A 121,896-nucleotide genomic window follows, 5' to 3' on the forward strand; every position below is an offset into this window, starting at 1 on the left:
ATTTTCAATAACGTACACTCAATAACGTATCGGTACAGCGACTACAGCACAGTTAGGGACTTTTTGCATATTATTTCTGCAGTTTGTCTTGCACTTAAGTGTGCTATTGTCTCACGTTTGTAAAACATGTTGGATTTGCATTTGTAAGTGTATCGATTCCACGCTTTGTTATATTACAAACTTCTTAAGTTCAAAACCACTAATACAATTTGACAAATATATGCTGTAAGAGTAACTTCCACTGATTAGGAATGTAAGATAGCATCATGTAAGTGAGCATCTTATCAATTGTCCACATTATTGTTTAAAGAGAAGCCCTGCTCTTGTGACTTTCGCTTTTTCTATTAATCATATACAGATATTCTTTGAACCCACATACATATAGCCATAACATTTAGTGGAAACTAACACTATACCATTTGACCTCTTAAAGGAATTGCCCGTTCAAAAGTGTGATTTTAAACACAAGAATAACGGAGGAAAAAAAATGCACAGGGCTTCCAAAAACTGCAACATAATAAAAACATCATTCAAATACTGTTTGAATAAGACCTTTATTTGACCAAAGAGATGCAATCTAGTTGGTCTCAGGTTGAACATCTTCAGTGACGAGCAGGTCTGGCCCTTAACCCCCAGAAAACGCTCCAGGGTGCCAGATAAATGGACTGACCCTGCATTCGGACCCCAGGCTTTGCTCTTGGCTATATATATATATATATATATATATATATATATATATGTGTGTGCGTGTGTGTGTGTGTGTGTGTGTGTGTGTGTGAGACTCAAAGGAGAGCAAGATGGAATATGCTCAAACTAAAGCATTCCAATGAACCTGACACCCATAGTTGTACAAATTAAAAACAAACACCAGAACTAAATGGAAATATCTCTGAATTTCCCGCCCTGTTAATGAAAAATGCAAGCTACTCATCTCATGGAAGCTGCTAGAAAATAATAATAATAATAATAATAATATTACTAAACAAATTAATTAATAAAGCCATCAGTCAACTGGGAGTCTCTCAGAAAAGCGCTGAAATGGAGACAAGGGGCCTGTTTATGAGACGATGCCTTGAGCAGCAGCCACCCAGCACTGGCACGTTGCCGCCCCCCCCCCCTCCCCCTAACACCCCCGTCCCGCCTTGATCTCAATTAACAGACCCAGCAGGTGCTTCCTTTGGCACAACAGATAAGCCATCATGAAGGAGGGGGGGGTGGGGGGGGACTTCTTTGTCTGACCTGTAAATGTGACACTTCACACCTCTCTTACGATTGTGTCTCTCTCTACCAATTTCAGAGGCGTTAATTTAACATTTCCCCCTCCCCCTACTAACCCTCTTTGTGTTGCTTATTGTTATTGATGCTTTATGAAACGGCATTATTATATTTATCTGATCGGTGGACAGGAGTCATTGTTTGCATTTATATTTAATTCGGTATTTGGTCATATTTTGAGTGATGAAGTATAATTTCTATAATTTTGATTACACAAGCCCCCTCTGTCACCCCACGTAATGAGCAACCATCCATTTATTTACTCTTGCTACTGTTATTGGCAATTAAGGGAATAATGTGAAAAATATCCAAATGCGTTTGGCGCTCACGCATGCTTATTTTAAGCATCTTACCTCTGTTTTAATTTACGAAACACCTGCATTGGAGAGTCTGTAACATGCTGCTTTATTTTTATTCATGTCAGAACAGAGAAATAGAGGCGGCACACATATGTCTAGAAGACAGGAATAAAAACAGACGCCTTAAGGAAACGTTCTTAGATAAACACATTTTCAGTCTAGCCAAAAAATAAAATAAATAAATAAAATAATGAGGACCAAAAATGATAGGCTCGTCCGAGCAGGTACACACTTTGCATTCCAGAATACATTTGTCCAAATCGTCCATCTTGATGCTTTTGGCACATTAAACTAAGAAATTAGTTGTTTTTTTTTACATTTTTGAGTGTACACAGCACATATGAGGCCAGACTGAACACCATGAAAGTAACACTTGCTACCATCCAAATCATTTTGCCAAGCATATGGTTCCTTTTCCTCACTCCGCAGGTCAGATGATGACATGTAATTAAGCTAGAACTACTAAGCCATCAGCCTGTAGGAGGCGCTCAAGCCATCAGCTCTTGGTGAAATGTATTACGGACAGAAATGTGCACTGTTCCAGTCATTTCAAATGTGCCAAAATTCTAAGAAAATATACTACTACTAAAAGACATCTGGACTTAATGGTTGGGGGGAAAAAACTTAGTGAATGTAATAAATAAATATAAAAAAATAATGAAATATTCATATAAGTGAGGGTGATTCCTAGGTGTAATATTTGGTATATAAATTGTGTATATGTGGGAAGTCCACACGTGCTTGATACTTTTTGTTGCACATAAAACTACATAATTGCAATGGGTATTCTATATTCTCACTGCTGGGTATTATTTTGGTGTTTCATATTCAGATTACGGTTACATTATTATTTACCTGGTAACACAATTAATGGTTCTGTATTATTCAGTTGGGGCAGATAATTTACGAACAAAACACACCTCTGAACATAGAAGGGAGTCATTTTGCACTGTAACAATTAATTTTCAACCAACTTTCCTGGATTACAAATACACACACAAAAAAAGAGAAATTTCCTGGAAATGCTCTAAAGTCTACAGCGTGACTTATTTCCACCATGAAGCAGATGGTGTGTTTTGCACTTGAGCGACAAAAAAAAACCTTATTTAAAAGTGCTCTATATATACACATATTTTGCACGCGCACACACACATTTTATACATATGTTGTACACAAAACTGTTACGTTTTCCCCTGCCATTACACTGTTAGATGAGCGGGAAAAGGTTTCCAGACCTGACAGTTTCATGGTTAATTCTGTAGGTAGATCCATATTTCCTCATTCCCTTCTTAGACTGTTCACTGCTCTCCACCAGCGGCCACACAGGACCTCTGTCAATCTGAAATGTCCATAAAACAGTGAGGAAGCAACAGCCGCATGTACGACTCCATAACAAGTCTCCGTTAATAAAGCTGAGCCAACCACGTTCGATCTCATCACGATCACGCCATTCTGAATATACAGTTACACTGTTTTGTTTATCATACTTAAATTTCACCAGCTGTGGTTTTCTATTTATCTTCGAGAACGGAGAAAAAAAAAATCCACCCATTATTTCTAACAAATCTGCTTTTGCCCAGACACAGTAAAAGCCGGCAGACTTCAGCATGTCCTGATACTGTACGGATTTACTGCCTCCTGATTGGCGGGAAGCGGCGGCGCTCCGGCCCTGAACCGAGGCCTCGCTCAGCGCTGGCGGGCAGGACGCCAAGGGAATGAGGAGGAATCGTTTTTAATGGCGACCTGCTTTCCATCATTTCTCCTGCCTTTGTTGTTCGCTGCTCCAGCAAACTTGAACCACTGATCCAACTGACAGGACTCATACAGACGTGGTCCTTTGTTACGAAATGCTGCACACACACATTTATACATTAATGCCGTAATGTCTTGGGATTTTATGACATGAATGTGTTTAGATGTATCTAAGGAATAGCCTCTCTCTCTCTCTCTTTGTTTATTGTATCATATTATTTCACCCTCGTGATTAGAACTGCAATTTATACCCCTAAATTTATTTTTATTATTAGCTTTAAATGTGACAAATTCAGAAAAAAATAATTGAATGAATTTATAATATATTCTTTTGCAAACATTTTCCATGCACATTGAATTGGGTTAGTCGTTAAGTATAATTATGGGTCCCTGGTAGTAACGGCGTATATAAAATATGTCTCATGTATTATGCAGAGTTGTGCCAGCATAAACTGATGGGTGGTTGGACACTGTTTGCATACAGTGATAATGCCAGTAATTGGACTAGTTTGACATTAACCTCCATTTGCAACAAGCCTGTTGTAATTTTTGCTGCCAATGAATGATAATAGGCCGAAAAATACCACCAAACCTCGGATCAGAGTCTCGGCTAAATACTACCGCCCCAGAGTTTTAATTACTTCTAGTGTTGCTGAATTAAAATTTGACATTAAAGTTAAAGTATAAACAACTGAAATACAGCTTATAAAAATCTGTGTCCATTGAAGATACACAAGCTTTTAACATCCACCTTCCCTAAAATATATTGGATGAAATTCAATCTATGTGCACGTATGCAATTTGTGTTCCTTTCTAATTTTCAATGACTAACATTGACAGTAATGTGATTCACAGAACAACGTATTTCTCTAACGTGAGAGAGGGAAGCTATTTTTCTGTCTAGTGCAACGCTACCTAGAAATAGAAATATTTCTTCTGTTTTAAATGATATTTTTACATAATTTGCTAAGACATCTGGAGTGACTAGAGTTAAGGGTTGTAACATCTATCCTTACCCCGTACACACACTTTAATAACTTGCTCTGTGATTTACCGCCACAGCTCATTGATTGCAGACCGGCCTATTTGGATCCGGGAAGAACCCGGACAGATGTTTTGAAAACGGTTCAAAAGCCTTTCATTCGCTCCCCTTTCGCCGTGCATTTCCTGCCTCATAAACGTGAAAGATTTTAATAAAACTATAGAGTATGTATGTATACTAACCGGCTACAAAGTTTCACATGGTTTCATTGAGTATGGTTGCTTTTGCAGGTGGCGGTTTGTTTTGGAGACGTTAGAGTTGAATACTAAATTCACAGGGCTTTACTCAAGATACAGTTTGTGCAGTAGCAGCAGATGATCACACACTAAGCAAGGCTTAGTTACTCCAGTACCCAGCTCAGCTTATTTGGCACTGTACAGTTTATAAGAGAAAGCCCCCGGCTATATTCTGTCATATCCTACTGATACTTAGACACTTGTTTGTATTTCCTATTAATCAGCCACTGATACTTTCAAAGCTCCTGTAGTAATATGTGTTTTCATTAGGTTGACTGTTTTGATATCCAACAGACTAGCTGGCTTTCACATCTGATGCTGAAATACTACAAGTGTGCGTCTTCTTCATTTAGGCTAAGTAAACGCCAGTACAGACTGTTCCTTGGTTACAATAGGGTAACGTTACAATAAACCTATCGTAAGGTGAAAATATCAAAAATGCACCATAATACAGTATACCTAACTTAAACATCATAGCCTAGCCTGAAACCTCAAACACTTACATTAGCCTACAGTTGAGCAAAATCATTAATAAAGGATAGAATTTATTGAATAATCATACCGATTATTAGAAAGCCGAAATACCGTAAAATAGACCATAGTTACATGGGTAGCATCTGTACTGCTCTCAGATATTTGAGGAAGATTCAAATATTCTAACTTTTTACACGAGCAGTAGTCAAAGTGCTTTTTTAATGTCTGTCCAATGCATGCATACACATGATGGTTTTGTGTTACATTTTTATCAGACCGAATACCAAGACAACCTCCCGTTGGGCGTGCTTGAAACGTCACAGGAAAATTCACAATTACTTATTGGAATTATGAAAAACTGATAAATGTGCAAGTGTCAGCGTTCCATCTCTTATACGTTAGAGGCACTCAGACCGGGCCATGTGGTTCGGTGTGGTAGGTACTTGGTGAGTATATTTCCTTGGCCAAGAGTCCAAGTGGGGTGGGGGGGTTGCACAGGTTGGACGGGTTGAAGAGGCCCCATGTGGACGGCTGAAAGAGAAGAATGCTTCTGCATAAGACTGCACATGTCTGTGAGTATTTAAAAATACTGTGTATGGAACCAAAGGTGCATGATGGAGGAAGAAAAGAAAGCCAGGTGTCTGCTTTGTAAATCGGGGGCTGAATGCAGACTTGACCTTAATAATGGAGGACAAAATGCACATAAGAAAAGGCCATTAAATAATGTAATTATACTGTAATATTCTGACCTTCTCCGATAGCTGAATTTTCAACAGGCTGAAATCGCTATTTTGAGCTGCAAAGGCCAAACTAGCGACACCCGCTGCAGAGGAGCATTGTGGGTGTTTGAAGTGCCTCTCTTACCAGGCGGCGGCGGCGGCGTGGGGGGGGGGGGGGAGGGGGGCAGCAGCGTGGTATGGCTCTCTCTGCAGGATCTCCCACAGGCAGCAGTGTCCCCCCCCCCCCCCCTGCACAGCGGTCTCCTGAGGGGGAGACAGGTTGGGTTTAAAAGAAGGAGGACAGATGGTGTATGTGAGCAGAGCTGTAGAAAAGCCACCTAAAAAAAAAATAGACTGGATTTCAAAAAGTGGCCATTGTTTTGACATCAGGGCATTGCATGTACATCTCGATATTTACACAGGATACAGTGACATTGCTCAAAATGCATACATTTAACAAGTATTTCTGGCAGAAAATGACTCCCCCCATAAAAACAGTATATTTCCAAATAAGGACACAAATACACTTTTTTTTTTATTCTAAAGGATTTAATTCAAAGGGAGCACTGATATTTAAAAGCAAAAGACTAACATGAAACAGGGGCTGTAACACATGGTATCAAGTTACAGAAAATACTGATAAGATGCCCATTTACTGTGTTTTAGCTTCGCTATTAAATTTCAGCACAATTAAAGTATGTGTAGTAGTTTATTAAATGAAAATTAGAGATAAATGTTTTAAAACAGATTACGATGGTTTTATGCACATAAACTGGAATGTCATGAACCTATTAAATGAAAGCTTCAAATACATTAAAAGCAAATCTTTTTTTACCATTTGAACATTTAGGAAATGGGCAAAAAAATCATAACTTGCAAGAGATAACCGTAAATACGTTCTATATGGCTATCAAGTGTAAGAAAGGTCATAGTGGAAGAATATATTTGTATATTTAAAACATACATTCCATTCATAAATTAAAAAATTTAAATGAACACAACGATTGATGCAGATTGGGTTGTGTGCGTCTCCGATCGAGATGTGACGCATCTACAGTCACATGCTTCACGTAGCTTTTGTTTACAGTTGGCAGCGAGGTAAGCCGAGAGGGGATGGATGGGCAAAGAGAAGGGCGAATGAGCAGGTAGGTGGGAGGGGCCAGGTGGAGAGATTGGTCGGTGAGTCAAATTCCAACAGAAATGGGGTGTTGCGTGTCAACTCTGTCAGATTCATGCATGTCGCTGTCGGGGTGCGGAAACCGCAGCCAAAGGAAGGCATCAGACCGTAACCTCATCCAACCCCACCCCTCTCCAAAAATAGTCCAGCTATATCCCCCAAAAACAGATGCTAAATATCATTTCATGATAAAATGTATAGTTCCTTATTAATGATTCCTAAACTCAAAACGGCTAAGGTGTAATCGTGGTGCAGAGATTAAACCTGGGTGATAGTGTCAATCGAATGATTAAGACAGACCAACAAACCAGAACATGAATGGCACCAGTTATTATGCTATATACTAGCTAGTTTATATGAATCTATTATACATGTATGACACAATTCAATCATGCAGCACCTACGGTTACCATATGATGACTGCAACATCTTAGTGATCGGCGTCATTTATTTTAAACGTTAGAACAATCAATTTTGTGTTTTGCCTTTTGTGATGGCCAATAATGACAAAATACCTTTAGAATTGTTTCATTAAAAACTGTTACTGTACCTCTCAATTCCTATTATAAAAATCTTGAAGAAAGTATGATTATCAAAATATCCACTTAATTGTAACAATTAAGGACCTACTGACACTGACTACAAAAATACTGAGAAAGTCCGGCATCTTCCAGCACTTTGGCATAATTCTCCAAGGATCTGGAAGTTTCCTTTTTATACATTCGAATTAACAGGACACTTTTAGTCTAGGATACATTATCATTAAAATAGCACCAAGATCTATGCCAAATGGATTTGCTAGCTTGAGTGTAAATGATGAGCAAACAGCCAGGGTTAGCAATATATAATGATCATTACTGAACCCCCTCCCCTCACAAAACTGGAACTATATCACTGTAACATAATGCCACTTTTGTGCAGTTTGTGATATACAGGTTACTGAGAACAGCTGCCGATTCAATAAAATACTCCTTATAATTCCCCATGCAATCCCGCCTTTATCTCATTTTTTGTCTCTTTAAGGTCCTTCTAGTCGGCGTGGCACAAAGCTGAGGCGTGTTTGTGAAGTAAGACCCTCCATTCAGCTCGCCGGCTGACTGAAAGACTCGGCCCAATCTTTTCCCTCTTAATTAGCTGCATTATCTTGTCCGTTGTTGATGAATCTGGAAAATAAATGCCAAAAAAGGGTGGCGTGGCAAAGGTCTCCCAATTAGGGTTTGCCGACGGCGGGCTGAGCTTCGCCCCCTACTGCAGACCCCGGTTCGACAGCGTGGTAACAGGGCCCTGGGGACGGAATCAGAGAGATGGGGAGGGGGGGGGTGGAGTCCAGGAAGGGGCTCTCTCACACTCCCACAGCAGAGAGACAGCACCTTACACATCCACAGCCCCCACACTCATCCTTTAAAGAAAGATCTATCCAACGGTATTTTGCAGACATTTCTATATAAAAAAAAAGGCTGAATGTTTAAACGTGTGGCGCAAAAGTACCGAACTGGGCTTATTCCCTGAAGGCATTAATCTTAATTATGAAATATGTCTACATTACTAAAAAAATCTAATAAGTAATATCTGTAAAATGCAGTTGATTTCTCGTTCAAATCATGGCAGAAATGCAAAGTGCTTTCAAAGGATGAGGAATGACATTATTGTTTTCTTGCAATGGGGGGGGGGGGGGGGGTGCCATTATTTTATTAGATAGGATGTCTGGAACATGACTGGAAAATTTTATTCACGCTCACTGCGGAATGAATCTTAAATAAGGCTACAAGGCTTAGCCAATCTTCATCTAAGAGCTGGCATGTTAATTCGGATGCTGTGCGGATCAGTCTGTGGTAATCAGCTTCATACGGCCCGTGGGTCTCCCTCATCTACCTGTACCTTAGAAAGCGACCAAGGGCTTGTGGCAAACTGAAAATTGCAATGTGGGAGGGGGATGCTAAAGAAATAAATGAATAATTAAAGGTAATATTAATTAACAGAAGACAAATTATTTATATAACAAATTATATATATGTGCAGCAAATCATCTGGTGACAAACAAAAGAAACTTAATGTACTTTTTGTGGAATTCTGGTTTCTCTAAGCTGGATAGGTCCCTTTAAGCCTCTTTGTTGTCCCAGGGGAGGTTGGGGGAGGGGGGGGGGGGGGGTTGCACCCAAACGATCGAGCCCAACAGATGGAATGCCCTGAGCCAAGTCCTGCTGAGTTTGTCTGCCTATTAAACGTAGCTGCAATTCATACATGCGTGCGCGTGCGTGCGCGCGCACACACACACACACACAGTTCACATATTTATGGGGACTCTCCATTCATTTCTGACACCCTAATACCAACTATCATAACCTACAGCATACAGTAAGTAACCAAACAACACACAAGACTTGCTTTTACTTGATTGCATGTGCATATTTTCCTAATATTGGAGTTATCCTTGTGGGGACCTAAAAATGTTCTCACAAAAGTAAAACGTTACAGGTTTTTTCACTTTGTGGGGAAATTTGATCCCCACAATATAATAATAAAAAAAATGGACACACACACACACACACCCACCACACACACACAAATACAGGGAATCTTTTCTTATTACTGTTTCTACATAAGACTTTCGGCTCCATGCAGACCTAGTCGTCATGCCACAGTTTAGTTCTTTTCATTAGAAAAGCACATGAAACGCTGCAACAACATTTTTTCATCAAACATGATTCCACGCCATTCATCAAGTTGTCGAAGTTCATAGATGAATGTCACCTTCACTTGTATTTTCTGTTGCATCTGGGTTTTTGGGGGGAAAACATGCAAACCTGCAATCTTCTGTGGAGAAGAGCCTGATAAATATGAACAAATAAAATATTCCTCCATTTTTGGATTACTACAATCACCCTTTTGATTATTCATTACTATGCACTTGACTTGTGGTGGTATAAGGGCTCTGAAATCTCAGCTGGGGTAACAATGGTGCAGCTGCAGACTGTATAGATCATGGTGGGAAGCTTCATAGTGACATAGATCAAGTGTGCTACAGATTTTTTAAAAAGGGGGCCAATCCGTGAAGGAAGAATTATTTCTATCTGTAACTAAAGTGCAGTTAAGCCACAGGTTTCTGTGTGGTTTACATGATACCCATTATCCATCTATTTTCCACAAATATTTCAATCTTCAACATGCAGAGCCGTGGTTGGCCTTGGAGTTCTCTCCAATAATAGTAATAACAGGGAACAAGGCTGGTGAGACACTGAATGGGATGCCAGTCCATCACAGGGAACACGCTTAGACACACATGTGCTGGAGAAATGATGCTCAGATAGGGATTATGACATGGAAACCCCCCCCCCCCAAACACTCATACACACACAGCAGGGGTCAGGAGCTGAACTTGGTACCCCAGAGATACTGGATCACAGATGGATAGGGCGGGGCAATAGGGACCAAAATGAATGTCGGTATTTTTGGGCAGATTAGCAATACACAAAATATTCCATGAAGTGTGGTTTTGAACATTTAGTGCATGTAAGATACATCGGCTCCTCATCTCAACCACATCAAATCCCCTGTGAGTCACTGAGTGGTTTGATTTTACCCGTGAATTCTGGGATTTTTCACAGCACCGCGACTGAAGCTCCTGCGCTATTTACAACCAGGCAGGAATATTATTGGTCTCTATTCAAAATCTTTAACAGAGCTCTGATTGATATAAAGGCCTTCGTCCTACATCTCGTTTTGAGAATATATCCATATTCTGTAAACATTCGATACACAGCCCAGCCCTAGTCCTGGGAAGCTCAGAGTCACCAACGTACCAATAAATCTTCTAGCTCTAGGATGGAAGTCAATGATTCTGGAGCAACCACTCACAAATACAGGAAAAATGCACAAGTTTGTATGAGCGGAGCTGGGCTGGAACCGGACAGACAACGTCAAGGGGTAGGAGGCGACGATGCCACCTACTGCGCCACATTGCTTCATCATACCTTTTGCCAAATAAATTCCGTTACATGAACACCTAGGCAGCAACAAACTATAGCTGTCCTCCTGTTGCAGAGATTCTTGCTCCAAGTCCCTGTTTTTTCTCCCACATTTTCTTGGCACAGAGCTTGATAACCCGGCAGGCGGTATGAAAAAATACCTTGTGCATGAAAATATCAAAATATTGCTCCAACAACCATATGATCTACATTGGCTGTATCAAACCTATCTGACAAACAGGTTTCAAACAATGAACAAAATAATAATAATAATGAACAAAGCCTCTTGAAAAATGACCACCTCGAAATTATTACTCGTATTTCCACATTCTTCACCGGAGGACAACTACAAACGTGTGGCACGAACTGTTTGCGATTTTAGCACTACGGTTTTTCAAAGTCATACTTAAACTCTAGTTCATCCGGTACATGTGCCTGTTCGCACGTACGGCCAAAGCGTGCGGCAGCATCTCAAAACATACAGCACACCGACAAGGCCAAGAGGTTCGGCTACCGTGAGGCTCGGAATGAAGAATGGCGAAAACGTTCGATTCCGAGTGGTTTCGAGCGTGGGGTGATTGTCAGGGTCGTGCGTGGTGAATCAGGCGTCGCAGAGAGCCGCACGGGAATTTCACGCGCGAGCGTCTAGAGTTTACAGAGAACAGCGTGAAGAACAAAACAATAATAATCCTGCTCTGCGGCTGTTAATGAGAGAGGTCAGAGTAGCATAGGCTCGTTAAAGATAAAAGGGAGGCTGCAAGTGCAAAGCTAACAGCTCTGTAGCCCAGCGCTGCGCAGAATGGCTACACTGAACACACAACTCATCTGAAAATCTACTCCTGACAATAAACTGTTGGCGTCTCTGTGGTATGCACACGCTCCAAATCTGAATAGTACAACAGCAATAATAAAAAAATAAACCCCTGTATCTTATAATTGCCAAAAAGAACTTCAAACAAAAATGCTGGCAAAATAGTAAATGGATAAATTATTGGACGAATACATGACTTATTGCAAACACACTGCCACAGTAAGAGTTCCTTAAGTTCTGGAAGTTCCGATTCACTTGCACAAAATAAATAAAACATCATCATTCCTTCACAACAATGGGTCCTAGGAATGGACTTCATTACCCAGCTACAGTTATGATAAACCAAACAAGATAGACCTAGTTCCTGATTTTAACTAAGTCACTAAAGCAAGTGACTGGATGCTATTCTTTTCCAGTCCTGCATTTTTAAACCGTACCAAACAGGAAATATATGAGAGGTGACATTTAAAAAGCAAATCGCAGGGTAAAAAAACACTTGCTCCTGCAGTCCGCCATTGCAGTGTTTTGTAAGGACCAGGGCCGCATGAATAATTCTCTGAGCTACTTATCAAAGCATGCGGGTTTGGATCAACAACAATGAACGAGGAAGAGCAGAAGCTTGCTGCAAATGAAGGTGGACGAAGGACAGTGCTTCACCATTTGTACCATAGGCCAAGGAAGAGGAGGATAACTACAGATGCCACGGTTCTGGCGTTACGCAAGTCCTTCGTAAATCGGACGCCACGGCTCCTCGCAGGTGCTTTTGCAACCTCAGCTTCCGCATCGACGCCGAGGGTAAAAAAAAAAAAATTACGATCCTGACATAGGAATCCATTAAATATTTTGAGACTCGCAGCCCAAGCACCCATTAATCCCATTCATTATAGCCTCCAGGTACTGGTAGTGTGGAGGGGCACTGCTTTTGGAACATGTGGTTTAGCTTATTTAATTGGCAGGAATCTGTAATAGCCGGTACACATATTTTCTCCACAAATCATACTGGTTGCACTGGTCTTTTATACTGATATGGACATTATAATAGGGTCAGGTCGCCTATTGCAAGTTGGACAGGGTGTCCACTCATATTTACAAGCATTGCAATGGTTAAGATGTAACAACCATGCAGAAACCAAACTAGACAAGTGACACTTGATTTTCTGGCTTTCCTCCAGCTCTCGCTGTCTTCCCAAGCTTTCAGGAGCTCACGCTGCATAAGCAGCCAGTTTTACGCTGCACTGCTGCCATACCGAAGCCTTAGTTGCCCAATAACTGTAGTCAGTGGCTAATGCATCAGGCCTGCTTTTAATCACCGGCAATTTGTTTTGTTTGCGTACAAACAAATCTGAATTTGTTTAGTGGTTTGGCCAAGCAGTTCACCAAAACTAGAATAACACGGCACTCCATGTTGATTGATAATTTAATTGTGAAGCGCGTGCCTTTTGAGCGACAAGAAAAGCAAGCTGGAAGCACATTGAGATCCGGGGCTCCACAGAGACCACAGAGCTTATCAGCTCTTTTTTTAACACTGCATCGCATGCAATAACGCGAAACTGCTTTGGGCTGGAGAGCGTTCACGGAGATTAACTAAATTAAACTAAATGACGATTCAGTGAAAGTGAATCTGTGGTTAGAGACCAACTGTGGTCATTCGTTTGAGCTCCGACAAGCAATTAAACATTTAAATCAATTATCGCGCTTAATTTAACAACGAAAACACCCAGCTAGGGATTGATTTTTGATTTTCACTGCTTTTATGTCGCTCAGTACCGCCCACTGTCATGATACGTGTCTGCAGTTCATTCAGTGGTTCAGAATGCAGTTTAGTCGTATTACCATAAAACATCCCCGAGGAGCGTGAACAGTTGTCCTGACTTTGTCTCAGATGATGATTGATGAGATGGACACGGGGAAAATCTGAGCAATCAGCCAAGTGGGGATCTGCTGTCACTCGCATCTCTAAAGATGGCCTTGGCTTCTGGAGCGGGCTCTCCATAAGGACCCCTTTAGGCATGTCAGGCACCACAGGTTGCTCTCTGGCAGCAGCTGAGAAGGGATTCTTTAATTCACATTACCTGCCCTAGACAGCGCCATGTGACCCGCACCTTGAAAAGAAAGCGGCCGACGGGTCACGTGATCCTGCGGACGCCCATCTCACGTGATTTTAATCCCGTTTGCTTATGGAAGGAGGAAATTGTATGTCCGAAGCTGTACGCTGCACTGGAACGTGTAAAATCTACCAGTAAACAGTCTGAAGTAACTTAAAAACCAAACTAATTCTTTTCATAGCTTTGTGCCTATGAACCCCCGCCCCCGAAGTTACCTATTTTTTTTCCACCGGTGAAGATTTCGGCACTAGTTTGTTTACCAATGTCAATGCTGCCATCTACTGGACAGTCAGCAGTTTTTTTTAAACCACGATGTGTTCAAAAATCTTAAAGGGACAATGAAAGTTTTTTTTAAATCCGTTAAGAGTTTGTCACCGCAGTGTACTTTTTACATTAAACGTAGAACAGGGCTGCCCAATCTTATGATCTGCCACCCTGCAGATATTCTTGACATTACTAAACTGTAAAATATAGAGCGACATAAAAGATTAAATTTATACAATTTAATAAACTAAGCACAGAATTGCTATCAAACGATCATGGTGTTCCTATATTCGTTCTTATATGGCTTGTGATTGGGCACACCTAGCGCTGATTGGGATAATGACGTCAGTGCCTCTGCCTGCAGAGGCAGCGTCGGTATGCCGGCTGTGGTCTCTTTAATGACTGAGGCATGTTTTGCCCCCTAGTGGCGGAAAGATAGTAAAACGCTGTTTCGCGTCACAGCGATCGCAGCCCACCCGCACACCATGAAGACTTTACCCTACACAAATGTACCGTGAGAATTACATAAATTTGGAGATGCTTTTTAAAGACTTAAAAGTCTGATTTTCAGTTATCACAGGCAGATTTTTTTTTTCATTTAGCAGAAACAATACACAAATTACAGAGTTAAGTTACAAATTTATGGAAATCAAAGTATCAAGTAGTATCTGTGGTGAGAATGTCGACTGTGTTGAGAGGGTCACTTACCTTGGCAGCGACATTTATATCTCTGGTGACTCTTCCTATGAAGTCCATAGGCAGACTTCGGAGAGCATGGGGGGGTCATGAGGTCGGTGGGAAGGGGTGTGTGGTGCTCCTGATATCTGTGTGAGTTTTTAGAGTTCTGGTGTTCCCTGTTTTATTGTGCGACTGCGAGACATGGGCACTATACAGTGACCTGAGATGACGACTGGACTTAACTGCGTTTACTTTGACTGGTTTGACTCTGTGTCAAATTAAAGGCTGCTCTGTGCTCTGGGAGTTTCCAATTAAGGACATTACCTGTGTTGTGATGGAGTCCCGAATGAGGCACATTGGGGGACGCCCACGTAACACCTGGCTGCGGCAGATAGACACCATTTCCGGAGGGTGAGACTGGACCGCGTGTCGGTGTGGGGGGGTTGCAAAATGGGATCCCTAGGTGTTTAGTCGTGTGGAGGGTGCAGCAACACACTGTGTCAACGCATGACCCCCCCCCCCCCCAACCTGGCCAGACTATTTAAAATTAATATAATTCATTTCCCACTGTATTTCATACAAACAAATTTCATACAATAAATATTTCACTGATCATCTTTCATTAAACCAGTAGGCTGCTTAGAGGAAAATATGCATATCATTATCAACATGACTGTAATGAAGTTATGATATAAAAATTTTTATTGTTTAATTACAACAAAAAGGACACACCCCTCGACAACTGGTTTTGCAAGACAAGGTTACTGTTACTTTTTATACGTAATAATTACTTTTTGTAATTATGTTTTGTTTGATATTACAAAATAAAACTACAGCACATTATTGTAGTTATATTGCCAAGCAACTATATTCAAAATATTCATATTAAAAAAGGTATTCAAATGAGCATTTACAGGTGTAACATGACATTATCACATTAATAAACAGTTTCTAAATCCCATTTTGTACTATAGGATAATCCATGAATACTTAAATTTGGTGTCATTTGACATAAATAAACGTACGTTAAAACATCGATCGACATATGGTGACTGTGTCATTCGTCGTCGACCCCCCATTCAACTTCTGCGTCGTCTTCAAGACGTAGGACCAGGTAGGAGAGCAATTGGAAGAGGTTCTGCCAAAGCAGCAGAGATACGTAAAAGTAAATGTCGCCGAGGTCCACTTCGCAGTGCTCTCCGGCGAAGCTGACGTGACACACACACTGGTAACGGTTCAGCAAATTCCTGCAATAGCCCCCGTTAAGGCAGGGGTCTGACCTGCACTCGTCCAGCTCTGTCTCGCACCTGTGATGCAGGGATCATGGCGGAACAGCTTAAAAACAAACTCTGAGGTGCTGCTTCTAAACACAACTCACTGAGGTGGAAAACTTCAGAACGTGACTTCATTCAAACTCTTCTCCAAGTTCCAAAATCGCACTCAGCATTTGGACAAGAACTGACCTCACCCAGCATCCCTTATCTAAATCTAGTGCTATATGAACAGTGACTCAGAATCGGAGGTGGCAATTTCAGGTCCAGAAAGTAAAAATCCAGACCAGGATTTCGTTTCAACCAATCAGTTAAGTACTATGTGACTGACTCTTTATGCTCAGCTGGTTGGTTGAAACAAAATCCTGGTCTGGATTTTTACTTTCTGGACCTGAAATTGCCATCTCTGCTCAGAGTCCTTCAAATGTTCAGCTTTTAACGAGTTTGCCACTCATTATGTGTGAATAGATACAAGCTGAATTGAAAGCCATAGATCTTTCGCCACTGGCACAATACGCAGTTTATAATAAATCTATATTCTTTTAAATGTGTTATTCTTTGTAGCAGACAGGAGACAACCGGAAGCCAGAAGCTGCAAGATCAAGTTAGAAAAGTCAATGCTGCTTACTTAAGTAAAACATATGGCAGGAACAAATGCAGAAAATGGAATCGTGCGAGTCAATTAAAACAACATTAGCAAGAATGACAAGTCACATTTTTTTTTTCCTGTTTTAAGTTGTCAGTTATACAAACGCTCGCCGGATTATGATGGTCCGTGTTACAATATTTCGACTTCACGAGGGGTAAATGTTTTTCACTTTCAGTACATTGTTCAATAAATTACATGAGATACTCAACACTTTATTATAAATTAGACTTTGCGTTAATGATTTTGCTCAACTACAGGCTCACGTAAGGTAGACTGTATTAGAATGCATTTTCGTCTTACGGTAGATTGATCGCAACATAACCCCATCGTGACCTGGGAAGAGGCTGTAATACTGACTGGAAAATCGATAGAACGACAGCAACAAAGTAATTGAAAGGAAGGAGCAGTTTTCTCACCGGTGACCTGTGAAACCCAGCTGGCAGCTGCACATACTTGCAGTGCCGTCGGTACAGTTACCTCCATTGAAACACGTGTAGTTCCTTTGCTCATTTCCACAGACGGACACCGGAAGCTTCAGGCGGCTGGAAATCCGATGCGTCGTAACAAGTTAAATGAAATGCGGGACGAGGTATTCAGTATCCGAAAAGCCGAAATGCAAAACACACACAAGGTTATGCATCGCTTACCGGATCTTGTCTATATACCAAGGAAGTTCTTTAATCTTCTCACTGATGGGGGGGAAATCAATCAATTAATTAAGCTAGATGCTATTCAAAAGACCTAAATGCTTAACACAATAGAGTGAGACTGACACGGCATGTTAGAGACTCACTGACAGTATTTTCCAGTGCTGTTATCACGGCACTGGCAAGAGTAGTCATGGATTCCTCTGAGGCAAGTTGCTCCGTATGAACACTGATGGTGCAGACAGGGGTCTGTCTTCTCCTCGCAGTTAACCCCAGTATAACCAGTATCACAGATGCACTGGTACCCCAGGGAGTGAATGCTGCAGTTGCCATGGGCACATGGATTGATGGAGCATGGGTTTGTGCGGAGTTCACAACGTGGTCCCATCCAGCCTGACGGGCAAGTGCAGCTGAAGAGGTTAAAAAGGTCCAGACAAACGCCGCCATTCAGGCAAGGGTTGGGCACGCAGGCATCAGCCCCCGAGCAACCACCAAGAACTGGTCTGGGGGATGTCTTGAGGAACTGCTCATCTTGGACCCTTAGTATGTTCACCTCACTGTTCCCATGGTAGGGTAGCGCTATTCCGCCAACTTCCACTGTACTCAGACACCCGGCAAGGCTACCGCCGACGTCGACTCCAAAGCCGCCCAAGAAAATGTCAGCCTCGTCCTTCAGGAAATCGAGGTTCCCAGATCTGACGATGGAGATTGTCCTTTTGCCGTCAACGTTGACAATCCATTTGGAAGATGGCAATGAGGGGTCCAGCATAGAGAACTCCGCCGAGTGCCATTCGCCATCGCTGATGGCGTGCTGGCTCTTCAGGGTCAGTTTGAGGGAGGGGTCTGGGCCAGTCACCAACTCCAACAGGAGGTAAGAGTTTCGGATGAAGACCGTGACAAATTCAGGGCCCCTCTCGGCATGCAGAATGACACAGTTGAGCTTCCTTGTCCGAATCCTGAAAGAGATGTAGCTGAGAGTTCGAGAGATCTTGCCATTGCCTTTGTAAGAAATGACATCGCTGTCATCGTAAAACGTTGCATTGGAAAAACCTGAATAAAAAGACACAGAAAATCAAAGGCATAAATGATAATTCCATCCATCCATCCATTTTTCATATCCACTTGCCCTAGGCATAGTTATGGGGGTCTGGAGCCCATCCTAGAAGCTATGGGAGCAAAGCAGGGAAGTACATGATGAAAAATTACTTCAGTTATTGATTTCTGCCATAGTCTCTTCCTTATTTATCCTTCATTTGTTTAAGGCACAGTCTGTATTCTATGCAACACAAGACAAAACTCCAAAGTTATGTTTCAATAATAAAATCACACCAAGACAATGGCAGTAGTACCTTATAAAAACTCTGATCAGTACTTAAGGAAGTAAGTGTCCAGGTGAATTTACACCACATGGGCTGTATCAAAATTCACCATTAGACCATCATTATCCCTACAGATTCATTTTCAGCGACTCTGCACAATTCAGATCTGGAAGGGCGCTGCTGGATTATGCCAGGTTCGGTGCTCACACTCGAAGCCCTGTGCTCTGGGCTGGCAGAGCCCGGCTGGCGGACAGGGGGACAGCTCACACCACGCCGCCTCTTCGCAGTGCCGGCCGGCAGCGTGCGCGGGGCAGGAGCACTTGTAGCCGTCCCACGTGGGATAGCACACCCCCCCATTCTGACACGGATTATTCTTAGTCAGACAAAAAAAAAAAAGACAAGTGTACAGTTACCAGGTTAAATTATTTAAAAACTGTGCATATTACAGATAGACAGACAGATCACATCTTTGTATCGCACCTTTTGATTTAAAAAGGCATTAGGGACAAAGGAATATCTTTATTAAATTTGATTAGTGTTGCAGAATAACGATTAACAAGTTCACGATCGCTAACACATGGCTGCTGACTTAAGCACAGTTCTGCTGCATTACTTACTCTGCAGGTGCTGTCGCCTGCACAGCCTCGCGTTACGTTGACAAGGCGCTCCAGGGCATAGGAGCTCGGTGGCCTGCCTGTGGGATAGAGCTGGAGGCGCCGGGAGTTTATCCGTACGTCCTGGATGCATCCTTTGAAATAACCACCAAAAGAGGCGCTGGAGCGCCGGTCTGTCAGTCCCCCGAGGTAAACCGCGTCTCCTGACCGAACCGGCGGCATGGAAACAGAGAGCTCCCCCTGCTTCTGGGACGACAGGAAAAGCGCCATTTGGTCCTGCTGTACTCTCACGGCTACGTGATGAAGCGCCCCGTCGCTCAGCGCCAGCCGCCCCGTGAGGCTCGGGGCCTGATCGGCCTGCACTCTGGCTTTGCCGCCCTGCAGCCATAGCCGGAGGTAGGGGCTGGTGGTGTTGGCGAGGGCGAACAGCAGTCCGCTCCGCCTGCGTGTGCGCACCAACATGCTGAGCACCATGTTCCGTCCGGGGTTGTCATCAATAGTGAAAACAGCGTAGCTTTCCAGACCTCCATCCCCAAACCTCCCAGCCATATTCTCTGTGCAGAAACCAAAGTACAGCTTATTTCAAAGTAAAGCTTATTTGTTCAGTCATTACTATTCAGCGCTCTAGTGTCATTTAATACTACAATTATATACCTACACAAAATATTTAGTGGAAAAGCACTTATACAGTACAATGTTGGGAAAATCTGCTTAAATTTAAACCCTGTCACTGTTTTTCCAACAGTTTTATGTCACGCTTCTATTTCATCTTATACAGAACATAAGTTAACATAAAACCCAAAGGCCGAATATTTACATATACGAAACCTAGCTGAGAGTTCCTCGCGCCCCGACCAATAGGCGGATGTAACACTACATAGTGCGCATTTAAATATCATAGTTATTATAGACAACATACGCTCACAATCCTGCTCGTGACACGATTTCATCATGAGCTTAGTTTTTTAGAAATATAAATAAAATATATTGCTACAGTAATTTTTATGTAATACACGATCGTTCCATTTTTTTTACACCACAGAATGAGCGGAACCACAAATAATAAACCTGTTAGATAAGGAGATTAAGGACACTGTGCGTATTAGCAGACTCAGTAAGTAGCATAATACATAAGCAATTTTAAATGTTAGTAATGCTCCCGAGTAACTTATCTTTGACCACATAAAATGCCCTGTCTATTATATGAATGATCAAAATAAACAGCGATTGTGCACAATGCAACTGCAACTTCAATTATATTGCAAACAGATTAAAATGACCCATTAATCTTGCACCCCCACCCAATTCTTCCTCTCTCTCTCTGTCTGTATCTCTGTCTGTCTCTTCGTCCGTCCGTACACAATTGTACACATTTAAACCACGCTGCTAACGATGGATGAAGGCAGTCCGTTTAGGGCACATGCCCACATCCACAAACTCACAAACGCAATCATGCTCTTTGGTGGCAACTAACAGGTGCCAAATACTCTCACTGCCTGCCTTTCGACTGCTAGAGGAAACTGGAGAACCCAGGGGAGACACACACAACCAGGGGAGAGCGTGCAGTTTAAAGCCCCAACCATAGAAATGTGAGGCAGCAGTGTATCCTCTGAACGTTTGCGCTACGGGTGATGTGAGGCAGTAATACGAAATAGAAGGTTCTGCTGACTGTGAGGGTGGCTATTGTGACTGTGTTCGTGATAAGACTCTTACCCTCTGAGCAATCTTGCCCTTCAAAGGGACTGTCGCACTCACACTTGTAGCTCGGCCACTGATTATGGCATCTACCCCTGCTCTGGCATGGGTCGTCCACACACTGGTCCCTCTCTATGCACCCATGGGTGAGGCTTTCTGCGGACCCCTTCGGCCAATGGACCGGCACCAGTGTGACGTTGTCGACGTGCAGGTCCCGCAGGCAGCCGATAAAATGGGGCAGGCCGGCTCCACTCTCCCCCCGGACCCCACCGATGAACATGCCGCAACGTGTCAGTTCCAGCTTGGTCCGGTTGCTCTTCACAGCCATTTGCTTCTCGCAGTCCTCCTGACACGAGGAATCCAATAGACCAATACTTAGTCTTTCCTGCCCCAGGATGATCTCAACGGTGTGCCACCAGCCGTCGGTCACGTTCTGTGGCAGCGCCAATGATGCTGCAGGTTCACTGTCCTCCTGAAGGCTGAGATGCAGGTGGCTCATGAGCAGCTGCAGCCTAAGGAGTAATCCTCCAACATCTCGCTGAAACAGCAGTCCATCACCTTGCGCGGTTCTAAAGCTGAGGGTCATGTTCAAGTCTGCTTTTGTATCTGGGACTGATGTCTCAAGGTGGACGTAACCATCGGTCTCAAAGGAGAATGTGGTGGATTCTTGGCAGTAGGAGCCTGTAAAGCCACCAGGACATAAGCACTGGTAGCCATGCAGTTCGTCACTCAGGAATGGGAAGCATGTTCCCTCATTACGGCACTGGTGCCCCCTGCAGCCTACCAGGGCCTCGGTGCAGTTTGGGCCCCCGTACCTGATGCCGTTTTGGTTCTCATTTGAACAGTGGCACGTGTAACTGGAAAAACTCTTCTCACATGACCCTCCATTCTGGCATGGGTTCGAATCACATACATCGGTATCGTTGTCACATGAGGCACCTTCAGAAAAAGGTATTCAGATTTAAAAGCCTCCCTTTATGCCAGGATAAATAGCTAACCAGAGAGGAGTTCCACAAAGCAGCATTCCCCAGTTATCTGGATAACTAAAGCCAAACGTGAAAATCGTCCAATAGGAAACCAGTTAGGTAACATTCCTATTGGACAATCCCTACATTTATCTTAAGTTATCTGCCTAATGAAGAAATCCTGCTTTGTGGAATACCAGCCTGGATTGGCCAGTTAAATCAAATTTCCATTAGTAAGGCACAGCTATTCCTACCGAAGTAAGCCTAGGTGACGAAGTAGAATATCCATAAATTATTTCAAATAATCAATTACAGATAACTATTAAACATCGGATTCTTCTATAACTGATATTCATGATAGATAACAGGCATTAAAATGTGTTTTAACTAATCGCAGAAAATAGTCATAAAGTCTAGATATATGGCAGTATATCTAATATAGGTGACTGTTTTACAATCACATTGAAGTGTATTGTAATATTTTTAAAAGAACCTTAACAGATAATATAAATCATATGACCTGTGCTCTTTATAATTATATGATAAAAAGAGGTAGAAAACCATACCTTTATTGAATAAAAGTAGGACCCATAGATAGCAGGTCAGTTTCTTCATTGTTGTGTTAAGGTATCCCCATGAATGAGTGTATCTTCCTTGAGGAATATTGTGCTGGTTAGTTAATATCATGTAACAGCTAATTCTTTAAAGGCTGCTGCCAGCAGTCAAGCTCTCAGTCACCCATGCGGAGCTGACGGCTCTAATGCTTGGGATCTCCACCCACCAGGCAGGTCCCTGGGATTAGGGTAATGCGCCTTAAACGTCTTACAGGCTGGGGTGACTTTTACGGGCCATTTTTGAACAGCCTCCCATGTCTCACCTGCAATTTTACATACATATAAGCTTTATGTATGTACATTACTTGTTATAGAACAACAACAAAAAATGCAATCTGTGATTGGGAGGTGAGGAAAACATAAATGGCTCGTATACTATTGAGTGGATTGACGCATTTAGGTTGGTCTCATCCGCTCTGCTATCTACAGCAATGTCTACAATTACAGCACCTACAGGAAAGTGGGCGGAACCAGTCATATAAAGTTCTCCTCTAAGCAAGTTACATTTCTTAATGAAGCCCCACTCCCTTTAGAAAAACAAGTAGTTAGGAACTGTCACATACAAAGTCACATACAACGGAAGAGATATCACTTGGACATTTGGGTGTGTTTCCACTCTGTAATCTGCTTTGCTCCCCAGTTTCAGGATCCACACATACCTGAGCTGCACTATACACTGCAAAATAGATGCATAAGTACAGCCAGTAACAGTGGTAACATAGTAGTACGCAATGTCTTCTTTTTTTGAATGAAACTATTTTGCAAATGTACTACAATACCCATACTACAACGCGGCCCTCGCTTGTGTGTGGGGGGCTTGTTTCAGAATTTGGAAAACGCACATTCGCCATAAAAATAAGTTCTCGTAATTCCTAATGTTGCCGACTACATAATCTTTATGATACACGCTGCCGTTCTTTTAAAACGTATACCATTTTTCATGCCGTAACAGTGGCAAAATCATGGATTTGGACAGAAAGCTGACGTTAAGCGAGACAGCCAATGGTACGGCAGCTTATTCCGAGGTCTGCTATACGCTGGAAATAGAAAGGTGGGGTGCTTTGTTATATTCAGGAAATAATTTCTTTATTTTAATAAACATTTATCGTACAGTTACATTTATCACAGCTTAGTTTGTTTGAATGATTAAGGTAGGAAAATTTGTTGCTTACATATATTCCCCGATCTTTCAACTTAGTATTTCCATTGGTGGCTACAAGAGTCGGTTGTCAGTGCTCTCCCCTTACGGGGGGCCGTGGGGTTGAAATGGGGGTCCGCAAGGAGGGCAGCGAATTGTAAATGGCATCATTGTGGTTCTTGGCGACAGCAGTTTCTATAAAATTATTGTCTTAGAACCGGAGCAGGAATCGCGATTTCACAGCCAAGTATAACGTGTAAACATCGTTGTCGCTGATAAGGACACAGCTAGCTCATAATCTTAACGACGATTATATTGTTGTTAAATGAAATATTGAATTCACCTGCTTTGGTGACCAGTGGCATATCACTTGAAGAAAAGTTGAACGATATCACTGTACAGTACGTAGCTAGCTAATCCAAATACCTCATGAAAAATAGAGTTTTGCTTACTGGTCACTAAATATTTTAAGTCAAACATTTGGTGTTGCCTGGTAAAATGATAATAATATTAATAATAGATCCATCCATCCTCTCACCACTTTTGCTAGTCAGAATCACAAGGGTGGCTGGCAGCCTATTTCAGGCAGTGTGGTGGCGCAAGACTGGAGTACACTCTGGATGGGGTACCAGCTGGGGCAACCCTCCTTTGTATATATTAAAATATATTAAAAGTGCAAGGAATTGTACTTGGGGTCTTATTTGCAGATCTGCACACGATAAATAAGAGGCATATACTTTCAATACTAGAGTTCTAAATCCATTGCTTTTGTCTTTGTGCGATTCTCTCCCATCTCCTCCACAGGAATTTATCCAGGAACTGAATGATGATAACCAGTAACCAAAATCTTCGTGTTTTGTTTCTCAGGGTAGTGAGATATATCGTCAAGTATGAAGAGAAAAGCTAATCTTTCCAAGCTACTGGGTGGCAGGCAGTGCAAAGAAAGGGCATCACTAGTGGAATCTACAGCCCCTTGCAGTGCAATAATTCCTTTCGCTCCATTGGCTGCTAACCTGAAGGATTCTCAGCAGCCTTCTGTAGGGACTTCACAGCAAAGAATGCACCTCGTTTCAACTCAGAATAATGGTGACTTCCTTCGATTTCTGAATGAGGACAGAAAGAAGGCATCACTGTTTTGCGACTTGGTCGTTATCGTGAACGGGAAGAGGTATAGTGCCCACAAAGTGGTGGTGGCCTTTGGGAGCAGCTACTTCCACAGCAGACTGAGCAGAAGCCCTGATCTGAACGTAGTAACTGTGAACAACATGGAAGAGTCAGCCTTTTGTCACTTGCTTCAGTTCTTGTACACGTCAGAATTTGTGATCTTTGAGAAAGAGATTCCGATGTTGGTGGAGGCCGCCAGGTTACTGGACATGACGGATGCTGTGAGGCTGCTAACGAGCGAGGAGGTTCCGGAAGCTTCAGCCCAGGTACAGGAAGTGACTACAGACGTACCACAGGAGGAGGCCCAGCCAGATCCTTCTGAGAGCAGCTCAAAAGTATTGAGCGGGGGCAAGTGCACCCACTGCAGCCGAATATTTTGCTACAGGAAGTCCTTGGAGAACCATTTGGCCAGGAGTCACAGTATGGCCGAAGGTTTGGAGGAAAAAGAGTGGAACTCTCACAAAGCTGGCCCACAAGTGACCAGGCGATCTGCGCGTAGGAGGAAATGCCCGGCTAAATTCGAGGAGGGTGATAAGGACAGTGAGGGTATGTCTGACAAGGCTAGCCCGAGCAAGTCCAACAGTGAGGAGGTGTCAACCCTGACAGAAGAGGAGAATGATGAGCAAAAGGAGGAGGATGAACAGGATGAGGAGGAGGGCAGGGAACCTGACGGAAGGAGTGAGTTCACTGGAGAGGACAGACCGTACAATGAAAACTTGGATGAACCAGAAAAGAATCAACAGAATGAGCGTGAAGGAGAGGAAGATAGCCTTGGGGCCGACGTCCCGGAGCAGTTGTATCCAGATGGACTGATGCCGCTCATAATTACGAGCTCCAACAAGAAAACACTAAAATGTCCTAAATGTGAAAAAACTTTTGACCGGGCAGGTAAGTCCTAAGCCAACTATAGAATTCCAACTACTGCATACACATCTATAAAGGCAACTTCGATAGTCGTGGTCTATATGTTCTTGAAAAGTGTTCAAGTCTCCAAAACCTTTAATACTGTCCTGCATGAGCTTAATTTTGCTCCCTTCCTTCTTGTCGAAAAAGTCACTATTCTGCAAGGTAGGCGTCATGACGATTCCAGTGCCAGACTTTAGACACAAAGAACGTGCTCAGTCTCTCACATCTCCATCTCTGTGCGTAGGAAAATACGAGAGTCACACGCGAGTTCACACGGGGGAGAAACCCTTTCAGTGCGACGTCTGTCACCAGTGTTACTCGACAAAGTCCAACCTCACTGTTCACAAGAAGAAGCACAATATCGGAGTGCCGTTTCAGAAGAAGGAGCACCGGTGCCCGTTTTGCAATAAGTTACACGCCAGCAGGAAGACACTAGCAAAGCATGTCAGGAGGTAGGTATCACTCATTGTGAAAGGGCTGCGAAGGGGATCACTGCACAAACGCATGTCTGTACATAAGATTCAGTTATACTTCATTAGCCTCTTTAATGAATTAGAAAAATGGCCAGTGCTGGCCATTGGCCTACTGTGTAGCATTCATTTTCTAATCCGATGCCTTTCCAGAATGTCGCGCCTGTGTATTACCACGCTGTACACTGAACATTACTGCTTTTTCAGATTCCACCCTGACCACATTCAAGAGTTCCTTTCGATGAAGAAGAGAAAGAGTGAAACTTGGAAATGTGACGTGCGTGACTTTATGTTATAATTTAGTTTAGGGTCTTTTGCTTTGAGCTTGCATTTTTGTTTGCATTTGAGATGGTTATTGTTGGGTCGCTGTCGTCGCACGGCTACCAGATTTACGGGTTTAATTCCCACCCTGGTTCTGTGCGTGGACTTTGCATGCTCTCTCTGTTTGCTCTCTTTGTTAGGAGTGAAAACAAATGGATCTAGCTTTTTGTATGCTGTTCTTCAGAACACCATGGCCGTTCATGGATCAAAAATGGATGTACAGTATTGTAATATTAGCACAGTGCCGCGTTGTCTGTATGACCATTAGTAGAGAAACCAAACTGAAGCGCAGACTATGGCATGCTTTTCATTCTGGCTGTAGCTATGCAGGTTTTTCCATGATCGCTGTGTGTCATCGTTCCGGAATGCGTGACGGTGTCCTTGCTGTTCAATTGGTCAGATCTGCCATAGGTCCTTCACCCGTCGGCCACACCTGGAAGAGCACATGATCCTCCACTCGCAGGACAGGCCCTTTAAATGCGCATTTTGTGACGACTATTTCAAGTCGAGGTTCTCGCGACTGAAGCACCAAGAGAAATACCATTTAGGTAACGCTGGTGCTTCTGCACGTCGGACGAGAGTTTGTTCAGGAGTCAAGGAGGGTGGAGATTTGAGTCATTTTCACAAGGGTCAAATATTTGTTAATTTCAGGACCATTTCCTTGTGAAATTTGCGGCAGACAGTTCAATGACACGGGAAACCGGAAGCGTCACATCGAATGCACACATGGCGGGAAAAGAAAATGGACCTGCTCCACTTGCGGAAAATCTGTACGAGAAAGGTAATGCTGTATTTGTAAAGCTTTTAAGTTACGTTTGTCAACCTCTAATGGATGGTCATGTGTACTACAAAAGGAAAGCCATCCTATAGATGGTAAAACTAGGTTACCTTCACAGCTGGTCACTGATAGTGTACTGTAGCTGTCGGCCGTCTCGTCGAAAATTACATTCTGATAAGTTCGAAAAAAATTCTGTCGTCTTTTGATTTGTGGCTCAGATTAGCATAATATGTCTTGGTGATGACAGCGGATTGATTATTTCGCCAGTTGAACCAAAGTCTTGTATTTCAGGTCAATGCAATACCATTTGCTATGTTAACAAAGGACTTCCGGTAATGAGAAAAATGTTTTGGGTGGAATTCAGCTGATTGAGTCTTTATTGAAACTATCAAAACTTTTTTTTAGAACTACTTTAAATGAGCATATGAGGATTCATAGTGGAGAGAAACCTCATCTTTGCAGTATTTGTGGCCAGAGTTTCCGGCATGGAAGCTCGTACAGGTGAGTTCAGGCGAACATGCAGGTGTGTGCTTATGTAAGACAAAGGGTCGAGTGACTGATGGAAACTGAAAGTAAAAATCAACAGAAAATTAATGACCAGAGTCACAACAATCTGCTGTTTGAGTTTCCTTTAATATTTACGTATTACGTCCATGCATTCATATCTGTGCAACCTTCAACTTTTCATAATTCTCAGCAATCTTTTTGTTGTCAGGCTACATCTTAGGGTCCATCATGATGACAAGCGGTACGAGTGTGACGAATGCGGCAAAACCTTCATTCGGCATGATCACCTAACAAAACACAAAAAAATACACTCAGGTAAATACATCCTGCTCTATTGATGACCGATCTCGTAGGTAAACAGCCTGGTGACTTCAGAACACTTGGCTTCTGACGTGGCTCTCTCGGGTTTGGTATATTTTCCGTCTTCCATGACTAAATCTAAATGACTTGCATTAATCACACTTTCTTTTTGATTGTAATGTGGCTAAGATGTACTGTTTTGCAAAAGGCGGGTAAGTTTAATTCAGTCTGTAAGGCAAGTGCGCCCAAAGCCTTCGCAAGAGGAATTGAAAAAATACCAAGGAAAGTGCCCTGTTCCTTCCTGTCATGCTGTAATAATTTTTTCTGTGCATGTTTCTTATTTATATTCAGAAAATAATGTAACATCCTTTACATCTGCTGTCCCATAATGTCATGTGATCTAATTGCACTTCCTGCATGTTTGCCATCTCCTTTGTATTAATTCTTAATTAAAGGTACGAGGGTCTAAGTACATGCAGTGTGACGGCAAAATGAGCCAATCGCGTCGCGCATGCAAAAGTGGTTCTCATCTTGCAAATGCACTGGCAGACGATCGTCATTTTTGCTGCAGGAGAGAAGGCGCATCAATGTGAAGAATGCGGCAAGTGCTTCAGGCGTCACGACCACCTGACAGTGCATTATAGGAGCGTTCATCTAGGGGAGAAGGTGTGGCAGAAGTAAGCAAAGCCGCAGCGTTTCGTAAATGACCGTCTTTGTCCTGCTCCACTTTAGCTGACCTGTTATTAATGGCATCACAAATAGGAACCAACTGAAACCGAATTTTGCCTCGGAATAGGTACAAGGCAGCACTGCATCAGTGTGAAGTCTGCAAGAAGGAATTCAAAGGAAAGTCCAGCCTGGAGATGCATTTCCGGACCCATTCAGGTAACGCAGAAACAGATTGGTTCCTTTTACAGGATACGCTGTTTCGGCACCAGGGGCCAGCCGTGTCACGCTAACTGTCGCTGTCTCCACTCTGAAGGGGAGAAGCCGTACAGGTGTCAGATCTGCAATCAGACGTTCAGGATAAAGAAGACATTAACGAAGCACATGGTGATACACTCGGACGCCCGGCCCTTTAACTGTGCGCACTGCAGTGCCACCTTCAAGAGGAAAGACAAGCTGAAGTATCACACAGACCACGTCCACGGGAGTAAGGCGGCGGAGTCGGCCACGACTGAGCCGGGCGAGGACAAGGCCGGTGCCCTCGCCGCGTCGTACCAGGATAAGATGTATCCGGCCGAACGCGGCAAGGCGTACCCGTCTGAGCGGAAGGCCATCCTCCAGGGGGCGGGCCCCGACACCTGCGTGCCAGTTACGCTCGTTCCAGTTCCCATGCCAGAGGTCTCCAGCCAATCAGGTCTCGGTGGCCACGCCCCCCATGGTATCCTCCAGACTCAGTCTGAGGGGCAACCAACAGCTGAATACCAGCCAGCTGCCGATCTCGTTTTCTTAGAGAAATACACTCTCACCCCTCAGCCGGCCACAATCGTCCACCCGGTGCGAAGCGACCAGATCCTCGATCCCAGAGAACCTTCTTATCTGGGTACTTTACTTGGACTGGATGCAGCTGCCCAGGTGCAGAACATCTCAAGTGCAGATCACGGCCATTGAAAGCTGTACAGATGTTTCTTTTTGCTATGAAAATGTGCTGACAACTGTACACAGGTTTTTATGTGTTTTTTTCAGCATAGTCTTTATGGAAAGTGAAAGGTTGATTCTGGTCATTTTAATCTGGCCTCATTCTGTATCTGTCTCCAACATTCCTTGAAGATTCCTGCACATTCCTGCAGTTTTATTCTTGAAGGGGAACGAAATACTTCCAGAAGAATGGATTCATTACCAGTTTTCTGAGTTTATCGTGCATCATTAATTGTACTTAAAAGTAAAATGTGGGTTTTTCCATGACTCAAAAATAAACATTGATTGAAATGATCTTTGATTGTATTCTGTGTATTTGTGGCAGAATGTTGTCGTAATTATACCGGGTCAGAATGCAGTTGGAAAGTGCCGGGGTTGTAGAGATGCACTGGATGTTTTCAGGGACACCGAAATGTTTTAGATTTAAATCAGTGTAAAACACTGTGTCCCAACCGGGTCCTCTGGGACTTGCAGACAGTCCACGTTTTTCTGCAACCTTGGAGGGAGCAAAATCTGAAACTTTTGGTTGGGTTGGGAAACACTGACTTGTTTGACTAGATACATTTACTCCTGCCCAGGGTACACTGTGACCTCCTGGATTATTCTTCAATGCTGGGTGAGAGTTTGATTTTCTAGGCCTGCTTTTTTCAATATCCCTGTTTTTGAATTATAAAATCTATGTAATATAAAACATTATCCTTGTCCTGGACATATATCAGGCCGCATATTTCCTGTCATCGTTACACTGATAGAACCATCTCATGTATTTTTAATTTATATTATCCCCATAGCATAGGTTTATACACAGTCCAGCCTCACTTTGCTCTTAATGATTCTTAACTTCATGCTTCCACAGCTGTTAAGTTTGTATGATCATTCCTGTCAGCAGGGGGTGCTAGAGTATGCTAATGATGTGTCACAGTGAATCTGCACCTTTTCTGGAATCTTGCTCAGAGGTTTGGTACCAGCTACCATCGAGTTTACATTAAAGGTGGGTTTAATCCATAAACACTTTGGTAAAACCACAAAAGGGAATGTTGTCCTAGTATTCTCACTGTCTTCTTGAGTTTACTAGTCAAAGAAATTGGATTGCAAAACTTTAAGGTCAAAGCACATTACACTCACTTCAACGAGTATGAGATGTATATTAATTAAAACGTTTAAACTGCAAACACTCAATAGAATGTCTAAAAGGGATAGAAAATATATTGTTTAAATAGTTGCTATTTTGTGAAATCACCGCCTAAAGAATGAAAAGTTTGAAATATATTTATTTTTATTTCTTAATTAAAATGTATAATTGAACAAATCGTAAAGCTCTTCTGTATGGTAGTTTACTGACGATGACCAGCCCTATCAATAAAAAAATTACTTAATTCATGGGTATATGGATATATGATCACCTGTTATTTAATAAATTAATTAACTTTGGCTTAAAACTGTATCGATGCAATATAACACTTACCTTCTCAGTTTTAATATGGTATGCCTGAAAAATAAATTTAGGAGTATGACTTAGAAATGCATTTTGGAGGTGAACTTAATGTACATCATTACCGATTATTCCAATAAATCATGTGTGTCAATGCACAGTTTTTCACAGCAGTCATAAGTATCATTGAACTTACATCCCGTGTAGCTCATTTGTCCATTCTTACAGGATCCTGTGCCGTGGAATCGCCTCATTACAGGACTGTAAGTTCTGGCTCTACAAAGGATATAAACAGTCTCGCCCTGTGGAATATAGTTAGTCTGACTCGGAGCCTGTAGATTATGTTCGGCAGGTATTGGTGGTATTGAACACGGAGCTGGTAAAAAGTGACAAACAATTAGCAATATTATGATTAAATGTTTAATAAACAACAAAAAAACTATATACTTTCTTTTGACAAAGAACAATACTCACGCAAACAAGTTGGAGGGTCGTGCCACTGGCCATTTTGACATATTGTATGATTCCTGTCCATAAATGTATAATATCTGTTACACTGATACGTCGCTTCCCCTCTCTTATTCTCAATCACGTCGCCATTGTCAATCTTTGGAGGTGATCCACAACCTTGACCTAATGATACAATGTATTATTATAGTATTACTATTTTAAAAATAATCAAATATTTTTTCTGTTTATTATTTTAATGGAAATGCACAGCAATGTATATCCTTTTTGATGTTGTATGATGATTAAATATCTCCAAAAGACAAAATAAAAATAAAATAGAATATAAATATTCATGCTGTAAATGTTCAAAATGACAGCAGTTTACACATTATGACAATGATTCATTACATTGTATGTACAGTAGTCCCCCATGTCCACAGTCTCAGTTATCTGTGGTTTACCAAGATCTGGTAAAAAATTGTGTGTAATAGTTTTTCTATTGTTCCTTCGTCCTTTGAAGGGTATAAAGAGCGTGATCACCCTCACTTTTGGTTATCCATGCAAGATCTTGGAATGTATCAGCCACGGATTCAGAGGCACTACGGTACTGGAAAAAAAGCTTAGTGATCTTAAAGTCAAAGAAATACTACCCACCAGGTCTAATTGGCTCAGGATTGCCTTGTGCTCCTTCGATACCTACAGGGTTTCATAAATATTGATTGATTATTGCTGGTACAGCGCACCTCCTGTGAAACTTACATAGTTGATTCAACATTTAGAGTTCTTTAAATATCAATTTTGTTTCCAATTAAATCATTCTTATTTTGCCCTAAACGTGTTGCAGGTGCAATGAATCACAAGTTTCCTGTAGCCCAGTTATCATGACAGATTACGTGTTCTACTGTAATAGAACCTCACTGCTCCATTCATAAATTATTTTAACTATTCAGAAGACTTCAGTATAATCACATTTATAATCAAGTGTTTACATATGGAAAAGTTCTTCAAAAATAACGTGAGTCTTCTACATTTTACCCAAGTCATATAAGCTCTTTATATGACCCTCAAAATGAATATACAGGTCATATTAACAATGTGTCATTAGACTTTCAGTCTTTATTGATGGAAAATACGTATGACATAATGTACCTTCAAACATATGTCATACATTAATGTACAATCCATATTAAATGTGTGTCCTTTATGCATGTCAAACGCATATTAAGTTAATGTTTTGTCAAGCATATGTTCTACATTGATATACAATACATATTAAATGAATGTTTTGTCATTAGTTGTTTTTATATATAATTCTTTGAACTCATTTGAATCATAGACAATGGTTCCACACAACTAGAATGGGGGTTTTTTTTTTTTTGAAAAGGAAACATCTTTCACTTTGTTTACTGGGATTATCACCTGAATTTACTCATGTCTAATTTAACCAAATGACTGTTGAAAGATCATACATATCTTTCATACGAATAATATAAAAACAATATACATTTTGATTAAGAAACAACAAGCAATAAACATGTATTTCCCACTAATTTAATATGGTATCAGGCATGGTAAAAAAAAAAAGTTCACGTAAAAAGTTACATATTTTTCCTATCAGCGCCTTATATGTCAAGTGTGTATGTTGGTATGAATGTGGCTATAATCATACAAGAGACAAACACTGACTTATATAATGACAACACACATTTACAACAAACGAGTAAAATGCTTGATAGTTATAAACTATCAATACATGGTCCAAAGCTAACTAGGGAAAGTGTAACATTAATCAGCCTGAGTAACTGAAATCCTCGTCTACTAAGAAGGATTTTTGATCCTTCAGTTTTTGACACAGAGCAGTACTGTATCAATCTGACCTGTCTGCTGGAACTAGCAGAACAATTCCATCTAATATGTAACAGCCTTAAAGTTTCCATTTTCCCAGTTACTGATTGAATCGTGTACTACAGTATGAGAAGTGATTCCTCTGGAGAGCAGAACCAGAACATTTGGTTGTACTATCCACTTACCATGATGACGTTATTTCAAGAATGTTAGACTCTGTGTGGCCACCTCTGACTGGATCTATTTTTTTATTTTTTTTTGTAAATTCTGGCTACACAGCCATCTTCCTGGCAAAATAACTGGATATAACTGGACCACCACTTGCCTACAGCTCCACCCAACACCAACGTGTTGATGAACAGCCAGATACAGGCTCCGCCCCTACTCAAGCATGCTTGGGAGCCACCCGTTTGGAAGGATCTTCCAGAACAGTGAGTGAAGGACCAGCATTAAGGTCAGCTTCCTCGCAAGGAGAGCAGCGCTGCTCAGACAAGTGACCCCTCGAGACTGGAGAACCTGAACACCAGTTTGTTTGACCTCCCAACTTTCAGAGAAACCTGGGGATGGATTAAGGGACCCGGACCTGGACTGACCAACCCCTATCTTTCAATGTGCCTTATGTTGAAGTGTATTACTTATTATATACCAGCCTCTCCTGGCTGAGACCTGCGAAGATCTGTTGTTTGCTTGTGTTTGTACACCCAACCACAATACTCACGTGAACAAAGTGGACTGGCAGTCCATTGTCCATTATTACAGGTTACTTTGCTGTTCCCATTCAATTCATACCCTTCGTCACACAGATAAGAAACTTCCTTTTGATTCTGTTTAACCACGGTTGCATGTTCAACTGCTACAGGAGCTCCACATTTTTTACCTAAATGGAGGGGAAAATGTTATCATTAGCGATCTTGTAAGATTTTGATTATTTGGGTTATTTACACTGAACAAAAATATAAACGCAACACTTTTGTTTTTGCTCCCATTTTTCATGAGATGGACTTAAAGATCTAAAATGCATTCCAGATACACAATATTACCATTCCTCTCAAACATTTCTCACAAATCAGTCTAAATGTGTGATAGTGAGCACTTCTGCTTTGCTGAGATAATCCATCCCACCTCACAGGTGTGCCACATCAAGATGCTGATCTGACATCATGGGTAGTGCACAGGTGTACCTTATACTGCCCACAATAAAAGGCCACCCTGGAATGTGCAGTTTTGTCTCACAGCAAAATGCCACAGATGCCACAAGCATTGAGGGAGCGTGCAATTGGCATGCGGACAGCAGGAATGTCAACCAGATCTGTTGCTCGTGCATTGAATGTTCATTTCTCAACCATAAGCCGTCTCCAAAGGCGTTTCAGAGAATATGGCAGTACATCCAACCGGCCTCACAACCGCAGACCACGTGTAACCACACCAGCCCAGGACCTCCACATCCAGCAGGTTCACCTCCAAGATCGTCTGAGACCAGCCACTCAGACAGCTGCTGAAACAATTGGTTTGCATAACCAAACACTTTCTGCACAAACTGTCAGAAACCGTCTCAGGGAAGCTCAACTGCATGCTCGTCCTCCTCATCGGGGTCTTGACCTGACTCCAGCTCGTCGCCGTAACAGACTTGAGTGGGCAAATGCGCACATTCGATGGCGTCTGGCACGTTGGAGAGGTGTTCTCTTCACGGATGAATCTCGGTTTGCATTGTTCAGGGCAGATGGCAGACAGCGTGTGTGGCGTCGTGTGGGTGAGCGCTTTGCTGATGTCAATGTTGTGGATCGAGTGGCCCATGGTGGTGGTGGGGTTATGGTATGGGCAGGCATCTGTTATGGACGAAGAACACGGGTGCATTTTATTGATGGCATTTTGAATGCACAGAGATACCGTGATGAGATCCTGAGGCCCATTGTTGTGCCATACATCCATGAACATCACCTCAGGTTTCAGCAAGATAATGCACGGCCCCATGTTGCAAGGATCTGTACACAGTTCTTGGAAGCTGAAAATGTCCCAGTTCTTGCATGGCCAGCATACTCACCGGACATGTCACCCGTTGAGCATGTTTGGGATGTGCTTGACCGGCGTATACGACAGCGTGTACCAGTTCCCACTAATATCCAACAACTTCGCACAGCCATTGAAGAGGAGTGGACCAACATTCCACAGGCCACAATTGACAATCTGATAAACTCTATGCGAAGAAGATGTGTTGCATTGCATGAGGCAAATGGTGGTCACACCAGATACTGACCGGTTCTGAGTCCCCAGACCCCCAATAAAGCAAAAAACTGCACATTCCAGGGTGGCCTTTTATTGTGGGCAGTATAAGGTACACCTGTGCACTACCCATGATGTCAGATCAGCATCTTGATGTGGCACACCTGTGAGGTGGGATGGATTATCTCAGCAAAGCAGAAGTGCTCACTATCACACATTTAGACTGATTTGTGAGAAATGTTTGAGAGAAATGGTAATATTGTGTATCTGGAATGAATTGTAGATCTTTAAGTCCATCTCATGAAAAATGGGAGCAGAAACAAGAGTGTTGCGTTTATATTTTTGCTCAGTGTAGTTAATAAGAATGTAGCATTTGCTGCTAAATAAGTCTGATGTTTTCTTTAGTAACGAATGCTCTTGGTCACAGCCATGCCTTACAAATCTATATACTGTTAACTCAAACCCGACAACCCATTGAGGGAGGGAGAGAGAAAGAGAATGTGAGAGAGTAGGAGAGAGGGCGAAATCCCTAAGTAGCATGGAAGCAACGTCAGCAATCCCACGCAGACACTGAAATCTTTTAAACTGTTTATGGAAATAATGGATGTCATGCTCTTTAGGCCGAGGAGGTAACGGGCCATCGCAATTGTTACTAGCGGTGTAACAGTTCATCGATTCTAATTGATATATTGATTGATAAGGTCATAATACACTGTAATTGATTCAACTAAATATCCATTCATAAACTAAATCTGTGAAAAAATCTCTCACACAAAGCAATCTAGAGACTCACCTTTGTAGAGAGTGAAGACCACATTACTGTACATTTTACATAGTTTAGTACAACTATGTTCCTAAGTTTTCAAAGCAAGTCATACAAATCCCCAAATTATTTTTTGTTGTTAAAGTACGAACACCAGACAATATTTCCTGTGCACACGTTTTGTGTTTTTGATAGTTTTTTTAAATTTTAAAACACTTAATATAGTTTAAGATATTCTGCTGTTAAAATGAAACATTTAGAACTATTGTTATATCTTTTTGAATTCAAATTAATTCCACTAAACTCAACTTGTGTTTCACTGTATTCAAAATATTCATCATGCATTACTGAACATAACTGAATTGTATCGGGTTGCAGTAACATTTCAGATATCGCCGGATATGGAATCTATTACTTACAAAATAGAATCGTATCGTGCCAAAACGTACGATTCACACCTGTGATTGTTACCAAAGTAAAGTCCAAAAGCCAGCATCTGTCATGGTATAAGGATATGTTAACATTGTCGGCTTTTATTTCCCGCTGGTTATATCTATCTACTTACAAAAATGATGATTTCCATCCATTGATGTATGATTACTTTGTTTCTCACTCAAATAGAACAACAATCACAATAGGTATTAAATCAATGACATAATTTAAAAATAAATCCCAGTATGACTCAAAGTGGCGGGTGGTGCCCAGCTAATTTTAGCCTTTGCATTGCAATAAACACAGCAGCAAAGGAACCATGAAATGACATCTTTAGTGAGAAATGACAGGCCAGCAGTAAATGCAACAAAACTGTGGATAAACTTCTTGATATGAGACGTTCATCTGTCTGCACACCCAAAGGGAAGGAGTGGATTCTCATGCACCTGCAGGAATATTATGTTTTCATTGAATGGCCATCCATCCATCCATCCATCCATCCATCCATCCATCCATCAGTAAAGGGTGACGATATGTGAAGGGTTAGTCTGGAGCTTATGCCAGTCCTGAAGCATTTTGCAGGGAACACCCTTAATGGGATACCTGTCCATTGCAGCGCATCCACATACTCTTTCCCACTTGCACACACACTGGGAAATTTCACTTAATCGCAAGTGAAGTTCAGTATCAAAAGACTTAATAAATAATACTTACTCTCTACACACTGAGGCATCCTGTTCCATTTTCCATTATGACAAACGCTATTTTCATTCCCTTGAATTTCATGTGATTCAGGACAACCGTATGTCACTATTGAACCCTCAGAGAATTTCTTTTGATGTATGCCAAAAATGAATCCATCTTTTACAAAAGGTGGAGGATCACAGTCTTCACCATATACTGTTCAGAGGATGAAATACGGAACGAGTAAGTCCGAACACTCTGGTTTCTTTTCATTTTCTTTTAATGTATAATAGTATATAACACAAATTGTCATTCCCTAATTTTGACGATATATACAGGACAATCAATGTCTCTCACATCTTAAATGGAGAACTCTTACCACTTTGAAGTGCTGGAGATGAAATGTAAAGTGCAAGGAATGCACATAATTGTATAACTCCCATTTTATTCCGAATTCAACTTGTATTTAATGCTTCTTAAGATGTGTCACTGATCTGTCACCTGCCAGTGAAATCAATGAAGCTTAAATACTCCAAAAGGTTAATCATTTACTGCTGTTTAAACAGAACTGTATTCGCAGGAGTGAACTGTTACTTTTGCTTATGGATCGACTCAATAATTAATGTATAATGACAATCGGTTACAAGCAGAAAACTATTTTGGGGTATTATGTAATACAATAGTGAGAGTTTCTCAACCCGGTCGTCAAAAATGAGGAATTTATTGAACAAATAATAGGATGCAATAGGGCAGGTAGGCAGACGACAGACGAAATCAGTCAAAATCCTGAAAACAACAGGGCAACTCACCAGGAGAGCAGACAAGCCCAAAGCAACCCGAAGTGGCTTTTCCGAAAGCTTCGTAATGCCAAGTAGGTTGTCATCAAGTACTTAAGTCTCTAATTAGCACGCGCCCGTTACCCTTCGTAACTAAAATAGCTCACTGTCTTGTTTGTAGGTTTACCAGTGCTCTGATCCACTTTTAATTTTCTATGTTGTTCCTGTTTTTTCACTTTTTGTCTGCTGTCTTGTCACAGACACACAGAGATCGGCCAGAAGAGAAGACAAACACATTGACACTCTTTCTTTGGACCATGCAATAATGCTGACGATATAATAAAAGGTCAATTTTGCAATATAAAACTATAAAGTCGACTATAAAATTGCGGAAAAAAGGGGCTCGTTGCTGTAACGCCTGTATGCCATTTGAGTACATAACAGGAATGTGCACTACGCACAACTGACTCGAGAATGACCATGAAAATTAAATCCAGTTCATAAATCAGTTGAAAACATGGTGCGGAATCACAATTCGATTTTGAATATAAGGAAGTACAATTAAAATGGAACTGATTTCACATAAATTCATATACATCATGCAAGTCCAGCTTTAACAATACAGCTTAATAAAACTACATACAATTTTCTTCTGCCTTTGAAAATCATGTATTTAGGTGAATGAGCCTATCTAAGTTTTCCCGGGATGCAGGCTGGGGGTTAAAGATGTTTCACCATTCAGTTTGTAACAGGTTCATATCGGTGTGCTGATAGGATAAGTCAATCTAAGGGCATCGGCTCCTCAACCTGCCCAAACACACACTTTGCCAGACACAACGTCTGGGTGATTTACAAATAAATATAAACACAGTCCTGCTCTGGCGAAGACCGTCACCGGGCAAAGGCTACAAGGTGTTAAACATCACTTCTGGGAACAAATGAACAAAAATCTATTAAGCACACAATATGTCTGCTGGCCTTCAGCCTTTCACTAAATAGCAAGGTCATAGTCCGCTGCTGTGGACTGTTGACTATGTTCCTGTAAACAGCTGCTGACTGGACGGTGTAACATTCTGTGTGGACGTTCACAAGTGAATAATCCATCAGTATGGTTCCTGTCATGCCCGGCTCGTCCGCTCCTCGTGTGTGCCACGCCCCCTAATTACCCACGTGTGATTTCCTGATCCTGCCCAGTCGTGTCTTGTTTCCTGCTGCCTTGTTCCGTGTATTTAAGTCCTGGTCTCCCCAGTTTGCTTGGTCTGTCATTGATGTTAGTGGCGTTACATGTCTCCTGCTCCCCGTTACCTCATTAAACCCCTGTTTTCCCGTTATCCCGCTTGCCTGCCTGCTCCTTCCACGCCCTACCACACGATCGCCGCTTACCTCCGCGACCGGTCGTGACAGAATGACAGACCAGAAGAAAAGGAGGAAGCAGAGGAGAAGGAAGCCCCTGCCTGAGCCCATCCGACTGGGCACATGCTCCCTCGCCGACTCCTGGTCTTTCGCTGAGGACGAGAGAGAGGGGCTCGTCCAGGGCTCCGTCCCTGACCCGTTCCATAGGGGAGTCCACTTCATGGTGAGAGTCGGGGCTTCCAGCAGCGACGAGGAGGACATTCCTTTCTCGTATCCCGAGCTGGAGCCGTTCGCTCCGGATGAACTACCGCCCCTGTACCGGTATAATCACCGGCCCGAACACCTGGCTAATTGGGGAGGTATTAGGGCCGTAAGGGACTCGATACCCCGGGTCCCGAAGAGGACCGCGCCCGTCTCCCCCTCCCAGGACGTGCCAGTTCTGCCTGCGCTATCAGCGCAGCGCCAGCCTCTGCAACCTGCGCAGCCGGAGCAGCCATCGCCGCTGTCCGGTAGATCTGCGCAGCTTCCTCCACCTGCGGCTTGCGCTCCCGCGCAGCCGCCATTGCCGGCGGACCCCGCTCCCGTGCAGCCGCCCCCACTGCAGCAACCTGCAGCTCCCGGGCCGGCGCCCCCACTGCAGCAACCTGCAGCTCCCGGGCCGGCGCCCCCACTGCAGCCACCTGCAGCTCCCGGGCCGGCGCCCCCACTGCAGCCACCTCCTGTTCCTGACCGCGCTCCAGCTCCCGGGCAGGCGCCCCCTCTGCAGCCGCCTGCTGCAGCTCCCGGGCAGGCGCCCCCTCTGCAGCCGCCTGCTGCAGCTCCCGGGCAGGCGCCCCCACTGCAGCCAGCTCCTGTTCCTGTCCAGGCGCCCCCACTGCAGCCACCTGCAGCTCCTGACCGCGCTCCTGTCCCTTCTCCCCCTGTGACAATTTCTCCTTCGCCCCGGCGAACTCGACCCCGACCTGGGGTCATGTCTGTGTCCCGTAAAGGGAGGGGACACAGACGCAGGGCTGGGGTCCCGCCCGCCCTGCCCCCTGGCTCGCCCTGCCTCGCCTGCGCTGGGGCTCGGTTGGCGCCTGCGGGTCCTGGCCCTCCGGGTCGGCTGTCGCCTGCGGGTCCCTCTCCGGTGCCTCGTCGCCCTGCCTCGCTCCCCTCTCCGGGTCCTGGTCGGTCGCCTGCGGGCTCCCCGATGGCGGCTCCTCGGTCGCCTGCGGGGCCCCTACCTCCGGCCCTCCCCCGGACATCGCCGCCTGCTGCGGCTCCCCCCTCCTCCGTGCCTTCGCCCTGGCCCCTTCCAGCTCCCTCGTCCCCTTCCCTGGTGCTCCCTCCTGCTCCCTCCCTGGCCCCTCCGCGGGTCCCTCGCCCTGTCTCCTCTGCCCCTTCTCGGTCCCCTCCGGCTGCCGCCCGTCGCCCGCTGGGGCTCCCCTTCCTTCCCCCTCCTTCTCTCCCTTCTTTCCCATCTCTGTCCCGCCTGTCTTTTCTCCTCCTTCCGCCTTTGTCCCTCGTCCCTTCGCTCCTCGTGTTCCTCCTTCTCCCTCTGGGTTCCCTCCGTTCACTCCCGGTCCTTTTGTCCCGCCTGTTCCCTCTGTGTCTCCCTTTCTGGTCTGTCTCTCCGCTTTCCCGGCCCTTTGTCAGCTCCTGTCCTATGTTCTGTCTCTTGCCTTGTTTTGTGCTTCGGTCCTGTTCCCCGTCGTGCGTTAATTCTGTTCTTGTTTTCCAGGTCCTGTTCTGCCTCGTCCCGTCCGTCGCCCCCTTCCTTGGCGCGCCCGGTGTAGCGCGCCTTTGGGGGGGGGTTCTGTCATGCCCGGCTCGTCCGCTCCTCGTGTGTGCCACGCCCCCTAATTACCCACGTGTGATTTCCTGATCCTGCCCAGTCGTGTCTTGTTTCCTGCTGCCTTGTTCCGTGTATTTAAGTCCTGGTCTCCCCAGTTTGCTTGGTCTGTCATTGATGTTAGTGGCGTTACATGTCTCCTGCTCCCCGTTACCTCATTAAACCCCTGTTTTCCCGTTATCCCGCTTGCCTGCCTGCTCCTTCCACGCCCTACCACACGATCGCCGCTTACCTCCGCGACCGGTCGTGACAGTTCCATCTTTGCTTCTGGCTGATGTCCTGTTTCATTTTGTTGTTGCACTCCTGAGTCACAGTGTATCTTTGGCCCCACATATACTGTAAGCTTCAATGTAACATGAGATTTTCTGCTCTTAAACAATATTTGAGGGAGTGGCGCAGTGGTTAGCACTGTTTGCACAACGATAAAATTTGTCGAGCAGGGGAATCATTTATATCCCAATTAGCCACTCTGGCATAAGCCAAACACATGCAAGCCATATTAAAATTGTAGTGCAACAATTTTTATCGTATGTATATTTTAATGTAATATCTTTAGAACTGCATCCCATAGGTGTCTATGGTTAGTCTGCAGAAGTCATACATAGGCAGTCACAGGCCTATATGACCCATGATTTCTGGTAAGAGACATTGCTGTTGAACTTTTCAAATGTATTTGTCTGGTGCTTCAATCGCCACAGAAAGAATGACATTCACTCCCGTTATATTCGAGAGAAGCCCCACATTTCAATTGCCAGTAGCTCCAAAAATAGGCAACTTCCAGCAGAACAACCTAGTTGGATAGACAACACTGAAGCTCCTCTAAAACATATCTTTTTCAGTTTTTGGCTGAAGTGCCCTTTTGAATGAGCATATGAGGATTCATAGTGGAGAGAAACCTCATCTTTGCAGTATATGTGGCCAGAGTTTCCGGCATGGAAGCTCGTACAGGTGAGTTCAGGCGAACATGCAGGTGTGTGCTTATGTAAGACAAAGGGTCGAGTGACTGATGGAAACTGAAAGTAAAAATCAACAGAAAATGAATGACCAGAGTCACAACAATCTGCTGGTTGAGTTTCCTTTAATATTTACGTGTTACGTCCATGCATTCATGTCTGTGCAACCTTCAACTTTTCATAATTCTCAGCAATCTTTTTGTTATCAGGCTACATCTCAGGGTCCATCATGATGACAAGCGGTACGAGTGTGACGAATGCGGCAAAACCTTCATTCGGCATGATCACCTAACAAAACACAAAAAAATACATTCAGGTAAATACATCCTGCTCTACTGATGACCGATCTCGTAGGTAAACAGCCTGGTAACTTCAGAACACTTTGCTTCTGACGTGGCTCTCTCGGGTTTGGTATATTTTCCGTCTTCCATGACTAAATCTAAATGACTTGCATTAATCACACTTTCTTTTTGATTGTAATGTGGCTAAGATGTACTGTTTTGCAAAAGGCGGGTAAGTTTAATTCAGTCTGTAAGGCAAGTGCGCCCAAAGCCTTCGCAAGAGGAATTGAAAAAATACCAAGGAAAGTGCCCTGTTCCTTCCTGTCATGCTGTAATAATTTTTTCTGTGCATGTTTCTTATTTATATTCAGAAAATAATGTAACATCCTTTACATCTGCTGTCCCGTAATGTCATGTGATCTAACTGCACTTCCTGCATGTTTGCCATCTCCTTTGTATTAATTCTTAATTAAAGGTACGAGGGTCTAAGTACATGCAGTGTGACGGCAAAATGAGCCAATCGCGTCGCGCATGCAAAAGTGGTTCTCGTCTTGCAAATGCACTGGCAGACGATCGTCATTTTTGCTGCAGGAGAGAAGGCGCATCAATGTGAAGAATGCGGCAAGTGCTTCAGGCGTCACGACCACCTGACGGTGCATTATAGGAGCGTTCATCTAGGGGAGAAGGTGTGGCAGAAGTAAGCAAAGCCGCAGCGTTTCGTAAATGACCGTCTTTGTCCTGCTCCACTTTAGCTGACCTGTTATTAATGGCATCACAAATAGGAACCAACTGAAACCAAATTCTGCCTCGGAATAGGTACAAGGCAGCACTGCATCAGTGTGAAGTCTGCAAGAAGGAATTCAAAGGAAAGTCCAGCCTGGAGATGCATTTCCGGACCCATTCAGGTAACGCAGAAACAGATTGGTTCCTTTTACAGGATACGCTGTTTCGGCACCAGGGGCCAGCCGTGTCACGCTAACTGTCGCTGTCTCCACTCTGAAGGGGAGAAGCCGTACAGGTGTCAGATCTGCAATCAGACGTTCAGGATAAAGAAGACATTAACGAAGCACATGGTGATACACTCGGACGCCCGGCCCTTTAACTGTGCGCACTGCAGTGCCACCTTCAAGAGGAAAGACAAGTTGAAGTATCACACAGACCACGTCCACGGGAGTAAGGCGGCGGAGTCGGCCACGACTGAGCCGGGCGAGGACAAGGCCGGTGCCCTCGCCGCGTCGTACCAGGATAAGATGTATCCGGCCGAACGCGGCAAGGCGTACCCGTCTGAGCGGAAGGCCATCCTCCAGGGGGCGGGCCCCGACACCTGCGTGCCAGTTACGCTCGTTCCAGTTCCCATGCCAGAGGTCTCCAGCCAATCAGGTCTCGGGGGCCACGCCCCCCATGGTATCCTCCAGACTCAGTCTGAGGGGCAACCAACAGCTGAATACCAGCCAGCTGCCGATCTCGTTTTCTTAGAGAAATACACTCTCACCCCTCAGCCGGCCACAATCGTTCACCCGGTGCGAAGCGACCAGATCCTCGATCCCAGAGAACCTTCTTATCTGGGTACTTTACTTGGACTGGATGCAGCTGCCCAGGTGCAGAACATCTCAAGTGCAGATCACGGCCATTGAAAGCTGTACAGATGTTTCTTTTTGCTATGAAAATGTGCTGACAACTGTACACAGGTTTTTATGTGTTTTTTTCAGTCTTTATGGAAAGTGAAAGGTTGATTCTGGTCATTTTAATCTGGCCTCATTCTGTATCTGTCTCCAACATTCCTTGAAGATTCCTGCACATTCCTGCAGTTTTATTCTTGAAGGGGAACGAAATACTTCCAGAAGAATGGATTCATTACCAGTTTTCTGAGTTTATCGTGCATCATTAATTGTATTTAAAAGTAAAATGTGGGTTTTTCCATGACTCAAAAATAAACATTGATTGAAATAATCTTTGATTGTATTCTGTGTATTTGTGGCAGAATGTTGTCGTAATTATACCGGGTCAGAATGCAGTTGGAAAGTGCCGGGGTTGTAGAGATGCACTGGATGTTTTCAGGGACACCAAAATGTTTTAGATTTAAATCAGTGTAAAACACTGTGTCCCAACCGGGTCCTCTGGGACTTGCAGACAGTCCACGTTTTTCTGCAACCTTGGAGGGAGCAAAATCTTAAGCTTTTGGTTGGGTTGGGAAACACTGACTTGTTTGACTAGATACATTTCCTCCTGCCCAGGGTACACTGTGACCTCCTGGATTATTCTTCAATGCTGGGTGAGAGTTTGATTTTCTAGGCCTGCTTTTCTCAATATCCCTGTTTTTGAATTATAAAATCTATGTAATTTAAAACATTATCCTTGTCCTGGACATATGTCAGGCCGCACATTTCCTGTCGTCGTTACACTGATAGAACCATCTCATGTATTTTTTATTTATATTATCCCCATAGCATAGGTTTATACATAGTCCAGCCTCACTTTCCTCTTAATGATTCTTAACTTCATGCTTCCACAGCTTACTTTGTATGATTATTCCTGTCAGCAGGGGGTGCTAGAGTATGCTAATGATGTGTCACAGTGAATCTGCACCTTTTCTGGAATCTCAGAGGTTTGGTACCAGCTACCATCGAGTTTACATTAAAGGTGGGTTTAATCCATAAACACTTTGGTAAAACCACAAAAGGGAATGTTGTCCTAGTATTCTCACTGTCTTCTTGAGTTTACTAGTCAAAGAAATTGGATTGCAAAACTTTAAGGTCAAAGCACATTACACTCACTTCAACGAGTATGAGATGTATATTAATTAAAACGTTTAAACTGCAAACACTCAATAGAATGTCTAAAAGGGATAGAAAATATATTGTTATTTTGTGAAATCACCGCCTAAAGAATGAAAAGTTTGAAATATATCTATTTTTATTTCTTAATTAAAATGTATAATTGAACAAATCGTAAAGCTCTTCTGTATGGTAGTTTACTGACGATGACCAACCCTATCAATAAAAAAATTACTTAATTCATGGGTATATGGATATATGATCACCTGTTATTTAATAAATTAATTAACTTTGGCTTAAAACTGTATCGATGCAATATAACACTTACCTTCTCAGTTATAATATGGTATGCCTGAAAAATAAATTTAGGAGTATGACTTAGAAATGCATTTTGGAGGTGAACTTAATGTACATCATTACCGATTATTCCAATAAATCATGTGTGTCATTTCACAGTTTTTCACAGCAGTCATAAGTATCATTGAACTTACATCCCGTGTAGTTCATTTGTCCATTCTTACAGGATCCTATGCCGTGGTATCCCCTTGTTATAGGATTGTAAGTTCTGGTTCTACAAGGGATATATAGAGTCTCGCCCTCTGGAATATAGGTAGTCTGACTCGGAACCAGAAGATTATGTTCGGCAGGTATTGGTGGTATTGAACACGGAGCTGGTAAAAAGTGACAAACAATTAGCAATATTATGATAAAATGTTTAACAAACAACAAAAAAACTATATACTTTCTTTTGACAAAGAAAAATACTCACGCAAACAAGTTGGAGGGTCGTGCCACTGGCCATTTTGACATGTTGCATGATTCCTGTCCTTTAATTTAAAATATCTGTTACACTGATACGTCGCTTTCCCTCTCTTATTCTCAATCACGTCGCCATTGTTAATCTTTGGAGGTGATCCACAACCTTGACCTAATGATACAATGTATTATAATAGTGTTACTATTTTTTAAATAATATTGAATATTTTTTATGCTCATTATTTTAATGGCGATGCACAGCAATGTATATCCTTTCTCATGTCGCATGATGATTAAATATCTCCAAAAGACACAGCAAATAAAAATTAAATAGAATATAGATATTCATGCTGTAAATTTACATAATGACAGCAGTTTACACATTATGACAAGGATTCATTACATTGTATGTACAGTAGTCCCCCATGTCCACAGTCTCAGTTATCTGTGGTTTACCAAGATCTGGTAAAAAATTGTGTGTAATAGTTTTTCTATTGTTCCTTCGTCCTTTGAGGGGTATAAAGAGCGTGATTTTCATTGAGCCATCATCCGTGGATACATGATATTATTTCAGTGCTCTATCGTTTTTTAAGAAATAGGCTGAAGCGTCATAATCCCTTTCAGCTCAGAGGGAGAGTACAGTTGTTTATTCTACAGTACTGTATAACTGGACATGTGCACTATACTTTATTATTACTGCTTTTAACATGGGTAATGCTTTATTCTGTATAAATTTATCAATTACCATTTGTAATTCCTGAAAATCACACCCATATGGGGTCCACGGATAGTTAACTATCACCCTCACTTTTGGTTATCCATGCAAGGTCTTGGAATGTATCAGCCACGGATTCAGAGGGACTACGGTACAGGAAAAAGCTTAGCGATCTTAAAGTCAAAGAAATACTACCCACCAGGTCTAATTGGCTCAGGATTGCTTTGTGTCCCTTCAGTACCTACAGGGTTTCATAAATATTGATTGATTATTGCTGGTACAGCGCATCTCCTGTGAAACTTACATAGTTGATTCAACATTTAGAGTTCTTTAAATATCTATTTTGTTTCCAATTAAATCATTCTGATTTTGCCCTAAACCTGTTGCAGGTGCAATGAATCACAAGTTTCCTGTAGCCCAGTTATCATGACAGATTACGTGTTCTACTGTAATAGAACCTCACTGCTCCATTCATGAATTATTTTAACTATTCAGAAGACTTCAGTATAATCACATTCATAATCAAGTGTTTACATATGGAAAAGTTCTTCAAAAATAACGTGAGTCTTCTACATTTTACTCAAGTCATATAAGCTCTTTATATGACCCTCAAAATAAACATACAGGTCATGTTAACAATGTGTCATTAGACGTTCAGTCTTTATTGATGGAAAATACGAATGACATACATTAATGTACAATCCATATTAAATGTGTGTCCTTTATGCATGTCAAATGCATATTAAGTTAATTAGTTTTTATATATAATTCTTTGAATCATGGACAATGGTTCCACACAACTAGAATGGGTTTTTTTTTGAAAAGGAAACATCCTTCACTTTGTTTACTGGGAATATCACATGAATTTACTCATGTCTAATTTAACCAAATGACTGTTGAAAGATCATACATATCTTTCATACGAATAATATATAAAAACAATATACATTTTGATTAAGAAACAACAAGCAATAAACATGTATTTCCCACTAATTTAATATGGATTTAATTTAATATCACGCATGGTAAAAAGTTCATGTAAAAAGTTACATATTTTTCCTATCAGCTTTTCCTTTGATTGCCTTATATGTCAAGTGTGTATGTTGGTATGAATGTGGCTATAATCGTACAAGAGACAAACACTGACTTATATAATGACAACACACATTTACAACAAACGAGTAAAATGCTTGATAGTTATAAACTATCAATACATGGTCCAAAGCTAACTAGGGAAAGTGTAACATTAATCAGCCTGAGTAACTGAAATCCTCGTCTACTAAGAAGGATTTTTGATCCTTCAGTTTTTTGACACAGAGCAGCACTGTGTCAATCTGACCTGTCTGCTGGAACTAGCAGAACAATTCCATCTAATATGTAACAGCCTTAAAGTTTCCATTTTCCCAGTTACTGATTGAATCGTGTACTACAGTATGAGAAGTGATTCCTCTGGAGAGCAGAACCAGAACATTTGGTTGTACTATCCACTTACCATGATGACGTTATTTCAAGAATGTTAGACTCTGTGTGGCCGCCTCTGACTGGATCTATTTTTTTTTTTTTTTTTTTTTGTAAATTCTGGCTACACAGCCATCTTCCTGGCAAAATAACTGGATATAATGATTCCCTTTTATAGGCCCTAATCGAATTTGTCAGAAACGGTTTTTTAAGTACAATTCAAACCAATAGCATATACAAACTTGGTTTTGCGTGTGGTACCTGTGTGCATCTGATATCCTGCCATTAGTGAGAAAACCTGCACTATGTCTACTTGAACTCATGGTTATATAGGGACCGTTTTTGCATGAAGACGTTCTTTAATTTCCCATATTTACAGTTAAATTGAATATTTTGAAGATTATTCGTGTTGGTGTCACATAAATCGTAATAAAAATATAACAATGCGGAACGATGTTTAAATGTGTAATGACGTTTAAAACTCAGAGCTACTAAAAACAAAGTCACCATTAATGCATGTAACTACTTGTATGGTGTTTGAAGATCTATTCATTATACTCACGTAAACAAGTTGGAAGACCTTCAGATTGGAAGGTCCACTGCCCATTACGACATGTTGCTTTTTTGGGGCCAGTCAATATGTAACCATGGTTACACTGATAAGTAGCTTCTATTTTATTAGTACTCTGGCTTATCAGAAATGCATTTGCCACAGCTGGAGGTGATCCACAAGATACAGCTAAAAATGGAAATATTAGTGTTACAAAAAAGCCAATTAATATAATATGATTTGGAATCCTACTTAAACATGGAAAATATGACGGGGGGGGGGGTTACACACTAGACAGGAGGGCTCACACATGGTAGGTCATTACACAACACTATGACACATCAGGATTACACATACACACAGGTAAGGGAACACATGATACTCAGGAGCACAAATGTTTATGCTAAATACATACAGCTACTTACAAAACAATTACAAGGACTAAGTACACGGCCTGCAAGCGTGCCAGGATACACTAATCACACTGGTTCTACAATATTTCTCCCAGCCCTTTAACTATGTTGTACAGTTAAATTTGTTGACCAGGGGAGGGGGGAATTGTGAGGGGTGTGGTGGTGATTTCTAATAAGTTCTATGTAAGCTACTCATTGGTGACCACTGGACCACCACTTGCCTACAGCTCCACCCAACACCAACGTGTTGATGAACAGCCAGATACAGGCTCCGCCCCTAATCAACCGTGCTTGGGAGCCACCCGTTTGGAAGGATCCTCCAGAACAGTGAGTGAAGGACCAGCATTAAGGTCAGCTTCCTCGCAAGGAGAGCAGCGCTGCTCAGACAAGTGACCCCTCGAGACCGGAGAACCTGAACACCAGTTTGTTTGACCTCCCAACTTTCAGAGAAACCTGGGGATGGATTAAGGGACCCGGACCTGGACTGACCAACCCCTATCTTTCAATGTGCCTTATGTTGAAGTGTATTACTTATTATATACCAGCCTCTCCTGGCTGAGACCTGCGAGGATCTGTTGTTTGCTTGTGTCTGTACACCCAACCACAATACTCACGTGAACAAACTGGACTGGCAGTCCATTGTCCATTATTACAGGTTACTTTGCTGTTCCCATTCAATTCATACCCTTCGTCACACCGATAAGAAATTTCCTTTTGATTCTGTTTAACCACAGTTGCATGTTCTACTGCTACAGGAGCTCCACACTTTTCTCCTAAATGGAAGGAAAAATGTTATCATTAGCGATCTTGTAAGATTTTGATTATTTGGGTTATTTAGTCAATAAGAATGTAGCATTTGCGACTAAATAAGTCAGATGTTTTCTTTAGTAATGAATGCTGTTGGTCACAGTCATGCCTTACAAGTCTATATACTGTTAACTCAAACCCGACAACCCATTGAGGAAGGGAGAGAGAAAGAGAATGTGAGAGAGTAGGAGAGAGGGCGAAATCCCTAAGTAGCTTCTCATGATAGGCTTAAAAGTCAATGTTTGAGGTCTTACAATCTCCCCAATCGTCATCAATCCATCAATCATTCTGCCCCCTAGAGGACCCCTCAAGAACAGCAACACAATATGAAACTATTGACCATAGAACGACACCAGGACACTACCTATGATGCCTTGAAGACTTAACATAGAAACGAACATGGAGAAACAAGATCATGGTTTTACATTGCGGACATTGAGGTGTTGTCAAAACAGAAACCCAAAGATACTCATAGAGCACGTCACTCCCATTTACAGAGCTGGGAGAATCCATGGAAGCAACGTCAGCAATCCCACCCAGACACTGAAATCTTTTAAATCTTTTATGGAAATAATGGATGTCATGCTCTTTAGGCCGAGGAGGTAACGGGCCATCGCAATTGTTACTAGGGGTGTAACAGTTCATTGATTCTAATTGATATATTGATTGATAAGTTGACAATGCACTGTAATTGATTCAATTAAGAAATATCCACCCCATGACCCAGTAGGACAAGCGGTTTGGAAAATGGATAAATGGATGGATGGATGGAAGAAATATCCATTCATAAACTAAATCTGTGAAAAAAATCTCACACAAAGCAATCTAGAGACTCACCATTGTAGAGATTGGAGACCACATTACTGTACATTTTATGTAGTTCAGTACAACTATGTTCCTAAGTTTTGAAAGCAAGTCATACAAATCCCCAAATTATTTTTTGTTGTTAAAGTATGAATACCAGACAATGTTTCTTGTGCACACATTTCTGTGTTTTGATAGTTTTTTTTTATTCTAAAACACTTAATATAGTTTAAGATATTCTGCTATTAAAATGAAACATTTAGAACTATTGTTATATCTTTTTGAATTGAAATTAATTCCACTAAACTCAACTTGTGTTTCACTGTATTCAAAATATTCATCATGCATTACTGAACATAACTGAATTGTATCGGATTGCAGTAACATTTCAGATATCGCCCGATATGGAATCTATTACTTACAAAATAGAATCGTATCGTGCCAAAACGTACGATTCACACCTGTGATTGTTACCAAAGTAAAGTCCAAAAGCCAGCATCTGTCATGGTATAAGGATATGTTAACATTGTCGGCTTTTATTTCCCCACTGGTTATATCCATCTACTTACAAAAATGATGATTTCCATCCATTGACGTATAATTACTTTGTTTGTCACTCAAATAGAACAACAATCACAATAGGTATTAAATCAATGACATAATTTAAAAATAAATCCCAGTATGACTCAAAGTGGTGGGTGATGCCCAGCTAATTTTAGCTGTTGCATTGCAATAAATGCAGAAACAAAATCAATCATCCATCCATCCATCCATCCATCAGTAAAGGGTGACGGGGTTAGTCTGGAGCTTATTCTAGTCCTGAAGCATTTGGCAGGGAACACCCTTAATGGGATACCTGTCCATTGCAGGGCAAACACACAATCTTTCCCATTTGCACACACACTAAGAAATTTCACTTAATTGCAATGTCTTTGTAGCAAGACGTTCAATGTCAAAAGACTTAATAAATAGTACTTACTCTCTACACATCGAGGGATTGGGCTCCATTCTCCATTATGACAATCAATTTCTTTATCCCCTTGAATTTCATATGATTCACGACAGGCAACGGTTAATGTAGATTCGTCACGGTATGTCTTCTGCCATTTGGCCAAAATTAATCCATCTTTTACATGAGGTGGAGGAGCACAGTCTTTACAGTATGCTGTTCAGAGGAAATACAACTGGAGTAAATTTGAACACTTCGGTTTCTTTACATTTTCTTTTTATTCATAATAGTATATAACACAAATTGTCATTTTATAATTTTGACGATATATGCAGGACAATCAATGATTCACATCTTAAATGGGGAACTCTTACCACTTTGAAGTACTGAAGATGAAACGCAAAGCGCAAGGAATGCACATAATTGTATAACTCCCATTTTATTCCGAATTCAACTTGTTCTTGATGCTTCTTAAGATGCGTCACAGATCTGTGACCTGCCAGTGAAATCAATGAAGCTTAAATACCTCGAAAGGTTAATCATTTACTGCTATTTAAACAGAACTGTATTCGCAGGAATGAACTGTTGCCAAATGTTACCCTACAGCAACACATGATTCAGTATCTGTCACTTGTAGATGTACTTATTAAAATATGCACATCATATTATACTGAACGGTCTTCATCCTGTGATGATATCTGTGATGGTACCTTGTTTTGCTTATGGATCGAGTCAATAAATAAATAAGGAGAATCAGTTACAAGCAGAAAACTATTTTGGAGTATTAAGTAATAAAAGGCCCTCAGGGCCCCCCAGGACTGTCCATGTTTCTCCCTCCCAGCTCCCTGTCAGAAAGTCCAGATTTTTGCTTTCCCAAAAAACGCGGACTGTCTGGAGACCCCCGAGGACTATGTTGAGAAACCCTGGTCTACATATTTTAAATAACGAAACACACTTTTAAAGTACGGCATAAAACTCGTGCATGCAGTGTTTTTGATCAAATATCAACATGTACAGTGTGTGAAAGTCGCCATTGTGATTCCTTATAGTACATTTGCAGTAGATTTTAAACCTTTTTTTATACAGAAGATGATCATACAGATCAATGGTAGCCGAGTGGATCTGATCTCAGCAGGGTTTAGATCAGCTCTGCAGTGGCATTACTTCTACTCATTGGTAGAGGATTAGTGTAGAGGGTCTCAGATAGTGTGCTGTTCAAGAGGCAGAGCAATGTTAGGAAGGTTCAAAGGTCAGACATGCAACAATTTTGGAAGCTATCAGATATCTGTCTTTCCTCTAATACTGTGGTACCTCTTGAGAAACTCTGTACCACAGTGTTCCTGAATTGTTGGCTAGCCAATACGAAATGTATGTCAGATTATTATTCAAATGTTAAAAATATATAAGAAAACTGATGCATCAGATTACGGCTAAATAATTATTGAACGATCGTCACCAAGTCAATCAGCGGACGTTGTCAGTCATGTTCGATCATGTCATGCTGAGTTTGACCCTTGGGTGACATTCATGTGGTGAGTTTTTGTTTAAAATGCATCACTTATGAGACTTAGAACGATGGGAATATTGTAGGGGTAACATTCAATTAACTTGCTATAGTGTTAAAATACATGGAATTACAGATAGCAAAATGGCTTTAGGTTTCTGCTTGAAAATGTGAAGCACTTAGTGTCAAAAATGTGCTTTGAAAGTTTCACAGATTTTTACCTTCTCACAGAATGCAAGGTTGGGCCTCTTCTAGCAATTTGCCCTGCGAGACATTGTTGATGATACTAAACTAACCCTAAAATAAAGTATCTTGTTGTAATTAACCTTTGTCAACTAAATTTGTCCTAAGGAAACAAGCAGTGAATAATTATCCGTATCCAAGGTCAGAAGAAATTACAGCTTTAACACACTGTAGCTGAGGACTTGCTGTACGTTTTCCCAGTTTTTACTTTAATTTTCTTCTGCCGTTGAAAATCATGTATTTAGGTGAATGAGCCTCTCTAAGTTTTCCCGGGATGCAGGCTGGGGGGTTAAAGATGTTTCACCATTCAGTTTGTAACAGGTTCATATCGGTGTGCTGATAGGATAAGTCAATCTAAGGACATCATCTCCTCAACCTGCTCAAACACACACTTTGCCAGACACAACGTCTGGGTGATTTACAAATAAATATAAACACAGTCCTGCTCTGGCAAAGACTGTCACCGGGCAAAGGCTACAAGGTGTTAAACATCACTTCTGGGAACAAATGAACAAAAATCTATTAAGCACACAATATGTCTGCTGGCTTTCAGCCTTTCACTAAATAGCAAGGTCATAGTCCGCTGCTGTGGACTGTTGACTATGTTCCTGTAAACAGCTGCTGACTGTACGCTGTAACATTCTGTGTGGACGTTCACAAGTGAATAATCCATCAGCATGGATCCATCTTTGCTTCTGGCTGATGTCCTGTTTCATTTTGTTGTCGCATTCCTGAGTCACGGTGCATCTTTGGCTCCCTCACCTGCAGGTACACGGACCTGTGCAGGATTCTAGAACACAATGCAACCCGCCCACTACAACACTTATCTAATATTAATTGCTCATTGTGGATCATTCGCTCTGTAGGAGACAGATTACTTCTTGTCAATGACATGGGCACTTGCCTCAAACTCTAACCTTACAGAGACCTGGCTTTGATCCACATACACCAACTCTAGTTTTAGTCTCCAGTCAGGTTTAATTAATAACTATGATGTAGTCACTCAGTTTTCTTGTGGGGGGGGGAGGCAAAACTCCATCGATAAAATTTGTCGAGCGGGGGAATCATTTATATCCCAATTAGCCACTCTGGCATAAGACCAGCAGATGCAAGCAATATTAAAATTGTGGTGCAACATTTTTTTGATCATATTTTTTTAATGCGATATCTTTAGAACTTATAGGTGTCTGTAGTTAGTCTGCAGAAATCACGCATAGGCACTCACAGGCATATGTGTTAACAACAATCAACATATCATTTGAAAATACGATCAAAATACGGTATACCGAGGTATGCCTGTATGACATGATGGTATGAATAATTAGCAAAATTAAGTGTGATGGAAAACAACACAAACATTTAAATGGTGAGTAAATGTAACATTATCTACACAAACCCAACGAGCCATCGACGTTGGCTTGGGCGGGATTTAATTCGACGTGGTGTGCCAAAAATTCTACGATATATCGTAATACCGCCCAAGTCAATGTTTTTAAGAAAATGGAAAGAAGGGATGAAGACAGACATGAATATTCATCGGTAATGTGGCTGTCAACTTCAGAATGATCACATTATTCATACCGGACACTTTTTTCCACCGATATTCAGGTCAGTGTTTCACATTCCTCCAGTTAACTGCTTCTAGCTCTTCTTAGCGGTCAGGCAGCATGATGTGCTAGTAGCCATTTCAAAGTGTTATTTCATTCAGTCATAAAACACACTTTAAATATCTGTGCACAGCAAGCAGGCCAGGAAAAAGAAGAGTTAAGTGGGCCGAGGCCAGAGGCCGTCAGCAGGCCATCCCGACCCCAGCTGAATCCCCCACCTTTAGTATCATACAGAAACTGTGGGGCTCTGGGTCTGGAGGCAACCTGGCAGCAATTTTTCTTTACTCCTAACCAACAAACTGAAAATCATAAAATACTGTACAAAATTTAAAGCTACGCTACTTCAAAATGGGGTCTGATGTGTCCATCTACATCTGCATCGTATGCAGACTGCCTGGATCATACTCATCGTACGCAGACTGCCTGGATCATACTCATCGTACGCAGACTGCCTGGATCATACTCATCGTACGCAGACTGCCTGGATCATACTCATCGTACGCAGACAGTTATTAATTTAGATACTATAATACTTTCAACATACAGCTAGATTTCAACATACATGTGGACATACAGACTGCTGCATTCATCAAACGTTTCTTGTCCTTCTTGGACTTAGCAGCAGGTCACAGGACCCAATGCACATCATACACTAGAATTGATCAGCACTCGCAGAGTAAATGCGGAGTATGTGTTATGACCTATGATTTATAAATGTGGAAAGTAATACAAGCTTCATTTCCAGTGCAAATGTTAAAGTCATGCATGCGTTTAATACTGTGATTAGTCGGGGTTTGAATGAAACGATACCTCTGAAAAATAAAATTGTCAAAACCAACAGACATTTCCTGTAGTTCAACGATCGCACACACACTCACAAACAGGAATGCTGTAGATTAGAGCACAAACGGAAGTCAGGGGGGTTAGTGATGGTCTGTACAAGCAAGCCCTACATAGGCCTATTACTCTAACCTTGATCGCAAAAGAATTAACCCTCACTACCTTTTTCAGACAATAACTTACCTAATAAATAAGGCTGAACCTCTACTATCAAGTAATACTGGTACTGAACATTTTATGGACCACTTTAACAATAAAATTAGCAACATTAAGCTTCAAACATGTTCATAAGGCCACAAATAAGTCTAACGCGAACACAACATGTGCACCCTTAACTTCACAGGTCGGCTGAGGATCGCCATAAAGTTAGAGCACATCCTCCAGTCCCCTTTTTATAAGATTGGGACCACCATCCCAGTCTGCCAATCTGCCAAAGGCAACTGTCTCCAACCTCCACACTATGTAAAAGAGGCGTGTCAGCCAAGATGGGTCAACAACATCAAAAGCTGTTCTGGGGCTCAGGGAGAAGAGAAGAGTATTTGACTACTTCAGTGACCTCAGCCTTAGAGATGGACAAGTCCTCCTCTGAGTCTTCCAGCTCTACTTCCTCCAAGGAAGGAGCATCAGTGGGATTCAGGAGGTCCTCGAAATACTTAATGCAATAAGGAACATGTTTTATAATTATTTTGGTTCAATTGATTCATAGGTCTTTAAAGATAAACAGAAATTATAAAAAAAAAAGTATATTTCTTTGTACAATTACTTCTGCCAATTGCATCTTGGCATATATTACAGAATGTGTGAGTGTTCAGCTCAGTGCATCTACCGAATGTTAAAAATATACTTGCAATTAGTATTTTACACTCATTTTAAAACTGTATACTCACCATAAACTTCTTATATGGTTTCAGACTTCAACATGATGCCTACTCAGTTTAACACATCGCACAAGCATAACATTCTCACCGGCTGTCCCTGGATATTACTAACCATGTAAGCACATAAATCATCCTTTGGACCTTTGGCAAAGCAAAGTGGAAGCTAATTCCCCCTGATGCCAGTCATGTGACCTGTGACTCGGCTGATCTCTTAACAACTTCATCAGTCTTGTTCATTCTGTGCCTCTGTCTTGCAGGAGCAGCTCTTTGTTACGCTGTCTTGCCTCTACACCCCCAAGTGCTCACAAAGAGCCATACATCTCCAATGATCGGCACTGAAAGACAAGGACTTTCTTAGGGCAGTTTCCTGGTCCACATAAACAACGGCCCTCAGGGAAAATGGCCGGTCCATCCATGGATGTACAGATACAGGCTACAAATGCAAACACGTGGTTTTAACTGCTTATTATCTCTGTTAGTAGTATATACAGGAAGATGGAATTGCCTGCTAGGCATTGCTGCCGGTTGCACCTCCTCCGGTGTCCATGGGTCAATTTCAGGGTCATCAGCCAGGAACCACCGATCAACAACGTTTCGCTCCTTTAATCCTGGAACATTTCCTGGTGGTGGAGCAGTGACAGGGACGTCTCCCTGTCACCCCTGCAGCTGATTGGTGTTTCCCCTGCGGCTGTTAGTGAGGTTAGTTGTTTCCCCAGCACTTGTCCTTCCTACCCTTCTCAGCCTCCTCTCCCAGCTCTTTGACTGCCTTCTTTAGGTTCCCTCCTACGTCCCTCAGAAGGCGAGTGATTGACAGCCCTACGTAGCCTCGGCATCCAACCTCCACTGGATACATGGTAGTCTTCCAGCCCACCATCCTGCACTCAGCAGCCAGCTCTGAGTACTTGGCCTTTTTTCGCAGGTAGGCAGCCTCGATCCCCTCCTCTGCTGGTATCGTGAGCTCGATGAGGAGCACGGATTTCACTTTTGTGGACCACGCCACTATGTGAGGGCGGAGAGATGTAGTAGTGATCTCGGTTGGGAAGCAGAGCTGCCTGTCGAGGTCAACTCTCATGTTCCACTCCTGGTCGGGGGAAATCGGCCTAGTTGATTCCTTTGGCCTAGTATTCCTTCTCCCCCCACCTTCCACGACAAAGCTGCCGCGGCTGTGGTTCTCTGCAGGTGGTACCCCTTTGCTACCCTGTCGCCGGCTCTCCAGCACCTCTGCTAACTTGCTTAGCACCTGGTCGTGACACCATCTACAATGTCCTTGGGAGAGCGCGATCTTACAACCTGACAAGATGTGCTGGAGGTTTGCATTGGGGGGTGTTGCAGAGCGTGCAGCATTCCTCGCTCCCGAACCACAGGTGAAGGTTCCTAGGACAGAGAAGCGTGTCATATGTTGCGCGGATGAGGAAGCTGAGCCTTGCCTGCGGGATCTTCTACATGTATGTAGGAATGAACTTTAAAGTTTCACTGAAATATTGCCCATCACTGACTGGGCAAAAATGGACGATGGCTAGTCACTGCTGTCTTCTGGTGATTTATACAGAACACGTTCCCTCATGTGGCCAGTGGGGGTACTGCATTTTTGCACAGCAGCCTGCTCTGAGATAAACTGAACATACACAGCCTTAAGGTTAAGTCAAAAACACTACTACAGTCATATACCTGAACCCAAACTCTCTATATTGCTTGCTGTATTATATAAAACTTCACTGCACAGTTGTAACTTATAGCTGATTTTTTTTCTGTAGCAATACCATATCTGCAATTTTACATTTACATATATAACACTGTGCAAAAATCTTTGGCAGTTAAAAATAAATGTTTAAATGATCTTCATGTTGGTGTGAAATTATGATGTCTATAAAAGTGTCTCAGTTTAGCAATTTCAAAACCTCTCCAAGAGTCACCCCAGCAGCCCATACAATACACTGATGCATTTTGTGACTCGATCACCAGCGCACCATGGGTCACGATGGGACTGGGAGATGGAGACAATCCAGGGAGCAGCTTTCAGACACTGGGGAAACTTATGAAGAGACAGGACTGCATGAGGTCAAAACAGAGGTACGTAGGACAGACTAACACGCAGGAACATGGGCTGATCTACACACAGGTGTAGGTGGGGTGAACGGAAATGAAAATCACCAAAGGCGAAAGCAAGTAAACCAGCAGAAACAGCCACAGCACCCACATCTACATCCACAACGATAAACACACACACACACACACACACACACACACACACACACACACACACACACACACAACGTAACGAGTTCTACATGAGGGGCAGACGCGGGCCATGACGATTAACAAAACAATAGAGCTGGAAATAATGAATGACAAGACGCAGGTGAGAGTCATTATCACTTAACAGTCAGGACTCAGACGCTAGGAACAGGATGATAGACAAGGCAGCACAGGGACCGGTACTGACACCATGTTTGGCTAATCAATAGTGCGTTAATTCATTAACTTAGTTAAATAACCCAACATAAGAGAGCTGGTGGTGAAATGTAATAAATACATGGAACGGCTGGGGTGCCCCTGAGGAGAGGTTAGGGAGCTGAAGTGGAACTCTTCAAGCCATCCAACACGATAGCAGTAACGTTATTGGACAACAGGAGAAATTCTTGCAATTTTTAAATTGTGTGTTTTTTCCCTTGAGCAAGGCACTTAACCCCCCAGCTGCAGATGTACTGCATGCTGCACTGCACTTCACTGGACCCTGTGCTGTGACCCCCCCCCCAAGCTTTCTCTGACATGTCTGTGTGCCTCATGGAGAGCAAGATGAGGTAGGAGACAGGGACTAATAAAGTATCGCTATTCTGTTCTGTTCTGTTCTGTTCTGTTCTATTCTGTTCTGTTCTGTTCTATTCTGATCTATTCTATTCTATTATGTTCTATTCTATTCTATTCTATAAACCAGGAACCACAGAGAGCAACAACAAAAACAAACACAACTTTACAAACCGAATGATGTATAACAACAAATAATTGGTGAAGCCGATATATTAACTAGAGCTTATATGTTGGAATAGATTTCCCAGACTCTAGCAGTATTTTCCAGAGCTTTGGAGATACAGATTAAGGTTTGATGATCTTTCTCAGTAAACCTCAGCATCTCTGGTACCTGTGCAACGTTTTTTTTTTTTTTTCCCCTGTTGAAAACAACATTCGTTCTGCTTCTCAAACTGTGCTGCGGGACTTAAGTGGTTCCTGTACACATTTCATAAATGCTGCCATTTCCCCGGTGAGACTCTTAAGACGATCTGCTAATTTCAGAGGCCATGCACTGAGTCATTCGGCTGCCTGAAATCATTTCCATATTTGGAGTAATATCAGGATGTGAATCCCAACCCCCCCACGTGTCAATTACTTATAAAGACAAATTAGGGCAAGCGGTGGTCCTGCACCGAATGTCTTTAAAGATAAGAAGGTTTACTTTGAAGATGGGAAATAAAAATAAGGGGTGGAGGGAAGGCTGCTAACCCCAGCAGCGATGGATTCCACCATGCTGGTTCCAGCACTGCGCTTATGGGCTGCTTGGTTAATAGCGAGGCACTCCGTGTGAGGAATGTTAAATGCACAGGGTTGGTGGACAATCAGCTAGGTGCTGGGAAGCCTTCCAGGGAGCATGAAGACAGAACGCCCCCCACAAGCAGGGAGAACGATGCGGAAAGTGCGTTACAGATTCTGCCCAGGATGAGTGCCAGCAATCAGCAGCCTCAATCTGGCACTTCTGGGTGCCTCCCTCTGGGGGCCACTTTTAGCTGGAGCTTCTTTTAAATGTGTTTTTCCCCCCTCCCTTTTCTCACTTTAAGTGGTGCCAGACTTCTACGCTGCGTACAGGGAGCACTTCCGAATAAACATTAAGGTCCCTTTGTATCACGCTAGAAGCGGCCTGTTCTAGATTTGTCCTGACCCGTGACAAAGTGTAAACATTTAAAGTCTTACTCTGCTTAGAAAACTTCATCTCTCTATTTTATGCTCAGATTCTCAAAGCAGAGAATAAAATTCATGTGTAATTGCAGGTAAGACAGAAACGGCCTGTTCTACTAAAATTCAGTGCCATCTGAAAACTGGAAATTGACAGGTATAGTTTCTTCATAATCACGCGATACCTGATTTAATTCGTTTGCTATTCCTCTACAGCTGTGCTGCCCGGGTCCGGCAGGGCCAGAATCCAACACAGTTTGCAGATTTCCTTGCTCAACACATGCCTTAATCAGCTAATTAGCAGGTTTAGAGGGTGTGTTTGAACAGGGAAATGTGCAAACTGCGTTGGATTCTGGCCCTCTAGGACCAAAATCGGGGAACTCTAAGGCATCCTGACAGTACCGTACAAAAGAGAAACTGGAGGCCTGTCATGGCGGTCTTTACACAGCAGAGGGCAGTAGAGACAGCAGCAGGAAATCCAAAGGTGCACTAAAGTGCTTCCACATGACCTGCTCGGTGACGGAGTGATGACTTTGTATTGTGTGACAATGAATCGTCAGCTGATGTGCAGATTTAATATTGTAGCAATCTTAACATGCATAAAATATGCGGAAACTTCACATTTTACTGGTTGTTTCCAAAACCGAACTGCAGGTATCTCAAATATGAGATAAGGAAGATTAACATATATTAAAAAATCCATTCCTTAGAAATATGCATATAATAAATTTATAACATTTTCTGATTTTATGCATTTCAAAAGGATACGTAAAATAGATTGAGTCAATTCAGAATAATGATTCATATGACTCTCATGCTACAGTTTATTAATGATAGCATGAAAATATGCTAAACAGTCTATTAACTTTATATAAACTTACAAACGTATTTATAACGTGCAACATTTTGGCCTCTAGCATAGCCCTTAAACCGATATTACTCCAGCGCCGAGGACTGTCTGACTCTCCTCTGTCTCAAAAATGTACATCGCTTTGGCTAAAAGCATTTGCTATAAGTAAATAAAGGAATACGTCACTTGCTCAAATCTTTTCACCTTATAAATTTGGGTTCTTTATAAGCATACCATCTCCCCCAGTGAGGTGATAATTGATTGAAATGACTTTGAAATCGTTACTGATATTTGTTCATTATGTTGTGCTGCATTGTATTTTGGTACGTCTGAGAAGCACGCGATGCATGGCAGAGTAGATCCAACAGGGGGCGCCAATCACCGATATTTACCTCTTCGTCCACAAAGGACAATTCAGAGTCACGAAATCAGCCGCACTGCATGTTTCGGACTGTGAGAGAAAACTGGAGTACGGAAAGGAACGACGCACAAGCTCAGCCAGAGGAGCAGACCGGGACCCAGTGCAGGGGCTGCACCGCAATCTGCTGTCCTCTTGATGGAATGTCATTCACAGTACATTACCCATTTAGTTGTACTTCCAGCATAATGTTGGGAAGTGGGTGGAAATATGTTTCTCACTCTGCAAAAATATAAAAATAAAAACCTAAACTGAGCATGTGCCTAAAAGGCAACAGATTGCGAGAACCTGCGGGCCAATGCGGCAATTTTCCAGTTCGGCAGCATTTGAATTCGCAATTAAACACAATCTTAATGTGTCTGTACTAAAATCATCTCCGATTCATTCTCCCATCTTCCATCTCAGATATTCCAGAATTTAAGCAAACTTTCAGTACTCATGAGAATGATGTTTTAAACAACTCAGTTGTTCGGCCGAACAAATTCATCCTCCAAGCTACGCTAATATTCCTTATAATAATATTCCAACTGTTACATTCTAATCCATTATCTCTGTATAATAGCATATATTAAATAAGACAGGATGTAGATCTGGACATATAAGAGCGTTAGCAAACAAACATGAAGTGACATTATGTTAGACTAAGGCTAACTTGTACTTATCCATCTACTCGTTTGTTAAAGGCATTTCAGACTTTACAGATCTTGTCCACTAAGTAATGTTCGCTTACATTTTCAGCAGGCGGCGTTGATTTTGCACAAAACTACTGTACATGCAGTTTAATTGACCCATTTATTCCAACACTCTGTAAATTGTAATTATAATTTGACAAATATTCTTTTGGTGGGAGGTCTGTATAGAGAAGTTGTTTATACTGGAAATTTGATATTTAACACGGTGCGTTTAACTGAAGTATTTGCATGTCCTATATTTACCTTTATTATCTGTACATTATAGAAAATGTATCTTATATAACACAAAGAGTTCAATGCATTGATAACTGAGATAATTGCATGACTACACATGCTTGATGGCTAGAGATCCTGGCGAACATGCTATCCGGATTATTAATTAGGAGCGCTGGAGAATTACTGCCATGGTTCATTGCCCCACTAACACAGTTAGACACACCGACAGAATCCCACAATGACTCAAGTAGCACACACTGTACTTCACAGGAAGTCAGTTATTGTTTAAACTGTCATCCTCTCTCTCTCTCTCTCTCTCTCTCTCTCTCTCTCACACACACACACACACACACACACACACACACACACACGTTTTTATTCATATCTTTATGTGGACTCCCCATTAATTTCTACGGGAAAAACCCTAATCCCAGCAATGACAACCCTAACCCTAACATTAACCATAAGTAACCAGACAAAATGCAACACATTTGACATTTTATAGTGTTTGATTGCAGCTGCAGATTTTTACAAACTGTGGTTCCCTTTGTGGGGACCAAAAAATATATATAATTTATTAGAAATAACAGGTTTTTTATCACATTGTGGGGTCATATAATATATACAAGGGCGCAGTTTTAATTAACACGTTTCATAAACCTCATGCTATCTGATTTGCTGAGGAGGTACATAATTAATGTGTGAAACTTTTGGGTTGCTGTATCCTGTCATATCCTACTTCCCCCAGCTTTGCTCAATTTACTCCCCTTAAAACGCCCCCTGAAGTGGCTGAATTGGCACAATTTAGTCAGTGGGGATCAAACTTCCTGCTTTGAGCTGACTGACAGCTTATGTTCTGCTTGCAGTGCTTCTTATGATGTGCTAAACCGCACGCCGTGAGTTCAGTTCCAGGCATGGAATCGTGATTAATAAGCCAACGTCAGGCTGCTACATCCAACACGTTATTTAGACCGACATTCAGTCGAAGCTCTGAGACGCCGCCTTAGCTGTTCGTGCTGTGCAACACGACGCTTAAGAGACTCAAATGATCTGCTGATCTTTGGCGTGTCCTCCAGAGCCTGCATGGTGACTGCGAATGACGAGGGTCACGTGACCGTGGAGGCAAACCGCATGGCTGATGTCAAAACTAGCGTCAATGTTCAAATGTTATTCAGGTAGAAGCTGTGGCACCTACGGGATTGGCGTGACCGTCAGAGGGCAGTTATATTTAAGGCGGTGGGCGTGTCTCGGTCTCTCTTCTACGGTTCTGCTTAGAAAATTAAATGAAATTCAGGCACTCTTCACTTAAGGACTTAACCGTTTAACGACCGTCCGGACCTGCGACCCGCTCTCCGACCAGTCGGTATTGTATGCTGTACGAGAGCTTCGGTCGTGGAAACGGCAGCGCGGCATCTCAGCATCGAACATCTCACTTCGCATCACCCGTTCTAAATCTGTGTCGTTCCCGCAATTTTTTAGTACATCATTTTTGCTGAGTGTCTGTTTATGTTCGTTAGTTTTCGTTAAACCTTTCCTTTATTCAGAATAAATAACGATTACCTCTATTTACAGTATGCAAACCTAAGTGAGGTATATTTCATCTGATCTCAATTCTTATGCTTGAAATATCAGTGAGAGACGGCTCCTCGCTTATTGACAAATTCACTTGACGACCTATAGTCACAGGAACATATCTCGGTCGTTAAATGAGGAGTGCCTGTAATCCATATTTCATTTTTATTTTTTTGATGTGGGTTGTCAACAGGGGTGGCTATATATTTAATAGAGAAGGGCATGGCCACCCCCCAATCACCCCGAAGATCTGACACTGGGTAGGAGACCATGCAGAGATTACGGATTTTATTGCATTGAAGAAAACAACCATTTCAGACCTATGTGAGAGGAATAGGTTGCTGTCTGGGATGGTCCGAACATCTTCAATAGAAGAGATAACATCTATCAAGGAAACTGAAAAATAATCATTTATGCAGTTTTTTTGTGCTAGCCACTGGATTCACAGCAGTTGTATGTGCTCATAAGTAAGGGTAGTAAAAAGTAAGAAAAAAAAACTGAAATACTGGACATGTATCTATAGATTTGGAAAATATGGATGTTTCAGAAGATGAGAAAAGCTGGTTATCCAAATCAGGAGCATTTGAAGGCATGCAGGTAGAGGCAGTGCTGGGGGGGGGGGGGGGGGGCAGAGACAGTGGGGGTGGGGGGAGATGTTGAGCCACATGAAAGAGTAGGAGAAAAACCAGTCTTTGGTGTGCCTGTTGCCCTGGCAACCTTGTCACGTCGAAACAGTGAATTTAATTCTCCAGATACCAATGGACTGCCCAATATAATGGCTTTTGAAGGGGCAAGATCCATTGGCAACATCTCTTGTATATAGAAAACACTTAGTATATTGGGTTTTCATTCCTTTGGTGAAGTCTGATCGAATCTGGTGGCAGGGTGATCAAGTTGGGGTGGTGCAGGGAGATGGCAGTTATTGCAGTGGGCCAAAAGAATCCAGCCTCTTCTGTGCATCTTTAAACACTGGAAATTATGAGGAAATGTATCTGATTAAATTGTCATTTTGAGAGTAGATGCTTTTTAAGCTCCACAAAGATGAACTGCTTCCAGAGTCATAAATCATCACAGGGTCTTGGCGACAGGTATCTGCTGAACCCACTATAGATGAGAAGAAATCAGGACCAACATGCTCTCACTTGGTTAAGCTATTTTTAAACTATTTATTTCTTCATAATATCTTACATGACACCATCTATCATGGCTCAGGATAAACTGAGATTACAGAAACTTGTTAAAATAAACTGGCTAATAAAGTAATTCCTTCTCACATATTCAGTTATATATACATACACTGTTAATTCATGCTGTCTTGAAGGCTGCCCTCGAGTCACAATTTCATCACAGAGTCCATCCATACATCCAGCGTGAGGTGTCTGTAGTTCATCTTATAACGCTCCCTCGACCTCCCAGAGCTGCAGTAGGTGACCATACTGCCAATCAGGTCCACTGCAAACCCCTCCTGTCCCCAAACGGGGGAGCGTCAGGCTGGCGACGCCTCAAAGCCTAAAAGAATGTGGTAATCCACATACTTTCATTTGGAATTTTTAATGTTTATGTAAACTTTCTGGATTTAAGTTTAAGAAAGCATAGTTATGAAGCCAGAGTGCAAATACTAGAAATCATAATCTAATCTAATCCTGCCTGCATATCTATCTACCTATCTGTCCCACACAACCAATAGTATCGGTGAGAATTGATAAAGTGTCATTAAGTGCCCCAGCGGTAATTTCACAATTACAATCGTATATATAACTCGGTCGTAAATATCTCCGCCTACGCGAAATGCACAATCCTTTAATTAAACTAAATCCATAATCCAGGTATGCTGGACGCTTTGTAGCGCATTTATTACATCAAACCACAAAAAAAAAAAAAAATCCGCATTTCAACGTTAGCTCCACAATTTACTGACGAAGTAGGCTCCTTAAGGGACGGGGGATACTGCATGAACTGTGTATTCTGTATCAAAACATTTTTATTTCCTTTGTTCTGTACTTAACTCTGTACTGTTATTTTCAGGGACGTGTTTAATCAAATGGCAATACAGTCATTAGAACCGAATAGCATTTCATTCTTAAATTAAGTCGAATCACTTGAGTATTGTGAAAAAAAATATGGCAATGAATGCCGTGGAGTAGCAGTGCAGAAAGCAATACCCTGTTCGTGTATGACTCGGGCATTTGATAGATGCATAAGATCGCCCCCGCCTTATCAGCGTCTAACCCGCCTGTATTTTTTTTAAGTCTTTTTTTGTCACAACGGTTACGTGGTTCTGCCACAGCTGAGTTGTTAGGAGCATAAGCAGGGCCTCATACACCCGGCGCTTTCCGTCTCCAGCAAAGTCAGCTCAGGACCTGCCAAGCACCTCAAAGCGGCGCCACTGAAGCCATTCATCCCAATAACCGTGATAACTATGAAGAATAAAACAGGATGACAGACTGCCCACCAGCCAGTGCCTTAGAAAGGCAATTAAGCCGCAGGGAGATCCGTCTATCAGGGCGACTCAGCCTGAGACACCGTGCAATTTGCCAAATCTCTCACACGTCAGCTTAGTGCCTTTCACTTGTCACCCTATTGTCAGAAATGTACGAAACGTAATATCTCCATCAGCTTTTCATGATTCTCCCCCTGAACAGTGTCGTGTTCTGTTTCTTGGAATACAATATGCGCACGGATCAGTTAGATGTCTTTTAGTGCCTTGCAGTATGTTTGACATTTCGCAGCCAAAAGAGGATTGTTTTATATGTGAAAGGAATGTGGTCTGAAATTAGTAACCACCGTTCTGCAAGTTATGAACCTCAGCACGACGTTTGTCCTGTTCACCAATTTTCGGTATAATACATGTAACGGTGAATTTAAAAATATTAAATATTTGTTTATATAATATTTGACGAATAACAATGCGCACTTCAATGGTTTTCTCTAAAATAATGAATCGACAATACATATTAGCTTTCTGTATGTTTTGAATTTTGCTTCCATATGCATTCTGCATATGCTAAACGTTCAGCTAAATCTGCAATGACGGTAAATGGGCTGGTTTCAGTCACACAGAAAAATAAGGTCGGACATTTTCATAACCACTAGAGGGCTCTATTGATTCTCCACCCGAGTCACTTAAAGCTGTTTTTCTGGAGAACTGCTGGAGTATTTTATAGTACCTTTTGCATCTTTTAACAGAACGAACGAGAGAAAAGCTCTAACTTCACGTTCCGTTCTCCCTTAGTCGCTGAAATACTATTCAGCATCAATATGTTGGATAGACTTCATTCCAAGTCTTACTAAATCGCTACCACCCATGATCGCCATGACCTGTAAAAAGGATTCAGCCACGCGCGTTCTTAACCACACGGTAACAGACGCTGAAAAACTTCTGATTTTGCTTCCATTCATTCAATTAAACAATAGTTAGATTGATGAAGCCATTTTTGGTAAGTTTAAGATTATTATCATGTGTAATTAATTGTAACTCCCAATCACTGACATTAAATATAAGCACTGGAATAATTAAACTGTTTATGTTTGCATAGATACACATTTTAAATAAAAAAGCAATGCACTTTTAGATATCACATAGCTAATAGGGAGATTTTTATGCAACCTTACACATGTCCTCACGGTAACAGTAGGCTCTGGTCGTTCTGATGCATCGCGAACGAATTCAAGACAGTACAAAATGTCATTTCCTCACTCGCGTCAATGAAACCAAACAGCATCTTCTTCGCAGTGCACCATGCGCGAAAAATCACCCAAACAGCTGCCTTAAAATGTTTCGCACCTCGAGTCCGTGACATAATGCACAGCTGATCTGTTGCCATTCTTATCTCCTACATGCATATCAGGAGCATCACGGCAGGATCGCAGCTCCATCCTGCAGGTCATAAGCTTTCTTGATGCATCCGCATGAAGGATATTGTTAATGAAAAAGACATTAACGAGTTTCTGTTCCGCGTTTGCATAAGAATATTGATTAAATGTGTATCAGTTAGATTCAGTATATTTAGTTTAATTGAAATACACACTGGCGTTCTTACGGGTGCTCACAGTAGCACGGCACACAGGTGCAGAGTGATGTTAAGAACAAACAACCGTAATCCCTTTTGCAAATGGATTTTCCGTGTATAACTAGTGCGCTATGTGCGGTGAGATTTCGCAGGTGACTTTACTCCAGCCCAGGAGTTTGCGGATACGGCGTGGTAATTCCATTCTGCCCGTCATTAAACTGCAGTGAATCGTGTTTCTATGAAGACAGGCAAAGACCTCAAGTCATATCTGCTTGTTCAACACTGACGTGCCGTGAATGAAACACATTACTTGCAATTTAAACGCTGCGATTAACATATAAATAATGACACATGGACATAATTTCCCAAAAATTAATTACAGTATGGGACATGTTGCCGTTATTTTATATTTTTATATCGCAAACATAATTTAAGAGGCATATAATCAACAACACTGGCTTAAGGATGAATATTTATGGTAATCATTGATACTTAATGGTACCTGAAACTGTAATTTATAATAATTATATAAAACGGATTCCACTCTGATCATGACTTGTGAATAATTAAAGATGTTACTTTAAACGTGTCTTTTCCGTTGTAAAAATATAAATCAGACCTAAAGTATTTAAAAGTACTCAACAGACCATACAAGTCAGCTACAGCACCAGAAGGTCACAAGGCGATGTAATACCGTTCACACCTTTCAGTATTACATCTTAAGGCACATAAATGGATAAAGTGTAATGTAAACTGTGCTAGTCGCCATTGGTACGGGCGTGTTATACCCAAATAAATATATTTTTTTGCAATAATATTCTCAGAGGGACTTGCAACCTAAATTTAATACAGTGGTTGTATGATTTGATTTTTGTTTTATTGCAGTCGTTTGTCAAGGACTACATAACCTCGATAACCAGACTTCTCCTTGGTCTAACAAATCACCCCTGGATCGGGATTTCGTTGTGTTTTAAGTTCAGGGTTTGCACTGAAGCGTTTGAGATTATCCTTGGAACGTATGTGTTATACAAGCCGGCACATTTAGGAGGTCGCACAGCTGTCTTAATATGGTCTATCTTTATTTGGCATGTTGTGTGAGAAATAATCACGTTGCTGAGGATCAGTCAAGTTGTTTGACCTATTAATTTCTAGATTGGCATATGCATATATATACTCACACATCCTCACGATAACTAACAAAGAACTAACAAAATGACATATATCCCCTGTTACTTTGGCCTGGCCGCGTATTTTCGTACGAAATTATTTGTGAAGTCTGATCTACAAACTCTTTTGCATCTCCCATGCATATTTAGTACTAAGGTCCCAGTTCATGTCGTGTGGTGTAAAAAGTGATACACAGAAGTGGCCAGGAACTACAAAAGTTCCTGGTCGAGACAGGCCAGGAACTTGTAAACTGGGACCAGGTTCCGGAACTTCGGTGTGAAAGCACCTTATGTAATTTTGAGTTTCAGCCGTGGATGGCCATCTCAGAAGAGCATCCGCGATCCGGCACACATGATGAGACTGTACCAAAACTGGGTTCCTCCACGGCTGATGTAACCTTTGGGATTTACAGAACTGTCCCCGAGCTCTGTGGCGGTAAAGCAGTATCCAGTCTCAGAATCTGACCTCTTAATGTCTTCCTGCAGTTTGGGTTTTACACAATCTTGTAAAACCACAATTTCCAGATGGTCCCTTGACTCGTGAGCAAACTTCTGTATAAATGCAAAAACTATCACATACACCATCTGAAGCAGGTGATCTGGGTGAAATTATTTTATAGATACAATAGTCATGAAAAAACTTTGGATCTATTTTTTCCAAATAGTTCTACGACCTTCTACGACGGTAATCATCGTTCTGCAAATTCTCAAGTCTCGTTGAATAACATAATAGTTTTTGTGTTTTAATTGGCGAATTCATTCAGCCTTTTGGTAGGAAAGCTGACGAATTATGCATAAAGAAAAGAGTTTTTTTTTCTTTATTGGAATGCATTGAAATTTTTGTCAGAGGAATGTGGGCGAGTTATTTTCATGAAAAAAGCATCAAAATTTTGTAATTCAGACTTGATGGAGTAGATTTATTTCCCATTATTGATTGGATCCATCTCCTTCACTTTCAGTATCAATCAGGCCTATCAAAACATTTATTATCCTCATCACCTTCCCAGCATAGTGTTACAATGGGCAAAGTTCTGTGTTCCCATAAATTGCATTTACAGTGTAAATAAAGTTGGATTTACCAGTCCAAAATATTTTGCTCAATATTTTAGTTTGTATTCTGCTTGACAGACCATATACCCAGCTGCCTTGGGCGATAATAGCTCTAAGCAATCAATTTAAAACTCTTTTTTGTAGCTGTTTATAAGTTATCTGTATGTGACATTATACTACTTTTGACAAATGGTTCTGGATGATAATTCAATAACTGTCATGAATTTCAATTATTTGTAGCAGCTCATGGAAAAAAAAGCAAATTGATAATCTATTTTTAAAATTTGTATATTTGATGTTCTTGGAATAATGCACAGTGTCTTGCATGAGTACTGGACTTTTCGATATTTTGTCGTCTTGCAAACAGGAATTAAGAGAGAATTACTCAGGATTTTATGTCACAGAGCTATTAAAAATAGTCCACAATATCCATCCATCCATCCATCCATCCATTTTCCAAACTGCTTATCCGTCGTGGGGGGTCCGGAGCCTATCCCGGAAGCTACGGGCACGAGGCAGGGAACAACCCAGGATGGGGGGCCAGCCCATCGCAGTAGTCCATAATATCCTCACGGGGGAAAAAAAAATCTAAAAAATACCACAAAAGCATTAATACATAATCTCCTGCTCCATGGGATCACTAAATAATCTCTGGTGACACCAACTGCCTTCGGAAGTCACAATTTTTTTAATGGGATCAACCTGTGTGTAAATAAAATGTCACGTGAAACCGGAGTAAATACACACATATCTGGAAGGGTTTGTTAGAGAACATGCATAAACGAACAGCATGATGAAGACCGGTGAGCAGTTCCTGGGATACACCAGTCAAGGAATCCCATACTCTGAACATCGCCAGGAGCATTGAACATGTCCATTGTTACTAATGAAGAAAATTTGGTACGATTGCAGCCGCGCAGATAAAGGCTGGATAAGGAGGGTATGAGGCAGAGGTACGACCAAAAGGTCAATGGTAACTCTCTGGAAGAGGTGGTGAGATCCATAGCTAAAACAGAGGAAGTTATGACGTCGACGCTTCACAAACCTGCGATTTACTCAAAACAAAAGCCATTGCAAAAAAAAATAAAAGGCCCACATAAAATCTCATTTGGAGTTGGCCACAAGGCACATGTGAGATGCAGCAAACATGTGGAAGAAAGGTTCTCTGGTTTGATGAGATCAAAACCCAAATGTTTGGCCTTGTCAATAAACACGCCATGTGGCAGAGAGTCAACACGCTTGATCACCACCAGATCCGCTTTCAGACGGTGACGCAGGCTGGCTGCAGCAGAATGTCGTGTGGACGCTTTTCACGCTGCACAGGATGGAGTGCAAGAAGGACGGAAACAAACACAGGGCGATTCTAGAGGAAAACCAGTTTCAGTCTAAGACTAGGGTGGAGGGTCACCTTCCAGCAGCACGATGGACCTGAACACACAGCTAAGTGTTCACTAGCGTGTGCAAAACCAAGAACCTGAACGTCTTAGAATGGTCCTGTGAAGGTGCAGATATTCAAAATCCGGGGTAAGAATGATTGTTCAGTAATGGGCTCCGTCCAGCATTGAGGAATTTTGTCAAGAAGACTTGCGACTGTAATTGCAGCTCATGGTTGTTCTACCAAGTATTGACTTGGTGGGGAGGGCGGGGTGTTGAATTTAAGCAAGCAACAAATGTCTGCTTTTTTGTTACATTAACTTTTGTGTCACAATTAACACTCTGGAGGTGCAAAACATTTTAAGTATGTTTTGTAAATCGAGTGGTAAAAACCCCAGTCAAATGCATGTTATCGAGGGGGGGGGGGGGGGATACTTACACAAGACATTGTATTTATTTTTAAAAATCTGCTAAAAATCTCAGTGCATGCAGATCACCCAGAGGGACTCCAAAGAGCAGGAAAGCCTATGAATGGTCACCACGGCAACCCAGCACCGAGCAACACGGCTGTCATTACGAGGGAAGCACACGCTGTGGGGAAGGCAGGCGAGCCTGAGTGGCCTGTGCTATGCCGGCTATGGGTTCGAGAGGACGGGCCAGCGGCACCTGAGCCACGTAGATCTGAGGAACAGGGACTGGCATGACGGCTCAGAGACCAAGTGCAGAACTTCGGCCTTGCAGGTGGATATGGAACGTCTGCAATATTCAGTACCGGGTCACGGTAATCCTGGGGCTTAGCCCACTAAACACAGGGCAGCCAGGGTGTCAGTCCATCACAGGGCGCACATTCGATAACATGCTTACGTTTACATGAGAACATGTGAGCCTCACACACATCCGACAGCAGGAAATGAAAGGAGGTCCCCGAGGTGGGAAGGGATGGGTCATACCTATCGAGTCAGCACACTGTCCACCCTTCATATATAATTCAGAACAAATATTTAAAGAAAAGACATTTCTGGTTATAAGTACTGACATGTTTTACTGATTTCTTTTTTTTTTCCCCAGGTGAAATGGATGATAATTAGGAGCCACAATACTGTGTTTTAATCAACTCACCTCCCAACACAAGGCTGGAGATCAATGAAATTCTGTAAGAAATTAAACCAGCGATTTATTAAAAACTAAGATAGATGACCCGTTGTAATCTAGAAATGGCCATTTAATTTAGTTTTTTTTAGCTGAGGTCATTGTAATTGATGTATTTCACACACGTGCCCCCCCCCCCCCCCCACCCCACACACATACATACATACTGTTTTGTATTGATGTCTTTGTGGGGACTGTCCATTTATTTCTATGGTAAAAGACTTCTGACTTTTTCAGATTCACAGATTTTTTATATATATATATATATATATATATATATATATATATATATATATATATATATATATATATATATATATATATATATATATATAAAGAATTTCCCTTGTAGGGATTGAAATAATGCCCCCACAAAGCCAAAATAAGAGGTTTTCATTACACTGTACATACTTGTACTATGGGGGCAGGCTTTTTGGACTGGGGGAGGAAACCCCACAATGACAAGGGGAGAACATGAAAACTTTGCACAGACTCAGACCCTGCCCCCAGGGGTGTGAAGCAAAGGAGATAACCAATATGCCCCTGTGCCTCCCCCTCCCTGCCCCCAAGTAACACATACTGCAGCAGAATTAGTATGGAGAGAATGTAAATGTAAATGGGAGCAATATTCTCATTGGATAGGAGGCAACAGTAGAACAACCTCATTGGATAGGAGGCAACGGTAGAACAACCTCATTGGATAGGGAGCAATGGGAGCAATGGTAGAACAACCTCATTGGATAGGGAGCAATGGTAGAACAACCTCATTGGATGGGAAGAACAACCTCATTGGATAGGGAGCAATGGTGGAAACTGATCAGTGATCAGTTATTTAAATAATAATTTATTTTGCATCTTTGTCACAACCCACCGGATGCGTTCAGGGATAGAGAGATAAACGATCAGAACTGCTGAAGCTGTAATTGATACTAAGGAGGAAAACAAATACTTTCATGAATCCATAATTTATTAATCTTGGTTTCATAGAAAATGCTGAGTCGTTCATTTCTTCGTTAAATGTAATTAGCCATATGTTTTTTTTTTGTTCATAGTAAATATTATAGTGCTTCAAGTCCCTCGGAAATTAAAAAAGAAAAAAAAAGGCAGAGGATTCTTTTTTAAACTCTGAATTCCCTTCCATCGTACCTCGGGCGTCGGGCCTGGCCAGGGAGGTGCCGTCTTTGTTCTCTGACAAAAAATTTCCTTGCATCTGAATCTGGACACTGCATTGAGGATGGGCTTGGCTTCGTGCCTCGTTCTGCGGAAGACATCAATCCAGGTCCAAGTTCAGGTCTTCAGCAGAGGTCACCTCTTTTTAAAATTCTGTTTTATGAGTTGTTATGCATTTTAGGTGTGTACCAAGCCAGCAGGATGCTCTCAGCTCACAAAAAGATCTGACAGAGATCCTTTTAGATATCCACATTCAATATCATTTTTTAAAGTATTTTTTTATTAATGTACGCGGAAGCTTTGCTAAATTCTGTCCCAGAAATGCCACAAAATACACCAGCTTGCCGACCAATGTCATAATCTGTGAAAGGTTCACAGTAATGAGTACTCAAAATACAGACACTCGCTAACCATTAACCTAAAATATAATTATAGGTCTGTTAATGTCAACGATGTTAAAATAATGAATATTTGATCGAGTGAAATTAAAGTCATTGCATAAATGCAGCTATAATCGTGTTCAGTTAACATTTTTTGATAGGTAATTTTTTTAATGTTTACTTAGCAGATGCTTTTTTGTCCAAAGCGACGACCGGGTTGGTCAAAGGCCAGCACCAACCAGCATCCAGCATAAATGGATGGATTGATGGATGGGTAGATGCCTAGATGGATGGATGGATTAATGGGTAACATCATAATATTAGCTTATAGTGTTCCAAAGAATCACGTAGCATGCAGGGACAGATTTCTAACATTTAGAACAAAATAGAATAGATCTTTACTGTCATTGTTATAAAAACAATGAAAAACTGTTTTGCAGCTCTAGGTCTGCCGGCATAAAAAACAACATAACATAAATGTAAACAGGCAAATGGCATACAGAATGCGTGGAAGTAATGGTGCAAAATGGTAATAACAAATAAAAGTGACACATTGACAGCGAGTTAATGAATTTCCAGTTCTTGGGGAAGGAGACTGAGCAAGGAGGAGGGAGGGGCTATGCATTTGCCTGTTTTTTTAATCTGTTTCTTTTGGATCTGCCTGGACATTTGTCCATCGGTCTTCAAGCAAATAAAAAGAAGCGTAATGCTGAAGGCGAGTGACAGAGAGGCTGTAAGATGAGTGTGGTGACTAAGCATGAGAGCTGTCCGCTCATGGTGTAGCTTTTAAAAAGGCCCGCATGACCAGCCTTTATGCTAAAGCAGATTAAAAGACACATCCTGCGGTAACAGGCCACGAGACACGAGACGGGAGAAGCAGGCAAACGTCATTGTGTCTCGGCCGAAATCACCGCTTCTTTGTCCCCGATCCGAGCGACTGCCCCGGGAGGTCAGCACCATGGTACTGTCATCAGGCCTGCATTCACGTTTCATATCTAACGGAATCTGCGGCTTTCTCTACAACCTGCTTCCCAAAATGCCCCTTAAAGGATATTAAAATATCTGAGTGTAATCAGTTGCTGCATATTCTTTAAAAATCTACATGAACATGGAATGGTGGTTACTAGTGTTAGTTTACGCTCATTTGGGGTGATGCAATCATTCGATCATTTGAAAAGAAAAAAAACTTGATATTTGTGTCATTTCTGCATAAATACTGAACAGTGATTGAGCTAAAGTTCTGGACTTAAGGTCATTAAAATCTTTAGCCAAATAGCAAATATAGTCATTTTATTTAAATATTATTTGTATCCTTGTCACAATCAGATATGTATATCCTCCTGGGATCCAGCAATACATTCGTGCCCCCTGTCAAAGGGGTCAGTCCTCTTCTCTTCGATCACCCCAGCTCAACATTTTTATGACTAAGAAATTGGCTGTGGACCGGAGAAGATCATGGTCCCAGGTAGCTCCCCTGTTCATTCGGGGAAAAGAGGTGGAGATTTCTGGGACTCCTAGGCCTAGCCTTCTACCCTGTCGTGTGCCAGTCCAGCACTGTGAGTGAGACAGATGCAACAGGCTCGATTAGCTGATCAGGAAGGCTGGGTTGGTGCTAGGGGAGGAACTGCACACTGGACACTGGCGGAGAGGGTGCTGTGCAGGTTTCAGTGGGGCATAGACATTGCTGCTCACCCACTTCATAGTTTTGTGTTTGGATAGAAAGCATATTTAATGAAAGACTGCTCAGTAATATTACAGCAATCCAAAATGGATACATACACTGATTGCCTCAAAAAAAAAAATCATTCCTTTCAGTGGCTAGCAGATTGTACTACCAGCAAATCTCTCCAGGTCCATGTGAAATACCACCCATTTCTATAAATATCTATAGTTTTTGTGCAATGATTACCAGAAAATTGTTGTTCTTTGAACAGGATAATTAGGGCTTTAAGATGACATCACATATGTGGGGGTGTGGTTTTTTTCCCCCTCTGTGGAGTTCAGGAGGACATATATACACACGTTTCACATTCATTTACTTAGCCGACATCAATAGCAGGTGGTTCAAAAGTACATGACTCCACAAGGAATTAGACCATTTAAAATCGTAATTATTCGCATGCATGCATTTCACATTATGCGGATGCATTTCCTCCCAAACAAACAAACAGGAAGCAATAACCGTTTTCGACATGCCTGGCATCATGCGTGGGCTATGCTACCGTCGCGACTTCAACTCCTGCTGCGTCTACTTTCATGGTTGTGTCATGCGCTGTCGGTTAGGGTACAGTCCAGCGTAACCAGGCTGTCAGCCCAGTCACTGCGAATCTAGGTTCAAATGACCAAGCAAAGGAACATGCAGGGCAATCGCCCCATAGGAAGAAAGGGAGTGTGACAGCTGTACCCCTCTTCAGGAAGTAACATTACATGGTAGAAAAAAGCCAGATAGTAAATATGAACAACAGGGCTGCTTCAAGATTCCTCAAATAAACTGAAGCATCTACGATAGACTATAATTAGTCTGAGCATTCGGCGTCTTATGGAAGCACCTGAACCGACTTTGAATAGTTTGTGTACTATAATTATTGTAGGAGCGTGTAAGAGTTATGTCACTATGAGAAGTCACCCGACATGTGCCTTTGGGGTAGGTGTGAGAGTTAATTCCAGTCAGGCTGATGTGACTCAAACCATATACAAAATATTCATATTCAAATGCCTTAGAAGTCAGAAAAAATGGAAACCATATACAAGACTGTCATGCCTTGCCTACGTGCCCCTCTCGTTCTCTCCCTTACCTGTCGCTTGTTTTGTCCTACCTCTCATTTCCACCCTCGTGTGAATCACTCCAGCTACCTCTCGTTTGCTCCCTCATCAGTGGTGTTATAAAGTGCTTCCCAGTCATACGCTTCCCCAGTTCAATAATTGGTGTTGCCCCCTACACATGCCACCAGGGTCCGTCCCGTGCTTCAGCCCTGCTCAGTCCACATCTGCCCATTTTGACCCCTCATGGTCCTTTGAGTTTATCCTACTTCTGTTTAGTTTTCCAAAATAAAGCCCATTTTGTTCCCTTCTACGCTTGTCCTCGCCTCTTTCCTTACCCGGGTGTAACAAAGACAATATTTTTCTATAGGGATTCGTTCTACAGGTTTTGCTCTAATTTTTTTTTTTATGTTTTTGAAAAATGAGAGGTGCCCGAGACTCATTTTAAGAGTTTTAGAAGGATAAATGGATAAAAACAGAGTTCTAATAAGTCATACAATAAATATTGCCCCAAAACAACATGGGTTATGCACTGTATTTACTTATTAATACTCAGCATACTGACCCGGTATTGATTATCATTATAGTGATTTCAGATCACGGCTGTGCTGCGAATGGTAATCTAGATGTCCCAGCAAAACATTTCTCACTCAGCTTTGACTACAAAATTAATTCTGGTTAGAGATTCTCTGTGAGATAAACAGGCACCGCTGTGAATGCTGGCGATTTTAATTATAACAGCTAATCAGGTTAAATCAACATGCAGAGCGAGGTATGAATTTGTTAACTTGTCACGCAGACTGTGTTCGCGACCCCTCCCTCCACCGGCGTCCGGCGACGTCATCGATGCCCAGCAGGCACATCAGCTTACGGGGCTGTTTTGATGGAAAATCAATAAGATTGTGTCCCTGAGCAAGTGGTATCGGATTAGCTGTTGTTTGCCGCACATGTCGGTGCTGTTATGCTGCAGATGGTAACTGATCCAACCAGCGAAACATGGCCAGGCTAATATTTGTGAGGCAGCGAATTTGGCACCTCCTGTATTTAACATAGCTAAAGATGCTGGCTGAAAGACAACCAGCACGTCTTAAGTCTTAAACCAAAAGAAAAGCTACATTCGAAGCGCGAAACAGGAGTCAGAGAATTAGACAGACAGTATTTACATGAATTTCCTCAATGAAACTCCTGATTCCTCCTGCAGACCAAAAAAGTAAAATCGGTAATATTTATTTCCCCGTAGTGTGTGACTGTGTCAGTATGTGCCCTGCGATGAATTATTGTCCTACTCAGGGTGCAGGGCCGGCGTCATGGCGGGGCATTTGTGGGCCATACCCCCCCGAATGCGCCATTGTACCCTCCCAAATGCCACCCACCAAGGACGCCATCTTTTATTTCAATAAAGTAGTTAAAACAAATAAGCCCTGTCTCTCCTAGGAGCCTGCCCCCCCCCCCCCAAATTTGTTACGACACCGGCACAGTCAGGCTGTCCCCTGCCTCATGGTTCCAAGGGACAGAGCCAAACTCACCACAGCCCCCCTGCTGTGTAAGTGCTCATGGAAGATGGAGGGATGAATGCACAGATCAATCTTTCACGTTCCTCTTAAATATTCACAGCACCACCGTAATGCCTTCACATAAATATGGGCTTTTTGTCTAATAAAGGGGAAGAAAGGTATTGATAAAGCCAATCAATCAGCCAGCCACCTGTACATGTGGATAGTTTTGAGGACAAACGATAATGAAAAGTTGGCTCTGGAAAATGTGAGTACAATATGGCCGAGGTGATAAGCAATTTTAGCTTTATTTATTTATTTGCTTGCTTGCTTTCTTATTTGCTTTAAAAGGACATTGCTTAGTATTCTGTTTTTTTTTTTTTTTAATTCAACCATAAGTTTTTATTTAAGGAATTGGTACCACTTTACAAAAAAAGGCCACCCTTTGCCACTTATAAATGGTAGTAACTTATTAATAAGAAGAAAACGTACTTGTCTAGTAATGATTTAGAAAGTGTTACAACCTAATTAATAACCTGCTTATAAACCATTCGTAAACAAGGGTAGCCTTATTGTACAGTGGCACCAAGGAATTCCTTCCTCCCACTTCCCTGCCAAAAGGATCCATCTAATACAATCGGCTTTTTAAACCTTGCATTACGATTCTCATTCATATTGCCCGGAAACAGTGATGATGGTGAAGAATCCAATGGCAATGATTTTTAAAGATAATGGATACAAGCCAAGCATAACCATAAACATTGTATTTTTACTTTCAAAGTCATAAACATTTTTACTGCTTCTCTGCCCAGTAAGCCTTATTTCCCAAAGTGCTCTTACAGTGATCCGCATAACAGAAATGTACTACGGTCATCCACACCCAGTGAATCCTTCAAATTAAATTCAAATCAAATCACACCAATTTTTCAATATCTTGTATTGCAGGATATTAAAAAAATAAAATACTTCGTACCGTCAAATGGAATTTTATCCACTTTATTACTGTTTGCAGAAACAAAGACTATACAGTCAACCCTTCCACATCGGGGGTTGGGGGTTAGGGGGTGCAGCCCCACCCCCCCCCCTGTAATTCAGAGAAACCCCATAAAATATTTTGCCCACCTGGGTCGCCTTGGTGAGCAAAGCAAGCATGCCAGTGCAGCGAAAACGCAGAAGAAACGCAAAATACAAAGTGTACACGGTGAGATACCACGCGACAGGCTGCCATAAACACATTCGATAAACTGTACGTTTATTTTATGCATTTACTGAACTTCTCGCGCGTCCTCGGCTGGCCTTGGTGGCTCACCTGCGGCTTTCGCAAAACTCCCGAAAGCTCCCAAAAAATCCCCATGTCATTTCTTACGAGGCCCGCGCGATATATCCGAACTGCAGGAGTCGCCATGCAGGAGGGTCGACAGCATGCTAAAAATGGAAATCAAGATTTCAACTTATAATAAATCTGAGCTACATTTCCACTTTCAAATTAAAATCATACTAGGGGGTAGCCTCGCAGCGCCGAGCACAAGGCTGGGGTGAACCCTAGGGGAAAAGCCCAATATGAATACAATGCAAAATATACTATATGTTTTTTTTTTCCTTGCAGATGAAACGGTATGGGTTGGATGCTTTTAAAGCATTGAAAAATGCAGGGCAGTAATATAAGTCAAACTCAGTGTGGAACACAACAGAAGTCTATAACTGGCCGTATAATCTATTCTCTGCTGCTGAATTTTATTTATCTCCTGTTCAATTTATGTTCAATTTTTGACTTTCTCCTGCTTTTTTGTTGTTCACATGGTTCTTTATGGAATCAGACACGCAGACAGACAGACACACACACGTATTCATATCTTTGTGGGGACTGTCCATTGGTTTCTGTGGGCACATGACGACCCCAACCCTACCCAGCCCTAAGCTTAACCATAAGTAACCAAACAAAATAGAAGATTTTTGGCATTTTTAGTTTGTTTGCAGTCACCACATTGGTGGGACGTTTGGTGCACAGAATTTAATATATATTCCTCTCCCACCACACACACACACTTGTAGCATTATTTCATGCACAAACACATAAAACAATATGTAAACAAAGGCCAAAGGTTAATTTAATAGGAGGTCACATAGAACATTATATTCCGGGTGATTCTTAAATATTATTCCGGGATGCTCAGACCTTTTAGCCTTTCTGTCCATATCCCTCCATTAATAGTTTAATATGAATTACTTAATCAGGGCAGCTGAATAAGGAACAGAAAATAAAAATATGCAATATAAGAAGACTCAATAGGAGTAATTATATTGTTGGATATTCATTTTATGGTTGATATATGGATCAGAAATTTCCTGTCATTTCCTGTCACAATTCAGCAGTAGTATTACATCTTTAGCCATTCAGAAGATACATGGGTGGATGGATGGCACTGAACATCTACTCTGAAAAAGAGGGACTTTGAAGCCCAAAGTGAATACTGTACCAGTTGAAGGTTTGGACAAACGTACCCATAGAAAGGGTTATTTGTACTATTTGCTACATTCTACAGTAATTATAAAGATATGAAATCTATAAAATAATATGTGTGGAATTCTGCACTGACCAAGACAGTATTAAAGAAAACAATATATGTGCTGGGGGGGGGGGGGGCGGCTCTGTGGGAAGGTTGCTGGTTCAAATCCCCCCATTGTTGCAGGGACTGACTGACTCTACTGTCTTCCCTACCCCAGTTCCATGAGGTGACCTCCTGCGATGCTTTTATAGCCGTCCTGAAGCAGACCCCACATACATGCTGAGCTCTCATTGGCTGCTTTTCCTTCTCTTTCTCGTCAAACTCCCCCAAAACCATCTCTGCTGTGACCAGGTCATCACAACACTGTCGCTCTCCTTTGCAGGTGCCTTGCCGTGTCCAAACTTTTGACTGGCACAGTATTTAGGAAAAGGACACTGACTACTGGCCGGAAACGTGAAAGGCAACGGCGGCACTTGTGAGATGAACAATTTACACACGTTGGATTGTTACAAGTTGCAGGCCATTTTAATTCTGGATTAAGTGCGTGGGTCGTTAGGTGAATTGGCTGCGGTGAGCACCATGCCACCCCAAACCTATTTCATGGAGATTGTGACAGCTGGGGGGGGATCTGACAGACGGTAAGAAGACATGGCCCTTTCCAAACAAAAAAGGAGGGACAGCGGTGTGGCAAACTGTCAAACGCCGCAGGGAGGCTGTCGTGTGGGAAGAGGGCCACACACACCCCTTACCTAATGGAGAACTTCTGCATCAGGAAAACCAGTCCCTCCATGCCAATAAACATGTGCAATAAATAATAAAATATATAACTCAAGATTTTAGTAGCTGTCCTATAATACTGACGTGTTATGCCTTGGAGAGAGCCGCACGCACATGCACATATAACACACACAAAATCATACATTTTGAATAAATAAAAATATATATAAAAGCAAAGTCTCTCCACCACTTTGCAATTAAGCATCTCTCTAATGCTTAAACTCATCTGTTGCTGTTCTTCCTTCTATGACTGAAACTGCACTAAGACGTACCATTTTTTTTTTAATGCGCAAAATGTCTCATTCTATGTGCAAGGTGGCATCATCAAAGCCGTTTAGGTGAGTGTGTCTTAAGCAGAAGGAGCAAGATCCACCCGGAAGAATCGACTAATACCACCTAGGGGCAGGTTTTCAACCTAAATTGCGATATTGCAGTGCTATGTAAGAAAATTTGCTCTGGAAGAATTTCATATTGCCTCCTTGAATTTGCAGTTTCAATTATGAAAATCATTACAAGACATCAAGACCTATTACGCCGCTGTATTTTTCCACAGACTGCCAAATTTCATCCATAATTAAATAAATTGTGTGCAAGAGTTTTAGAGTGATTATACAATAATTAAACAAGCAATTATTGAAACAACTTGTTTCTAAGACAGCCAGCTGCTAATATGAAGTCAATGACTGACAGCTTATCTGTTCCAGGATGACAGCTGACACCGAGTAAGATATTACTACAAGTTTGCCATTTGCAAGTAAGTGCAAAGTCATTTCAGGTTAGGGTTATACTCTCTGAGTATATTGTAAGTGCAGCAGCTGTTATTAGACGAAATAAGCTATTGTGCGCGTATTACAATTTGATGATTTTATTGGTTATAAAAAAGGAGACAGGGTACGGTATTAGAGACCGATGAAACCTATATATTTTAAATATTTAATATAAAAATAGTATATAAAGTGCTCTTATGGTGATGTAGCATTGCACTTTGACTATTCGCTGTGGGTAATACATTTTTCTCATTTGAATTAATCCCTGTACACTATAAAGGCAATTCTTTTGTGCTTGCAAAGGCACAGTTTATGCCGGTTTCTCAAATGCCCGGCCCTCCTTTCTCATTCAAAACCGTTTATCCTTCCCTTTTTCTCCAGAAGAAAGTCCACTGACAGCATAGTCTTTCCCCCAGGAGGGTTACCTTTGAAAGCACTGTCAGACCTCCACCCTGGCTGGCGTTTGCTCTTAACTCCGCCGTACACATTCACCCGGCTGTCAGGAGCACGTGGCTCCCCAGTCCTTTGTTCCTCTGAAAGGATGGAATGTAAAAGAGTGAGGTCTGTAAAAGCAGAGAAGTAATTTTTCTTTTTTGTTTAGCGTTGTTCAGTTTGGGAAGCATTGCATACTAGCTAATTTTTATTTGTTTACATGTATTTGGTCGGCTAATGCATTTAACTGGAGTAACTCTTCCAGAGATGTGCATTTTGCGGCAGATTTCTCGATATAATTCCCCGCTCAAAGGATACTACAGCAGTACCCTTTCGGACGTGAACTAGCAACTGTTGAGTTATGGCACCTTCAATCACTACCTTTCCAGCCGGTTCGCGCATTATTCGCCGGAAGAACGCAAAAACACTGAACGAGCTGACGGCTGTACTGACTGCTACAGCCTGACAGCGAAAGGCCACCGTTAACGTCGGCTGTAACGACACGTATGGAAGTCTTTAAGCATGCTTGTGTGTTGGGGGGAAGCTGACAGCAGAAGTGGAGATTTCAGGTCCAGAAAGTACAAATCCAGACCAAGATTTTGTTTCAACCAGCCAGGTAAGTATAGAGAGTCACAGTCACAGAGTACTCAACTGGTTGGTTGAAACAAAATCCTGGTCTGGATTTCTACTCTCTGGACCTAAAATCTCCACCTCTGGTTGCCAGTCATTTAATGCTGGACACAGAGATATTTTCCCCACTCTGAGTACCATGGAAATAATAACAATGTTAAAATGTGTCTCATAATTAATTTATTTTCGGTTCACTTGTAAAATTCTTACTAAATCATGTACAACCTTCGGACCACGCATACTAAGAAGGGCGCTTTTAAAAAAATAACGTAGATTGAATTGAATTGAATAGCTGGCGTACCAGTAAAAGTGAAATATACCGTATATGAGACCCTGTTGGGTAGCTGGCAGGGATGAAGGTCAACTGCAGCAGTCTATGACCGCTTCTGCGTGAGCCAACGGAAAGAAGCCATTTTGCCTTTGAGCTGGAGACAACGGCGTGAAGCCGGATGAGAGTCCGAGTGAAAAGCAGAAAGGTTCTCCTTGCTGAGCATGGGCTACACTCATTGTCCGTGGCTTTGCCAGAGGAAATTCCCTTTAATGTGGCGGCCGACTTGCATAGCCGATAACATTGGGTCGATTGCGGTTATGTAGAGCTCTTTCGATTCTGTTTTCATTCTATCAAATTTACGTGGAGTACAGACAGAGATAAGATAATGAACAAGATATCTGAATTTGAACAAGGAGTGTTAGTACTTCCATCAACATACTTTACATGACGAAAAGGATAATGTGCTATTTACAATGGGAAAAGAAATAAATGTTTTAAAAAGAAATATAGGATTACAGTGCATAAAGCAAAATCAACTATATAGCTAAACTTCAGCTGCAATGGATTGGTGCCCCATCCTGAATTGTTAGCTCCAGACCCCCCCCCCCCCGCAGGGACAGGCGGTTAGACAAAATGGATGAAATTAAACCTCAGCTACAAATAACCCTAAATATGCAAGAAATAAATCTATAAATAAGAATGGATCCACATGAATTCAGAGGCCGTGAAATTTATGCTGCCCCTAATACCGCTTCCCACTATTTAAAGATGTTTACTTCATGTCACAGAACACAATGCTCTATCTTCAGCAGTCATTAGGGGAGAAGGACGGGGACCAAGTTTTGACAAAGGGGACATTTAGCTGCCCTGAGATGAGCACATCGGCAAATGCAGCTGAGAATCCCAGCTCATGCATTCCGGAACACGCGGAAGACTATTACTCCATTCAGTCTTTAGTGGTATCTAATACCTTCTACTGTTCTCAGCTGTCTAGAATAAACTCATTGTTATGGACAGTCAGACTGGAGCCGACGTTCTGACACATAGAATGTGCAAAGGCAGCTGTTAATCATGACCTCTCCGAAACAGGCAAGCGCTCAGAAGAGGGATTTCAGGTCCAGCAAACAGGCAAGTGTTGCAAAGCAATAATAATAAAAAGAAAAACGGAAAAAAAGTGGATTGACAGCGGTCGCTGAAGCCGTCTGCAGGTCGTCTGCAGGTCGTCTCTTCTCAAGTGAATATCTGGCACGTTGCTGAACCAAAGAACTGCTTGCTTGCATATCATCCGGATCTTCTAAGTATTCAACATGATGGTACATGTTATGGTTTGGAAAATCAGGAATTTCGAATATAAACAAAGAAGTAAATTTGCATTTAGTTTAATTCCATTATGTAGCAGAAAATGTGGCCTGAATGAAACAACGGTCTGAAGCGTAACTATATGTTGTCAGACTGTACAAGTTGGAATTTATTTTCATCCCTGTCTGATAATAACCATAATTATATGATTGCCTAGTGCGCTCTTAACACGTCAGTGCTGATTTTTTTCCTTACTGATTTCCACACTTTCCAAGTGAAACTGCAACATCAGTTTGGTTGCTCCCCTTTATAAACAGTGAAATAATATCCTTAGTGAATCTAGTTCTGATCCCGATTTGCATCTCAAAGGCATGTAATCTTTTAACAGGATGTGACTTTATGGAAGCATCTCTGCCGAGCTAGTATATATGCTTTTAAATGTGCATTGTAATTGCTGCCGTTGGTGCTGTGTGGCAGTAATATCATGGGTAAATCAGAGAAGAATTACAATGAATCATAATGCTGGATAAATCGCTGATTCTGGCTGTACAGATAGGTTCGGAAGTACAGCATCAGTTGCATTTTACGCTTTCGTACCCAGTAAGCCTGATTAATATGTATGCAATCAACAAGAACGAAGTTCTGCCCTAATTATAGTGGTGTCTTCCTTTGGGAGATTGGGTTTTAATTAGGAATCAATGCAATCTCAAAGCCGGATCAGAACTCAGTTCGCACCATCCTCCTGTGTGGTTCCACCTGGTAGCTCTGGACGTGCTGGAGGAGGGGGGGGGGGGGGGGGTCGCTCTGGGACAGAAACGCGGAGTTGCGAGTGCCCTTCGGCCGTCGAATATTCAAAATACGGTTCAGGCCTGCAGCTCGCCGGAAAGAAAAAATGTCAATATCTCGACAATAAATGAAAAAAAAAAAAAAGAAAAAAAAATGTGATTACGCTGGAGAGGACAAAAGAATAATTAAACCAGACAAGTATTCAAGTTGAGGGCTTGGGATATTAAGAGAGACTTCCTTTCTGCGGATCTCCTCCTCTTAGCATAGGAGTTCAAATAATCAATGGTAAGAGCACCAAACAAAACGCATCATGGCTGTACAACTATCGGAGCATAAATATTTGACGTCTGAGCAAAGCACCAAACTACCAAAGCTGTCTACATATTAACTCAAAACACAGAAAGGATCAACCTTAATTTCAACTGGCCATCCCCGCATACGAGCATTTTTATTTACCTACCACGTTGACCCACATGGACGACAACAGCAGCATCTTGCAACACTGTGCAAGATGAACGCAAATCGGATACAAATACAAAACTGTGTGCTACACTGCATTTGAATCAGCCTTTTAATCCAGACAAAAGTTATGGAAAGGCTGAGACCATAGTCATTTTTGTTTGCACTTCAACAGACAATATTTGTATAAATGTACTTTTTTGTTCCAAACAAAACCATAAATAAAACTGCTATGTAAATTAAATTGATCTTTCAATGAAATAAAAATTATTTAAAAATGAACAAAGCGATACAACTTGAACTTAGTGGTCATAAAAAAGTGCATAACCACACTTTCCCCTTCTGACATTTGCTCAAACAAATTAGAAACCTGCCACCTCGCTTTCAGCCGTGACGTATATAACGTTCACGCCCGCATTGCCTCTCCGCTAATCTTTAAAACGGCACAAACAAGTTCATTACTTTGCAACCTTATCTCACTTATTACTATTGACATTCACACGTTTACTTTGTTCTTTACACGGTTCCTGTGCGGAAATATCTACAACAGCATAACTCAAAATATGTTTGTTCACCTGCAGTTCAAGTAGAGAACGCCAAAGGCAAACACTCAATCGAGAATCAAATATTGAAACTAAAATCTCAAACAGGACACTAGACATATGGCCACAAACATTTACAATGTGATTAGGAATGTTTTTCTATGACAAAATTTGCTTCCCCCCCAATTAAATATTTACCACGATCTATGTGGCTCTGCTTCTTCCGTGAAAGCCCTCTCTTTCTCGGAAGCTTCTGGAAGCCATCACTGGCAGCTGCCAATAAAGAGCGGTTTTTATGCAAACAGGTTTCACCGCATTATGACGTTCTCCAGGCAAAGAGGCACTGGGTGACTAAAACAAGACGCGTCCCAAAAATATGGCAGTACTAGCAGAATCTTGGTGACTGTGCGAGATGCACGGGGCAGAGTGGAATATTAAGTGTCGGTGCTCGTGTAATTACCTTGCCAGAGACTACCTCTGCAAATGCTATTGCTGTTTATTACACAAAGACTGGCTGGCTTAGTAAATCATATTTTCTTCAAGTCATTGTTAATATTTAGCTCCCTTTCGGAATGCGCTTCTATTTATTTTTGAAGGACCCGCGTTTATAAAGCTCTATTTACCGATGCAAAGTATCAGTCATATCCTGAAAAGGTTTGCTGCTATTCCTCCGAATACTAATCCTTTCACTCAAGGCCACACATCAATACCAGGCTTTGGAAAAGCTGTTATTCACATGTGAAAATCAGCCCTATTCACACTTTACAGATATAATGGTTTATGTTAGAGTTGCGGTTGGAAAGGATGCCCCTGGATCCTGGAATCCTTGACTGTGACGAGAAAAAGTACCTCAACTGCATGCTAAACTGCTGAATGAGGTTATATAAGGAGGGAGGCGTGGACATTCTGGGGCGGGGCTAAGTCAGGTGACAAGAATAATCACTCGCTTCATCTCTGCCTTACTAAGAACCATAGAAAACAGGCTTCTGTTTTCCTCACGAACCGGATGACATTCCCAGATGCTCAAGCACTTTGTGTTGAGACTTTTGATCTCGTTCCTTCACCATTTTTTCCCCCACTCCCAAGTAAAATTCCCTGGTTCTGCTGACCACTCTTGTGTCACATGGTTCTATTTCAATGCCTGAAGGAAGTCTTTCTGTGCGTGTGTGTGTGTGTAACCGCAGATCGCATTTGTACACACCTGCACTTTATGCTCTAGCAATTCTGTTAATGTCATGATCAAGAAATTTCACAAAGTGAAGACTTTTTAAAACATGCAAAATTATTTTGCCTGTGAACTGCTGGCAAATACATTATTTAAATTTAGATTTAATTCATTTTAATGAATGGAACTTAAGGGAATATAGACTCATTTTTATCTGAACAATTTCACTATCGATTTGACATCTGACCGAGATTATTCCATGGATACAATTTAGCCAAAAATGTTGCTTTACTAAAGAAAAAAACAGATAAGTGATGGCCAAGTTCACTAATAATATACAGTATGTTTCATTAAACTGAACAGCCAAATATAAATATGAAACTGGTGCCTGAAATTATAAAGATGAAAGGCACAAGCCTTTAGATTCCTTAATAAAAGAACCACTGGGTAACTGTCAGGGCACAGGTCATAATTTAACGAAAGCCCAAACATTAGCTATCAAAGAAATTCCCTGGTATAAATTTAATCATTAATTTTACATCCATGCATTATTTGCAAACTCTGAGGCCAGCGTTTTGAAGTTTTTCAATAGTCAGGGACGAGCAGTGCATGGATTTGCATCACAGATTGGCCTGAATTTATCAGGAAGCCTTTGGCATTATTCTGAAGATTCAGCCTCAGGGGTCTCTCCTTCACAGACACTGCTCCCCTCCTCCTTCACAGACACTGCTCCCCTCCTCCTTCACAGACACTGCTCCCCTCCTCCTTCACAGACACTGCTCCCCTCCTCCTTCACAGACACTGCTCCCCTCCTCCTTCACAGACACTGCTCCCCTCCTCCTTCACAGACACTGCTCCCCTCCTCCTTCACAGACACTGCTCCCCTCCTCCTTCACAGACACTGCTCCCCTCCTCCTTCACAGACACTGCTCCCCTCCTCCTTCACAGACACTGCTCCCCTCCTCCTTCACAGACAATGGCATTCCATGACATATCGTCTTGTCTCTGTCTTGATCGTATTAATGGGACCAAATTCCTCACCTCAATGTCCACTATCCAGCAAGAACATCATTGTTATACGTCTGTTGTTTATTCTAGTGCGTCGCGTTGCTTCATCACAGATAGAGTCACGGTCCTTCCTGAAGAGGTTCAGTGTACAGTTCTTTTCCGGAAGGTGTCACTGGCCTTGAACCCCATTTCCTGGGTATCCGTTATCCTCCAGCAAAAAGACAGAGATGGATACCAGTACAGGGGTGAGTCTAATGAGATACAGTAACGGGAAATGCTTAATGCATGAGAGGGTCGTGCTTAAGACTAATGGGGAGGGGTGGGGGGGGACGTTGGGGGGGATTAATGGGGCAACGGTAGACCGTCACAGACCCTCAAGTCTGCCCACGTCCAGGCCTTCCAGGTACCTGTGCAAACATCCCTGCATAAAGGTGGCATATAATAATGAGTGGGTGTCTGACAGAGGACCTACATTAGCAGAAGTCCCAGCTAGAGAGACAAATTGAGAATATATTCATGAGTCACAGCAATAGGGCTTTAATAAACCTTTGCACATTGGTATTCATCAGCACTAATGGCGAAGCAGTGACTGCAAATGACAGAACGACACTTCGGATGAGCCAAATGAATATTAGCTGTTGCCAGATCGGGAGATTTTGGCTTAGCCACGGATGGAACATTTAAGGAGGAAAAACTCATATAGGGAGTCCTATAATCGAGGGGCTACCCTTTAAAAAGGGTTACTAAGCAAGACACTGCTGCTTCCATTAGGCACCATGCCTCTTAAAAATTGCACGTAAATTAAATTAAACAGAAGTAGAAATACTTTATGAACTTCCCATTAGATTTCACCACCCCGCACATCAATGAAAGATTATTTTATAGGTTGTTTATACTCATTTTTTTGGTTGGGTTGGTGAGGGTTTGGGAAGAAAAATAACAGGCAGAGAGACGACGTCACATATAACACCTGGAGAATGTAATTTAAACCTCGTCTCGGCCACGTCCCAAGAGGAATGGTGTCCGCAGCCCTTTGGAAGTAATATCCGTGTGAATATCAGCGGTGATTTGGAATGTGGCTGGCCGCTGGTGTGTTGTATATAAATTGCAGTACTATATATCAACTCTGGGTATCAGGAAAGTTCAGCTCTCTATTGATCTGTACCCTTAACTATTTTACTGCTAGTAATTTATTGCAATCAGTGTCTGGTCTTTGATTGATGAGGGGAGCTGAACCGGCTGAATTTAGCCTCTGTCGCTCCCGGTGTGTCTTCTACTGCCCTTCTTCATGTGCATCACTTGCGACATAACAATGTTGCCTATTTGCATGCCATCCAAAGTCCTTCTGACTTCAAACTAAAAGCAGAGATGAAAGCCTTAATGGACTCAATAGGAAGAGGATATTAGAAGAAATGTATTCACCAGATGACATTATTTGTCTTTGTTAGCAATTGTATGTTTTGCATTCCTACAGGGTGCGGAAACCCATTTGTTCAAAAGAGTCATTGTGAAATATTATTGCGAGGACAATGTTTTCTTTTTTCATGATGGATTTGCATCATTATCTTCACATGAGATGTAAATGAATTCCTCCGCAAAGCTTATCAGAACTGCTGATTTGTTCAGATGGGAGAACCACAAAAAACAAACAAACAAATAAATGGAGACCAAATCGAACGAGCGAGGATCCCTTCGTTTTTGCCCTATAGAGGGAAACTGACCAATTGTTTTAGCCAAGGGGAGAATTTAAATGATAGCTGCATGTGTGAGGAATTACTTTGCCAAATTAGCTACGCCTCATCACATCATGTGATGTATAGGACACTGGGACCTTTACTACACTTCAGTTCCCCCAAGGTGAGCTTGAGGTCCAGCCTACAGCTCCTTGTCAGTGGAGCCACATAAAGTCAACCATGAGGTATTTCAAAGCCGAACGGCGTGTGCCGATCTGATTCCAGTCTGGCCAGCTTTAACACCTTGCCAACCAAGCTGCATTTTCCTTATTTTCCGACTTTCGAACACCAAGAATAATATGCAAAGTAACCCTAAAGGCTTCATGCCTGACTTTAGTAGTCCTGTCTTGCCTGTTCCTGGTATAATGACATGGACCTCTAGTGAGGCAGGGGGAAAACGAATTAACGTTTACTTCACCACGCACAAATGATTGCAGCTATGTATAGAGAAGGTCAGGGTAATTCTGATGCCAATTATGTTCATTTACACTACAGGTGTACACAGGATTATGTAGATTATATGAACTGGAGTTCTATAATTGTTTACCGGCAGGTTCAACCTAAAAAAAACAAAAAAAACAGAAGTCGGCATCAGACCATGAGGGGTTTCATAGATTTATATTAGATTCGACTCCTGAACATGTGCAGTTAATGTTGTCATGTGCTTTTTATTTGAATAAAAGATACTTTCCCTTAACAGTAATGTAAACCAAAGTTATGCAAAGTCAGATAAGTCAGCTGAGATAATCTGACACTATTCAGTGACACTACGATATGTACTAAACATGCAGCAACTTAAAGTAATAATGATGAAAAAGCATGTATGTATAGACACACTACATCTCACACACACACACACACACACACACACACACACACACACACACACACACACACACACACACAAAGAGTAACCTTTGCAGTCTATATAGGCCAGGTACACTTTATGCATTGCTGAGTTTCTCTTTTGTAAGAGAGAATTCATATTCCAATGAATTTTAATAGAGAATGAAATATTTCTTGTGTTGTTTTGCAAGCTCTGTTTCTCTTTGAAATATAGAAAATAAAAATGTTAATTATGCCCTAATGAGGAAAAAAAAGTGGAACACTCCTATCCTAGATACTGACACAGTTTCATAAAACCCAGTTTTGCTTTTAAATGCTGATGCAAAACAATTTATATAGAATGGGGAGAACAGCATTTTATTGGTTTTCTTCCTGTTTTATACACAAAGTTATTGATTCATATATATTAATAACTTTTCATCACGAAGCGTGCTGCTGCACAATAATTCATGTACTGAATGTATGCTTCTTTCCGACTGTGTGCCCGTTTTGCCCAAACTATTTAAAGTGAACTTGTGTGTTGGCCTTAAAGGTACTCGGTGCCCTCTTTCCAAACCTTCCAGCATCTGCCCCTCAAAAAGTCCCTGTACAAACTGCTTTCCTTTGGGTATAGAGGTTCCCCCTGCAGTCCAAAGACACGCAGTTAGGCCAACCAGCATCTGAAATTTCAATGTGTGGGTACCACTGGCATCTCGCCCAGGGTGTACCCCTGCCGTGTGCCCTGTGATAGACTGGCATGCCATCCAGGGTGTACCCCTGCCGTGTGCCCTGTGATAGGCTGGCCTACGCAAGAAGATGGATTGAAATTCATTTCATAGGATGAATTTATTTAGGCAATTACACACTAGACAGCACATTAAAGAACAAACCCACGCACACACTCTGAGGGTAATTCGGAGGACAGAGGTACTGCTTCAATTCATCAATTCAGATTGTGTGTGAAAGCAAGATCACTGCGAGCACATTCTACACACACAATAATAAGGTGTGTTATTGAGGGCGACACAGGAAAGCAAATTTCTTGTTTGAGACCAAGAGCTCAATATCATTGCACTTTGTTGCATGGCTGAACCACTGCTTTGCTCAAGGGGAACCGAGCTGGGGCTCTACAGGGAACAGCAGTTTTTTAGGTCGCATGTCCGATGGGGTTGTATCGCCTAAAGTTTTTGGTGATATCCTCTAAACATCGACCTATCCAGTATCTGACGGCGATTTTTCAGAAATCTGACACAGCCGCTGCTTGACTAGAGAGATTTTTAAAATAAAAATGGTTTATATATTTATCCCATTTGATTGAGCTTGTATAGGAATCCTTCGCGAAGCCAAATTCCATCTGGGCTTAAGAACACTTCAGGTATGAGTACATTTGAGGGACAGCTCAGGTTGGATGATTCGGAGAAAAAGCCAGAGAGGGGAGATTGTACGTCTCAAAATCAGCACAGAGGAGAGATGCTGGGTATGTGGGGAGAAGGATGGTGAGGATAGAGCTGCCAGGCAAGATGGAGTGGAAGGCCTAAGGGGAGGCTTATGGATGTGGAGAGAGAGGATGTGCAGGTGTGAAAGAGAAAGGCCTAAGGGGAGGCTTATGGATGTGGAGAGAGAGAGGATGTGCAGGTGTGAAAGAGAAAGGCCTAAGGGGAGGCTTATGGATGTGGAGAGAGAGGATGTGCAGGTGTGAAAGAGGAAGGCCTAAGGGGAGGCTTATGGATGTGGAGAGAGAGAGGATGTGCAGGTGTGAAAGAGGAAGGCCTAAGGGGAGGCTTATGGATGTGGTGAGAGAGGATGTGCAGGTGTGAAAGAGGAAGGCCTAAGGGGAGGCTTATGGATGTGGAGAGAGAAGATGTGCAGGTGTGAAAGAGGAAGGCATAAGGGGAGGCTTATGGATGTGGAGAGAGAGGATGTGCAGGTGTGAAAGAGGAAGGCCTAAGGGGAGGCTTATGGATGTGGAGAGAGAAGATGTACAGGTGTGAAAGAGAAAGGCCTAAGGGGAGGCTTATGGATGTGGTGAGAGAAGATGTGCAGGTGTGAAAGAGGAAGGCCTAAGGGGAGGCTTATGGATGTGGAGAGAGAGGATGTGCAGGTGTGAAAGAGGAAGGCCTAAGGGGAGGCTTATGGATGTGGAGAGAGAAGATGTACAGGTGTGAAAGAGAAAGGCCTAAGGGGAGGCTTATGGATGTGGTGAGAGAAGATGTGCAGGTGTGAAAGAGGAAGGCCTAAGGGGAGGCTTATGGATGTGGAGAGAGAGGATGTGTAGATGTGAAAGAGGAAGGCCTAAGGGGAGGCTTATGGATGTGGAGAGAGAGGATGTGTAGATGTGAAACAGGAAGGCCTAAGGGGAGGCTTATGGATGTGGAGAGAGTAGACGTGCAGGCGGTTGGCGTGAAAGAGGAAGATGCAGAGGACAGAAAGAAATGGAAGCATGATCCGCTGTGGCGACCCCTAATGGGATAAAGCAAAAGAAGGACATGAAGAGTTAATAAGGAGGCTTTCATACAAAATAGTTCATTAATAAGAATAACCACCACTTGTATGTATCACGGGGAAAATACTGTCTCAAATTAAATTATTTTTATTCATCAACTTCTTTTGTGGTTTGGCCCTTTACATCCGGATGTAAACAAAAATTTATTAAAACGGTTCTGCAGTCGCATGTCAGACAAGTGTGTCCGTGGAGGCCTCTGTCGAGACGCTGTTTGATCTCACATTTGAATTATGTCTGCCGGCTCTCCCCGGACAACTTGACGCCACCTCCGGAGGACATGGAAACTTAGTGGAGAATCTCGGGAAGTAAATACGCTGGCACCGACAGCGCGCAAGGCCTTTTGAAGTTTTCAGTGCGGGCCGCGCTAATTATCATCCGTTACACCGGATTTTAATGCACCTGCCACTTAGCGGGGCAACGGAACCGGGGGTGTGGAGAGGAAAAAAAAAAAACAAAAAAGGGAATGGAATGTTTCCCCTAGAATACCGTGTCATCTCATGGGAATGCAGTACAGCTGTTAATGACTACTGAAGGGAAGATTGGGAACTGAAGGTCGTTTGAGGGAAACAAAATCTAAAAATATCTAAGTAATTTCAAAGTATTTAAACACAATCAGCACTTTGTAATGAATACAAACCACTATTATTGATTTAATTAAGATATGTGCATTAGACGCGGTATTTCAGCCCCATACCTAACGGTACAGAATAATTACACTGACACAGAGAGGCACCATGGCTGCAGGATTATGGACCCTTTGATAAGGAAGACCAATATATTTAGGCACAGCCTGCGTGGGGCAGCTTCTAAATAACCCGAATCAGGCTGGAACCAGAGCTGTAATGTGTTTCTCTTAGAGCTGCGTTATACAAACGGTTCATGCCAGTGAGACACCAGCCCAATGTAGGATGCAGTGGAATTTCATTTAATAACTGCTACAAGTGTAGCAAAATTATTGGTAGTACTTATTAATAAGAATGTTCAGACATGTGGGTCTGCAATGGGTAGGTGCCCTGCCCTGGGTTATTCCCTGCCTTTCATCTACAGCTAACAGGACAGGCTCCGGAGCCTTGCACCCCCTGCATAGGAAAGGCAGGTTTAGAAAATGGATGGATATAGACATATATTATAAATAACACCTGCAGTGAAGGATGTGCAAAAAAAAGTGAAGGATGTGCAAAAAAGTGAAGGATGTGCAAAAAGTGAAGGATGTGCAAAAATGTTTAAAAATGGACAGTTATATATTAATATGTCCAGCAGTAGTTAGGGTTTTTATAAATATCCCTTTGAACAATCATGCACATATTGTTATTAAATGTCAAGATACATTTCACAGTTGAAATGTATAGATATGCAGTACGTACCTCACAAGGAGGTTCCACAATCATCTAGATGGTTCTCTGCAACTCACACTCACACAGGCATAGCGCGCGACACTGACACGGACGCACACAAATAAATCTGACATTTCGGCCCGTGTGTTCACAATCAATACGGAAAACATGCTTCAATGTGTACAGTAAGGCAAGAGGGATTGTGGGAAAGGCTGGGGGACCCTGTCAACAGGGTCATGTGACATCGATACAGACTGTTCATTGGACAGAGAGTTATTTTGCCAACATTCCCCTTTCAGGGACGACTGGGAGTTGGGGATGGGGTGGTGTGGTGAAGGGGAGGGGGGACAAGACACAGCTTTGTGAAAAGCAAACCACAAGTGGGAATTCGCTGCTTGGGCAGGATGATAAAAGCAGGGAAGAGAAACAGGAAACACATGAAACACGCATCTCAGGAAAATGTCGGCTCTGCTTCATGTCCCTGTCAAAAGTGCAGACGACGCCCATATATAGAACGAACAGAGACAGGTGGGACCAATCGATACATACAAATATACAAAAGACTATTTGCATTGTAGACCACAATTCCGGCCTGGCAGGAATTTCATATCTAAATCCCAGCGTAATTGATTTGTGTTTTTCTGAAAACAAAACTCTTCAGTGGCTCTTTTGTCACAGGTCCAGAAAGCAGACAGACTGTGGTGATATGATCCATTCAGGTTCTATCGCTCATCTGTGCCGCTCCCAGCCACCCAGGTAGCTCATCTCTCTGAAGCCATTAAAATAATGCTGAGAAACGCATCTGAGCCTTGATCAGCGCGAGTTTAAACCCCTGGCTGTTATATGCAGCACCAGAATGGTTTAAGATCGATGGACGCAGAGACCTCACCACAGGGGGAAAACTGGGGGTGACCAGGTCCGGAACCAAACCATGACAATTATAACCCGCTGAGGTGTAAAACTCAAAATTGGACAGAGCTGCTGACTCTAATGAAGAGAAAAGCCAGAGAGCCAGACCACTGAAAGAAATGACATTGTGAAAAATCAGGGCAGGTCTTTTTCTCCCCCCCCCACCAAACCATTTGTCATTCTTTCCTTAATGTACCAAATGCGACGGAAATGAGAGTGTGTGTGCTGAATTATATTACTTAGTGTACTTTATTTCAACCTGGAAATGGTGTACAGTCATTGTGTCAGCTGTCCAAGAATAGCTGACCGGTCAAGAGCACCGGTCGACTGCAGCAGAAGCAATTACAGCTGAAGGAGGCGAAGGGCTGGAGCAGCACCTGTTACATACATTTAAAGTTAACAGAGCTTCAGCACTGCGATGTGTCGCATCCCTCGCTCGCTTAAATTAAGTCTCAATTATTTATAACCGCTGTTAAGTGCGATCGACCACATTCGACGCGGCGCCTTGCCATGCATCAGTTCTGTGTGGCAATTTCACAGTGCAATTTAGTGCACGGGCTTCACTCAGGCTGCGGGTTCCCCAACAACAACTGGCTGTTGGAAAGGTGGAGCAAATCACTATCCCCTTTACCTCCTTTTTGGAAATTATTTTATTTTTAATTACATTTTTGTAATGATAAAGTTGATGCCTTAACTACAGTAAATGGTGCCCTATATTTTGAAGAAATGCATATTAAATAAGGTGCTTAAATATAAATACCCAGCTATATAAATTGACTCAAATATATATATATATATATTCATGCATTTCATTAGCAAGTATTTCTGCTCAAAATCTGCAAGCAATGCTGCAAATATAACACACCCATCCATCCATCTATCCATCTAACCCCTTTTGTAATATAGGATCACGGGGGGGGGGGGGGTTGCTTTGAACCAATTCCAGACAGTGTTTGTTGGGCACAAGGCTGGGAAACACTTAGGCTGGTGTGCCAGACCATCACAGACATTAACCCCCAACCCCTACCCAGCCCTAACCTTAACCACAAGTGACCGAACAAAATATGAGACTTTTGGAATTTGTAGTTTTTTGATTGCATTCACAGATCTTTGTGGGGACCTGAAAATTGGTCCCCACAACATCAAAATAACATTTGCTCTCCACTATGTAATATAAACATAACCCACCCACCCACACCCCCCCACACACACACACACACACACACACACACACCCACACACACACACACAGCCAGATCTAGGCAAACTAAGCGGCTGCAGAGGGCCTGACTGAGGTCCCAGACAGAGCCCCTGTACAGATCCCCCCTCCACCCGGGTCACATCTATCAAAGGGGACGCCCCTTGTCTAGCTATGGCTTTTCAAGGTCCTTGAAAAGGTTGATCCAGTTCTGCTCACACATCCAATGTCACTCTATGAGCAATCCGGAGACACGGATTCACCTAACTGCGAGTCTCAAGGCTCTGGTGGAACCAACAATCGTACGTGAGGAACAAAGAATTCGGGCTGACATTTTCAAACCCCAAGTCACGCCAACACTGCACTTCATGCCAGCCGCCATCAGGCATGTGTTACTGTGGTATGTTGGGAGAGAGCCTGTGCCTTTGCTATTCGCAGATTCATGTTGCTCGCCGGCATTTGGGGTCCCATTGCAATGCATAAAAGCAAGCAAGTAAATGTTTCGAGCCATTAAATTCCTTTTGCAGATCATGCTTCCAGTAATTGCATGTCAATCGGTATGCAACAGTGAGAAAATAGATAATAAAACCCCCACGGACTTATAAATCATTGCCTTTGCTGGCATGTCAGCAAATAATGGAACTCAGACAGACTAAAGTCATTCATATCCCTGTCAGGCTCCTAAGGCTGCAGGGTCTAATTTTGCTAAATCTGTTTTCTTTCGAGGGTCAGCATGTAGCTCAATGGGTATCGCTCTAGCTTCCTGACTCCAGATTTAGCGGTTCATTTCTTATCTCCAGTTCATTTGCACGAGTTTGCATGCGTTCTTCATGTTTACATGGGTCAAGAAACACGTACCTTTGCAAAATAGCACCTTTGTATTTCCCGTGGCACCTCTATACTCCCTGTAGAGTGAGTTTGCAGCCTGTGTTGGGCTGACCAACCCAACTCCTTCAGATCTACCACCCCACAGAGCATAGCTGCAGCCCTAATTTAACACACCTGATACAGATAATCAGGACCTTCTCAGTATTAGAGCCAGCTATGTGGAAGGGCCTGATTATCTGTCAAGAGCAAGGGTGGGCAGGCCCGCTCTAAGGCCCCAAGGCCTGCCCTCTCCGGGATAAGCTCATCGCAGCCCTGCACTGGAGAAGTGCTACAGATTGTTGGATGTTTCTTCATTTTAATTGATTTAACGATATCCAGTATATAGGCGTATGGGAAATCTATCGGCCGTAAAAAGCAATCAGAGTGCGATGCAATAGACAGGCTGATTTCTCAGCAAACAACAGTGTCGGCAATGTCAATCATGTCACTGAGGCACTAAATTGATGTGGGCCTGACTATCAAGGGATTCAATGACTGGATGTTTATTATTATTATTATTAATAATACTAATAATAATACTAATAATAACTCACAATTATGGTTAATTATTAATAGTATTTTTTATTATTATTATTGTTGTTGCTATTATTATAACCAGACCCATGCTTATTTAACTTAAATCAGCAGGAGCAGAGATCGTTAACCTCACAGATGAAGCCATGCTGTGTGACATGATGGAAGGGCAGGGAAGCAGGCATGTGACTGGTGGACACAAGGGCTGTCAGATAATGCAGGGAGTCATGGGTGGAAATTCCAATGCATTGCGATGAGGGCACACAGGAATTGCATCCCTCTCGCCTCCTATCCAACCTGCAATTTATTTGGTTCGGCGGACGGTGATGGAAATGTTTGGACACAGCATTTCGGGCCTGACGTCTCGTTGCATAATCACGACAGCGAAATAAATATGTAAGGATTTCGGTTTTGATGCTCCGCTGCCGCTGACTCGACAAATACCTCCAGTCATTCATCCAGCCAGCCAACTGCCCGGAGTATATTATAAATTAGTATATACGGCTCAGTTCCACATTCGGCGTTATATGCGACTGTGATGAATCGCGTGGTCCCATTCAGTCGAATGAAATTATGAGCCCACAAGTCAGTCGGAATAAACTGTGTGATGCAGTGAATTTGCAGCTAGGAGATAAAAACGAAGGTCCTGCAAATGCAGTTTCCAAGCCATTTAAGAAAAGCAGCAATGTTGTCAGGCTCTGTTTCCTGCCCCCCCCACTTTGTTAGTAGTCTTGGCTCATTTGTAGAATTTGTTAATCTGTAAAGCAAAACATCCAGGAAAATGCAGCTCTGGGTTGTCAGGGAAATCTTAAAACAGCCACACAGAAAGTTATGAAAATCAATATTAACTCGGGGTTTGTCCATTTTCCGGAGTACTACATCTCTGCAAACAGGGTCTGTGCATCACGCTGGACGACACTGCGAATGAATTAGTGAGCTGGAATGGATTTCTCTGCTGGCATTCCGTGACATATGCGATTTTGGCCGACCATTTCCTTTCCGATTTGAACTTTGGAATTTTTAACCGTATGTATTTCTGGCAACTAGAATGACTGACAAAATTGGCTGATTCATACCTTTTTTGCATTTGAACCAGAAAATAATTCCATCCCTAGGGAGTCACTTGTGCTGTGATTGTTGATTTGAAACCCTTGACGTTTTGAAGTGATGCATTGAACAAATTAATTAGTGGTCCCTGAATTAAGGATTTCACAATTCAAAACAGGTCAAGGCAAATTGCCACCAATTTCACATCCTTTGCAAATATAATTTTAAGATAATTTATTTGTTTAGGAATTATCTTTGTGACTCAATAAAAAATTCATATCATGACTGTTCTGGGATAAATCTGATATATTTTCAAGTTTATGCTTATTATTGACTTAAAGATCATATCACCAAGAACTAATAAATTGCGATTCAAATTACTCAAGCAATCAGTGTGCTGTAATTCTGCATTACATGGAGAATAGATACAGAATGTGGAGTTCTGGATCTTAGTATTGACCCAGTTAATCTGCCTCCCTTCTCTCAGTGTTCTTTAATCTTTGTTTATTTGAGAAATTATTACAATACATGCCTGCATCTTTTTCGACATAAATACTACTGCATTCCTCACCGAAGTAAAAGAAGTTGGATCTTTTATGAAAGTAATGGGTTTGTCAGTCATGTTGTTTCCTGGTAAAGAACCAATTTAGTATAAACCACAAATCTAATCTCCGTCAAAGAGAAACATTGATTTTCTTTTTTCATTCACGTTAGTAATGCACTCATCTGAATGGGGACAAAGTTTTATCAGCCTAACGGTGATACGAAGTACATAAATAACTCTCTCGGGTTGAGTTAGCCGAGGGTATCTGTTGAACGAAACAGCTCTAATGCTCCAGAACAACTCTAAAGAAAAGTCGCACCGATCTAAAATGAATGACACTGAGAATCGTATACGTTCGACGACTCTGCATTGCATCCCGGGTTGGCATGAGAAATAAAATGAGATTTATTGGGGGAGTTTTTGGCGAAAGCCAGACGACACAGAAAAAGTTTGTAGTAACTCAAAAATGCTTTAAAAGTATAGGGTGAGTGTTGTAAAAATGGGACACTTTTGGAAAATTTGCTTTCTGGGAAAATTTATACGATCATCTCAAAGTCTTGAATCCCAACTTGATACCACTAAATACTGAATGCCCCCTGAACACCATATAGACGAGAAAACTGAATTAAAATGTATAACAGTCCCATTTTGCCAGGTGTCCCATTTTGCTAATATTCACCCTATGCACGGTGCCAGTTTGGGGGACACAAAGTGCGTTTACGGCACCCTTTCACATGACATCTCGCAATGATCCTGCCTTTCTCATCTTTTTGTGCTGTTTGCCAAAGGGACCAAAATATTTACAAGGTTTTTCCAGATAGTGAGGGACCCCTGGCAACAGTGGGCAGTGGTGACTTAATGGTTAGGGAAGCGCACTTGTAATTGAAAGGTTGCAGGTTCGAATCCCCAATCAGCAAGGCACCACTGAGGTACCCTGAGCAAGTTACCGCCCCGAAGCACTGTCCCCCGGGGTGCTGAATTAGCTGCCCCCTGCTGTGTCACATATGGGTTAAATGCAGAAGACATGTTTCATTACGCACTGTGTGCCAAGAGCGACAATTAATCACTTTCACTCATTCACTGTGCTCCCGATGATGTGGGCCGGCTGTAATACATGTTTGCTACATTTACTAGCTAGGGAAGGAATACTGGCATTTTTTCTTGACACATACAACACCCTCTGCACTTATTTAAGGCACTGGCCCGAAGATGCACTGGAATCATGTCAAAATCTGATGAACCTGCATCAGAAGCGTGCTGCTTCTCCTGACTGGCTGCCTCATTCACTGTATGTCGCGATATGGATCACTGCGGACCGAGATCTCGTCTCAGGGTGCCGTTTTAGCGCCGGGAAGACTTGCGCTTCGGCTCAGTGGGGAGTACTGGCGCCTCCATCTGGCCCCGTGTCTAAGAACGCGCGGAGCCGGCCTGGGTTTCCTCCAGCGTTATCCCGCAGATCCCAAGACATCCAGTTTTGCTGGACTGGTGCCTCTAATTCACCCCTGGACTCCGCATGATTGTGCGCCCTGTGATGGACTGCCCTCCCGGCCAGGGAGCACCCTGCCTCATATCCACCCTGGAGTACATCCCCCTGTGCATTCTGGGATACACTCCAAGCAAGCATGAACCCTGCATTGAGGGAGCAGTTATAGGAAAATGGATGCATTTACACGCTGAAGTTCTATGCGTAGGGGTGGGTGCACGGGAATTATTATTGGTGTTCTGGGCAATTTCTTTAAATTGATATTAAAATAAAATTTAAGTTATTGCATTATAGAACGAGATGACGTACCTACGCCAAAGTCCTTGGAAATTATATGTGTGTATTATTAATGTTTTATAGATAGCGCAACGATGCACTGCATCAGTAAATGCAGCAGGTCAAACATGATTTACTCCTGCATCCGCATAGTAATCGCAATAAAAAATGGGCACCTAGAAATTATTAGTCGTAATACTAATAACGCTGATTAAAAAAATTCAAAATCACAGATCAAGGAGTATAACGAAGTCGAGTAGCAGTCCTTACTGTGCCTCGCACAACAAATATTAATTAAAAATGGAAAATTAGTAAAAGCTGCCAAAAAAAGTATATTGGGTGTGTATGTTTGTGTGGTTATGTATATAAATAAAATGTATGATGCTGTAATCTATATAGCAGCTGATTTATACATTTTAAATATATTTATGATATATCTTGCTATTTAGACATAAATAATGGAGAATGAGGCCTGGGTTACTGTGTGTTAGTGTAATAAGAAATATACACGTACAAAAGTGCAAATGAAATGTAAACATACTAAATAAACATTACATAGCATACATACATTACATGCCATGCCTTACATACACATACACACACATAGTGTTTGTGCGCGCGCGTGTGAAAACGGCGCAGTACAGCGTTCTGTACACACAGCTGTAAGTGTGGTGATGGTCACATGGGTCCAAAACGGACACTGTCATTGGTTGGCAGTGTTCACTTCTCGTGTGGCTCCGGTGTAAAAGCCGTTTCCAAGTCTGTTTGTCTGCGATGTGACAGACCTGAAAAGTCTATCGGCAGGCAGTTTAGAGTTTACTATATGTATGGGTGAGTGATTAATGCATGCAGAGCGTCCGTTACCCCCCCAGGAGACGAGAGAGACAGCGGAGCCTGACGTCTTCCTCGTCTGATCATAGGTGGCATGTTGTAATAAAACACACACAAAGAGACAACAGAACATGCCGGGGAACCTGATATATTCCTGCTTATTTAAACCTTAGTATTGTTTAGTAGCTACTGGTTGAGTTTTATGTATGTCTAATATATTACGTATTTCAGTATAGAGAGTGGGGCTTGGGGGGGGGGGGGGGGGTCTGCATGCTGCGTCACAGGTTCGAATCTCAGGTGGGCAGGATGATTTCACGCTAAAACTGCTGTGCAAGGCCCTTAAATCCCTGTGGATTTACATTTACAAAAAAAAAAATGTATGCGCTTTCAATAAAAATGTCCGTTAAATAAGGGGAAAAAAAATTATCTGGAATGGAAGAGGGGCCAAATGAGAAGGAGAGTGTGGTTGGCAAACCAGCGTCACTTTCAATAAACGGCTGAAGTGCCTAATTATTTTAAAGACCGTCCGTCCACCTTCAGGGGAACCAGCGACTTACACGCCTCGTGAGTCTTATGCAGATGCTTTTAAATACGTTTTGTACGAATTGTTATTGTTGTGGACAATGAGTAAACAGAAATCAGGAAAAAAGAGCCATGAAAATGATCCGGGGGGGGGGGACCAAGACCCAATCCTGCAGCGCTTACTAATGAAAAAAACACAATGCAACTTCAATCAAAACAGCTTCACCAGTTCTCATTAACATGCTGTCTCTCTGCTTTTAGGCAAGATACACAAAATCAGTCAGTCAACCAAATGGAAGCACAAATAAACGTTTGGGTGCATCTGCTTTGAGAGACAGCAGGAAGGCCTCCTTATATTAAAGGAATCAAGTATCACCATCAAGCTATGGAGTACAACTGCAAAAAAAAGTAGTTTATTTGCTATCTATCAGAATTACAATTTTGCTAAGTATTCCTGGGTGGTTATTAGTTTGTGAATTTCATTTTAAAAAGTAGTAACACAGTAAAGATATGGACTGGATTTCTTTACATGGTCTGTGCGTCCAGCCGGAGAGTTCTTAAATGCTCAGTTGGGAGTTCATCAAGTTTGGAGCTAAACTTAGCAATGATCTCTGCAGAACGACAACACCGTCTTTGTGATATTGTCACCACCGACATCCGATCCGGGCGGCTCGGTGTACACCGGCCTGGCATGAGAAAGGAAAGCCCCCAGAGCGACAGAGCCGTAAGCAACGGGTGGACAAAAGAAGCCCCAACTGTGTGCGATCGCCGTCAATTGCGAAGGGAGAGATTCGTTTCCTCGATGCTCGAGATAAGGAAGTGCGGCCCCGTGCCATTCACTCTCGAGCGGCCCGCGGGCGACCAGAGAAGCCCCTCACCCCCCAGCATCCCGCGATGCGGGCCTCTCTGCATGTTAAAGGGATTTCCAGCACTGACAGGCAGCGTTTTCAGCTTGATACCATAATGCCCGTACGGATCTGCGATTCGGTGCTATGTGGCTTCCTGGTGTGCAGCAGGGAAGACGGCATGGAGCGGTGTAAGTGAAAACAGAGCCTAAAAATATCGCTCTGCTACACCACGCTGCTGCTGTACCCGGGTGGTGTTCAAAGCCACCATTACCATGTAATTACCATGTGTTAAGTCGTTTAGCGCATGACGCACAGCGTTGAATCTGCCACGGAAAATATGCTCAGGAGTTTTATTTAAGGAAAATGTTAAAAATCCTGCACACTCATTACACTTTTTGCAGGTTTTGTGTGTGTTGTGTGAGTATATATGTATGTATGTATGTGTGTGTGTGTGTTGTGTATGCAAGTATGTATGTATGTATGTGTATAGAGACACACACTCACACACACACACAGACACACACACACACACACACACTGCACAATATATTTTTATAAACACAGGCTACCAGTTGGTTGAAGTTATTTCATCCAAAATCCACATGAAACATTTATACTGATATTTACAAATGTACACATTGAGGACCCGCGTGAGGAAAAAATAATGTTGTTCACCATCAACATCCAAGCTTGAAGGAAGATATTAAAGTCAAACTGTAAAAAACTGAACATCTACAATTCCTTGGATGTGCAGGACTAAATTAAAACCGTGTTTTATAGTATCTGTACTATATTTTATCCCGAAAAAAAAAAAAAAATCATTTTACTACAAGGGATTAATTTGCGTACAGGAGTTTGTCAGTTCTGATGGTTAGAGGTGCAGCTAATATAAATACCTGCATGCCTTCGACAGACTAATTTATTTGCATACTGAGTTGCAGCGGTATTTGGAGTGATTATGCTATCACTGCAGATTGCCCATTTTGTGCGATACCAAGAGACAGAGCAGGGCAACCGCTGGGGGGAAGTGACTGATAACAAGAGTAGGTAATAATTTTAAAAGGAGTGGAGTGAGGCAGGACGGAGCTATGCAGGTATGGCTGGGCGTGGCAGATCTGCAGCAGGTGGTACAGTGGCTAAGAGGGTACATGAATAGGGTTGGGGGTTTGAATACCACCTTTGCTCTGCGTGTGTGGAGTTTGCATATCCTTATGGTACCTCCACTTCCTCCCATAGTCCAACAACATGCTGCTAGGTTAACTGCTGTCCCTATTTTGCCTGTTGCGTGCGTGTGGGCATGGATCTTGTACAGGACGCATCCTACTCTTGCATCCCATGCTGCCTCGGACATGCACCACATTCCCTACAGCCCTGATCAGGATAAGATGGACGGATGACAATATATTACCATTTTCATAATAAAGTACGAGATTTACATACTGTTCCTTGCTCAATTATACACTCCTGCCAAAACACGGCTGTCTCTGCCAAATGCTGTCACTTCTCCAATGAAGGTGTCTATGTGCTTACTGTCTATTTGTACAAGCATACCATCATGGTCAAACAATATCAGCCTTCGCTGAAGACCAGTCTTAAAACCTGATAGAGTGGAAGATCAAATATTAAGCGTATGCTTCATTGCCCATATGATTCAAACAAGGGCAAGGGACTATTTTAGTCAGACAGTAAAGCAACACAGCAGCCTTTTGTCTGACACAGATTTTCTCCGCTAAAAAAAACATCTTATCTTCTTGCTCTTCTAAATGGATAAGTAGCTGACGAAAACTGATGGATGGGTGTAATTCTGTCCTGTCTCTTTAAGTCTATATTTATCTTTATTTGCATATTTTCCTACTTACATTCATAATAGATTGTAATGCGAGGTATTTTGCATTTGTTTCAGTACATTTGCGGTGATATGGCTTGTGTTTCATGGAGTAACAAAAGACCAGGGAATCTGTTAAATGACATTTGTCATTAACATGGACATTGTTGCTTTGTAACGCAACATTAATACACTTTAAAACCTCATTATATTCACTGACCCCCCCTCCAGTCAGACACAGTTACGCGTTAACTTTTGCCAGTGTCTGAGATAATAGAATCGGATTTACAGAAGCATTTCTGGCTTTGAAGAAATCAGAAAATGTTTTCATCGTCTTTGGAATATCAGCTGTAAAACACTGACAGCTTGCAAAATAACATTAAACGGATTTTGTTGGCTGTATTTATATTTGGCATGATTAAACAAAGTTTTTTCCCCCCTAAAGTAGTAGTGACATAGCAAAGTCTATGAAAAACAAGCATGTTATTTCTCCAAGTAAATTTGAAAAAGAAAAAAAAAAAAAGACAGAATGCAAGAATTTATTCGAGTTATGGCAGAGGTGAGGATAGGTGTGGGCAATCAAATGGAATATCCCTAGTCACCTGACTCACCCTCAGGAGTCAGCCATAGGCCACACGCCCAGTCATAGGCCACACCTCTAGTCATAGGCCACACCTCCAGGAGTCATAATCACTGAAAGCATTTATATTATGTAGCGTTCGTGTCACCTGATATACGATCTAATAACACCTTTATGGATGCGCTCCACAGTATCTTGGGGTGGCCTAGACAGCAGAATAAGTTTAAATGATGTGCATTCATCCTAAAATGGAAAAAAAAAATGATATTGTATAACCATCTGAAAAAGAGATTCAACATTTGACAGTCAAACCGTTTTTTCTTTGCTTTGATGTCACGGTTGCACAAGAATCCCAGTGGATGGCAAACCGGCACCACAGTGGTGGACAGCGACTGAAAACCCGCGTCATGCGGCCGCAGAACTGCCCATGAGGAATGCCGTCAGGAGGCGGCCGGCTACCGCTAATCGCCCCTTAGAGGGGGCAGGATCACCTTCCCCAGCCCAGCTCAATCCTGCGCCATGGGCAGGAGGAAGCAGAGGATGATTGGGGAGGATCTCTTGTCTGCTTTTATCTCTCCTGACTGCAGACAGCCTGCAGGATGACCGCCGTCTGACTCCGCAGCCAGCGACCCACAAGTCAGGGCCAACCGCCATCGGATGCAGCTATAGCCGTGTCCCTCTCGCTGACAACCGCCTCCCTGCATTTTTAATGTTTGTTCCCTCAATAAACCCCTTTGGAATTTTCCTCTATACCCTCTCTCGCACCTACACCTTTGCATAAGAGGTAAGGAGCACGCACTGATTACAGCGCGTTGCCATACCCAGCACACGACAAACCGCCCCAGGGATGAGAACCTGACTGCAGCTGTGCGGTGGGTGAAACCTCAGCATCACACTAGTCCGAATGGACCAGTGTGAGTTCTCTTCCAGTGCCGGAGTGCCAAACCTACCACCAACCCCCAAGTTCTCCCCCTGTAAGTTGGAGGACGTCCTTATAGGGCTGGATGTAGATTAACGTCACACCCAGGATGAAGCAGTTGCAGGTTAAGGGTCTTGCTCAAGGACGCAGAGTAGAATCACTCGGGGCATTCATGGGATTGGAACCAGCAACCTTCCAGTTCCCTAGCCTCAGAGCCACCACTCCATCCATGCATAAGTGCATAGAAATTTTGTGTATCTGTGCTTCTCCTCTGACTGCATTTCTGACAATTTTTAGGTGGCTAAACAATAAATCCATTATGCCTACATACACCCACCACTAAACCTCAGAGTACAGACACTCTTCATTTAGCAAATGCGACCAAAACTTCATACACCTGACAACAATGCACGCCGGCGTGAGAGATTTCTGAAGAATGTACAGTGTTAAAAAATGTCTAATTTTATGAAGGAAAAAAGAAATTGAGTGTGGAAGGCTGACGTAAACTCGTAAGCACAGTTGCAGTCACGCCAAGACTGCTGTGATTTTCACTTGGAGGCCATTTTGCTTAATGACGTCACTTCGGAAAAGAAGTCAGGTGCTAAACAAGGAGCGGATGTAGAAATCAAAGTAAAGCCTGGGGTCCGATATCGATCCAGCATCCATAGAGCAGTTTTCAGAATTAAGAGCCTCAAATCAAGGACACAATAATCATATGATCTCTCTTCCAGCCATAAGATTCAAACCGGTGACCTTCCATTCCTAAGCCTCCGATGGACAAACAGCACAACAAAGCCACACTCACACCTACCTACCTGCCTCTCTGCTCTGTCGAAAAAGCAAAAAGCAGACTGGTGGATGTGTATGCTTTAAGATCAAGGGAAGGGGGCTGGCGTCTAAGCGCATAGATCTAAACTCAGATTGCATGCAGCATTGGCTTGTTTTGTGGCGGCTGGGTGGTACAGTAGTCGACACCTTCCCCTCGCACTCCCAGGCATCCAGGTTCGAACACAGTCCCAGCTTAGTCAAATTTGTCTTTTTTCCCCAAGGCGTTCGCCTCATTGGTCCAAAAGGCAAGCATTTCAGACTGTGCCGATGAGTGGGAGGGACCGATTGAGGGTGTTGGTACCCGGTGACTGACTGCTGTGCGGTTTAGGGTGTACTCTGTGAACGTTGATTATTGGAATCGTCGTCACCATAACTTGGATGTGGTTTGCGAAAAAGCAGCTGGATAACCAAAGATTGTTTTTATATTACATTATTTAAATTATGGATGATTCCCCCCCCCCCCCCCCCCAAAAAAAGGATCACATTTGTTTATTTCCACATGTTGCATCCTCCTTACGGTGGAAGAGCAATCATATATTAAATAGGTGAGTCAACAAGAAGCATACAGCTATATTTCACTGTAGTATTAAATATTTATTCACTGATCTCCATTTATTTGCCGTTTCTCTCTGTCTAATGTGGCCCACAGTTGCCTCTTAAACATTTAATTGAGCTTTAAAACATTTAAATCAACAAAGCTCTAAAAATGTTGGTGCTTCTGTGTCCTTCAACCCGGGCCGACCGGCGAGCATCTCATGTGACCCGGGGAACGTGTGGTCTTCCGAGCCGAGCGCGCGCCGGGCTCCTGTACCGCGCGGAACAGAACGGCTCCATTCAATGTTTCACGTCAGTAAATATGAGCCGAAATCTAAATATCAGTGCCGAGTGGAATCCCTGTGTGTTTTCTGGGACTAATTGTGACCCACTTTTGCATTTTCAAATCAGGCTTGACTGTGACACTTTCGCACAAAGAGCTAAATAAATAAAGATATGTGGGGGGGGGGGGGGGGGGTGGCCTTGGGGGTGAAGGTTAAAAGCTTGAGTCAGAAATTGACCCGTTTTCCTCTTTCGCTTCCGCCTGATTAATATAATTGGCTGCACATCAGAATCGGCACTCTGTAGATCACGCGGCGCGGGGGTCAGGAAAATCCCGCACTTTCCGCCGCTTCATGAATTCAGAGCCTTCCAAGGCTAAGCTGCAGAGTTAGTAGAGCATAAAACCGACTTGGAAGGGCCGCTCGGTGCCGGGCTGCGAGACGCAGGGTACTGCAGCAGCGCTTCCTTAAAATAAATTGCTTCCTAGGGGCTGATCCGTGTCATTGTCACAGTTTACGTCATGGCCTTAATCGGCGGTTCCCCGGAGGCGGAACCAAATGCATTTTTACCTTGAGTGCCACTGTATGGGCAGTGCTGTGTAAACAGCGCAAGATGAGTCCTGATAATTATTAGGATCTGTTACACGTTAAAAATAAAGAACAGTAACATTCTCCCCAAACCCTTATTTGTGCATTTCTGCATTTCTTTCTCCTTCTGTGTTATTTTTTCATGTGGCTATAAGTCCAGCAGGGCAGCACACAAGAATAGACCCACCACCCCTGGATTCGCATGGGACATTCTGACAGCTGAACTGTAGAGTGCAGTGGCCTTGATGTACTGCCCATTTTAGGAAGAGGGGCCTGTCAGCATGAATCAAGCATAAGGAATGTTTTTTCCCCTCCAATAATAAAACAAAATGGCCACAGAAAGGATGGGAAAATTTTTCACTTAAGCATTAATCGTTAGAGGACCACGAAATGGAAAATGTAAGGGATTAAATTCTGCAGCTGAATGAGAGATGAGTAGACAATTTAAGAACAGGTTGTGACTGGGGTGCATCTCAGACCATCTACAGATGCAGTTTTTTTTCAGTCACATGATCTGATTAAACCTGAACTGTGTCCTCTAATTTTTTATTATTTTTTTTTAACACCCCCCCCATATTGGCATGTTTTTCCAGCCACTCTTCACCAGCCAGTAGCATCTCAGAATCCTCACGCCAACGTGAATAATGACAGCCAGATATGTCACAGGCAGCATTAAAAACACATTAGCACAGTGGAAGGAATGAAGGGCGGCTGCTTGTCTGACGAAGCTCCAGAATCATGATGATCAGAACCTCCCAATCTTCATGTATCACACCCCCCCCCTCCCCCGCCCCCCACCTATGACAAATGTGGAGTTATAGACTGCTGCGATGCACTCACTGGCACTCTGCACAGACAGAACGTGTTGAATTTATGAGATCTAAAGGGATTGGTTTGCTCCTCATTCCCAGTGCTGATGAATGCCTCTTTGTTAAAGAGGAAATTAAAACACCCTCTGCATGCTCCACTTACGTTTCTAGGAAATGACACGGTGCTCACTCCAGATCAAAGCAATTAAGCGTCATAATTTCGGCTGATGGATAATATACGCTAACAGCAATCAATAGCTTAAATATAGCTACGTGTGAAGCATGGTTTTAAAAAAAAAATCACGATAGATACTGCTAGGGATAAAGAAGGAATATTTTTCCGAGACATAATTATGATACTGCGATTACGTTTAATATAATTAAGATCACAAATCCAAAAGGGATTCGTTTATATTTAGCTATAGCTGTCACTGCTGGAGATCATGCAGAACTCGATTATCCTCACATTAACGTACACGATTCTACAAAAAGCCATGACGTTGGTCAATAGAACTCTGAATGGCCACATCTGTTCAATAAAACCGAGTGTGTACCTGTCAGGTAAACAAAGCTTTCAGACCAAGGAACTGAGACTGTTATCCGCAGGTTACAGTGGCGAGTTCCTTTGTCCTCTTTGTCAGTCTGATGTGTTAATTGGCAAAAGAATATCATGTTAAAGTGATATGTACCGGCTTCTCATTTTACAAGATCATAGCTAAACAGCTCATCCATCCATCCATTTTCCAAACTGCTTATCCTACTGGGTCGCGGGGGGGTCCAGAGCCGACGACGTGGGGAGAACATGCAAACTCTGCACACGTGACCCAGGAACTCGAGACTCGAACCCGGGTCCCAAAGGTGTGAGGCAACAGTGCTAACCACTGCACCACCATGCCGCCCCGCTAAACAGCTCAACTGACGCAAAACAAATTCAATTCAAGGAAAACAAAAAAAAAAAAAAAAAAAAAACCACCACATCAACACAATGTTCAACGCTCGAATATAGAAATAATGATTAGTTGGTCACGACGGAATTGGGCAGGTCACATGACAGTGATTTGGAACCTAATACATCCCGGTATTTGTTATCACGGCCCTTTGCTGTTCCTGCTGCGTCGTGCGATGCTTACAGCCAGTGAAAAGGCCTTATCCTGTAATAGGCAGAAGCTTTAGCGCGGAAGTTGCCGCAAAGTGACCTGCTAGATAAGGCTGCCAATATCCTGAGGGTGTTAATAATGAAAACACAGAGAGAGCATCACTGCTTAGGAAATTGAACGTGGCTTCATTTCAGATCCCTCCAGAAGGCCACACCTCAACATCATCTGCCATAATCTTATTATGCTATCATGTTATGGGCCAAATAATAATGATTATCAATTGAAGTTTCTTGCGGTTTCTCCAATAGCTCTCTAAATAATCCTGTCTGCAGCAAAAACACCATGGTTATCGCTATAAAACTTCTTTCAAAGGATGCCGTAGAAAAGCTACTGAAGTGCCGTTGCTGTAATACCTGGAATGTTTCTGCTCTCGTCACCTGATAATTTAATTAGATCAGTTCAGAGGAGACCAAGATGAAGTCCTTAGACTGTGTGGAAATTCAGAATTATTCAGCTGTAAAATTCTGTCTGTAAGATTATGGAACATTTCATTCCACCAGTTACCTGAAAACCTATGACGTCAGAGGCTTCAAACTGTAAACAAATTTGCCTAATAAAGGGGCGTAAGAAATTTTAATGATACTAGATTTCATGAATTTTTATGAGTGTCAAAAAAAATGGACATTGTTGAAGCGCAAGGAAAGTTCCCTGCTGTCATTCCTCCATACATTTTCAGCCACGAGCAGCTGCTCCAACATAGCAACTCAACTTCTCGTTACTTATTTTTCCAAAAAAACACTGATTGAAGATGCAGGTAATTTGGACCTTTTCCCTGAAAGTCCGGTCTCTAGAGAGCTACTATGCTAATGCGTCGCGTGCATCATAACCAGACGCTGCAGAGCTCGCCGCTTCCATCCGTGGCCATATATAAATATATTTTGTGAGCCTGAAAGCATAAAAATGTATTTAATGCCGAGTATAAATCATCATTGAATAAATAACTTTACGTTAATTCAATTGGGATAAGGTTGATTAATTTTATTATATGTAATTTAATATAAACACAAGGGGATGGAAACAGGTAGAAATGATATGAAGAGAATACTCTATGTGAAGAATAGTTTAATGGGTTATATTATGGAAAGAGAGTGTATCTGCATCTCCAAAGCTTTTAAATTCCCCCCCCCCGATGTGAGTTTTACCAGAAGGCATAATCCTACTGAAAATGACTAAAGATCTTTGACTGGAGCAGTGAAGGAACTGCCTCCCACATCATAAGTGTCCCAGGTTCTATACACCCCTTCCTACAAAACTTTGATAAAGTTTTCATATTTCGCCAGTTTGTGGCAGGTTTCCTCCAGGTATTTTTGTTCATTCGGCGCAGGGGAATTATGAATTACTCATGACCCAGTAAGGGATCACATGTGCATATATAATGTATAGATGTCTTAGTGGCATCTGCTCCCTCCAGGATCTGCAAAAACGTCACACCTGATGCCCCCTAAAACACTGTGATTGTGCAAACACTCGTTGGAGATGGATGGATGGATGGATGGATGGATAAAACAGTATGATTCACCACGGCTTTCACGAGTTCAGCAAGATAAAACCGCGATGAATATGATGCTGATCAAACGTGCTGTGAAAAGCTTATTCCTCATGAAAGCAGCTCGGCGACACGACGCTGCAGACGTGACATGACACTCCGTGGTGTTAGAACATCAGCTTTTGTGATACCAGCAATCAGTCGACGCAGCAGATCTTGATTAAAGAGTGATATCACCTGGCAACCCTCCACCCCGCCCCCTTCAATGTCCATGTGCAGAAACAGATAATGCATCATTAAAATGATAGATAATCCATTCACATTTATAACTGAGCACTAGTTCAATGTTTCTGAACCCAAACTTCATGGATCCTCAGCTAGACCATGTTTTTACTCCCTTGAAGCTGGGATGGAGCCAAGGGCCGGGTTGATAAACACCAGACCTTATAAAATTAAACCATTTTAAGAATATTGGGTCCCCCAGCACAACACACACTTAATACTGATAAAATAAAATGAATATCATACTGCAGTTTGCCATGTACGTGAATTAATGGAGTATTGTTGTTTTATGGTGTCAGCTGCCCTTAAAGAAGTGTTAGCTTTTTTTAAAAAAAAAAAAATTATTTTAATGAAACCAGTGACATCTGTCAGACTTTTTACGCTAAAATGGAATGAGTTGTTAAACAAAAAACAATCACCCATTGATTAGGGGCACGAGGGAGCAAAACCATGCATAGGATGCAACCCATCACAGGCAAACACACCATGAAGCACTAAGAGTGATTTAAATTCACCAATTCACAGAAGAATGCCTTTGGTTTTACCCTCTCTCATTCTTTCCCATGATCCATTTTAGCCCCTGATCTTAGTACTCTATTATGGGATGTTTGTGCGCTTTTAATTCCAATTTTTAGCTCCTCATCTTTGCACGATTTGCGTTTGTCTTCTCATTTTAGCGTGTTTTTTTACGTTCTCGGTTTCCTGTTTCTATTTGTACGTAAAATGTTTCTTATTTTGCTGCCCATCTCGACCAGGACCCCTCCCCAGTAGAAGAGATATTGTATCTCAACGGGACGATCCTGGTTAAATAAAAGAAACAAGCCAACAAGCAAACAAACAAGTGGCCGAAGGCCACGAATTTGGACTGGAGTTGCAGAAACATGGAAAGATCAGCCAGCCTGCACACTGGCTGGCGAACCCGCAGCCCTCGAGGCGTGAAGCTGGAGAACTGCCCAGTGAGCCACCATACATCCCATATTAAATATACACATCATTCGCAATATACTTAATATAAGTCATTCCAGCGTGCCGCTGCCTGCTCTATGGCAGTGTCAGATGGTGCTGAATAATCACTTTATTTTGTAGTAGTGGCAAATTCAGCAAAATCTGTCATTATAAGTCATCATCATCATTACCATTTCCAAAACAGGGATAGCCAAGGGGCATCAGCATTCGAAATAAAAGAAATCAGAGTCAGTAGGTGTACAAATATGCATATTCCACCCACAGTGTATATTCCATCCTCACTCAGTGGAGCAATAATTCGCGGACTGAGTGTTGCTCTTCCTGAATGAGACAATATTTCTTTAACGATGGGAATACAGGATGAAGCGGACCGCGCAAATGACCGGGAGCCACGTTGAAACCATCCTCGGAGATTTTCCAAGGTCGTTCACCGCTCCAGTGAATAAGCTGTGATTAGGGATCCCCATAGTATCACACTTCCGTCTCTGACAGGTCCAGTGTCTCCAAGAATTTATCTGACGCACAAAGGCAAACGGTGCGCGACCGACTCCCAATTCTGCATATTCCATAAATTACCCTGTTGTTTATTGTCTGCATTTCCTGCTTTAAAACCTTTCATCCCTTCGCGTGTCCCTGAGCTCACGATGGCACAAGGGGGCACGACAGATGAAATAAATTAACGATGAGTAGGTAAATAAATAAATTAAACCGGAGCAGAAACAGCGTCCCCGCAGTGCGGTCTGCATCAGGTATCACGGGAGGCAGAAGGTAGGGAGTGAGATTCCTTATAAAGAAGCAAACTCGACTTAACCTAGAGGTGCCCATTAAAAACCCCAGAAGGACCCGAAACGGGATATTTAACCCAAACTGCTTAAGTAAATTGCCCAGGTGTGCAAATTGGTTAAAAATCCCTTTATTATGCTATTATGACCTGCAGGTCAGGACAATTTATCACCTTGGTACACTCTCTCTTACCTCCCCATAAATACTGCTGCTGGCTGCAGCACTGCTACTCCCCAGTATTATAAATAAAAACCACTAACATATTGAGTTTAATATTGGGGGGGGGGGGGTGGGAAATACAAAAAAAAAAACTGCCCGGCAGATTAAACAGTTTCATGTCAGTTTTGACACCAGCAAAGGCACAATTAAAACTTCCCTGTTTTGACCCATCCAGAAGACTCCCCAGGGGTGGAATCCATTACTGCTTTCACCGCGACTAACTAGACACGGACCATGGGAACAGCTTGTCCATGGGCAGAGAACAAAGGCTTCCACTGAGGACTAAGGCTGGGATTTTGATTGGCTGTATTTCATTGACCTGAATCCCATCTAAACATGAACCCAAAAGTTTCACTTTCTGTATCTTTAATGTTCCTTTAGAAGTTGCAGGGAAACCAAAAACCCGAGAACCATGGTTACCCTCAGGTGCCCTTAATTACACATCCTTCAGCTACATCAGCTGAAGACTGAACATTTTACACATTGAAATACATGCTTATTTTATAGCTCTCTCTCTCTCCATTGCCAGAAACATCTTAAAAGTTATTTTGTAATCTATATACACAAAACACTTCTCAAAAAAAATAAAATTAAATAAAAAAATTCAGATTAACCTAATATTTTTATCTACCATAATGACCCATGTGGAGTTGAGTCCTTTGTGCCAAAACTTCCTCTCCTTTTGCATATGATGATTCGTGTCGCTGCGAGTTACATTTGCCCTATTTTTTTGTCACAAACAAAGATATTTACTGGGATATTTTAATGCCACATCCCCGCAGTCAGACGCAACCAAGCCGAAAGGACCGCATGATCGGGACGAGGGCGAAGAAGCCTCTGAGCACTGCTCTGCGTACGGCCGCTGCAGGCAAAGTTAGACAGTCATCCTGCTGTCAGTCACAGCGAAAGCGCCTTAATCTCGGGAGATGTCCGGCACGCTCAAACGAGATGCCGGAAGAGGGAGATACTGTCCCAGCGGAATTAAAAAAAAAAAAAAAAAAAGAAGAAAGGAATGGCATGGGGTCTGAAAAGACCCTCTTCGGTCAACAGGAAAAAGAATATTCCAGTAAAAGCATAGGGGCAAGAGGGAGAGATTCAGAGCATCTACTGAAGCCGTGACTTGTCATTCATGGCCACGTCCTTGACGAATGGATGTGAGCACATGTGACAGTAGCTGAAGGGGCAGAAAGGACTGACATTGGTGGGAAGGGGCCACTTCAGACATGAGGTACATTTACAGCATGTGACCATAGGTGGACATTTCAGGTCCAGAAAATAAAAATCCAAACCAGGATTTTGATTCAACCAACCAGCTGAGTCTATGACTATTTATACTCAACTGGTTGGTTGAAACAAAATCCTGGTCTGGATTTTAACTTTCTGGACCTGAAATGTCCACCTCTGCATGTGACCTAGGTACTCCACCCACCCCAGCCAGGTCCATTAGAAGCTGAAAGGGACAGTGAATGCTACATTCTTCTGGTCAGCTACTGTGCCCCCCCCTCCCCCGCCCCCCCCTTCCTCAAATGGGTGATTTTCTGAAGAGCACCTGCAATCACTGAACAGCTAGACAAAACACGAAGATGAAGCAAAACCCCTTTCATTCCGCTCTCACTTGACCTTCATCTTGAAGAACATTTCCAGGCCACTCTGGAGAGGCAGGATGGTGAGATGACAGAAGGATGGTGCTTCGTAACAGTGCGGCTATCTTCATTTTCCAATCTGCCTGTAGTATCCGCTATTACCCATTGTTCCATCTTTGTACAGGAAATCAAAACACTTAGAGGCTTATTCTAATCAATATGACTGAGTTTAAGGTATGCAGGGCAAATAACTGAGGAAAAATATCAACCAGCTATTTTGCTTTATTCCATTTCATTTCTAAGACCGGAAAGATTATGACCAAACTTGGATGCCTTGAGTTTATTATCGTTCCACCAGGGATGTGGGCACAAGACTTTTGGCAGTTGGTCTTCATCGGTGTGTGTTTGCAGTAGCCCAAACAGTTGTTTATCAAGACAAACCAATCAATATCCTAATTAAAGTGATAATTGATGGGTTGTCAAGACAACAGCCAATCAGTGCTAATAGTTGATTCATAGCCACACCCCCACATGTGCTATCCATTTAACGGCGATAATCTGTAAGACCACACAGAACAAAGCAAGACAAAATTGGGACAACCACCCATTTGATATGGCGCCCCACACGATCACTCATTAGATCATACAGCGCCGCCCTAAAACCATTAAATATAAAAATACAGCACAATCATATACTAATAATCAAATTAACTATTGTATTTAGCAAGGGTAGCTGGATGACGACAAACAAATTGAGCGATATCCTACCCGCACTGTTTAGCGCTTCTTCAGGGTTCAGTCTTTGTTCTAAACTTCCTTATTCATTGTACAGTCTCTTTTTTTTTTTGCATGACTCAGGAGTTGTGTTAGAGTAGTAGTACAGGGCGACTTTCCAGGCCTCAGTGAGCAAATAAATTGCCCCAATATGCATACGCAGAGAAACACACACACACGCTAAATGGCCATTGACTTTTTCCAAAAGGTTCCCCATGAAGATTAATGACACGATTCCAGAACGATAATTAGTTCAGTACTTCCTCCAGCTCTGATCGTCTGGAGACCCCACACACACACACACACACACACACACACACGCGACGCAGCAAGTCCTGAATCGCGTGACGGACTGAACACCTGGGACTGACGTCTCTGCTGCATTTAATTCTTCTTTAAACGTCATTATGATGACGAGAACCGTAAAAAAAAAAAAAAAAAAACCTTGACGACAAATGCTAACGGGGGCTGTTTAATATTGCATTTAACACAGAAGGTAGCATGTGATGCAATGAAAGATACAAGGGGGGGGGGAGTGCACTCTGTTCGCATGTAACATGCAGCAAAACATTGCAAAACAAATGTACAAAAAAATAAAAAATACATAAATTCGCAGCACAACCGAATTGCTAGATACAAAAACAACACACTAAGTTAATCATTTATATTCTGGCTGGTTAACATGTGATTAAATTAGCAAAAGTGTGAGGGGCATGTGAGGTTTCGGGATAAGGGGTCAGACCTCATTAGACTTGAGAGATGATCTGGTACACCATCCTCAGGAAGACCGTGTATTGTTAATTAGAATGTTAAGCTGACAGTGATCCAAACTACGGTAAAATTACCATCTGGAATCTTATGCAAGAACTAAGCTTTAGGGCAGGTATTAATAAAATATGGCTGTACACAGAATGATATGGAAACTCGGATAGCTGAACAGCATAAAGATCAGTACGTGTCAGTCAGGTCAGACACAGTGTGGCCATCGCTACAACGTCCTCCATCAAGCAAGCTTCGCCAAAATGAAATCTTGGAACATTCTCTGAATACCTTAAACTAAATTTTGATTTTTGAAATATATTGCTCTTAAAAAGGAACCTCCACTGCAATGTTCGTGTAACATTCAACCTGGATTATATGCAGTACTCATATATATACACATGAGCCCATCTTTCTAGTGCTAAAAGCATAGTTTCGAGTTTTCAGGTTATAAGAAAGAGCTGATGTTTACTGCAGAACATCAGCACTTAAATGGCTACTCAGCTAATACAACCAAGTAAACTCCGTGGGAAATCTTCTCATCTATTCTTAAACAGTTACTGGATTTAAAAATAGTCATTCAACCCAATAGCAAAGCCAGATAAAATGGCATGTGATACCACAGCAGTTAGTAAAGGTACGCTGGGCAGCTTGTGAATTACATCTTAAGATGAACTTCACCCACAGTACACAATCTCTGGCATTGTTGTAATGAATTAGCCTTTGTAATGCGGAGGATCTAACAAATGGGCAGATCAATCATTAAGGCTGAATAGCACATGCAATTTATTTCAAACATCTTCTGCAGAAGCCATGACATGTTTTGGATTTCTTTGAGAATTAATGAAAATACTTTGCTGATACTTAAAGACAACAAAGGTAAGCAAACAAAAACCCACTCAAGCCGAACAGTAAACTATCCTAAGTAGACGTCTGTGACATGCAGAGTTGGGCCCAATTTCGGAGCAGTTAGTACAAGCCTTTTGTTATGCAGCCTTACTAAAATACTTTTTAACCCTATTATTTAACCAAAGACCAATAATGTCCTACCTGGAAATAGAAACTATTTCAGGATATCCGCCTTTTCTGCAGCTCCCTGTCTTCCCCCCATCTCTGAAGCGTCTTGTTAATGGGTCACATCTGAGTTCTGTTATCTTAACAAACGGAATCCTGTAGACCTGCTTGCCGATCGAGGACGGCACAGCATATTCGCGGTTTGGAATACCAAGAATTTGTGATGGTGTTTAATCAGCTGTGAAACTAACATATTGATCTTTTTTTCTTACCGGTTGCATGCAAAGGTTGGCTGGTTTACCACAGCGCGGAGAGGCCAGCGAAGCAGGTATTAAGCGTGTAGTAGTGTTCCTCTTCAGTGCCTCTGGAAATTAGCAACAAGCTTTGTAAATAGGCATTACCCTTTGCACATAATTTATATATACATACACAGACCTGTATTCATATCTTTGTGGGGGTTGTCCATTCATTTCTTTGGGCAAAACTCTAATCAACAGGTGGCCAGTCTTACCTAGAAAGGTCCGCTATGTTTGCAGGTTTTCGCTGCGACTCCCTAATTAGATTACTAATTAGGGGACTGATTGGCTGAAGAGTACTCAGACCTGGGCTTGAACAGCTGACCAGAAGGTTATCCCCAAAACCTGCATACACACCGTCCCTTTGCGGCTAAGATTACCCCCCCTGCCCAACGGTGCACAAAGATTACGGTTCAGTACGTACCTCGGTTTTTTAGTCACGGTTCGGTACGTTTTTGGTACAGCAGGGAAACAAAACATAAATTGCTTCTTTTTTTAATATGACTGTCTTTCTTAAATAAAAACTGTATCAATACTACTGCAACCTACTAATAAAATACAAAAATTTACTTAAAAGTAAATAAAAATATACTCTAACGTAAATAAAAATAAAATAAATATCCATAAAGTTGCACGTTTAAAAATTAACTGTACCTGATCTGTACTTGTATTCACAATAACAACGTCCAGCTTCATA

At 42.3% G+C, this 121,896-nt stretch overlaps 3 protein-coding genes and 2 long non-coding RNA genes across 13 annotated transcripts; 2 read left to right on the forward strand and 3 right to left on the reverse strand.

The window, feature by feature from the left end:
- Positions 1-15,597: 15,597 nt before the first annotated feature.
- Positions 15,598-22,677, reverse strand: LOC125716753 (protein crumbs homolog 1-like). The gene is made up of 8 exons (XM_048989423.1): positions 22,584-22,677; positions 21,071-21,991; positions 19,361-19,911; positions 18,951-19,116; positions 17,571-18,474; positions 17,194-17,466; positions 16,138-16,164; positions 15,598-15,995 (listed from the first exon to the last, which is right to left on the reverse strand). The coding sequence occupies exons 1-6, from the start codon at positions 22,630-22,632 to the stop codon at positions 17,421-17,423; spliced, it is 2,637 nt and encodes an 878-aa protein (XP_048845380.1). The 5' UTR covers positions 22,633-22,677; the 3' UTR covers positions 15,598-15,995; positions 16,138-16,164; positions 17,194-17,420.
- Positions 22,678-23,561: 884 nt separating this feature from the next.
- Positions 23,562-44,824, forward strand: zbtb41 (zinc finger and BTB domain containing 41). 5 transcript variants are annotated; one of them, XM_048990046.1, is made up of 11 exons: positions 23,562-23,682; positions 24,637-25,821; positions 26,084-26,291; positions 26,517-26,586; positions 27,031-27,178; positions 27,282-27,411; positions 27,814-27,909; positions 28,124-28,230; positions 28,787-28,892; positions 29,012-29,100; positions 43,879-44,824. In XM_048990046.1, exons 2-11 carry the CDS (start codon positions 24,660-24,662, stop codon positions 44,508-44,510), a joined length of 2,748 nt encoding a protein of 915 aa, XP_048846003.1. In that variant the 5' UTR covers positions 23,562-23,682; positions 24,637-24,659; the 3' UTR covers positions 44,511-44,824. The 5 variants fall into 5 exon arrangements, with proteins under 5 accessions (XP_048846003.1, XP_048846004.1, XP_048846001.1 ...); XM_048990047.1 differs by lacking the exon at positions 29,012-29,100 and adding an exon at positions 43,693-43,781; XM_048990044.1 differs by lacking the exons at positions 28,787-28,892; positions 29,012-29,100 and adding exons at positions 43,468-43,573; positions 43,693-43,781.
- LOC125717086 (complement factor H-like) lies at positions 28,023-52,598 on the reverse strand. 5 transcript variants are annotated; one of them, XM_048990056.1, is made up of 10 exons: positions 52,477-52,598; positions 52,133-52,318; positions 50,157-50,315; positions 49,142-49,318; positions 47,321-47,362; positions 46,420-46,578; positions 46,278-46,321; positions 31,485-31,620; positions 31,322-31,345; positions 28,023-28,202 (listed from the first exon to the last, which is right to left on the reverse strand). In XM_048990056.1, the coding sequence occupies exons 1-9, from the start codon at positions 52,538-52,540 to the stop codon at positions 31,332-31,334; spliced, it is 981 nt and encodes a 326-aa protein (XP_048846013.1). In that variant the 5' UTR covers positions 52,541-52,598; the 3' UTR covers positions 28,023-28,202; positions 31,322-31,331. The 5 variants fall into 5 exon arrangements, with proteins under 5 accessions (XP_048846013.1, XP_048846014.1, XP_048846012.1 ...); XM_048990057.1 differs by lacking the exons at positions 46,278-46,321; positions 46,420-46,578; positions 47,321-47,362 and adding exons at positions 31,763-31,921; positions 32,393-32,434 and having other exon boundaries at positions 31,485-31,664; XM_048990055.1 differs by lacking the exons at positions 46,278-46,321; positions 46,420-46,578 and adding an exon at positions 31,763-31,921 and having other exon boundaries at positions 31,485-31,664.
- A 5,764-nt stretch (positions 52,599-58,362) lies between these two features.
- On the reverse strand, positions 58,363-121,388 carry LOC125717088 (uncharacterized). Its single transcript, XR_007384473.1, has 3 exons — positions 121,339-121,388; positions 121,176-121,267; positions 58,363-58,548 (listed from the first exon to the last, which is right to left on the reverse strand). It is a non-coding gene; the product is annotated as an uncharacterized LOC125717088 (long non-coding RNA).
- LOC125717087 (uncharacterized) lies at positions 72,517-73,662 on the forward strand. The gene is made up of 3 exons (XR_007384472.1): positions 72,517-72,617; positions 72,951-73,208; positions 73,536-73,662. It is a non-coding gene; the product is annotated as an uncharacterized LOC125717087 (long non-coding RNA).
- Positions 121,389-121,896: the final 508 nt, after the last annotated feature.

The sequence above is a fragment of the Brienomyrus brachyistius genome, chromosome 21, assembly GCF_023856365.1.
Source record: "Brienomyrus brachyistius isolate T26 chromosome 21, BBRACH_0.4, whole genome shotgun sequence".
Classification (NCBI taxonomy): Eukaryota; Metazoa; Chordata; class Actinopteri; order Osteoglossiformes; family Mormyridae; genus Brienomyrus; species Brienomyrus brachyistius.

Bases quoted from the DNA above. Each gene is read 5' to 3' on its own strand.
- LOC125716753 (XM_048989423.1), bottom strand. From the start codon at position 22,632: ATGAAGAAACTGACCTGCTATCTATGGGTCCTACTTTTATTCAATAAA. The intron at 18,475-18,950 runs GTGAGCACCGAA...CTTTTTATTCAG, and splicing joins CAGAGCACAGGGCTTCGAGT to GTTTTTCCAATGCAACGTTT. The intron at 17,467-17,570 runs GTGAGTCTCTAA...CCCCCCCATCAG, and splicing joins AGCACTGGAAAATACTGTCA to TGAGAAGATTAAAGAACTTC.
- zbtb41 (XM_048990046.1), top strand. From the start codon at position 24,660: ATGAAGAGAAAAGCTAATCTTTCCAAGCTACTGGGTGGCAGGCAGTGC. The intron at 26,587-27,030 runs GTGCGTGACTTT...TCAATTGGTCAG, and splicing joins GTGAAACTTGGAAATGTGAC to ATCTGCCATAGGTCCTTCAC. The intron at 28,231-28,786 runs GTAAATACATCC...TTTTTGCTGCAG, and splicing joins ACACAAAAAAATACACTCAG to GAGAGAAGGCGCATCAATGT.
- LOC125717086 (XM_048990057.1), bottom strand. From the start codon at position 52,540: ATGGGAGTTATACAATTATGTGCATTCCTTGCGCTTTGCGTTTCATCT. The intron at 32,435-49,141 runs GTGAGTATAATG...GAAACCCTGTAG, and splicing joins AGGTCTTCCAACTTGTTTAC to GTATCGAAGGAGCACAAGGC. The intron at 31,665-31,762 runs GTGAGTATTGTT...ACTTTTTACCAG, and splicing joins CGACCCTCCAACTTGTTTGC to CTCCGTGTTCAATACCACCA.